Below are 144,179 nucleotides of genomic sequence, written 5' to 3' on the forward strand. Positions count from 1 at the left end.
CTAAAGGACGAATGATCTCGCTGATAAGTGGATGAGGACATATAATGGGGGGTAGGAGAGGTTAGCGTTAGGGTTAGGGTTAGGTTTAGGGTTAGGGATAAGGAGGGTGGTAAGAATGGAGGAAGGAAGGACTGTATAGAGGGAAAATAGGGGTGCAAGGGGTGGGGGGAAGGGAAAAAATAACAGAATGAATCAAACAACATTGCCCTATGTAAATTTATGATTACACAAATGGTATGCCTTGACTCCATGTACAGAGAAACAACATGTATCCCATTTGTTTAAATAATAAAAAAAAGGCGGGGGGGATCTCTGGGAGTCAAGGTAAGAATCCTACATTCAGATGTGGTTTTCAGGTCATAAATATCATCCATAAACTTCAGAAGCTGTCTCTGGCAATAAAAGGTCTGTATCAGTCTGCTTTTTGTTGCTATGACCAAAGTACCTGATAAGAACAACTTAGAGGAGGAAACGTTTATTTGGGGCTCAAGGTGTCAGAGGTCTCTGTCCTTGGTTAGTATCTCCATCACTTTAGGTTTGAGATGAAGCAGAACATCATGACAGAAGGGCATGGGAGAGAAAAGCCGCCCAGCTCGTGGAAGCTTGGAAGCAAAGACAGAGAATCAGAGAGAGGAGCCAGGGACAAGATATAGATCAAGGACACACCCCCAGTGTCCTACGTCCTTCAACCATGACCCACCTGACTACAGTTACCATCTCGTAGTTCATGCAATAATTAATGCATCAAAGGGATTAATCCACTGATGAGGTTACGGCTCTCATAATCAAATCATCTCACCTCTGAATATTCTTCCATTGCCTAACACGTGAGCTTTTCAGGGGACATTAAAAATCCAAACCATAACAAGGTCTATGATCTGTAATTACTGAACTCTAAGGAGAGCTTCTCTGAATCAGCCACCTGTGTTCAGATCATGTTTTGTTGCATGTCACCTGCTATCTCAGAACAAGGGGTAAGAATCCACATTCAAGACCCTTTTCACAGTAGCTGGAAAGCTCATCTTCTCCCTAAACTCAAAGATGGTCTCTTGCACCATTCTTTGACAAACAGCAGACTGTGAAAATAGAGCAGTGTTTTTCCAGAGATAAACAAGGTTAATGGATATTCCATGCTGGAAAACTGCCAGTTCTAGATTCTGCCAGCTCCCATCCAAAAGAACTTACAGAAAGGTTGTCTGGATTTCACTTACTTTACCCCAAGGCATCAGATTACCCAACACAGGCAATAAACCTACCTCTTCCTTGTTTTCCTGGCTGCCTAAGCTCTTTAAATGGATATTCCTGAACTAGAGGCCAGTTTCTGCTAGGCCCCAGGCCCCAAACAACCTATTGTGAGACCTATTGTGTTATATGCTAAAATTCAGTTAGCAGACCAAGTCCCAGCTTGCTAAAATCAAGGGGAAGTGGAAGAAATTGACAAGCCCCCACCTTTCATATTATTTGAAAGTAACAATAGTTTGAGCCAAGAAGCATAAAGATTCCTTCAAAAAATGATGATGTACTTAACTTCATTATCACTAAAGACAAAGCATTTGACAAGTTGCAACTAATTTATTCCATCAGAATTAGGTACTCACACTACCACACTTGATTCAGTCAGAGGGTTAATGGGAGGTCCTTAGGGTGATTTTGTTTAATGCTAAGAAAAAAAAAAAGAAGGCTTTTATTAAAAACTCAGATCTAATTGGCCCAATAAATCAGGCCTATGATAAGAAAACTAAGATTCCAATTGCCCTCAAACCACAAGCATGAATATAAACAAAAAGAGAAGCATCAAAATTATGCCGTCTGCCTCAAGATGGACTCTTTGCCTTTTATAAATCCCACTTTGCGTAAACTGTGCTGCTTCAAATAAATATTGACCTGAAAGTCTAAAGAAGATCTGAGAGTGAACATAATTTCCTATCAATTTCATTTGTGTGGCCATTTTAGAAGTACTGAATAGGTTTTCTTTAAATATTTGATGAACAAATGTATAACTGCTGGTGAGAAGAGATGCCACCAGAATGTGATGGTGTGAACCAAACATTCATTTTGCAGATGAGCTAGACTTTAAGCAGGTTTGTTTTTCCAACTCTTTGCAAGGCATAAACAACTAATATGCAAGTATTAACATGTAATCTACACTTGACCCCGGGGATATTTTGCTTGCTTTGTTTTGCTTTATTTTTATATCCTTTTTTTACAACTTAACCAGGAGACAGTACAATTTGCATGTTTTCTAGTTACTTAGGTCACAGAACTAAGTAGAATCTTCATATTTCTAGAAATTATGCTTTATGCACTGGGGCTTGGCCATGCTAATTTTTGAAATGTTACACATCTCTAAACAATTGCATGTCTTTAAGTAAAAGTTGGTGCCTTAATCCATGTTACTGTGAGAATAGTGTTAATGTCACAGTTAATGGTGCTATCTATCATTTCATTCAATAGGCATTGACTCCTTACTATATCAGTGTGTGATGGTTGATCTTATATGTGAGCTTGACTGGATTACAGGGTGCACAGATATTTAGCTAATAGTATTTCTAGGTGAGTTTGTGAGGGTGTTTCCAGATGAGATTGGCATTTTAATTGGTAGACATGAATAAAGCAAACTGTCCTTCCAAATGTGGATGGGCAGAATCTAATCTTTTGAGAATATGAATGGAACAAAAAGGTGGAATAATGGAGAATTTGTTTCTATGTCTGACTGTTTTCACCTAGAAATTGACCTTCACCTGCTCTTGGACTGGGACTTATACTATTGGCCATCTGGTTCTCAGGCCTTTAGACTTAAGACTTAAACACCCAGCTTTCCTGGGGCCTCAGCTTGTAGACAGCAGCAGATCATGGAATTTCTTACCCTCTATAAGCATATAAGGCAATTCCTTATAATAAAATCATACACACACACACACACACACACACACACACACACCCCTTATTTGTTCTGTTTCTCTGAAGAACTCTGATTAATACAGAAATTGGCAACTTTTAAATGTAGAAGGAGGTTTGGAACTGGGTAATAAGTCTGCAGAAGGTTTACTTGAATGTCAGAAAAAGCCAAAAGGAACTGCTAACTGTGATTCTGGTGAGGGTTCAGAAGGAGAACAGGAGAGCTGTGGAGAAAGTTTCCATTTTTCACAGAGAATACATAAATAAAATGTAGAGATTATTGGTAGAAAGGTGGACTATCACTACCTGCATGACGTTTACTCGTTTTCCTCAAACTAGGGAGTGAGTCAGATTAGAAATATTAAAGGAATAAGAAATTTAAGACATAAAGACCAGACAGAAATAAGTGAAAAGCAGGGGCATGGTGGGATGATCCAGCTCTGATAGGGACTAGATCTAACCACAAAATGGAGCCCATGTGCTTTATTCAAATGGATAGGAATGCCAATGGGATTCAGAGAGAAGGATTTCCTGAAGAAAACAGGAAGAAGATGGCAACAACTTGGTTGAGGACTAGCAGGTTAAACCCACCTCTTCTACTTCTGGGCCTTTGAACCTAGGGCTGTCTGAGCCAACAGGCAGGATGCCAGGATAATCTGAGCGGTCTCCAATTTGTGGACTTTCCCAAGAGTTCTCAGAAAAGCAGTTCCCTGCCTTAAGATGGCTCAAACAAACCCAGTGGACATTGTTTTAGTCAGTGTTTTTGCTACCAAAAGACCTGACAAGAAAAATTTTAGAGGAGGACAAGTGTATTGGTGTCTCACAGTTGTAGAGGTCTCAATCATAGACAGCTGGTTCCATTCTTTGGGCTTGAGTTGAGACAGAACATCATGGTGGAAGGTTGTAGCATAGGAAAACAGCTCAGGACATCACACCAGAAGACAGAGAGACAGAGAGAACTCCCCTCACCACATACTAAATATATACCCCAAAGGCTCATCCCCAAAGGCACTTCCTCCAGCCACACCCTACCTGCCTATAATCACCACTCGATTAATACTTCTCAGGAAGTTAATGCACTGATTAGATTAATGGTCTCATAACCCAACCATTTCACCTTAAACTTTCTTGCATTGTCTCACATATGAGCTTTTGGAAGACACCTCATATCTAAATCATAACGTTTTACCTGACCCCTCAAAACTCATGCCCACTTGACAACGTAAAGTACATTTAGTCCATTTTCAAGAGTCCCCATAGTCTCAACAGTTCCAGGATTGTGCCAGGCAAATTATCAGCATAAGCCCCTGTGAAAATCAAAAGCAAGTTATAAATATATGTATCCCAACAAGAACAACTTAGAAGAGGAAAAGTTTATTTGAGGTTCACAGCTTCTGAGGTCTCCATTCCCAGATGGCCAACTCCATTTTTCTAGGCCCAAGGGGAGGCAGTACATCATGGGGGAAGAATCTAGTGGAGGAAAACTTCTTAACTCATGGCACAGTCAGGAAGCAGAGAGGGAGAGGAATGAAAAAGCTTACAAGAAACTATGCACCTTTCAGGGCATGACCAGTGACCTACCTCTTCCATTAGAAATTAAAAACCCTCTACCTAGAACAACTTCTAGTCATTCCCTTACCGATTTTTCTTCATCCAGCTTTTACCTCTTTTAGAAAGTTTGACCTTGCTTACCACTTCAATAAGCCCTTCTTACATTCTCTTCTGACCCCTCTAAGCTTCCATAGAGACATTCTTAAGGAGACCTATTAGTCTATTGACTTGACTGACATGACCCAACTCAGAGTTCCATGATGACAAGGATCACTTGTCCAAATTCCTTGTTCTACCCATAGTACTTAGGGCAGAGCCTAGTGTGGAGTAATGCTCAATACATTTTGATATCAAGAAAGCATGACTATGTTAGAAATGAGAGAATATGAAAAGGTTAGAAGGTTACAAGCATAACTTAGGTGGAAATTTTACATTGAGAGCCTCCACAAGATGAGGAACTCTTAGATGGGACTCCAAATAGTTGAAGTAGAGAAGAATACAGGTCATAGAAATTGGGAAGTGGAGAAATTTTAAATCTGAACATCATGAATATTAATGCTGAAGTCACTGAGTCATGATTATAGGATTTCATTTACACATGTGGTAGATTATTGATATTTACAAATCTGGTAATTTGTTCATTCTTGGAAGAGAATTATGGTAAGAAAATGTCCTTGATTGCTTATCCCTACACTAAAGATTTGATATAATTTTTAATGGAAATTATAAAGGACTCAGTTGTCCTCTTTGAGACCCTGGCATAAGTCTGAAAAGGGTCTTTAGATTGAATACCACAGTACATTTAGGTGGACTTTGGGATACTTTTTATAGGAACTATGCTCCTACATCTGGAATTTTAAAGTTAAGGATGGAGGACAATGCAAATCAGTTTTTCATGAGACACTAATCATGAATTGTGGCAGTATTATTGCATTCAACACATGGACAACGCCATACCATTATGAAAGTGAAATTTATCTCCCTTTCCCTGCGTGGTCTACCTTTCCAGTCTTTTAACTCCCCTGTATCACACCTCATCTTTTCCCATCCAATTTCTAGTCTTAGCACTCTTAGCACCACTCCATACATAGAGTAACACCATAAACCTTTGATTCTTTTTCTAAAGTCACTTTAAGTCAGAGAAATGGCTTAAATAAATTTGATAGCAATAGAAGACAAAAAATCTATAGAATATTAAAAGATCCCTTCAAATATAAGAGAAGACTCTGGCATATTTGGAATTCAATGTGATAATGATTTTTATTTTCAAAATATAACCTAGAAGTCATAAACAGTCTACAAATGTAAATAAATTCTGACATCCTAGGTTTCTGGATATTCCTGGTATAAGAGAACCAAATAGGAAAAAGTAGAAGGATCAAAAGTTGGGGGAGGAAGGGTCAGAATAAGATCCATGTTTAACATGGACTCTGGGTGCAAGCACTACATAATGATGAAAGCTGTTCTAGCAAATAGCCATGCATTTATGCTCTTGATAGTCAATCCTTTTCTTAAAAATGAGGAATAAATGAATATAGCACTTTCCAAAGGAAGAAAATTATATACCCCATTAATAATTGTGCCACGGGGCTTGGGGTGTAGTTGCATGGTAGAGTGTTTGCCTAGCATGAGTGAGGTTCTAGGTTCAACCTCCAGTGCTACCAAAGAATTAAACTTTTAAAAAACAATTGTGCTAGGGACAGTTAACTCATGTACCTATTCATACTATATTGAGCAACTGGGCCTTTCAGCCTTAAGGTATGAATCCTGGTGGTACCAGCATTTAGATAGCTGGCCCATGGTGTGTAGGTAATGTGAAAATATATGACCTATTTGCCTAAATAAATGTTCTGAATGTGTCCATATCATGAAGGTGGCGAGCCAATGTGATATAACCAACCTGCTGTATGATTTTTATTTAAATACAAAATCAAGGTGAAATTAGTCAGCATTCATCAGGAAGAACAAAGACAAGTCTTGTGGAATTCATGTGTTTAACTATGGCAATAGTTAATAACTTCGTTCCTTATATGAGGTAATGTTTTTCTAAGGATATTTAGCAATATTTAGCCATCAATCAATTGGCATCACATCAAAAAAGCACCTGTGTTCCTGCCAATCTGATGTGGTGTCATAATCACATTGGCAGGGAACTAACAAAGCATGTGATGAGGTAGAAGAGAAAAATTAGAAAGTTCTTCTTTATATCACACTCTTCAGCAGGATATATAATTTTCCTACATTCAAATTGTAACTCCTAGTGCAAAATAAAACCATTGTCCTAGACTCAGCCAATAGAAGCTGTAATTATTACTTGAGGGGGCAAGGAACTTTACCCCCCAAAAAAGAATATAATTTATTTAATTATTAGATAAGCTAATATGGATAACTTTTTTGGAAGGTGGTGGGATAGTGTATGAGAATCCAAAGTTCCCTCATACACATAGCAGGAGCAATTGTTTTTGGAAAAGTAATATCTCATGTAACTGCAGGACAGTTCATAATTGGAGAGGGGAAGAAAAATGAACTATCTTTTCTTTTAATGGATACAGGAATTCCAAAGCTTTGAAAGACTGGATGTCTGATTTCTGCAGGAGAAGCCTCACAGATAGCTTAAATCATTTTCCATTTTCCCTTTTTATATGTTAATTGTATCTAAGTATCTTCACAGTAAGTTCAGTATCTGGTTAATCTTTGAAATTCTCACAGTACCTATTAGAACATCTTACACACTGCAGATACACAGTAAGAAATTACATATTGTGAAAATTGATGTGATGCAATGCACTTTTAATATATTCAATTAAAATATAACAAATTATAGTTTATTATATTTAATTATAATACAACAAATTCTACTCTAAATGCCTCTAGTAAAGTATTCCTTTATACTATGCTTATAAGTTTATTTAAATCCAAGTACAGAAATTTACATTTATCATTTGTTCATCCACTTATCAATTTACAATGGACACTTTGTAAGTCTGTACTATATGCAAGGATCTGTAAGCTTTACAGGGCAAAATTTAGATATTAAAGTCAATGTTTTCATTTAGAAGAGTGCATAAGTGAAAATAGTTTTCACATTAGTGGAAAACCTCTTTTTAAAAATTAATAACCTAATTGAATAGTAACCCAACTGAATCAGTACTTAATTGGTTCCTGCTACATTATACTTTGTAGTTTGCCCGCCAGTCGAAAGTCATTAATAGGATAAGGGGGAATGACTTCTGCAGAGGGTGAAGGAGCCCTGCTCTGACAGCTCTGAAGTCAGCCAGAGGCCAGTCAGTTAAGGCACAACTCTCCTCCGCCAACCTGGGCCGAGCTGAAAGATTTCATACCACAAAATCTTTCAAACATGGATGTTTTGGTCCAAAAGGACAACTGATCTGTGAGATGTGATAAGGGAGAGAGAGAGAAGATGAATAAAAGGAGAAATAATGCACAAACTTAGATTTCCTGAAGTCCTTCTCCAAGGTGAAAGAATACTACCTCTCCAATGAGAGCAAGACTTTGGACTGTGGACTGGTAACACTATGAACTTGATGAGAACATGATTAAATGTCACAGAATAAAAGTACCTATTCAAGGGAAAGGAATGCAGAAGGTAGTGTAGGCTCATGACCAGAAACTTCAAGTGTTAAGTGGAGCCAGGGGCCCTGCCCAGGCCTACATTATGAGCTAAAGGTAAGGAATGCAGCTTATAAGTGGCTTAAATTCTTGTGGGACTAGAATGGCTTCATGCTGAGCTGTCACTCAATACAACACTGTCTTTGAGTTGTCCCCACAGCAAATGACTCAGCAGTCCTGACAATCCCTGTGGGCTAGGCTGGCCACTGCAGAAGCGAAGATCCTATCAGGTATAGTGGCATGGCTCTGTCTCAAATAACTTTTGCTTGTTTTGTGGCTGAGCTTCTACAAGAGAAGTCAGAAATCATGCAGTTAGCAAGGGAGATCCAGCTGAGCCCCACCTTAACCTGAGATTTTGGTTCTCATTTTTATGCTATAATTTCTTTCCCTCCCTCCCTCCCTCCCTTCCTTCCTTCCTTCCTTTCCATTCAAAGAGCTTGCAGCTCCTTTTGCTGATGAGGACTTCATTTGTTTTTCCGTGCATGTTCTCTATTAGCTGACAGTTTCTTCGACCTCATTCAATTTTTGAACTTTGGAGACTCAGAATGAGAAAGTGGGTTGTATCTTTCAGTATCCACTTAGGCCGAGCAATTGAGCACTCCTTTGAGTATAAGCAAAGGGTTGGGTTTTAAGTGGTATGGGTTTGAATCCCGACTCTGCTGCTTGTTACTTTTGAGATTTGGGGGAAGTCATTTAAACTTCTCTTTGGGAGAGACTGATATCTAGCCTATTTACACTGTTATTTTGAGAGTTCAATGAGATGAACTATATGAGAAGCACTATGAGAAGGGCAAAGTCCTGGAAAAAATAAACTCGTATCCCCATGACTGCTCTTCTGCTTGTGGCAACTGTCTTTATTTAACTCTCCCCCATTCGGCTTTGGATTATAGTAACTTCAAAATTTGTGTCTTTTCCCTCCAAGGCAGCAAGTTAAAGGACTCTGAATCATTATATCTCCCTGAAGACAAAGTCTAGGAACTCTATGCATTCAGTCAGTGAAGATGGGGTGGAGGGAGGAGCCACAATGGGGTTAGTGGAACCCTGGGGCCCACGGTGTGTAGCTTTGACAATTGTTTTCAATGCTTAGATTTTTTATTTTTTTAATACACTCCAAGGGAAAATATTTTATTTTTTCCTAGGGAATACCTTCAAATGGTATTCAGGAAACTCTCAGACATAAAATTGCTTCTAGAATGTCATATCAAATAACAACTGACACATTGAAGCATTCCTAAGCCAAAAACCGCAGTGCATTTATCCTTTAAAATTGTACCGTGCCCCCTGCACTCCCTAGTATCTGAGCTTCTTCCTTGTTAATTTTCCCCTAAGCCCTGAAAGGTGGTTGACTTTTAGGTTACTGTCCCAATTAAACCACAGGGATCTCTATTAAATCCCTTATTTTTAATCTAACTTTACCTAGTTGGTACTTCTTCATATTACATTTCCTTCTTCAAATGACTAGGATGGTGTCTTGACTGGACGCTATGCAGCAGAGTTGGTATTAAATGGGACTTCAGCTCTCCCTGTGGAGTGAAAATCCCAAGAATGTCCTTTCCTCTAGGAACTAAATGTTTACATCATATACACACACTGGAAAATCAAGATCCTTTTAGCAATAGTCATAGCATCTGGCAATTGAGATTGTCATGGGAGTCAAACCTTACTCTAAATTTCCACGGTTTGGACTTTATATTTTGCCTTTCAGACTATATTGCTGGTTAAATACAAACATACATTTATTCATATAAGTGTGCTACACACATACAAAGCATATATCCTTTTTTCATGTTTCCAATTAGACAACTTGATTTTTTTATAAACTTTCTAATGACATTTGTAAGTCCTCATTAAATTTCAGATAAGACTGAGTATCTCTTTCCTTGAAAAACAGTGGTTCACCCCACAGAAATGGGGGCATCTCAGAAGGGAACTCCTAGTACAAGCTATGGCAGGGTAATTTATATAGTGGAGAAGATCAGGGTTCCTGCAGGAGACTCGTCAAGTAGATAAATTATCGTCTTATTAAATTTTTTGTTTTCCCTTTGTGTAAGCTTTTGTTTTTTCCAAGGTAACTATAGGATGAAAACCTGACTGATTCTTGAGCCAAACCATGAGGAGGCAATCATGACCTCTCCTACTTATTTTGCAGGATGGTGTGTACTAGAGAGTTTATGGGGTTCAACTGAGATTACACCCACAGATGGAATAGGTATTTTCTTACTTTTTTACATCTTATGATGCTAATTTTCAGACAATTGAAATCTGAGAGAATTCATCATCAGAACATCTGTACTATATATATATATTTTTTTAAATCTAAGTAAATATTATTAGGATATAAAGAAATTATTGCATTTGGAAATTTAAACTTACAGAACATTTATATATATATATTAATAATTTATTAATATATGTAAATTATTAATATATGTAAAGATTTTTTCTTCTCTTGATATTTTAAAGGAAAATTGGTTACTTAAAACACTAATGATATTGTTCTTTGAAGTTTCTAAGGTATTTAAATGCAAAATATATAACAGAAACCCAAAGGATGGAATAGTGAGTCCTGTTTGGACTCTCACATTTATTTGAAGTGTTATGATGTTGTCTTTAAGTAGAAAGCAGTAAGTTCAGGATGACTATTTTAAATCCTAAAGTAACTACTAAAAATAAATACAAGTAGTTAAAGCTGAAAAGTCAATAAAGGAGATAGAATGGAATGCTAAAAGACATATTTGATTGACCCAAAGGAAACAGGAAAGGAAAAATAGAGCAACAACAATTCAGAAAGAGACAAAAAAGAACAGAAAAGCAAGGTGATAGAATCAAACATAATAGAATTGTTAATAATCACATACAATGAAATCAAACAATGAAAAGGCAGAGATTGTTAAATTATGTTTTTGTGAAACAACTTCTTGTTACCTTTTTTTCTCCCATTTTTGTAAATAATTCTTAATGGCCAAACCCCAGATTTGTACTTTTTTTTTTTTTTCTAATTACTAAAACCATTCTCTTCTACCTGGTTTTAATGTAACATTTGGAAAAGGAATAAATGTTATCCTTTTAAAAAAAATATTTGACTCCACATTTACTGTTTGCCAGAGCTTAATTTTACATATAAAGATACAGATAGGTTATCCAAAATAGCAGGATGGAAAAGGACTGTACCACACAAACAATAAGCATAAATGTAGCTGTAATAACTTTCAGATGAGCAGTATTTCCATTAATAAAGAAGAGGAAAATTTAATAATGATAATGGAGTCGAGTAATCAAGAAAACAACCATCTTAAATATTACTTTTTCAAGTACCTAATAAAAAGAGCTTCAAAATAAATGAAATAAAAGCAAATACAACTAAACGAATAGATAAATCCTTAATTATAGTTGGGCATCTTAAAATCTACTTATCAGTTGTTGCTAAAACAAGTCAAGAAAAAGATCAATAAAAATATTGAAGTTGTCAGCAGTACTATCAATCTCTTAAACTAATAGACATTTACAGAATATTTCGCCCAACAGGGCAGAATTATATTTTTTCCAGGGACATATGTGACATTCACCAAGATAAAAAATATGCTGCCCCATCAAAATACAATGTTCAATAAATTTCAAATACTTGAAATCCTGCTGCATGAAACTAATTACAATGAAATTAAATTAGAAATTGATGTCAGTAAAATTCTTAGCAAATCATCAGATATTTTTCAATTAAACAACACACTTCTGATTACCCACAAGCCAAAGAGGAAATCACAATACAAATTAGAAAACATGTCAAACTGAATAATGATGAAAATGCAAGACGTAAAGGTTTGTGTTATACAGCCAAAGCTTAGAGGGAAGTTTATGACTTTTACTTATGTCAGAGAAGCAGAGAGATTTTCCAGTAATGATCCAAGTTTCCCATTAAAAAGAAATAAAAAAGAGTACATTAAATAGGAAAAAAATAAAATATTAAAAAATATTAATATATTCATGAAATTTAAAAAAATAATAATAATAGAGAAAAATGAACAAAACCCAAAGTTGGATCTTCAAAACTATTAGTCAAATTGACAACAACCAGCAAGACTGATCAAGGACAAAGAAAAACATATCTTACCAGGATCAGAAATGAAAGAGAATATACTATTACAGGCCCTCTACGTATTAAAAAGATTAAGAAAGAATATCGTGAACAACTGTGTAGAATAAAAATAGATGAAACAGGTAGGATTCTTGGAAACAACCCACCCAAGCAGACAGAAGAAATAGAAAATCCAAAATAGCTCTATAGCTATTAAAATTTTTAAATGTATTATCAGAAACCTTTTCACAAAGAAGGTAATTATCAGACATTAAGTGGTAAATGAGCCCCACAAAATTACTCCATAGGTTGGCTGCTTGAATCTCTCAGACTCTCTGGGGAGAATGGGAGCAGGTGGTCACTGGGAAGCGGGTGTACAGCATCCTTGGTTTGCTCTTTCCTATCCATTCTCCAGCCTTCTCCCCCTTTCTCTCTGCCCCACAAGATTTACTCAGAGATTTTTATCAACAGGTACTATTCCCTTCTTGCTTCCCACTGGTCACAGACCATGGGAAATGCTGACAGAAGTCGGAAGAGGAGCGTGCTGTCAGGGTTATTTATTCTCTCACTTCCTCTCTGGAAGGCCAAGACAGGCCCCTGCTTCCCTTGATCAGAAGTCACAGTTTCTGTCAGCTGGGCTGCTCCACACAGTTCATTGACTCCAGATACTAGGAGCCTCTGCCTTGCCCCTTCAGGCCTGGAGAAAATAGCAGTGCCCACTGTTACTAGACCCAAATTTCCACTGTTTTTTTGTCATTTCATGGCATGTTAACCATATCTTTGTAAGTGGTCCCTTAGTAAATTCTCTTTGCAAATTTCCTATTTTCAACACAGCATATATTTCTTGAAAGAATCCTTATTAATGCAGCTGATGGGAGATTAAGATTTAACCCTAAGCCCTTGTTTTAGTCAGCTTTTTCATTGCTGTGACTAAAAGACCTGCCACGAAAAATTTTAAAGGAGAAAAAGTTTATTTGGGCTCATGGTTTCAGAGATGTCAGTCCATAGTTGACTCCATTCCTTGGGGCTTCTACATCATGGTAGAAGAGGGTAAAATGTGGTGGAGGAAAGTGGCTAAGGACATGATCAAGAAACAGAGAAAGCACTCCTCACCACAACAAAATATAAACCATTGACCCATTTTCTCCAGTCACATCCTATCAGGGGATTAACGTGCTCATGTAACCCAATCATTTTACCTCTAATACTTCCTGCATTGTCTCACACGTGAGATTTTGGGGACATCTAATATATAAACCTTAACAGTCTTAATAATTTTAAGTTGTTTTCATGAAAGAACATTAAACAATATACAATCATAATATACAATATTCAAACCAAAGGTAACAGATCAGAAGAGTGAGAGCAGAAGAGTAAGGGTTAGCTTAGGAGGCAATGTGTTCAAGAGGGAAGGTACCCAAAGGTAGCCTTACTTTTCAACATCCCTTCAGTCGGAAGGATATTTGAGATGAATAAAAAATGCCCTGCAGTAGCCACTGTACCCATGAATTATTAATAAGTTTCTTGCTGAGAACTGATCTTCCAAAAATTAATTCTTTATCAATCTATGTAGCATTCCCCGGGTAATCTTTTTTTCCTGATAGGTCTGTAAACAATCTTGAGATTAACTGTTGTTAGGACACTAGCTAGTTGCCCTACAATTTAACTCAGCTCTGACACTTCCTACCTAGAGACAGAGGCAGACTGCACAGGTTGAAGGCTCAGTACCACAAGACTGCCTCCACTTCAAATGCTGGTGGCAAGGCCCAGGTTGTGACTTGTAGGACTGGCCAGTTATAAATTGGCATTCCCACACCTGTATGGGAATGTGATTTTCTAGGAGATCTCACAGAACTCAGGGAAACTTGTTCATCCATTGACTTAAACCATATTTCAAAGCATACAGATGAACAGCCAGATGGAAGAGATCAATAGGGCCAAGTACAAAGGAAGGGGTGTGGAGATGCCATGCTTTCTCCAAACTCCTCGTGTTCAGCAACCTGGACGATCTCATAGGGATTTGGAGGGTTTTGTGGAGGATTTTCACATTTTATCATGGGAGTATTGTTGACTATTGACTCGTTCTTCAATTCTTCTTCCCTTCCTGGAGGATGGGAATGGAGGCTATAAGTTCTAGTCATGATTGGGCTTCCATCCAGGAGCCCACCAAAAGTTGCCTCATTAAAAACAAAAGACACCAAGGAAATTCCAAGAGGTTCAGAGATCTATGTCAGCAACCTGGGTCAAAGACCAAATCATAGAATAAAAAATACATGTAGTACTTCCATTACTCAGGACATTTTAAGAGTTTTAAGAATTCTGTGCCAGAAACTGAGGACTAAGACCAAATACATGCTCATTATTATATCACAATATCACAGATACTATTTGTCTACAGAAAACTTCACATGAACTTAAAAAATTAAGAACACCAGTAAAATCTTAAGAAAAATAAGAGATAATGAAGACAAAATTAAAAAATAATGAATGGAATAAGAATAGCAAATAATATTGAAAAATAAATTCAAGACAGTGTTTGAAACATACTCATAATAAATGCTAGTTTGCTTAAGTAAGAAAAAACATAAATATACAAAAGTAAAACAGTGAAGGGAGCATAATCAAACACATAAAGGACACATAAGGAACTACTTTGTTCAACACCTTTGACATAAATTGAGCACATGGGTAAAATTAATTATATTTTTTAAATATTAATTTATTAAAAAAAGACTTTAAGAGAGGTACAAAACCTGAATATTTCACAATACCCCATTGATAAATTTCAGGAAAACAGAGGAGAAACTATGAATAGAAAACTATAAATGAACAAGCTCTTATTTAATGAGGACAAAAGAGAGGCAAACTAGAAATTCTAGGAGGAAGGAAAAAAAAGTTGTACTTGAAGGTCATGTTAACAAAATGGGAAGAAAAAAACGCCTTTTTGATGTTGAAGCTTACAATACTCTTTGTGAGGCACGGATTTAAAACACTGTATGACATTCCCAAATCTACAAGTTTAACTCATTCAGCTCTGATTAATAGTTTTGTAATTAACATGTTACAAATTCTATTTATTAGTTTTCAATTTTCAAGATCAATCTAAGGGAAAGCAAGAACTCAGGTATAAAAACTATCTTGAGGGAACAGAAGTATTGCTATATTAATGAATGTGTAAAGGTGCTAATTTTTTTCTACCTACATATTGGAAGTTGAGATGGTATCTGTTAGTCAGCTTTCTGTCACTGTAACAAAACACCTGACAGAAATTAACTTAAAGGAAGAAAGATTTATTTTGGCCCATGGTTTTAGAGGTTTCAGTCCATGAGTACTTGGCTCCACTGTTTCTGGGTCTGTGGTAAAGCAGAGCATCTTAACAAAGAAGACATGAAGAAGACATGGTAGAGCAGAGCTGTTTACCTCATGGAGGCCACAAAGAAACAGAGAGAGAGAGAGAGAGAGAGAGAGAGAGAGAGAGAGAGAGAGAGAGAGAGAGAGAGAGAGTAAGAGAGAGAGAGAGAGAGAGAGAGAGAGAGTTAAGGGTCCAGGGGTAAGTCAGGGATAAATCTGTCCTTCCAGGGCACACTCCCTGTGACCTACTTCCTCCGACTAGGCCCCACCTCCTAAAATTTCCATCATCTCCCAATAGAGCCACCAATTGACAACCACCCCCCAACACATGAACCTTTGGGGACATCCCAGAGCCAAACTATAATAGTATCTAATATAATCGGCTTAAGAAATTAAAGTCAATAAGTTAATAAAAACTAATAAAATATTGAATCACTTGATAAAATTAAGTAATAAAAGAACTGAAATTTTTAAATTAACAATTGGGATGAGATGTGGGGAGTACTTGTAGATGAGCTAAAGTATTAGTCTCTCATAGCTGAGATTAATGGATATTATTAAAAGTGAATAAATCAAGAACTAGAGATAAGTGTTTTTATTTATGAATGATATTTAAATAACTTTCAAGGAAAAGGACTGTGACAGGGTTTTAAGATTATATAAAAGGCATGTATTTTTAATGTTTATTCTACACACTTTCATTTTATGGTCCTATGTATATTTTATAATTTATACTGTGAGAGGAATTATTATTAAACATAAGATGAGAAATTAAAACCAATGAGAAAAATATAAATTATCAATTGAAAGGTGGATTAGGGACTTGACAAGCAAATTGTATTGCAAACTAAAAATGGCTAATAATCCATGAAAATGTACTTAACTTTGTTCATAATTAAAGAAATGCAAACACATTCTTTATACCTGGATGGCTGCTATGGTTTGAATGCTTGTGTTTTTCAAACATTATGTGATTATGTTAAATTCAAATCAACAACTGATACTATTAAACAGTAGGGTTTTAGTATTGGAAAATTATTGGTCATAAGAGCTTTGCCCCCATAAATAGGATTAATGCCCTTAGAGTAGAGGCTACAGAGAGCTGCCTGGTCTTCTTGTCCTTCAGTCTCATCTGTCATATGAGGATACCTACTTGATGCCATCTATGATGAGCAATTTTTCATCAAACACCAAATATGCCAGCACCTTGATCTTGGAATCCCTAGCCTCCAGAACTGTGAGAAATAAATTCAATTATAAATTACCCAACCTGTGATATTTTATAATATAGCAGCACAAACAGACTAAGGCAATGACAGAGATTTTTAAAACTATATACTGTTTGGTAAATATAAAAAATACAATATTATATTGGCAATCCCAAGGAAAAATAAGAATATTCATACAACATTGATGCGAATTTTTGGAAGACAGTATTCATGAAACTTTAAAATATACATGTTGCTGACACAGTGGTGCACGTCTATAATTCAAGCAACTCTGGAGGCTGAGGCAGTTGGATCACAAACACAAAGCCAACCTCAGCCACTTAGCAAGGGTCAAAGGAACTTAGTTAGACCCTGTGTCAAAATAAAAAAATAAAAGGGGCTGGGAATGCAATTCAGTGGTAAAGTGCCCCTGGGTTCAATCCCCAGTACTCCCCCCAAATATATATTACCAGTAATTCCACAATGTTAGGAATGTGTGTAAAGATAAATGTGCACAGAAGTTCATTGTGGCATTATTTGTAAATTGAAAGAAACAAAATTAAAAGAATAGCAATAAGAGCAAAACAAGCAAGTGGTTTCAAAAGGGGACAGGTTAAAGAAATTTCCAGTACATTCACATAATGGCATATTGCACTACCCCAAAAAATAATAAAGAAAATCACCCTGGCACCCCCAAAATCCATAAAACATAGTTAAATGAAAACACTTCCAGAAATTTTTGTATAATGTGATTCTGTTTGCATTAAATAATTGCATATGTAGAAAATATATTGGGACAAGGGAATATTCTTCACATTATCAGTAAGTCCTCCTCTAGGGAAAACAAGGAGGAGGCACTTGTACTTTTTAATTCATGTAACTCTCTCTTTTTATTTTTTCAATAACCATTTGTTACATGATTTTATTAAATGTTTATCTCATTAAAGAGCTACAAAACACAGATTTAAATCAAATTGGTTGATAAATCTTGCTTGGCAGTCCTGAGCCTCCTCAGCAGTTAGCATGATGACTGGCAGAGAGCAATTATTCAAGCAATTTTCTCTGGTTAGATAGTAAATGAATAAATGAGTGATTGAAACCTGAATTCTTCTGCCATGCACTTATATTCCTGATATTTTACAACCGCTTTATAATTGAGAGAAACCAATTGTCAAATAAAATAAAAGTCAATTATCTTTATTTGTGTTTTAAAGAAAGCATGGGTCTTTCATCCAAGATTTGGTGCCATTGATTTTTTTTTTTTTTTAATCAATCTCTGAGTTCCCTATGTGCAAACCCATGTTGGGGCACACTTGGAATCCCTGCAAAATAGAACCTTACTAAATGAACAGAACATGTGGTCAATGACACGTTCAGCCTCTTTAATATTCATTGTTTTTTTGTTTTGTTTTGTTTTTCAGGAGGCAACTGTACTTCAGTGGATGGAAATAAACATAATATAGAGTCGTCCTGGCTTCAGTGTCTGCCAAAATCAGAAAACAACAAGCTGATTGTGACATCAAATTCCAGAGGAAGCCAACAAGTAACTTGTTTGTTTTGGGCTGACACAGTCCTGTGATGATTAACTGCCATGCCCCCCATTCTCTCCAGGGCTCTGGATGCGGTCCTTCCTTACCTGTAAACAGAATCAGGATGCATCCTGAAGTGCAGCCAAGCATCTGACCTTGGGTAAGACACACACGTGAGTGAGGGCACTAGGAGGAAAGGGGAGAGGGAAGAAGGTAGCGTGGGACCCTGACAGCCATTCACTTCTGACAAATTACATCAGATGCAAATGTTCACAGGCAACTCAGAGGGAAAGCAGCAGGAATACGCCCATGAAAGACATTAATCTTCTACATTATAAAAAGCTTCAGAAAAGCAATACATCCCTGTGCCAAGTGAGAGAAAGGGGAAAAAATGTAAAAGGAATGAAATCTTGAGTGCAATAGAAGACCTCTTAGATTTTGGTGTTACATAACAGGGAGGGGAGGAGGGAAGGGTAGTCAGGGGAGGCCTCTGAAGAGGACTGATAAAGGGCCCCAGATTCATATTCAAATCCTGTGTCAAAGTGCTCCTTTGTGCCTCTTCTACAAGGTGGGCATCAATATGTTTCCATATTTAAAGTAGAAGCCATATTTGGTTATAATTTTTTCCATCCATTAGCCAGGCAACTTGGTAAAAGCATAGTGGGTAATTATATTAGCAGACATTGTGGCTCTATCTTGCTTTTCTAAAAAGAAAAAAAAAAAATCATACTTTTAAAAGGAGGAAAATAATTGTCATCCTAGAAAATGGTTCCAGAAGAAAAGACAGAGAAAAGAATCTATGTGGTCAGATGCCAATTACTTTCGCCAGAGGCAAGGTGATGCCCCATTTCTGTCAGAGAATGGAACGTTTGTACTATACAATAACAGCCAAAGATTCAATAAGAAAAGTACTCTGTCAAAGTAACCTTTGACGTTAGTAACTGGTAGGACCAACTCTTTCTGAACGAGTTGAAATAACCATATGATCCAGTCGTGGGCCTCAAGTTCTTCATATGTATGAAAGTCAGTGAGGAGCATGATTGAGGTGTCAACCCGTCTGATAAGTTACCTACTGCTTGTGCCTTTACTACCATGACGATTACTTATTCCCACAAGTTAAAATGTGATTGCTGGAAGAAGCATCACAGGTAAGAACTGGGGTCTAAGGACACTGGTCAAGACAGAATCTAGAATATACATCTTCTCGATCAGCCGGTTGTCCTTCCTCTGACACAGCCTAAGTGAATTATCAATGATAAACGGTTGAGCCCCTCCAGGTCTTATCATGTCCACAGGGTGAACTTTTAAACCTAGATTCAGACTCCCCTTTCCAACTAGTGTGTGTGAGACTGGAAAGCATTCTAAGATACTGGTTTTTGTTTTTCCTGTTTCCCTAGCTTGTCCAAGAGCAGGCTCTGTTCTTCAACGTCTCAGGGAGAGATGTGACGGTGACTGAGCAAAACAGGAACCTGCAAAGCTTGCTGGATTATTTCCTCAGAAACCTACGTTCATTGCAGAGGAGAGAACCTGAAGAAAATACCAGAGAAGCTTAAATAAAACTGAGGAGTTATAGGAGATTTTCCCCTAAACTGAAAGAAAAGAATTCCCTTGTTAGAGGCAGGTCTGCAGAGCCCTGGTCCTCCTTCATGGCAGTGTTCCAGAGTTGACATCCAGTTGTCTATAAGGGAATGAGTCGATGGCCACTGGGAAGAACATTTCTGTGTGCTGACAGTGGCAAGGAACAGCAGGACCCCTCGACCTGAAGGGACTTGTTGACAGGATCAATAGAACAGGGTAGGCATGAGATGAATACCAGTGACTCATCCCAACACCCTGTTGTCTTAATTCTCAATGCTTCGACATGGATGATTCTGGAACATTGAAATGACCCAAGTAGAAGAAGTGGCAAAGACTCTTCTTGACCTTATTCTGGTCAGACTCCTGAGCCCTCTTCTCAATTCAACCCTGGCCTGTAGAAACTATAAACTCTCAGCAGTTGGTTTTGTCCGTAGTCTCAATAAACACACACACATACACATACAACTAAACTCTAGCACAGTTTCTAACAACTCAAGGTTGTGTACCTAAGATGATGATTCCAGCTTTCTTAAATTCCTTCCTAAAGAATCTCAAAGCTGCAAAAAATTTTACTGCTTATTTCAGTCAACATCTAAAGTTAGAACCTCTGTGTCCCAGTCTGTGGATGATAGGACTCCAGCTTCTACAGGTGCCAGTTAGCAAAACCAAAGTGCCTGACCATATTGACAGTTCCTATCCACTTCCTGCTTTTTGAGTTTCCACTTCCATGACTCCTCAAGTCCCTGCTGTTCCTCCTCCCTATTTTCTTATTCCCCCTTCATTTCACCTAGTCACCTTTGCACAAATCAAAATACAGCTAATTTCACCCTGACTCAAGTCTGTCCTTATCACTTTAGTATCTGACTTTGTTTATCTTTGACAGAGGTGTCCCTAGGAACAAGTGACATGAAGTGGATTATTCCACCAACCCAGCCAGGTGAACAGAATCAGATTTAAAATTAAGTTGAATTTCAGAAACTTAGTACACTATTTTTTGGCACTGCTGAGTCTGCGGATTGAGACTCATGACCCCTGATAGAAATAATAAGAAACTATGTGCTAATATCACTATTTAGCTGGTGTGAATATACTTAAGAAAATAATTTGGTGGGGAGAAATTATACTATATAAAGCAAACAAAAGTCTAAAATGTCTTTTACATAAACTATAGCATTGGTCTCCAGCAGAGCTGGTGACAACATAAATTCCCCATGTATAATGGCAGAGAAGTTGATATTCCATTAAATCAGCTTGTGCCTTCTCCCTTTGCAGAATACCTTTATTCTGTTTAGTGGGTTCTTCACCATCAATCTCAGCCTATATGGATTCTAGGAGAGAAGAGACATTTTGCTGGAGTTCACTTTTATTTAAAAGATAATTATATTTTTGTTATGATCGGACTGTTTAATAATTGTGTTGACTTCCACAAGGCTTTCAAGCCATGAAAACAATCCTAAAGCACATGTTTAAATGGGCCTCTTATCAAATCTTAAATAAAATCTTGTAAGATCAGGAGGGCTGCTTTTTAAAAAAATAATCTCAAATCCTTTCCTCAGCAGAAAGGACCCTCAGATTCAAGGACAACAATAAGATTTGCTCCTGTCTACCAATGTGGTCTTGATAAGATCTGTTCATTCTATCCAACAGACAGAATATCTTAGAAGTTAGAGCACTTATGATTTATAATTTATGAATTTTGATTTTGAAAGGACAATCTGACATTCTATGCCTTTCCTTAAAATCCCACCTTTTTCACACAAACGTATTTCAACTTTCCTAAATAATCTAAGATAGTACCTTTTTTTTCATTTTATCCTTTCCTGATCAATGGAAATTGAATGGGTCTTAGACACAAAAATAAAAAGTAGGAGAAAGTTCATTTGTCCTATCTTTTATAAAGATGATTATGAAATATTTATTAGGTACTTGTCAAGATTCTTGATGGTTCAGATCCAAATTCAGCCCAGGCCTATTTTGCTTGATCAAAACAATTCTTAAAAAATAGCTCTGGTATTAAAAGTAATGACATATTAATTTTAAAATCCATACTTGCAACTTCAAAAAAAATCAGAGATTCCAACAAAGGGGAGTAGTAGCCCTGTCCTTAGATGGGACAACTGACCTTTAACTCAACACATGCTGCAATGACACTTCCCAGTGTTTCCCAGCCAGGACACAAATCCACTCCCTCATTATCATCACTTGCCAGGTGCCTGTTGTCCAGTCTAACCTGGTATGGGAATGCCTCGTCTCAGGACAACTGATTACTCAGGAGCTACTTCCTCCCCTAACTGAACTCTTTCCTCTGATAGTCTCAGCATAGATAATAACAAAGGGTCTTTATAGCTGCCTTAACAAATGAGATTCATATGAGGAGAGAGTTATTTAGAAGCAGTTTTTGAACTTTAGGTTGGCTTAGCTTTCCTGGAATGTCTAATTTAACTCAGGAAGTAGCTCCAACTCTTTCAAGAATATTAAGGACAGAAAAAACTCATCTTAGTCATTTCCAAAGCTCTGTGGGTCCCTCAAGGTACTGACAGGAGTAAGGGAGTTTGCCTGTGTCATTACGGCCCCAAGAGGCCTGTGCTGCTGGGAAGTTACTACTTTTCCCTGACTGGCTACACATAAAGCATTTGTAGAATTTCCAGAATCTTAAGGAATTGGAGGACAGTGTGCTTCTCAACTCTAGCATATCAGAGAGGCACATTTAGTTAGGCAAACTTAAGCTATACTGAAACATTGCTTTAAATTCCATTTGGAACAGGCTGGAGAGAACAGAGAGACAGTAAACAAATGTGTTAACTCTCCAAGCCCCCTTTCCCTAAACCAATTAAGATATAATATGCATATTGCAGAACTCATATGTTCAAATGCAACTATACATAATATGCCTAGAATAGAGTTTTTAGCTGTTATTTACTTTAACTCATGAATGAGAATTGAAAGATGAATTCCGTAACTTCTTGGGTGCCCATCCAGGCACCTGGCTTACTACCATGCTGGGTCAGAAGAAGCCTGACCTTATACTGCTTTTCTTCCTTATGTAAGTTGAAAATCATCCATTTAACATTAGAGTTTATAGCAATCACTATACCAATAATATAGTTGGGAATGTTATAGTGCACATAAAAGGGGAAAAATCTGTCAGGGATCTATAATAAATACACCCATATTCCTTACTTGAAATCTTTAATTCATTGTTGGTAACTAAATGAAAATTCATTAAAGCATTTTTGAATCAAGTTTAACAGGGAAAATAATAATATGATCCTTTCCAACATATTCTTCCCAAATAGTTATCACAAATAGAAAAATATATCAATTGAAAAATAAATGTAGATTTATCTAATTTTAAAACATCCAGAAGTAAATAAAAAGTTTATAAATAAGATAGAATATCATGAAGGTCTATTATGCTCACCAGAGATAAAGAGACAGACAGACAGACTTGATTGTGGAGAAAAGCCATTTTTGTGCAAAGTGCATTTTTCCTGCCACATCAGTTTCACTTCTGATTTTTCAACTTTCGTGGGGCTCAGATCCTATTGTGCCCAAAATGTGCTTAAAAGTGAAGTTATAGTATTAGAAAAACAACAAAGTACATCAAAATATGTTGAAATAGTGCACGTAATCAACAGCTCAAAATGTCTTGGAAGATGCTATCTTTAATCCTTCTCACTTGGTGTACACAGGCAAAGCAGAATGTTTGGTTATGTGGTCTATAATTCAAATTTGTTTCATGTGCTATTCTCTGACTAAAAACTGTTGTGCCAAGAGTGTCTTTATCTAAAGTAATCACATCAAAAGATCAATTTTATTCTATTTTTATTTGGTAAGTTGTGGAGTAAAACAATCTTTATAATATAAAAAGGAGTTGTCTGAAAAGTGGTATCACTTTCCAAGAGTCGTTATGGGAGACTAAACCAGTATGGGAAGGGCTGAAGGGCAGCAGCCACCGTCACTGTCACAGTCTGGTTCTTACTTTCTGCTCTCCTGTGCAGAGGCCCTGGAGCTGAACTTCATCTGGCTTTACTTCCAACTTGCCTGAGCTGTGGAAAGCAGCCCCATGGAGGCTCCCCAGGTCTGGGTTTTTCATCCTTTTCAATGTCAACACCCACATAAGTGGAAGGCAGAGTCCAATACTGCTTTATATTTTTTCTTGATTGGAAGAAAAGAATGTTCTCTGGGGTTAGGGCTGAGGGTGTTCTCAGAAGGACACTCAATGGTATCAGATGGCAAGAACCAGAGAGACCTAGGCTCTATGAAATATGCAGTGAAAAATCAACCTTCACAAGAGGATAAATCCCACCAAGAAGAAAAGATCAAACTGCCCTGCCACAGCTGCTTTTCCTCCTTGGATTGGAGATAGAAAAAACAAGCAGGCTCTGGGTGCGTATGCCTGACAGCAGGTTCCCTTTCTCTGCCTTCTGAGTCATCTGCAACAGTCATTCTGTACCCTTGGCATACACTTTCTGTTCCTAAAGAGAACCTCTGGTCACATCAGAAGTTCTGGTATATTCGAAGAAGTTCTGGTATATTCGAAGAAGTTCTGGTATATTTAGAGTGCAGTAGAGCATTCTACAGCAGTACAGAGTTCCTGTTCTCATGAGAAGATCTGCCACTGGGGATGGGAAACAAATCATTGAGCACCTAACACGTGTGCATACGATGCCAATTGTTTTTATACACTTCATCTCATTTAATCAACAGCACCACTCCCCAAAGACTTATCCCCCTATGTAAAGATTAAAAACAGACGTCCTAGAGGTTAGTTATCTGAGATGATGGAGCCTTTGAGAAATTTTCCCACTAAATTATATAGACATAATAATTTTATTATGCAAATACCTGCCTTTGATACTTGGACTCATTTTTCTTCTGGGAATGTACCTGATAACTGGGTTCTTCCATTATTCTTCTATCATGAACTTGAAGAAAATGTGACAGGGAGAGAAGAGCAAAGAGGATAAGAAAGTAGAGATGGACAGTAACACTAGACGTGGAACACAAAGAAAGAGCAAAAGTGAGAGTCCCAGGGGAGAAGTTTGTAGGCACAATTCAGTCCTCATAAGCACCAGCTGGCATACAGGTTTTTTCTTCCTTGGATTTGTGAGGGAAAGGGCCTCCCTCCAGATATTGTTGAGTGGTCAAAGATGTCTTAATACAGAACTAAAAATCTAACATGCCCATGCCTAGGCCAAAGACTGTCTAGACAGGAGAGCTATTGTGCAGTCAAATTGTAATCTTATCCCTGCACGGAAAGATTAAAAACAGTTTTCACCATGTTTGCCCTTTTAATTTTTAAATATAATTTAGTTTATCCTAGATACATATCCACACTGACATTTTTGCAACAGGTTTTATGTGATTGTCTACTTATTTATAACATATGCATGGGCAATTCACTTTCTTAATTAATCTACATTTTTAAAAAAGCCAGATTGTATTATTGTTACATTAGTCATCGATGCATTTTTCATAGTTGATGAAGTCACTAAAAATGATGAGTTCTGATGAGGTGGAGTCACCTGTGGCACAAGAGTAAAACATTTCCACAGAGATGCAGATTGTAGTAACAGACATAGAGCAAAATCACACTGCAACTGATTCATATTTTCTAAAGAACTGAATGATAGTTTTACCTAAATTAATAACATTACATAGTGCTGAAGATTAAAGTTTTCCAAATTTAATCTTTGTCTCAAAATACATTGCATATACACTTTAAATAAATAGAAAACACGCACCCAATTGTTACACTTTTTAAAAAACTGCACCAAGTAGAAGCAAGCTTGTGCACTTGCCTGCTGATCAAAATGTCCATTGTAGTGGAGGAGAGTTTTACAGAAACTAGCGTGAGAGGCACATCATAAAAAAACCATGGCCCATTCAACAGCTTAGTCTGGATATTGATAATTCCAAACATCTCCATTTCACATCTCACTTTTTCTCACTTCAATTCATCTTTAATTAGGTATTTTACAGGCAATTGTTGACCATTCTAATGCTAAAATCTATGGGGTGTGGATCAGCAGAGAGACAGTTCAGGCCATTTTTTTGTCCTCAAACCACATGCCCTCAGATCCCAAGCTGGGAGAGTTAACTAAGAGAGAGTGGGAAGGGATGGGGAGGGAGGGATGAAGAGGAGGTCCAACCAAGTGCCATCTTTGCAGCTGCCAATTCTATGGGGGATATGGAGAAGTTGACACAGAAACAAGAGAGAAAATAAAATTCCATCTTCTTCAAACCAGTAAAAATTAAAAACTTATAATTCAACCATCTCAGAGGTCTGTGGAAAGTAGCTGGTTTAGCTGAAAGGATTCAAAGAGGAACAAAACTAATAATAAAGACATAAGAGTCAATACCTTGCTTTTCTCCTCTTCTGTAAGATCCAAGAAGAACCAAAGCCCTACAAGTTCTTAACATGAAGAACAAGAAGGATTGCTCGCCCATAAGGCAATCTTATCTTCATGCATCATTTACAAACTTAAAATGACTGATGTAAGTTAAAACATAGCCTCTGTCCCTCCTTGAAGGCACACTTCTTACTGGCATTCAAACTTTATTCAAGTTTTTTTATTTCATTTTTCCCATTAATTAATTACTTATTATGGCAAAATATACATAACATAAAACTCATGTTTCAATCATTTCTTGAATGAACAGTTCAGGGACATTAAGTGCATTCCCACAGTTGTGCAACCATCACCACCATCCATTGCCAGGACTTTGCATCTTCCCAAACTGAAATTCTGCATCCATTAAATAATAGCTCCCCATTTTCCTCTGTTCCTAGCCCCAGGAAATCACCATTCCACTTTCTGTCTCTAGGAATTTGACTACCCTACATAACTCATGTAAATGAAGTTCCATCACGTTTGTCTTTTGCATCTGGCTTACTTCACCTGACATAATAGTACTGTCAAGATTCACTCATGTATGTGGCAGACTTTCACACCTTATAAAGAGGAATAATAGGAATATTCCTATTCCTCTCAAAAACTAGCTATACCACTTATTTGTTTTGTGATCTTCAACAGTTTATTAAAATCTCTAAGCCTTAGTTTCCTCATCTGAAAAATTTAGAAAATAAATGAACTATTTTACTGGGCCTTTGTGAAGATTCATTCATGTGAAGAGTTGGCATAGTAATTGATACCTATAAGGACTTGTCAAGAGATGTCATTTATGATTAATGTGCTGTTGTTGTTACCACTATTACTAGCTTGTAAGTTACCAAAATATATTTAAAGCAAGAAGATACATGTATACCTATACATATAAAATTTTGTGTGTGTGTGTGTGTAAACAATCTAGTGTTGTATAAACTCCTAGGAAAACCATTGACTTCCCAAAGACTGAAGTATAACTAACTGTGCATTTTGGACACAACATAAATTAATTGACTTTTGATCCTAGCTAGTTCCCTAAATAGTGAAAACATTAGATGATCAGGAACAAAGTTAAATAGCTTCATAAAAGTTCCATGAAACATCTATAAGGATGAAGTAAATGAATGGCCTGAGAAAGCTAGAAAACTAAAATTACATTCTTCCTGTTCTTGAGTACGGCCAAGCAAAAGCAAGGTAGAATGGAGTTCATTACACGTGTTTGCCTCCATCTTTGCATCATGAGGTAATTGAATGTATTTATGATAGAAACTCCTCTCTCCAGCCAAAACCAAGTCAGTGATTACAAGTGCCCAAAACCACAATCTGGACACGGCTTGTGACACAATCTGGACACAGCCAGGTCTGAGATCAGACTTGGAAAAGGCCCTTTTCTGCTTCTGAAAAATGTCTGTGCCGGTCAGAGGAGGTTAATAGGAAGAACACCAGCACAGTCCCTGTTCTTCCATGGGATCTTCAAGCTCAGAAAAACCAAGCAGAACTCTGATCACATTGCTTCAGGAAACCAAAGAGGAAACTTCTTAGTTCCTTCTTCATAGCAACTATGCGAAATAGAGGGGAAAACAAAATAAAGCAAACAAACAAAAATACTTGACACTTCTGTGAAACAGAATACCCAGAAGTTTGGTTGAAACTTTCATACGAATAGGTATGCATTTTTCTCCTTGAGAATGAATCTGTGTCCACCTTCTCTGTTCTTGAATTTCAAATTCTTGTATCCTTTTTCCTTGCTATGAGTAGCTAGATGGTGACTGAGTTCATTCAGACTATGATAACGAAAATACTATGACCTGGGTGGCTTGGTCAACCAACATTTATTTCTCACAGTTCTGGAGTATGGAAAGTCCAAGACCAAGGAAACAGCAGATCCAGTGAAGGATGAAAGCCTGCTTTCTGGTAGATAGAGGCTGTCTTACTGTGTTCACAGGTGGGAGAAGGTGAGGGAGCTTTCTTGGGTCTCTTTTATAAGAACACTAATCCCATGAGGGCTCTGCCTTTATAATTTAATCACTTCCCCCAAACCCCACTTCCTAACATTACCGCAGAAGTTAGGATTTCAACATATGATTTTAAGGAAGCAGTATATAAACTCAAGTCCATAACAAACAGTTATTATTCAATAGTGCAGCTTATTTTATCTACATGTCTTTTTGTGGACAGAACAGAGAAAGAGGATCACACCTATCACCCTGGCTCACAAAAGAGTTTTCTAAATGTTCCCATAAAAAATCTCAAGTGAAAAATTCCAAAACCAATTTAAACAATATTCACTTGGTTTCAGAAAGTAGGCAGACTCTCAAGGTGAATAACTCAAAGCTTCCATTATGACATGCTTCAAACTGTCCATCAAGCTTAGAAAAGCTGCTTATTGATTGGCATTCCTGTGACCTGAAAGGGAAGAGCAGGAGATGACTTACGGGTAAAATAATTATGCAAAGTTTCTTGTTCCATAGGACACAGATATTTACCATGTTTGAACACTTCTAATACATTGTTAAATGTCTCTGAAACTAGTTGCTCAAGAAGGAAGGAATATAACAATTGATATTTATTGAGCTAATACTCTTTCATATGCTATGCCAAGCAATCTTCATGGCAATTTTGTTACATAAATCAGACATGATGAGAGGGATAAAGTGACTTGCTCAAGGTCTGTCAGTAAGCCCAGTTCCATCTCCCCTCAAATCCTGTGCATATTACATGGTACACTAAGACTCCTTTATTGTACTTTTCTGAATGGTGCATGTAGAAATGTCTCTATTTGTCTCAGATCTCTTAGGGAAGACATCGCCCTACCAAATACATGACCTCATTCAACATCACTAGGAGGGCGGCCAGGGCAGCTGGAACAGCAAGAGTGAGGGCAATGGCATTTCCTTAATCACACTAAAACCTGCTCAACCAGACATCTTCGCGTAGAGGAAGAAAACATTCTGATCTCGACAAAATAGTCGATGATGGCATAAGATAAAGGCAAACCTTTGGGTCAGCACCAGCCAAATGATTCCTTATGAACAGTACTATCAGACAGTGGGAAGAATGACTTTCATAATCATTTATAGAGTGACAGCATGATGACAGTGAGTGACAAGGAACTGGTTATATTTTCTCATGCTTTGTTTTCCTTTATGCCCCCACGAATCCAGTGTTCTTCTGCTTGGCAGTAGTCCGAGTCCTCTGTCTCACCCTTAACTCCTAGGAATCAATCATGAGTTAATAGAAGGGGGATCCTCCAAATGCACTTTGGCTTCTCCCCCAGTCATCACTGACTCCACCGGTCTAAACAGATGTATTCACTGCAAACAAAGAAGGCTCCCAAGGACATAGAGAGCCCTTCAATTCCTTGTGCATTCCCAGAACATCTAGACACTGTAACAAGAGCGACTCAATTTTTTAATTTCATATGATGTTCTTTCAACAAAAGGATACTAATAAATTAATAAAACACTTTCTCAAAATACATGAGGATTACAGAGAGGAAATATCTTTGAACTTCATTTTAACGCTTTCACCTACCAACTCAAATGGATCTGCCCAACCTCTGAGAGAACTGTTAAGATCCAGCTGTTAGTTTGCTGTGGCCATATTGACAGAAAGTACTGAAGTTCTGAGGAACTGTTTTCTCTATCACATGAGTCAATGATTTGGGCCAATTCATCTGGTGATGCACTGATTACTTTTCTTGGTCCCTATACAAGTAAGAAGGCTTTATCACATGCTTCTCAAAGAAAATACAGGGTTTATATTCACTTTCAACTGATTCAAGACATCAAATTAAAACAAATGCAATAAATACCTTTCAAAGAAATAAAAGATAATGATCAAATAATAACATTTCCAGACCCAAGTTCAGTTATTTGCCACACTACAGGCCGATCAAGTCAAGAAATAAGATGTTGAGGCATGGAAGATGACTTTATTAAAGAATCATCTATCTGAGAAGATGGAGGTCTACTGTCCATAGTTCATCTTGCCAGGGAGGTGATTTTAGTAGTGGTTTATGTAGGCAGGTGATGGGTGTCCACAGATTGGTGGCTGCCTTCTCCCAGTAGGTGAAGTTCCCAGGTTTGTGGCAAGATAGTTCATATCTTATCTAGTCATAAGATGCTTTCAGACCTGTAAATCAAAAGAAAAAAACAGTGATTATTTTTGTTTACTGATCAATTTGCCTATACGCAGTTCCTGGTAAAGTTCACAATAGACAAACTGGAGCGGGAAGCTGCCCAGAGGAGAAAGACAAGAGTCAGGGGAAGTTAAAGATTGAGTCCTTAAAGTTTTGGCTTCAATTCAACCTTGATTAAGAAGGTTTTTTTCACTTGTCATCACATCGGTTTAATAAGATGGGCAAAAATATCCACCATTCTGATTTTGCAAATAAGGAATTTGAGAAATAGCAGTAATCATGATAGTGGTAGTTTTTTAGCCCTCTTTAGGTTGTGGATTTGGGGCACTATCCTTATTTACCTACAGCCCTCACCAAAGATTACCTGCTTGGATACCTGCCAGCTGGGGTATCTTCCATTAAACTTATCCTGCACCTAAAACCTTTCACACTTTCAATAAATGTAAACATCTGTGATGGAGGCTCCTTCTACTCCCAGGGGAAGCTTTTGAGAGAGAGCCTTGACAAGAACCTTCTTTACTGAGATGATCACCCTAAGACTTGGAGCATAAGGGGAAATGAAAATTCAAGCTGCCTTCTCCATTTCCTAGTCCCCTCATCTTGGGTCATCATAATGGACTTGTAGCTCCCCTATTTTTTCCATGTACAGCACAAGGAAAACTGATTTTCCCCAGATTGGTAAACACAAATTAATCCTATCCTGTCCTGCTAGGGTTAGGTGACACTCCTCTACACCATAGTTCTGTATCATTCATTGACATCATGCCATATATTGCATCACTTGCGACCTGCTGTCATGAGTTCTAAGAAGTTTTCCAGTAATGTTCGTATATACCATGGGCTTCATCACTTTGATGATACATTACTTATTATTTGGGGGCTTAGTTAAAATTTTCACAGAATTTATTCTTACCTTTTCTACATGGCCCCTCCACCTTCAGGCCAGCAATACTAGGTTGAGTCCGTCCTGTGTGTCAATTCTCTCTGACTTCCTCTTCTGCTTCCAGACAGAAAAATCCTGTTTTTAAAGGGCCCGAATGATTAGTATGGCCTGCCTGGATAATCTCCCTTTCCTCTTGTAACATAATCAAGAGGAAGAGCAGGGCCAAAAATCATGGGAGTCATCTAAAATTCTGCCTACCATAGCCAAGAGTGTGAAGCTTTCAACCAAACCTGTCTTCATTCTTCCCATCTTTTTGACTATAACAAGGCTATGATTTTCTACAAGGGATGCTTAGAATGGAGAAATGCAACATGTGGACCTGAAGCAGTTAGAAAAATCATAGATTCCAGTGAAATCACTCCTGTGGTCTTTACATCAGAGGAAGAGTGTGCTACCCAAATGAGCAAACCAGCCATCCCCACTGGGCAAGTAATAACAGAGGCAGCACTCATTTTAGAGGGAAAATGAGATTCCACTAAAATAGTTCACTGCTCCAACAAAGCAAGGTTATGACCACTTTTTGAGCCATCCTGCTGTCAAAGCACAATTTCTGCCATACTGTGCATCCTAGAGTTTGTAAGCTAAATATGTTTAAACTGCTTTTCTGATTATAATGAGTCAGATTTTAGCTATAACCTTGTGCAGTTCCTATTTCTCATTACCAAAGTGCACTAACTCTAATCACTAAAGTAATGTTTTAAATGCTTTCTAATATATATTTAGTTTATGAGTGTGTGTGTGTATATATATATATATATGTATATATATATGTCTAATTACAGGGTATTTTTATATATTCCTTAAGATTTTTCTCAAATTTCTGAATTTTATTTCTTTGTGATCAAATTTGAAAAAAAAAGTTGATGAAAACAAAAACAAAAAATAATGTATCAAACTCGAATTGCAAATTGGAGCTTTTAGCAGAACATGACTGCATCTTTGCCATGGACAGAAAATAATTTCCTTCCTTTCAGTGGCATTCATACCAGCATAATACATTTTTCCCAGTTGAGTTAACACAATGGAAAGACAGTCTTACATTAAGCACTGAGTCTTAGACAAATGGAATGTCAGTCAGAGCAGCTGCACATCCGGAAATCAAGTAAAAAAGCAAGACCTGTGCATGATCTTACATTAAGTCATTTGCTGATCTGTTGCTATACTTCAAAAATTACACATACTGGAATTTCCTCTCTTGTTCTCCAGCCTCTATGAAGAAGAAGTAATCTTTAGTCAATGTCTTTTTATTTTAATATTTTTATTTTTATTTTTACACACTGCATTTTGATTCATTGTACACAAATGGTATAAAACTTTTCATTTCTATAGTTGTACATGATGTAGATTCACACCATTTGTGTAATCATACATGTACAGAGGGTAATGATATTTGTCTCATTCCACTCTCTTTCCTTCCCTGACCCCTCTGCCCCTCATTTCCCTCTACACAATCCAAAGTTCCTTCATTCTTCCCTTGCCCCCTTTCCTCTCATCATTATGTATCCACTTATCAGAGATTTGATTTTTTGGGATTGGCTTATTTCACTTAGCATGATATTCTCCAACTCCTTTCATTACCTGCAAATGCCATAATTTTATTCTTCTTTATGCCTGAATAATATTCCTTGTGTGTATGTATATATGTATATATATATACATATATATACATATATATATACATATATATGTATATATATATATGCTACAGTTTCTTTATCCATTCATTAATTGAAGTGCATTTAGGTTGGTTCCACAATCTAGCTATTGTGAATTGAGCTGCTATAAATATTAATGTGGCTGTATTACTGTAGTATGCTGATTTTAAGTCCTTTGGGTATAAACTGAGGAGTGGAATAACTGGATCAAAAGGTGGGTCCATTCCAAGTTTACGAGGAATCTCCCTCCATACTGCTTTCCAGAGTGGCTGTACCAATTTGCAACCCCACCATCAATGTATGAGTGTGCCTTTTTCCCCACATTCACACCAACACCTATTATTGCTTGTATTTCTTGATAATAGCCAATATTTTTTAAGTGAGGAAAGGAAGAGAATCAATTACTCCAAAGAATTTCAGATTAGATCTTAGAATACCTCCTCAGAGTAGAAGCTTTTTCCCAAAATTAGCTCCCCCATTGGATTAAGGTCAAGACTGAAAGACACATTCTGAGAATAACAGGTTGTCAGCAAAGACAAGCATACCACTAGCATATAGGAACCCTTCCTTTGTCCTCACCCGCTTCATCTTCCCTTGAACTCCTATTTTTGCTTAGATTTCTCTGAAACTCTTAGAAAAATTCCTTTTGAAACAAGTGGGCTCCTGACTCATGGCCTATTTCCTCTGCTTTTCCACTCAAGTGGTAAACAATGAGCTCTGTTTAAATGTGGACTGCCTGTGAACTAGGAACCTGCGTGCAGACAAACTTCTTTGTCGCAGGGCAGGTTGCCAGACCCATGCTCTCCTCCACTCACCTCTGGGGCTCTGCTGTTGTGTTCTAAGGGCCACTTGACAAAATACGTACATTCTCATGGCTGTTTATCTTTTCAGACCCCAAAGGAATGCTACCCTAAATTCTCATAGCAATGCATTTGTGAATAGCCTTTCAAAACCTGAAAGAAATAATGACAGTTGGTAGCTGAGGCTCTTGTCCTATGATTTTTCATAAGGACTACCAGGTTTTATTTACAATCATTTTAAAGTCTGTGTTCTAACTCTCTTCCATTTTTATTTTGTCTGTAGATGGTGGTTGTTGGGGAAGAAAATTCTGCCAAGTTGAGGACCATAGCATGGTGTGGGAAATACAAGAAGCTAACCCAAACTTTGGGAACATAGAAAAAGGTGATTAAACTCAGGTGCAGTTACCAGACAAGAAGAGCAGGACAAAGTTTATAATTCAAAGAAGCAGATAAGACCATAAGAACTGAATCTAAATGATCTAGCAGCCTGCAAATGAGAAAGACAGAGAAAGAGAGAATGCTTGAGAAGAACACACCCCCAGTCCCTCAGTGGCATGTAAGAATCACAGGTGGAGCTTTGAGAAACTGGATGGAATCTCTGCTGTCGTTTGAATATGAGTTCTATCCCCCATGTGGTAAAGGCTTGGTCCCAAGGTGGTGCTGTTGGGAGGTGGTAGAACCTTTGGGAGTTGGGCCTAATGGGAGGGCCTTAGGTCACTGAGGGTTTGCCCTGAAGGGGATTGTAGGGCTCCAGCTTGTTCTGTCTCTTTCCTCTGCTTCCTGGCTCCTGCCACAACCTGTTTGCATTCCTCATCTTTGCCATCTGATGCCTTCACCAGAGCCCTAAAGCAAAAGTGCCACCCAATCATGAACTAGGACTCCAGAATCATAAACTAAAAAGTCTTTTTCTCTTCTTAAGTCAATTTCCTCAGGTATTTCATTACAATAACATGAAGCTAGCTAATACAATCTCCCTTCAGAAGAATTTTATAATTCTTGATGAACACTGCCAGCTTTCTCTCTCTATCTGAAAATGGTTAGCCAAAGAGTACATTTAGATTGAAGGCAAAGAAAATAAGAAAATTGCAACTTAGGGAGTTTAAACTACTTACCGATAGTCCCAGAACTGATACCACCAATTAATGGTGATGAGTTCTACTTCCTCAAATGTTGAAGTCTGAATATTAAAGAAGCGAGGCAAGCATATAGAGCAGGTTTTATTTAAAGGTAGACAGACTTCTCCCAGGAGGAAAAAGGGGGCCATGGCTGGTATTCTGGTATCCCAAGAAGTGAGAGCAAACTGCCACTCTTATAACTAAAAGTTTCCTTTGTTCTCCTGCTTTTTCGTCCCTTATCTCTCTCCTTCCTGCCTATGCGACTAGGCCCAGGAGATGCCAGTGGGATGGCAAAAGGGTGAGAAGCAGATGGGCAGGGGGAAGGGCCGAATGGAGAGATCCAGGCAGGTAGGGCCCCGGGGGCATTGATTAGCCATTCCCTGCCTGCAGCCTTTTGGGAGGAGGCAGGCAAACTTGGTGATCAAAGGACTCTGGAGACGTTGACATGACAATCTCCCAGGGGCGATCTCCAACTTCCCAGACTCAGATGGCCTCCATTTTCTCCATTAGATCCGATTCCCTATTCTACACTAGCTGCCTGTCTCAATCTTGGCTTCAGAACTAGTTGAGTGGCACTAGGATTTAAGATCCAGTGGTACAACTAAGAAGCCATGAGATATTGGTTCATTTTTTGCAACAAATTCCCTCCTGTTGATATCCAAATACCAAGACCTCTAGTTTCCTCTGCAATATCCCTAAAATCATTTTCTAGCTGACACTACTGACCCCACTTTATGGCTTACCAGGTTTCCCCAAAAGCCTCCCAACTCAATGACTGACTGTCTCTCCATTCCTATCTCTCCCCATCCCCTCTGCCTCCTCTCTCTCCCCTCACTTACTTTTTCCTTCTTTCCTTCCTGGTTTCTTTCAACATGAATCTGACCATACTAGCCTGCTCAAACTCCTTTGGTGACTTCCCACATTTGCCCTGTTTCACTTTGATCTCTATCTAATACCTTCTCCCTCACTATCTATGCTCCAAGTATGCTTCAACCACATTGGACTTCTTAAATTTCCTGAAACTGTAAGTTTTATCCTAGTTTGGACTTTTTCCTCTTCCTGTTTTCTCAGTCTGTGACATCCCTCCCACTCTTTGCTTACCTTGCAATTCTCAAGCTTTGTGGACTCAGGTCCCCTTTAGAGGGCTGGTGATGGTAGCAAGCTCACCCAGTGTGTGTAAGACCCTTGAACAGCAGGGCAGGGCAAGGAAAATTTGGCAAAGGACTCAATTACAATAAAAAATTATTAAAAACCATAAAGAGTTTTTTTTAAATGTGGATTATAACTATGGATATTTATTCAAATGTTATTATTTAAAACCAAGAAACTTTAAAAAATAGTTCTTTTAAAAATGACACAAGAAACTGATTATACTTTAACATAAATAGCATATTTTATAAGAAAGAACCACATTTTTCAAAACCAAAAACACATCAGTGAGGCAAGAGACACTGATCACTATTTTACACTTTGGTCAATCTCTCCAACCTTGGGCTTGCTAAAGGACAGAGAGAATCTAGAGTCTGCTGCTGTGGTATTATATGTCACACAGCTTCTGTAAATCTTCATAGCACACTTACAGTGGAATGAGGGTAGAAAAGGCAAAGAACTTCTTAGTATTAATATGTAAATAACTTTGACTCCTGAATTCTCTAAAAGTGTCTCAGGCAAGGACCTCCAGGAATCCCAGGTTATCTGAGCTCTTTATGTTTTGTGTTAAAGTTCAGATTTGCAAGGAGGTCTTCCCTGACCTCGGAGTATAGGTCAGACTTCTTGTTACAGGCTCCTGTAATATCTTGTACCTTTCTGTCAAAATACTCATCATGCCTATAATCCAATAAAGGATTCAAATAAGGGCAGGGACCCTGGCAGTTTTGTTCGTCGAAAATGCCCAGCGTTCAGCATGCAGAGCAGGGACTTGGGAAACCTTTGTCTAAAGAAGGAGGAGATGGAAGGAAGAAGGGAAGAGAAGTCATCAGACTCAGGGCAACAACTTCCTGAGTCCTACTGCCTTCCTTCAGGAGGATGTATACCAAGGAGAAACTTTCTACAGCAGCCTACTGCAGTCCTGGGCCCATTTTCATCTGAAAGAGAGTGGGACAGAGAGGCAGGTAATGAACAGGAGTCAGGAGACTGGGGAGAGAGGGACAGTAGAGAATAACAAAGGGAAGTGCCTGTGCTGAGCTCTCCCATTAAAGCTTCATTCCACCACATTCACTGGGTAGCTCCCCCTTGCCAGGCACTCTTCTAGGCACGGGGGATACATCAGTGATCAAATCAGAAAAAATTCTGGCCTCCAGGAGCTCACATGCACACTTGAACTCAGCCACAGTGTCTACCCCTGATAACAGGTTGCCTTGGAAGTGTTATTTAATCTCCCTGTGCCTCATTATCATCATCTGTAAATTGCACAAGACCCCTTTGAAAGTTTTCTGGTGAGAATTAAATGAAAGATTATAATAGAGATTTGGGCATCTCGTAGGTGCTTAATAAATGGCAATGGTTTTTGGTGGCACTCCCTATTCCAAAATTGATTTCCCCACATAGGAGGTATGTTCTGTGTAGAATACATCTGAATCCAAGCACTCACAGGGTATCACTTGGGTAGTTGGAAGGGAGGGCTGGCTGCTTGGGGTCTTCACAGGATCAGGAGTGTGACAATGTCACTTCTTCTATAAAGAAACCACGCCTCCAGCTTCCTGTATTCCTCATAAGGCACCTAGATATTTTTACATTGTTCTATAATATTGGAGAATAAAACTACACAAGGAAGAACCTGGGGCACTTCAAAGCAGACTCTCCTAGGGACTGAATCTTAAAATGATGCCAAGAGTCTAAGGTCATTCTGAAGAAGATACTCATAATTGACTATTTCCAACTTGAGCATCTACTCATGTGCATTTATTGGCTATTTTAGGGTTCCTGGGTTTCCAATCCCATCCTCAGACAGAGGTTTGCTTGACCTTCCTGAGAAACAGTGACCCTACCTTTGAAATAGGATTTCCAGCAAAGAGAAAAAATAAATTTGGATCTTTGATGTTTTTATTTTATCTTGCCATCTACTTTTTGTGATGTCTCCACAATTAGTACTGCACTGGAGAAGTGATAGGCAAAGGAAGAAAGAAAAGTGGACAGATTATCAGCTGACGTTGCTATGTATCACCAGTCTGGTAAAAACATTTGGGAATTGGTACTCAAACATGAATAAAATTTGGGAATTACTTGTGTGGATTTAATTTCCTCAGACTACCCCCATTGTTCCTTAGCAGGAAATATTCTTGAGTCAACTATCCAGAACAAGGCTATTCTTCAAGTGAGGTGGGTTTAAAGGGAGATTTGATGCCGTGGCAAACCTGCCTGCCTCAGACTCTTCTTCAACTGAGTAGGACAGAGTCTGAAATACTGAAACACATATGGCATAAGAGTGTTGAAGAGACCTGAAAGATCCCACACGGAAGTGAAATTCATTATTGGCAAGCACAGTGACAGGAGACCCCAGAGGACTGAGCTGAGCCACAAGGAATTTGCAGCGCCTTGTGGCTAACTCCATGGCCTAGTTTGATCTTGAAGTCATCATCTTGGATAATCCTCTCAAATCTGTTCCTGTACTTAAGAACCACTCAGCACATGACTGAGCTCACTCTTGGGTTCCTGTACATGGACCTTCAGAGCTGACTTTCAGCAAACATAGACATCATATCAAATCATCCAACAGACGTCCCTTTCAAGTAAGTTGGAGCAGAACCAACTATATGGAGAAGTCATAAACAAGGAAACAGGCAACCCAAGGATTCTCAGTGTACTGGCATAGCTCTTTGTACAGAAAACTCTGTCTCTTGGGTGGAACAGAAGTTTTACTGTGTCTGAACATAAGCAAGTTGACTCAAAGATACAGGGGGCACTTTGGAATCTAAACTGTTCATCATCTCAATGAAGTGTTCTTTGATTTCACAGCTCTAAGAAATAACAAGTTATAATAACTAGGATAAGAGGATTTCGGAAAGAAAATCTCATTATCCAGCCCTGCATCTATCAGTCACCCACCCACTCATTGTGTTGGAATGGGGAGAACTGGATTGCCTGATCCTGTTTCTGATTTCCCTCTTCACTGACATCAAGGATTGTACTGCAGGAAAACTAATATCTGACTGGGCTTCCAGTGCTAAATAAGAGCATTCCCTGTTCATTCCAGGCCACCAAGAGGTTCAGGGTCACTGAGTCAGACTATGAATTTGAACACTTGATGACTTTTGCAGGTGACTGGGTGAACAAAGGAAAACCCAGGAGATACATAAAAAGCAGAAACTAGGATTTCTCACTTAAATTCTTTAACATGCTTCATTTTCGTGGTTCTGAATTGAAAAGAATTGTAGGTTCTTCTACACGATGAAACAAAGCTACAGAGTTCAGGTTTTATTTAACCATGGTAGAGTAAGAAACATGCTTACTAATATTTACAAGGAACTTCAAACAACCAAGCAAAAAGTCCAACTTATTGGCAGAATATTTTTGATGTTGTTTTTGTTGTGCATATAGGAAGGCAATTAATACTCTTTAGAAGAGAAAATCACTAATTCAATGTTACCTACTTTTACATTAATTTTGAGTCTTGGCACAACCAAGAATGTATTGAAAACTTCCTACATGCCAGGCACTACACTTGACATGGGATGTGCCAAGTAAAGTCAGGTCCCTGTCTTCATCGAGTTTCTAGCATTATTTGAACAGTTTTATTGCAGGCGTAGAAGTTGTAATTAGCAGAGTGCTCAGCTCAAGTCAAGGATTTAAGGACGAGTTTGCAGAAGTTTTGGTGAGTTTTGTCTTAAAGGTTTCTCCTAAGAACTGCCTACTGTTGCAATCATGGTTAATTCACTTCTTGCCTGACTGTGACACCTTAGCTCACGTGCAATTCAAGGGAGAATTTAGGAATGCTTAAAGTCATATTTTCCATTTTTGTACTTGGTAGCACTGTCCATTCAATACCTCAGTACTTCTTGATTTCTTGGAACCAGCAAAAGCCACAAACTGAATCCACTAACTGATTCATAAGTGGCTAATGGGTAGCAGAACTTTATTAGGAAAAGAAAGCTGGGACAAGGAGTGGAAAGCAAAGTATCTATAACATCTTACATATCCAATCCCTGTGGTAAGCTCGTTTTGTATATTTAGCCATGCAAATTCCAAGTGTGCATTAAGAAGTAGCTTAACATTCTATTCTCTATTTCTATGAGCTCTGTTTTTTTAGAGTCCACATATGAGATTATTTGTCTGTGCCTGGCTTTTTTCACTCCATATAATATCCTCTAGGTTCATCTGTGCTGTAGTGAATTATAGGATTTCCTGTTTTAGTAATGCTAACTGGCATTCCATTGTGTGTATATACCACATTTATTAATCCATTTATGCTTTGTATACTTCAGGTTAGTTCATACTTTTGCTATCATGAATAGTGCTGCAATTAACATGGAGGACATCTCTTCAAAAACCGATTTCAATTCATTGGAATAAATCCCCAGAAGAGGCTGGTGGAGACAGAGAAGAAGTGAATGTGGAGACATTGGTCAGTAGGTAACAAGTTTTAGTTAAGTAGGAAGAATTATTTCTGGTGTTCTATTCCACAGCTTGGTGACTATAGTTAAAAATAATGTATTGTATATTCAAAATAACTAAAAATGAAAAATTTAAATGTTTCACCACAGAGAAATGATAACTATCTTAAGTGATGGATATGCTAATCAGCCTGACTGGATCTTCAGTGCATGTATGTATGGAAACATCACATTGTATCCTATAGAATTATTCATCAATAAAATAAAACTTAAAAACAAAATACTCATCAATTTACCAATGAAAAAAAGACAGTCCATGGTTTTCCTCAGGTGGGAACTGAGGCACCAAATGTTAACAACAAATTTCTTTCTAATGCTCCATCATTTTCCTAGCTAAGGCCACTTACCTTCTCCTACATGATTCAAGACCCTACCATCTTTCACCAGTTCTCAAATCCAGGAAAAATCATGCAGTGAATAATATCTGATCTAGGACTTTCATGGAATTTTAAGTTAAAGAGAATGTGACTCAGATGTGAAACCTCTAAATGATTTTTTTGCTTGAGTAAACATCCATAATTGACTTTGTTATCACTTAACCTTTGCATATCAGTAGTATATACTGAATTTTGTCCCCCCAGATTTTTGTGTTGAATCCCTAACCCCTCAAAATGCAATCCAAAAAGATAGGTGACTTTATAAGAACAGGATGGTTCTTTATAAGAACCCCGTGAATAGACAGCCTTCTGGGAGCCAGAGAGAGGGCCCTCACCAGAACCCCACCATGCTAACACCCTGATCTCAGACTTCCAGCCTCAAGAACTGTAGAAAATATATTGTTGTTTAAGCCATGTTGTCCATGGTGTTGTTTTAATGGCAACTCAGGCAAACTAATACACCACATAATGTATAGAGCCCTCTAGGAAAACAGGACCATTTTACAAGAGTAGTATTTGAAATTTGAAGAGACTGTTAGGCCTCTGGTGAATAAAGTTGGTTATTCCATGAATCTAACTGCTAAATCCCAATACACAGCTCCGGCCACTGTGGTATACAGTACATTTTCCCTACAGGAATGTCATAACCTACCCTTCCAACAAGTTCAGGCAATAAAGATTGAGCGAATTCAGGGAGTATAATCGTCCTATCCTGGACAACAGGCATGACCTCTGCGGTTGGGGGTGGAGCACCACCTGCTGCTGACACACAGGTGCTAATCCTGTCCATTCCTCTCCTTGGGAATAGCCACAGATGTTTCCACAACAGGTGCGTTTGGTTCCCCCATGTTAAACATTATTCCCCACACTCACTGTATGCCATGTTCTCATTAAGTCACCTTTTCTACTCAGAGAATTGAGAGAACTGCCTGATAATTTAATCTGGGAGTACAGTGGGTAGAAATGATGCCACTCAGTTGCTTCTAGGGAAGGTTGGCAGGGAGTGGGCAGATAGGAAAATTACCAAATGCTGGCGACAGCTTGTTTCTCAAACCTTTTGTCAACCTTTTATAACCTTTCAGTCTTTTGTGTGTGGTTCTGGAATAATTGAATCAGGACAGGAGAAGTGTGTTACAGTCCATGAACCAGCAGCCTGGGGCTTGAAAGGTGAGGCACCATGGCGCTCATGAATGTGCCACTGGAACTCCACTTGACTGCCAATCTTGGATTAAACCCTGCCCTATCACCCCCGTGCATCCTGGCATGAATTTTTAGAAACGACCTTTCTCAGGAATCTAGCTAGTAGAAAGCACTGGCAATACTTAAGGTATATGATTTTCATCTCTGATATAGAACTGACCTGTGATTAATCAGGAAATTTAGATAGCTTCGTCTTTCAGTATCACATGCATGAATGTAACTCCCCACACACCATGAATTAAAAATGTGCCATATGTCTAGAACCATTTTCATGGATAGTAACATCATAGGTAATCCCAGCAAAAGGTAAGACTCCAGGGAACCCCAGACACATAAGGTAATGTGTTCAAAGGGAAGCAAATCGCTTGATGTAAGAAATTGTTATTTGTTTCACAAAGAGTGACAATCGGAACTATAGATCCTTAATGCAGAAAAAAAAATATTGAAATTATGTTTCCAATTATCTAACTTGTGTTTTGCCTGTGGATTATCTATTGTTTTGTCCACATACCCTAGAATCTTACCTTTGACAAACATCATAAATGTGATTTGTGAATAATATTTTAAGATGAGAATCACCTGTGTTACTGTGTTTGCCTAGGTATCCAGGGACATTTCTATTCAAAAGCACCCACCTCCTTTCTTAAGGAAATAGAATTGATTTTCAGATTCTCCTCTAGATCATATGAGTTGCCATTTACTTTTTATGAGCTTGCTGAAAGTAACATCCCAGACATTTTTCTCTTAAATAAATGAGCTGAATCTTTAACCAAAAGGGTAAGACATTAAAATGGAAAAGTCTTATGTGTCTGTCACTGTAAGATGCCAGGTACAGCCCACCAGGACACATGATTCCTAACGCAGTGGCTCCTACTAGTTTCTGGAAGGTATAGGGAGGCTGATCTTGGAGTTCCCTTGTTCAGAGGAAGAGGGACTTGGTGACAACAGAGTGCCACAGAGAACCTTCTTTCCAGGACTACCAGAACAAGAGTTTCCCCAACAGTGGGTGTTCTCTTCAGCTGCATTTAGGGGAGACATATTGGCAGTTTAACGTTAACAAATCGAGTGTCAGCCTTTCCTAGGGGTAGGCTCATTCTCATCCAACTTGAAGTCTTGCATTTTGCTGGGAAATCACAGACCATATCCTTTGGAGCCCCTTCCATGCCATAGTGCAGTTTGCTTGCTCTCTCCTCAAGCTCTTAGAGACACCATCTCTTTGTCCACTGACGTATCCCCACCACCTGTCATAGATGGTCTCCTATTGAAGGTTTTCTTGACTCTGAGTCTTCCTGTTAGGCGCTTTTCAAGTCGTCCAGGTTACTATTTATTTATACTAGTCTAGCACCAGGGCTGGAAATCTACACACAATGAGTCCATGCTTGTGAAGAACTGCAAGTCAGTTGTATTATTTCAAATTGGTCAAGTCTTCCCAAAACTCATCTCTAATGGGGCACCTTATACTCTCTCTTATGCTGAAAGCTTCTAGCAGTTCTTGCTGCCTAATGGAGTCCTGACATTCATTTCTTCTTGATGTACCAATTCTCTGGAGGTGTCTTTGTGTCTCCCCAGCATCCATTCTTCCTCTTCCATAGTAATATGATATTGAGCTTTAGGCTAGCACATGGACTTCTGGAATAATCATTACTTTTCAGAGCACTCATTAAACCTTCCTGTGGTTTTGCAACGAAAGCTTTTGTCAATGGAATGTGTGTAGAAATGATGCATGCAATTCCCAGGAAGCACCTTTAAAAGGTTTGTTTTACTACTCCACAGTCACTCCTTCCAGCTAGTTGGAATGTGGACATAATGGCGGGAGTCCCAGCAGCTATCTTGAACCATGAAGTACATTTGAAAATGAAAACCATGTTTGTTCAGGGAAAGAGCAGGATAGAAGAAGCCTGGATCCTTGACACAAAGAATCGCTGACTCCCCACCCAACTCCAGATTCCTTTCATATGAGATAATAACTGTCCTTTTGTGTGCATTGTATTATTTTTATCTGTTTTGTTTTGATAATCTGACAAAATTGATTCCCTTATCTCAGTCTTTATTGAATAGTTTTATCAGTCCAGCATCTCTCAGCAAATATTAGAGAATTTATAAAGATATTATGAGGGTTTTTGAAGAGGAATCTATTTTAGTGCTATGCAAAATGTTATCCACGGGCCAATGACAATCCACAAGGTATTTGTTATGGGTCCATGACGAGATGATCACAGAATTTGAGAGTAAGCATTTAGATAGTTTTATAGCAATTTCGCATTGCCCAACTCATCTGATTGAAACAACATGGGTCATGGTGCACTTTCCCAGTAAGTCACACGCTGTTCAAGCTGTCCTCCAGTAGTGCACAATAGGATTTTGTAAAGTGCGACCTTTAAGATTACCTAGTCAGCTGTCGTCCAAAGGCAGGCTAAAAAATATATGGGTAATATTTTATTCTTACAATAGTTTTAGTCAAGCCCATTTTAAATTTATTTTAACATCATAAGAACTAAAAGTTTTAACACCAACTTACAGATAGAAAACAAACTTCAATGAACGCTTTTGTCCAGAGAAGACCAAACTACTCCAATTGCAAATATAATGTTAACTAAATAATAACAATAAGCAAGATTCAAAGAAATGAATGAATGAAAACCATAACACTATAAAAGTTAACTTGGGAGCATGATCTTTCATGCACTAAGTACAGTTTTGTAGCTAAAATTAATGCTAAAATGACAGTGCGTTATTTGAAGATATGTGTTGATTACTGAATCAAGAAAACCACTAAAACCTAAAGAGTACTCACCTCCAAATCATAAAAAGTGAATTCAAAATCAAAAGAATCTTTTGAGGAAAAGTGTACTGAATTAAAAAGCCACCAAAATAAAATGTACTTTAGGGGCTTCTTGCAAAGTAACAGCTTGAATCACTAAAATCTAAAGACCCACATGCATTGTTGAAGAATTAATAAGAAACTGCATTCAAAATGTTTGCTTAAGAATATTAAGAGAATCTCATCCAGCAAGGTAATGCATTGCTTTGTTCAGGTAACCTCCGTTTTCCAGTGACACCATAGAGCAGTGCGATGCAGGTGGCTCAGAACAAAGGAAGCCAGGGTTAGGGTTCACGTCGCCAATGTCTCCCAAAGGCTCATGTGTTGCAGACTTGGTCGTCAGCCTGTGGCACTATTGGGAGGTGGTAAACAGTTCAGAAGCTATGGCCTCCAGGGAGGAAGTCGAATCACTTCAACTGTGGTCAGAGGGAATATTGGGAGCCTGGCTCCTCTCTCTCTCTCTCTCTCTCTCTCTCTCTCTCTCTCTCTCTCTTCCCCCCCGCCAACCACCATGAAGTGAGCAGTGTTGTTTTCCCATGTGCTCACACCATGGTCTACCTCGCCAAGTGACTATGGTGCCAAGTGATTATGGGCAGAAGCCTCTGAAACTGTGAGCCAAAATAAATTCTTCCTTCTTTTAAGCTGATTTTCTCAATTATTTTGTCACAGCAATAGAAAACTGACTAACACAGAAAACAACATAATTTTTATTGAATCTTTCCAAATAAACATTGACAAAATGTCAATTCCTTTAATATATGTACAATTTGAAATGACATAAGGGAAAACTTGTTTTCTAAATTTCATTATTAACCACACAACCATTTCTAAATTATAAAGAACCATGAAGGTTTAATTAACAAACGTGTTTTGGAGTAGGATTTAGGAGAATGTTCTGATAGCAAAGCTATAGTAATAGGAAAACATTCTGGAAGAGCAGCACCACAGTGTAAATTAGTGTATTGCTCCATCAAAAAAAAATGCCTTGCTACAAAACAAGAGAGAGATGTTATTTGAACTAAACAGTGTATTTAGTATAAACTTAAAATTACATAAAAGCTAATGCACTTAATTTAAGCTAATTCTTTTTATTTATAGTGTCATGGAGGTTGATTTTAAACAACTTGGAGAGTTGATGGCTATTAAGGAGAAATGTTCTATCAGCAACATATGAACCACTGAATAAACCTGTTTGGCTTCTGAAAGATAAGAACAGTTCCTATATCCAAAGGTATGAATTAGACTGCCATGCTTATCTGTTTGGTCACTCTGATATTTTAAAGATCTTCATCCTTCCACACAAATAAAGAAAGTGACTTGTGATTACCCAAATGGCATGAATCTACATTATGTACAACCATAGAAACCCCGTTTGTGTACAATGAATCAAAATGCAGTGTGTAAAAAATAAAAATAAATAAATAAATAGTTTAAAAAATAAAAAAAGAAAGAAAAAAAATTAGTAGCTTAGACAGAATTTCCACAAGATTGATAGTTGTATAATTTAACAGTAATAATGAAGTAGATGATCTTGAAATCGCACATCTGCAAAGATACTGAAAAATACCTGAAAATGTTTGCAGAACATTTTGAATTTAGCTTCTTTCCATCATGAGGATAATTCATGAAGAAGAAATTTGTGGATCCATTTCTTTTACTAAAAATTTAATTAATTTTAATTTTAAAGGATAAAATATCCAAATTTGCTACTGAAGAAGGATTAAAGATGACCTTGGGAAATACTGTATTACTTGCTTTGTTTTGGTAAAATGTTAAAAATGAATATTCTGAGTTGACTAAAATTAATTTAAAATTTGTTCTCCAATTCATGGCAAGATACCTTTGTGAGACTAGATTACTTACTGTGAATGTTATTGAAAGAAACATAGAAACACCTTTCCCTTAAATAGTGTCACTTTCAATCTAATTATGCTATGTCAATTAATAAGCAAGAAGTATGCTTACTATTACATTAAAAATCTTAAATATTGACATACGTGATTCTCCTTAAAAGGGAACAGATAGGTATTTCATATGGGAAATTACTGTTTTACTCATAACTTTATTTTGAATTTCAGACAGACAAATGCTATGACTATAGCAGCGTTTATCTGCTATAGTAATATTAATGCTGAATAGCTTATATCGATACAGTGAACAAAGCAATGTAAGTTTTGTAGATGTTTTTCTTATGTTCATTCTGAACATGTATAATAACTTGTACATCTATAGAATCTAATACTAGAATTTGGCTTATGTGTTATATGTAATTTATTCCTTTTATTTTTCTAGAAATTGATGTGTATGTACTATGTTTTATAAAAGTACAGGTTTGTGACGAATTGGTTTAAAAAGTAAAAAAACAAGCAAATCCTTCTCTGCAGATGATGTGAGAAGCATGTATAAAGCACTTCTCCGCCTCCAGTTGGATCCAAATCCCACCCAACCCCATCCTGACCTCTGGCCTTCCCAAGGCACACCACCCATGAAATCTAAATGAAGTAAATGCAGGCTGCATTGTGACTCATCAAGGTCAAACACTCAAATGCTCACAAGGGCTGGCTAGCAAGCAGATAAGACCAGTGGACCGATGAGGACAGGGACAAAGTGAAGGGCAGAGGGCTATTCCTCAACTTCAAAGTTTCCAGGCAAGAGCTTAGCCCAGGATTGCTAGATCCTCAGGTTTCTTCAAGGGAAGCCAGAAATCCAGATTTTTACATAGAGGTACACTCATTTTAAAATGTTAAAAAGTAATTTGAATGTTTACAAACCACACAACCAGTCAAAGAAAATGCATCTGTGGGCCAGATTTGGCCTATAGACCACCAGTTGGAAACCAATGGAGATCCAAACGCTCCTGACAGAAAAAGTAGGACAGACACACAGACAGGGTTTCTTTCAAGTTCAACCCATAGGTGGGTTTTAGCATTTCTATGTCAGCAACTTTCCATGGATGTAAAAACAACTACTGGTGTGCTCCCCGTTTATAGGAACACCCCTCCTGCCTCAGCTTAGCCTGAGGCCCCAACACGACAGGCCTCATACCCAAGTAACCATGCAAAAGACTGCATAATGCACTCAGAAAGTGCTCAGCAAGAGGTCCCATAACTTTGGGGTTAATTGGACTGCCAGCGATATAAAAATGGACTGCAGTGTTAGGAGGACAGCATCTGAGGTGCATGTCTTTGAAGTGAGCTGGGAGTGAGTATCTTAACTCCACCTGCAGGGAGGGGTGAAGCACTTCCTTTCCCCTCAATTCTTCTTGGGAGATTGGTTTTCCATGGGGCAACTCAGAGAACTTGATGCTCCTGACACTAGGGGTTGTGGAGGGATGGTGCTTGGCTCACACATGACGCAGCGGAGCCATGCTGAGATAGGCCATGTTAAGATTGGCCTGTACTCCCAACTGGGCAGCACATGGGATGCATGAGTGTTTCCTGCCACACATGTACAGCCTCTGTGCCCATAGTCAGTCTTAGAAATAGGGCAATATGATGTGCATTTGCTCCCCAGGGATGTCATTGACTTTACCAGCTGATGTTTACAAAAGAATTTAAAGTGCTATGTAAGGACTGAATGCCATTTTTCTTCCACAGGGCTTTCATGAACAAGATAAAAGACAGGAGCTCAGCCTCCAATCCCAGGGCCTTTCCCAGTCCCTTCTCCTTTTGTCTTTTCCATCTGCAAACTATAAGGTATCTGCTCTGAGATCCCAAGCTGGTTTTTCCCATTAAGCCCCATTATTATTCATCTTCTATGGAAAGAACTCACTTTAGGTCTGAATCTCTACAAACTGTGGGCGTGTTCAGTCAAACCCAGCACAGAATAACACTGATCTCATTATCTAGTGGTGGTATTATTTAAAGAAATGCTTTATTCACTGGAGGGATAGGGAGGTCTGGGGTGGGTAGGTGTGATTTGCATCCATTGTGGAACTCTTATTACCTGAAACAATGGGCTGTGTTTCTGTGCTGGACTCTGCCTTTCTTTTTCTCACCCAGTGGCTCCCAAGCCTGTATCCACCAGATCTCCAAAACCCAATGCAAGTCAGACAACAGAGCCAGCAACTTAGAAACTAGAACTCTGACTTCAGAAGCTAAGCCAACTCCAGCCCTCCCTGACTTTCACAGCACTGACTGCTTGTGTCATAGGTTTGGCACTTGATTATATTCAATTTAGCACATAATTATATCCCTGCTCCCTTGTATTTTTCTTTCATTGCTTGTAAGTGTTTGGGGTTTTTTGCCCTTATAATACAGTAAGTCCCTAGACAGCAGAGACCACTTTTCACCCTTCGCCAGAGATCCATGTACTTAGCACAGTGTTAGGCCCAGAGCAGACATGCAGTAAACACTGCTGAACTGAACAGAGTGGAATGAATCACCAGATTCACCTCCCAATCTGCCATGCGGTTGAGGAGGAGAAAAGGCAAAGTCAACTGAACTTTCAGCTTTCTCTGATTGTCTCTTTCTCTGCTGGGGAGTTGTAAATTTCTTTCCTGATGAGAAAGGCATGGTATTCCTGAGGCTTCAGCGTAGGCATGTCCTGGGGGAAAGCCTTCTAATAGGAAGTGAGGGTCTGGGTGGATAGTGGCCATGACTCACTGTCAAGTCTATGTGGGAGCTGGGTGGCTATACTCTCATATGAAAAGTATTTCCGCTTCCATCCTGCTCCTTCCCACACTCAGCCTTCCTGGGCCACCCTGTTACCATAAGCATCTGTACTGTGCTCCCAGAATCACTCCTAAATGTGGACCATCAGTATCACCAGAGGATCTGAATATAGGGCAGCGTTTCCGTGTTAATGAATTAGGATCTTTCTAACAAAACCTCCAGGTAAATCATACATACAGTCTGAGATACCCTCCTCCATAGAAGACCTTGTCAGGCACATCCTTAAGGAGACAGTCTGGTTCTCTGAGCTAAAGCTGCAGAATAATCCAGAGTAACCTAGGAAGTTGTCCTGAGCTCTAAATGATGTTTTCTCTCTCAGAAAGAGGAGACGCTCCACAAGGCAGCAATAACACACATTACCTCAAGCCCCCAGACAGACACAGAGCTCAAGAGAAATTAAGCTAGATCAAATCCCAAGTTAGTATATCTCAATGAGACTGACATGAAGAAATGGGAGAAAATAGCATGAAAACTGATCACTGCAGGCTAAGTTTATCCTATAAAGCAAACCATGGTTCCTACCTCCACTGGGAGAACAGCTGTGCTTCATAGTCACCCCTGCTGTGGTGCCATAACCAAAAGACGACAATTGAGAAAACAACCAAGGCATAGCGTGGATGTGGCTCCCAGGAATGTTATTACTGCCCAAAGAAATGATGCATGTTTTCAGAGCATCATTTTCATTAGATCAGTAGATGTTTTTCCTATGTCTGAGGGGTAAATTAGCAATATATAGACCATACTTAAAAATAAAATCACTGAACAATGTGTATTTAATGCAGTCAGCTGAAGATGGCTGGTAAGAAAGGGAATGCCATCTGTGATTCTCCATGGCTATGACTGACATGACAAGGGTCCAGCCTCCATCTAAGGATCACTGAGGTTCACAGGTCCAGGGAACACTGCCCATATTTCAGTCTCAGAAAGAGATTGGCTCTTGTAGGGCACAACCTGCCTGCTGTATGCAGCCATCCTGAACCTTCAGTTTTAAATTATCGTTTATTCTTTCCAATGGGTATAGAATGCACCTGACCAACTTAAACACTATGAATAGCCTTGGAGCAAGCACTGAGTCTTAAAACAAGCAAACTTAAATGTTTTTCTTCTTTAAAAGTCTAAATATAGTATCTCATAGGAACCCTTAGGAATTATTAAATGCTTGAAGAATATGCTTTCCCATATCCTGAAATAACTGTGAATCATTTCTTTAAAAAACAAATAAACACAATCCCCTCCAATTAAAAAATATATGTATCCTAAAAAGGAATTGCTAAAATACCACTGAATGACACATTCTTGCCCCTTACCTCTTCCAGAAATCACTTCCTGGTAGCTAACCCCCATACTGTCCTCTACTGCAAAGGGAGGCGTGTTCAACTAGGTAGCATATGTCCGGCCCTCCACAAGTAACCATACTCTCCTAATTCTTGTCAGCGGCCATCAAATCCTTAAACCTTATTCTCACTCCTCCACTCATTTCTCACTGAAGAGAGAAAATACAGAAGCTGGGGCTGTCTTTCAGCTTGGAGAAGTGAATCAAGGAACTCGAAATGGAGGCAGCAGACATGAGCAATCTGTCTCAAAAAGAAGGTGTTAGGAAAAAGGTAGTGCCCAAGTTACCCCTTCCCCTTTTCCCTTTCAAAGAAGTCAATAGCAATTCATTGTTCAAATGAGAACAAAACCTCCTGGGGATAAAGATGAAGGCAAATATTTGTAATAATGTGTCATTGCATTTTACACAATGGCCTGCAGGCTTTGAAATCTGACAACTTTCATATCTACAGGTTTGTTTGTTTTTTTCTTATTTGCTCTCCTGAGGCAAGCTCTCTTAGGCGGTCAGCCACCTATACAAGGGCACTGCAGGGCACAGAGCCAACATGACCTCAGAAGTATTTGCATACTGCAATGGAGACCATGACACAATTCAGTTTCTGTATCCTTCTTTCTGCCAAATAATATTCCAATTTGTTGCTCAGGGATGTGGTAAGTGTTGGTTTAAGATAAAAAAGCAAAGACAAATATTAGTGTGCTACATCAAGGTATTACTTTCCATGAGGGCATTGTTTCTTAAGACCGACTACCTGGATCTCATCACTAGAGGCTCTGATTTCCCATCTGGAGCACAGCCTGAGCAGGATTTTCAAATAGCGATCTATTGAATGGTTACCATTGAGAAACACTCTTAATAGAGAATTACCAGAATGCTTTGTGTTCTATTTGGAGTGCAATTAAGATCCATCTGATGAACCCAAGCAAGATGTTAAAAGCGGGACCTGCGGAGAAATAGGGAGAGGAGTACAGCAAGATAAATAGCAGAAAAAGAAATGCCACTCTGCCCCAACCTGAAAGCTTGGGGTGAAGAAAACAAAACACACAAATGTGAAAATAAAAGAAATGAAAGCAATATTGAAAGAGCTTCTCAAAACACAGTAGGGAAGCCATCATGTAAGCAGGACTTATGCACCACCAATTCCTGCCACTGCCCAAGATGTGAAACTTGGTCACCTATCTAAAACAACTAAAAGACCAGATAATTTGTGCCCAAAGGTTCAAGAGGTTATCACATGCTTGTTTTTTGGACATTTCCATTCTGTTTATATATTTTTTCTTCATCTTATCGTTACAAAGACCCTATTCCTTCTCAACATATAGGCTCCCATTTTCCCTTTTTGGAACACTGTCACCCATATTGCAATTCTTAAGACACCAGATAAGGTCCTTTTGCTTTTACAGTTTCTGAGTTTGAAGTGATCCATGCAAAGAACAATAACAAAAGTTGAAACGTCATCAGTACAATCCTCGAAGCCCAGAAAAATGTGTTGCAGGAGACCAGAAGATGAAGGACCAAATAAAACTCAGCGCTTTAGAGAGAATGAGTAAGGAGTTCAGACAGCTCTACTTCTTCTCCTTGCGCCTGAGGCAATATTTGGGAGCAGCTGGCACCGCCCACCCCTCCACGGCCCCTCTGGTCCCGGTGCTGTCCTCATCACGCCCTGCCTCTCCTGGGAGTTCCCTCTAAGATGGGGATTTCCACACTGGCCTGGAGGCCCTTGGCAAACAGCCCTGCTGTCAGAGCCTGGAGGAAGGTATGCAGAGAGATGTGAGGCCATGGAGTCATGTCACAGGAGCTACCTAATGAAGAGCTCAGCCTCCTGAAGCTCAGGAGCACCCCTTTTCCCTTCTGTTCATTCAAATCTGGGGTCTTCAGTGTCTTACTTTTTTTTATAGAAGGCGTGCAGGCTGTGCTCCAGCCTCATGGAGCACACTTTTACAAAAGTCACACTTTTCAACAAAATTGGTCACCGCCTCCTTAGGTTTACTATCTCTCCTCACTTCTTGGTGAAAGAAAGGGCTTTACTTCTAGTTAAGGGAATTTGAGGTTCTAGTAAAGGGTTTAGAGTTGGAGCAGAAGTGGAATGAATCATTTCTTTATGTCCCTTATAGCTTATAAAAATAAGCCAGCACAGAGCAGGACACCTACCTACTGTTAACCTGGCATGAATTAAAATGATAATAATTATCATCAGGTGATATGTCAAAGAGAAATATTAAAATTGATAGTCTTCTAGGATCCATAATCAATTTCATGATAAGAAAATTTGAAGATTCTTCTGGGTTAGGCAAGGTATTAATAATTATATTTTCTGTGATATATAGTATCTCGTTTTTATCACTATTATTTACTTCTTGTGACATAATAAATATATAAATTATTAAAAATGTATCATCTTTGAATTGGTTAAAAAACAACTCTAGGGGTTCTTCAAGATGGCAGAATAGAGGAGGTCTTGTTCCTGGCTGCTCCTTGGCATGAAAACAAGAAACCAGACAGGCACAGCTTCTCTGCAAGGTCAGTGAATAAAAAGAAAAGGGGGGTGACTTTACTGGAATTTAAAACCGGACATTCAAAGCAGAGCAGGGACACAGGAGGTTGGAAGGGAATTAAAAGAACCCCCATTTTTGGGAGGCCCAAGGCGTGTCTGGGTATAGAGCATTTAGAGATCAAGGACATTGCCCAGCAAATCTGAAAGATGCACTGCACAACATCCGTGTTTGGGGAAAGAAGCCATCATCTCTCCAGGTGGTGTGTGCAGAATGAAGGAAGGAACCATTTTGCTACTACAATGCAGGGCCTAGCAGCTGAGGAAGCCAATTCCTGGCAAACCCAAGTTTGGCCTGAAATATAAGCCCAGGAAACACTGCACTACATAGAGTGTGCTTAAGTGACCAGGAGAAAATGAAAGGTAGAATGGGATTTACATAGGGTACAACTGATGGTGGAAACCCACTGGGCTCTACCCCTTCCCCTCCCATCCTACTGCTTGTAGGACCTGCCGGGAGAGATGTTTCTGGCCAGGAACTCAAAAGGGCAAAGACAGGAGCAGGAGAGATTGGAGACTGAATCCAAGACCAGGAAATGTGGGATCTGCAGGTGACACAGGGGACTAATAATTGGCTCCCCCACCATACAAGTGGAACCCAGGGGAGATCCTTGGGGTACAGTCTTCCAGCGTTGACTAGCAAGTACTGGGCACTGGAGGTGATCTGATTTAAAATCTCCAGACCAATTTGCACTCAGTGAAGAGTCTGGAGCCCACCTAAGCCTAAATCCTACCTACAGGAACTCTACCTATGGGATGACCTCTCTCACTCCAGCAATCCTGAGGGTGGGACATCACACTCCAGATGACCACACCTAATATTGCTGAGAAGAGAAACTGAGAATCTTTTGAACTCCAATGGAAAGAATTCTTGAACTTTTCATCAATTTTTTTTTTTCTTTTCTTTCCTTTTTTTAAAATACCTCTTCTCTGTTTAATTTGACCTTGATGGTACACGGATATTTATAGATTTTTGTATTTTTTTCTTGTTTATAGCATTTTTGAAGCCAGTTATTTTTATGGATTATTTTTTGTGAACTACAATGTTCGATTAGTATATCTTAGTGTTGTTTTCTATTTTTTTAGTTTTATATTTAATCTTTTTAAATTTTTATGTTATATATATATTTTTTTCTCCTACCTATTTCCCTTGATTTTCTCTTTTCTTCTGCTAACAGCCAATCTCTATTGTTCTCCCTTTCACCCTTCCTTTAATCTTTTACTTCTGTCTTCTCTCCTCCACCCTCATAATCATCATGTCCTATATCACTTCTATTCTCTTCCTGTCCACCATTCAAAATTGTCAACCCTTTTGCAAACTTGCAATTTTTATTGTAGGCAATAACTGATCATATCATTTCTGTTTATTGTGACAATTAACATTGTAGACATCATAGTAGGCACTATCTGGTTTAATGCTGTATATTCTTTGCATTGGTTGTTCTTATTATTGGTCTCCCCCTAAAGAGTGAGGTACTGGAAACCTTCAGGGACACTATAAGTCCACAGAATAGAAACTCTACTGCCTCAGATCCATACTGTTAGATGGGTAGACACACAAACAACATGAAAAAGCAAAGGAACAAATCACTCAAACAAACCAAAATACTCCAATAACAGAATCCTTTGACACCACAGTGGAAGAAATGTCAGAGAAGGAGTTAAGAATGTACATAGTTAAACTGATCTATGAAGTAAATGGTGGAATAAGGAATGAAATCAGAGAGAAAATACAGGAAATGAAAGTTCACTTCAATAAAGAGGTAGAGATTCTGGGGGGGAAAAAAGCCAGCAGAAATCCTTAGAATGAAGGAAACAATAAACCAAATTGAAAATCCAATAGAAAACATCACCAACAGACTAGACCACAAGGAAGGCAGAACCTCAGGCAATGAAGACAAAATACGTAATCCTGAAAATAGAGTTGATCATGAGAAGTTGTTAAGAAACCATGAACAGAACTTCCAAGAGGTATGGGATAAAATGGAAAGACCAAATTTAACATTTATCAGGATAGATGAAGGCACAGAGATATAAAACAAAGGACTGCACAATCTTTTCAATGAAATAATTTCTGAAAATTTCCCAAATCTAAAGAATGAAATGGAAAATAAAATATAAGAGACTTACAGGACCCCAAATTTACAAAATTACAACAGACCTACATCAAGGCACATTATAATGAAAATGCCTAGTATACAGGATAAGAACAGAATTTTAAGGCTGTGAGAGAAAAATGTCAGATTACATATAGGGGGAAAACAATACAGATCTAAGCTGATTTTTCAATCTAGATACTCAAAGCTAGAAGGTCCTAGAATAATATACACCAAGCTCTGAAAGAAAATGGAGGCCAATCAAGAATCCTATATCCAGGAAAATTAATCTTTAGCTTTGAAGGTGAAATTAAAATCCTCCATGATAAAAAAAAGAATTTACAACTAGAAAGCCTGCACTACAGAATATTCTCAAGAAAATATTCCATGAAGATTAAATGGGAAAAAAAATGTGAAAACCAGCAAAGGGAGGAACTACACTAAAGGAATAGTCAAACAAAGGAGAAACTAAAACTAAAAACTAGAAATAAACCATTAAAACCATATATCAATAGTTACTTTAAACATTAATGGGTTGAACTCATCAATCAAAAGACACAGATGGCAGATTGGATTAAAAAACAAGATCCAACAATAGTCTGTCTCCAAGAAACTCAGCTCATAGGCAAAGACATCCACAGACTGAAGTTGAAAGGATGGGAAAAAACATATCACTCACCTGGCTCACATAAACAAGCAGGGGTTTCTATCCTCACATCAGATAAATGTGGACTTCAAGCCAAAGTTAATCAGGAGGGACAAAGAAGGACATTTCATACTGCCTAAGGGAATTATACATCGACAAGACATAACAATCATAAATATTTATGCCCCTAACAATGGTGCATCTACCTACATCAAACAAACCCTTCTCAATTTCAAGAATCAAATAGACCACAACATAACAATACTGGGTGACATAAAAACACCTCTCTCACCACTGGATAGATCTTCCAAACAAAAACTAAACAAAGAAACTATAGAACTAAATAATACAATAAATAATTTGGACTTAACAGACATATGTAGAATATTTCATCCATCAATGAACAGCACACGGATCCTTCTCTTAAATAGACCATGTCTTATTCCACAAAGCACCTCTAATCAAATACAAAAAAAAAAAAAAAACCAGAGATAATGCCAAGCATTTTATCAGATTATAATGGAATTAAATTAGAAATCAACAATAGAATAAAAAGTAGAAGTTACTCTAACTCCTGGGACCTAAATAATAGCTATTGAATGACCAATGGATAGCAGAAGAAATCAGGGATGAAATTAAAAAAAAAAAATACTTAGGATAAATGAGAACACCACTACAACACATCAAAATCTCTGGAACACTGTAAAGGCAGTGCTAAGAGGAAAGTTCACTGCATTTTGTTCATTCATTAAAAGAATAAAAAGTCAACAAATAAATGACCTAACAGTTCATCTCAAAGCCCTAGAAAAAAAAAAGAACAAACCAACACCAAAAGCAGTAAATACAGAAAATAATTAAAATTAGAGCTGAAATCAATGAAATTGAAACAAAAGAAACAATTGAAAAAAATAACAAAACAAAAAGTTTGTTCTTTGAAAAAATAAATAAAACTGATAAACCCTTAGCTACACTAACAAAGAGAAAGAGAAAGAGAAAACCAAATGCTAAAATTTGTGACAAAAAATGAAATATCACAATGGACTACCAAAATACAGATGATAATCAGAAACTATTTTGAAAATTTATACTCTAATAAAATAGAAAATATCGAAGACATCAACAAAATTCCAGAGACATATGACCTACCCAAATTGAATCAGGAGAGCATTGAAAATTCAAACAGATCAATTTTCAAACGATGAAACTGAAGATGCCATCAAAGCCTACCAGCAAAGAAAAGTCCAGGACCAGACAGATTCTCAGCCAAGTTCTGCATAACCTTCATAGAAGCATTAACACCAATACATCTCAAATCATTCCATGAAATAGAAAAAACGGGAACCCTTCAAACTCACTCTATGAGGCTAATATCATCCTGATACCAAAACCAGACAAAGACACATCAAGGAAGGAAAATTTCAGAACAATATCCCTGATGAAGATAGAAGCAAAAATTCTCAATAAAATTCTGGCAAATTTCATAAAAAAACATATTAAAAAGATAGCACACCAGGATCAAGTGGGGTTCATGCCAGGGTTGCAAGGTTGTTCCAAAATCCAGAAATCAATAAACATAATTCATCACATCAATAGACTTAAAAACAAGAGTCACATGATCATGTCAATAAATGCAGAAAAAGCATTTGACAAAATACAGCACCCCTTCATGCTCAAAACACTGGAAAAACTAGGGATAGTAGGAACATACCTCAACATTATAAAAGCTATATATGCTAAACCCAAGGCCAACATCATTCTAAATGGATACAAAGTGAAAGCATTCCCTCTAAGAACTGGAACAAGAAAAGGATGTAGTTGTATTTCACCACTTGTATTCAATATGGTCCTTGAAAATTTGGCCAGAGCAATTTGACAGAAGAAAGAAATTAAAGGAGTTGGGCATGGTCAGCTCTGGAGGCTGAGACAGGAGGATCGCAAGTTCAAAGCCTGCCTTGGCAAAAAGTGAGGTGCTAAGCAACTCAGTGAGATCTTGTCTCTAAATAAAATACAAAAATGCATATATTTGACAAAGGAAATCTATTTAGACTATGTAAAGAACTTCTACAATTAAGTAGGTTTGGGGAAGTGTTTTTCTTTCTTTACAACTTTATTCTTACGGTTCATTTGTTTTGATTATTGATTGTTATTCAATGTCCACATGAATCCAACCAAATATCATTTTATACTGCATACATACAATTATTATGTGTCGATCAAAAATCTTTAAATACAATTAGGCAAGTTTTTAAAAGAAAGACAACCCAGTAAAAATAGGCAAAAGACTTGGACAGATACTTCATAAAAGAAGATGTAAAGATGTTCAATAGTATTAGTCATCAGGGGCATGCAAATTAAATCATTAAATTAAAAGAGCTTAAAAATGCCAAACATTACTTAGGATCTTGCAGTGCTTTTCCTCAGTATTCACCCAAAAGAAATGTAGACATCTGCCTATCAAATAACTGTACAAGAGTATTAATTGTAGCTTTCTTCATAATAGCTAAAAGCAACAGGAAGATAGATAAATAAATGATAGTCGATTTATACAACATACATAAGAACAAAAAATAAACAAAATGTGGTGCATATATATGATGGAACATTACTCAGCTTTAAAGAAGAATGAAATTATGGCATTTGCTGGTAAGAGGATGGAGTTGGACAATATCATGCTAAGCAAAATAAGCCAAACCCAAAAACCCCAAGGCTGAATGTTTTCTCTGATATGTGGTTACTAATTCACAATAAGGGAATGGGGACTAGAGAAGAAGAGCGATACTTTATATTAGGTAGAGAGGAGTGAAGAGAGGGAAAGGGATATAAGGGTAGGAAGGATAGTAGAGTGAAACAGACATTATTACCTCATGTACATATATGACTGCATGACTGATGTGATACTACAGTATGTACAATCAGAAAAAGGAGAAATTATGCTCCATTTATGTATGATTTATCAAAATGTACAAATGCATTTTACTGTCCTGTACTAATTGGAACAAATTTTAAAAATTAAAAAAATAAATAGGGGGGATGAGATATTGACACATTCAAGAACAAGTGTGACTCTCCAGGGCCAATTTGTTGAAGGAGTAGGAAAGAAAGTCACAAATGAATCTAAACTACAGAATTTCATTCATGTGATTTTCAATAGACAAACAGGGAAAGCTAATTTGTGAGGATAAAATAAGAACAGAGGTTGACTTTTGGGGGTTCAACGTAAATGTTCAATGTCTTAATTCAAATATATACATTTGTTAAGATATAAGATTTGTGGATTTAATGTAATTTAATTCAGGTAATGTATTTTCAGACAACTCAATTAAAAAGTACCCAAAAAAGCCCATATTATTCTTTGTATCTCATTGACCATGAGTGAAGAAGGAAAGGTAGAGATTGGGTATGCACATTCTCTAAAGCTCCCACCCCTGAGCGGTGGATTTCAGTTAATAGTCTATGGTCATTCCAAAACTCATATAAGAGAATTTCCCAACAGAAAGGATGACAGGCCCTGTGATCCATCCACCATTAGCTGACATGTAGGCAGGTGTCTGCCTGAACCAAAGCCACAAAACAAACATATATATATATCCTGGTATTATTTGCCTGATTAATCTGGCTTTATTATCTGCATGTCACTTGGAAACCGTACATATGGCACTCTCAAACTTCAGATCAACAGATTGACTATTTGAGGAGTAAAATCATGTTTATGAGTATAACCCACTGAGTTTAGAAGAAGGGGTTTTGCTCACGAATAGCCTTCCTAACTTACCTAAGAAACATTCATCAACCTCTGACCTCTAGTCAGCTTCAGAACAAGGGAGTACACAGCTTCACAGTGAACGACGAGGATTTTTAAGCTGCAAGCATTGTAAAGATTTAGAAATTAACTAGTCACCTGAAATGTGAAAATTTGTGGAGGAATGGAGCCAGTCTTTGCTCATATAGCTAAGGCTTCAGGGACCAGGACAGAAGGGATAAGAATGCAGTCTTATCTATGATGAAATGGCCACAAATCCTGCAGTTTTCAGAGCAAATTCAAAGGTCTGGGTAAGACAAGTTCAGGAAATCTGAGTCTGTGAGGATGGCATCTACTTAACATCCTTATCTTCCTAAAATCTGTTTCCATTCCAGGCATATTTCTCAGCAAAACCTTTCAAAATATAATGCTAAAGAATTTTGGTATACCAGACTGTTATGGTTTGGATGTAAGGTGTCCCCCAAAAGCTCACATGTAAGACAATGCAGGAACTGTCAGAGGAGAAATGATTAGGTTGTAAGATCTTAACCCGATCAGTGAAATAATCCCTGGTGGGATTAATTGAAGTAGCAGGGTGTGACTGGAGGAGGTGGGAACGGGGCGTGGCTTTCGGGTATATATTTGGTTATCTGAAGAGTGAAGACTCTCTCTGCTTCCTGATTGCCATGATGTGAGCTGCTTCCCTCCACCACACTCTCCTGCCATGATGTTCAGCCTTACTTCGAGTCCTCGAGGAATGGGACCAGCCTTCTAAGGACTAAGACTAAGACTTCTGAAATCGTGAGCCCATGTGTGGGGGTGGGGTGGAGGGCACAGCTACTGGTAGATAATAATTTTGCTTTAAATTATAGCTCTCGTGGCATCCTGTTCTAATTTTCAGAAAAGTAATTTAAGTGTACACTTATCAACATGCAGTTTTTATCCCAGTAATTTTCTTAAATGACTGTGCTTTTTGTACATAGGGACAGTAGTCACATGCAATCCTCATCCACATAATAGTATCCTTTTGTCTTTAAAAGTTACTATTCTATAGATGATAATGAGTGATCATTCTCTGACTACCTAAAAACCTGTTGATCACAATGTCCCTCACTTAAAGGAGCTGATAATGACAAGAGGGAAATGATATATACACTGTTGGTCTAGCTGATAGGGCAGTTCAGCTCCACAGGTTGTTAAGAGATTGACTTTCCTTTATCTTGTTAGAATTTTTGTTGTTGTTGTTGTTGTTGTAATTATTTCTACATGACATCAGAATTCATTTTGATTCCTTGTACACAAATGGAGCACAACTTTTCATTTCTCTGGTTGTACATAATGTAGAATCACATCATTCACGTAATCATACATGTACCTAGGATAATGATGTCAATCTCATTCCACCATCTTTCCCACTCCCATGCCCCCTCCTCTCCCCTCATTCCTCCATTCTTCCTGTGACCCCCCCACATTATGTATCAGCATCCACATATCAGAGAAAACATTCAGCCTTTGGTTTTTTGGGGATTGGCTTATCTTGCATAGCAAGATATTCTCTAGTTCTATCCATTTACCTGCAAATGCCATAATTTTGTTCTCCTTTAAGGCTGAGTAATATTCCATTGTGTACATATACCACAATTTCTTTATTCATTCATCTATTGAAGGTCATCTATGTTGATTCCATAGTTTGGCTATTGTGAATTGAACTGCTGTCAACATTAATGTGGCTGCAACACTACAGTATGCTGATTTTAAGTCCTTTGGGTATTGATTGAGGAGTGGGCTAACTGGGTCAAACGGTGGTTCCATTCCAAGTATTCTAAGGAATCTCCATATTGCTCGGATATATTGATTGGGTTATTTGTTATTTTTGTATTTGTTTGTTTGTTTTTGTGTTAAGTCTTTTGAATACTTTATATGTCCTGGAGATTAGTGCTCTATCTGATGTGCATGTGGTAAAGATGTTCTATCACTTTTTAAGCTCTCTTTTCACATTAGTGCTTATTTCCTTTGCTGAGAAGAAGCTTTTGAGTTTGACTCCATCCCATATACTGATACTTGGTATTATTTCTTGTGCTTTAGGAGTCTTGTTAAGGAAGTCAGGTCCTAAATTAGGTGCAGGGTCTCTGGTCTAATTCCTAGGTCCTTGATCCACTTTGACTTGAGTTTTGTGCAGGGTGAGAAATAGGGGTTTAATTTCATTTTGCTATATATGGCTTTCCATGAAAGATAGCCTCTTTTCTCTAATGTATGTTTTTGGCACCTTTGTCTAGTATGAGATAACTGTATTTATGTGGGTTTGTTTCTGTGTCTTCTATTCTTTTTTTTTTTTTTTTTTGACAGTTCCTATATAATTTTTATTTCTAGAAGTTAAAGTAGATACAACAATATACAAAAAACAAAAACAGAAAACAAAGGAGATCAAAGATGGTGGACTAGAGGGAGACTGTGTTCCTTGTCGCTCTGTAAGTCCGGTTTCAAGCAGAAGATATCTGTTTTTTGGTGGGGCAGTTTTTGCTGCTTATCGATCCCCAGCTGTTACCCCATTTGTCTACTTTGATCACCTGCAGTCTGCCAGCATATTGATGCCTTTTCTGAGTGCAGATTGCTCACTGTCAGGCACCTATCATTCGCCATTTGCCTGCCTCTTGCCTGTCCATTGCCTGCCTTTCACCTACCCATCACCCACCACCCAAGGTTCACCTCCCGATCATCCGACAGATACCAGTAGACTGACCGCAGACCACCAGTGCAGTGCCAGCTGCCTGCTGTTGCCTGGAAGTTCACTGATACAGTACCTGCAGGTTTGGTTACACGTGGCTGCCACCATTTTGAGACAACAGCCAGGCCCCGTAGGACCCCTGGCCGTACTGTCTGAGCCCTGTCTCCAGGATCCCTCAGCCCAACTGATCACTCCCTGCCTCCGGGGCCCTCACATTGACTGACTGCTCCCTGCCGCCAATACCCCCAGACCAACTGCATCCTATCACCAGGACCCCAGACTGACTGATTACACCCAGCCTCCAGGATCCCACAACCACACCAAACACACCCGACCTCCAGTACCCCTGCCTGACCAACCGCATCCTGCCTCCAGGACCTCCAGCTGACCATAGCCACAACCTGAGCTGCAGCTCCCCATTTGGCAACACATTTGGAAGCCAGAGTGACCATCTTGGATAATCCTGGAAGCCATAGTTCTGATTTTTAGGTGGGGCAAATCCCATCCTGAGACGCCTGCTGGAGACTGGAAGCTCATTGTTAGGTACCTCTCATGCATCAGGCTACTGAAGACTGGGAGGTTTGAATACTATATGACTGTTATAGTGTAGATTTTCTTTTTTCTCCTTATTGAAAAATTTTAAGTTTTTATTTCTTTACTTTTTCTGGCTCTCTTTTCCTTTTGTTTACCTGTTCCCTCAGAGTCTCTTTCTCCCTTTTTGCATGCTAACATCCAATTTCTTTTGATTACACTCTCACCCTTTCTATTATCTAGAACTTCTGTATATTCTTTTCTTATCCCATTAACAGCTACATCCTACATCCCTCTGCATCCTTTTGTCCTCCATTAGAAACTGCAGACATTATTGCAAATCTGTTTGTTATACTGAAGATAATATTCAAACTCATTCTGTTTATTATGATAATTTTGTTATTGTCCTCATAGGGGCTATTTGGTCTAGGATTGCATAGTGTCTGAATTGGGCACTGCTAATATTGATCTCCCCTTAAAGAAGAATTTTTGGAAACCTATAGGGCCACTATAAGCCTATAGGGGGAAATCTGCAATACCCCAGATCTGCACTGCTAGAGGGGAAGATACATGAACAACATTAAAATACAAGGGAAGAAAAGGATCCAAACAAATCTAGATTCTATAGTAATAGAATCCAATGACAGTATGTTAGAAGAAATGTCAGAAAAGAACTTTAGATTATACATAATTAAGATGATTCGCAAAGCAAAGGATGAGATAAGAGAGCAAATGCAGGCAATGAATGATAATACCAATAAGATGAAAGAGCACCTGCAGGAAGCAAAAATCATTTCAACAAAGAGATAGAGATTTTCAAAAAAAAAAAAAAAAAAAAACGGAAATTCTTGAAATGAAGGAAACAGTAAACCAAATAAAAAAACTCAATGGAAAGCATGACCAAAAGACTAGACCACTTGGAAGACAGAACCTCAGACAATGAAGACAAAATATTTAATCTTGAAAATAAAGTTGCCCAAACAGAGAAGATAGTAAGAAATCCTGAACAGAATCTCCAAGAACTATGGGACATCATGAAAAGATCAAATTTAAAAATTATTGGTATTGAGGAAGGCACAGAGATACAAACCAAAGGAATGAACAAACCTATTCAATGAAATAATATCAGAAAATTTCCCAAACCTGAAGAATGAAATGGAAAATCAAATACAAGAGGCTTACAGAACACCAAATGCACAAAATCACAACAGATCCACACCAAGGCATATTATAATGAAAATGCCTAACAATCAAAATAAAGATAGAATTTTGAAGGCCACGAGAGAAAAGCATCAGATTACAGATAGGGGGAAACCAATATGGAGCAACAGACTTCTCAACCCAGACACTAAAAGCTAGAAGGGCCTGAAACAACATATTTCAAGCTCTGAAAGAACATGCTTGCCAACCAAGAATCCTATACCCAGCAAAACTAACCTTCAGATTTAAATATGAAATAAAATCCTTCCATGATAAACAAAAGTTAAAAGAATTTACAAATAGAAAGCCTGCACTACAGAGGTTCTCAACAAAATATTCCATGAGGAGGAAATGAAAATCAACAATGGAGGTCAGCAAAGGGAGGAACTACCTTAGAGAAAAACCACTCAAAGGAGAAACCAAGCCAACTTAAAAACCAAAAATAAGCCAAATGACTGGGAATACAAATCATATCTCAATAATAACCCTGAACATTAATGGCCTAAACTCATCAATCAAAAGACATAGACTGGCAGAATGGATTAAAAAGAAAGATCCAACAATATGCTGCCTTCAAGAGACTCATCTCATGGAAAAAGACATCCACAGACTAAAGGTGAAAGGATGGGAAAAAACCTACCTGCACATGGACTCAGTAAAAAAGCGGGGGTTTCCATCCTTATAGCAGATAAAGTGGACTTCAAGCCAAAGTTAATCAGAAGGGATAAAGAAGGAGATTTCATACTGCTTAAGGGAACCATAAATCAGGAAGACATAACGATAGTAAATATTTATGCCCCAAACAATGGTGCATCCCCGTACATCAAAAAAATCCTTCTCAATTTCAGGAATCACATAGACCACAACACAAATTCTGGGTAACTTTAACGCACCACCGTCACCACTAGATAGATCTTCCAAACAAAAACCAGCCAAAGAAACCATAGAACTCAATAACACAGTCAATAACCTAGACTTAATAGACATATATAGAATATTCCATCCATCAACAAGCGGATTCACTTTCTTCTCAGCAGCACATGGAACCTTCTCGAAAATAGACCGTATGTTATGCCACAAAGCAGCCCTTAGGAAATGTAAAAAAAAAAATAGATTACTGCCTTGTGTTCTATCAGATCATAATGGACTGAGAGTAGAAATCAATGACAAAATAAAAAACAGAAATTACTCCAACACCTGGAAACTAAATAATAGGCTATTGAATGAAACATGGATAACAGAAAACATCAGGGAGGAGATAAAAAATTCTTAGAGGTCAATAAGAATGATGATACAACATATCAAAATCTCTGGGACACTATGAAAGCAGTACTAAGAGGAAAATTCATTGCATGGAGCGCATTCCAGAAAAGAATGAAAAGTCAACAACTAAATGACCTAACATTACAGCTCAAAGCCCTAGAAAAAGAAGAACAGAATAACAGCAAAAGTAGTAGAAGACAGGAAATAATTAAAATCAGAGCTGAAGTTAATAAAATTGAAACAAAAGAAACAATTCAAAAAATTGACAAAACAAAAAGTTGGTTCTTTGAAAAAGTAAACAAAATAGACAAACCCTTAACAACTCTAACAAAGAGAAGGAGAGAGAAAACTCAAATGACTAAAATTCATGATGAAAAAGGAAATATCACGACAGGCACCACTGAGATACATAACATAATGAGAAGGTACTTCGAGAATCTGTATTCCAACAAAATAAAAACTACCGAAGACATTGACAAATTTCTAGACACATATGCTCCTCCCAAACTGAACCAGGAGGACATACACGATTTAAACAGATCAATATCAAGCAATGAAATAGAAGAAGCCATTAAAAACCTACCATCCAAGAAAAGTCCAGGACCAGACGGATTCTCAGCCAAGATCCACAAGACCTTCAAAGAAAAACTCATTCCAATGCTTCTCAAAGTATTCCAGGAAATAGAAAAGGAGGGTACCCTACCAAACTCATTCTATGAAGCTAATATCACCCTCATACCCAAACCAGGAAAAGACACATCAAGGAAAGAAAATTTTAGACCAATATCCTTGATAAATATAGATGCAAAGATCCTTAACAAAATATTGGCAAACTATATCCAAAAACATATTAAGAAAATCATGCATCACAATCAAGTGCAGTTCATCCCTGGAATGCAAGGATGGTTTAACATCCATCAATCAATAAATGTATTCCATCATGTCAATAGATTTAAGGATAAGAATCATATTGTTATTTCCATTGATGCAGAAAAAGCGTTCGACAAAATACAACACCCCTTCATGCTGAAAACACTAGAAAAAATAGGGATAGTAGGAACATACCTGAACATTGTACAAGCTACTAATGCTAAGCCCATCGCCAACATCGTTCGTTTTTTTTTTTTTTTAAATAGGCTATATTTTTTTTTATTTTAAACAAAAGGTATACATGTTGTTTCTGTTTGTACATGGAGTAAAGGCATACCATTTCTGTAACCTAAATTTACATAGGGTAATGATGTTTGACTCATTCTGTTATTTTTTCACTCCCCCCACCTCTCCCACTTCTCTTTTCCCGTTATACAGTCCTTCCTTCTTCCATTCCTGCCACCCTCCCTAACCCTAACCCTAAACCTAATCCTAACCCTAACACTAACCCCTCCCTCCCCCCATTATGTGTCATCATCTGCTTATTAGCAAGATCATTCTTCCTTTGGTTTTTTTGAGATTGGCTTATCTCACTTAGCACGATATTCCCCAATTTCATCTGTTTGCCTGCAAATGCCATAATTTTATTATTCTTTATGGCGGAGTAATATTCCATTATATATATATATATATATATATATATATATATATAATGCCATATATATATATATATGCCACAGTTTCTTTATCCATTCATCAATTGAAATTCATCTAGGTTGGTTCCACAATCTGGCTATTGTGAATTGAGCAGCTATGAACATTGATGTGGCTGTATCTCTGTAGTATGCTGATTTTAAGTCCTTTGGGTATAGACCAAGGAGTGGGATAGCTGGGTCAAATGGTGGGTCCATTCCAAGATTTCTAAGGAATCTCCACACTGCTTTCCAGAGTGGCTGCACTAATTTGCAGCCCCACCAGCAATGTATGAGTGTACCTTTTTCCCCACATCCTCTCCAACACCTATTGTTGCTTGTATTCTTGATAATCGCCATTCTAATTGGGGTGAGATGGAATCTTAGTGTAGTTTTGATTTGCATTTCTCTTATTACTAAAGCTGTTGAACATTTTTTCGTATGTTTGTTGATTGCTTGTAGATCTTCTGTGAAGTGCCTGTTCATTTTCTTAGCCCATTTGTTGATTGGATTATTTGTATTCTTGGTGTAGAGTTTTTTGAGTTCTTTATATATTCTGGAAATTAGTGCTCTATCTGAAGTATGAATGGCAAAGATTTTCTCCCACTCTGTAGGCTCTGTCTTTGCATTGCTGATAGTTTCCTTTACTGAGAGAAAGCTTTTTAATTTGAATCTATCCCAGTTGTTGATTCTTGCCTTTATTTCTTGTGCTATGGGAGTCCTGTTGAGGAAGTCTGATCCTAGGCCGACAAGTTGAAGATTTGGACCTACTTTTTCTTCAATAAGATGCAGGGTCTCTAGTCTGATTCCGAGGTCCTTGATCCATTGTGAGTTGATTTTCGTGCAGGGTGAGAGATAGGGGTTTAGTTTCATTCTGTTGCATATGGATTTCCAGTTTTCCCAGCACCATTTGTTGAAGAGGTTATCTTTTCTCCATTGCATATTTTTGGCCCCTGTGTCTAGTATGAGAAAATTGTATTTATTTGGGTTTGTGCCCATGTCCTCTATTCTGCACCATTGATCTACCTGTCTATTTTGGTGCCAATACCATGCCATTTTTGTTACTATTGCTTTGTAGTAGAGTTGAAGATCTGGTATTGCGATACCCCCTGTTTCACTCTTCCTGCTAAGGATTGCTTTAGCTATTCTGGGTTTCTTATTCTTCCAGATGAATTTCATGAGTGCTTGCTCTATTTCTGTAAGTTATGTCATTGGGATTTTAATTGGAATTGCATTGAATCTGTATAGCACTTTTGGTAGTATGGCCATTTTGACAATATTAATTCTGCCTATCCAAGAACAAGAGATCTTTCCATCTTCTTTAGTGTTCTGTAGTTCTCATTGTAGAGGTCTTTCACCTCTTTTGTGAGGTTCATTCCCAAGTATTTTATTTTTTTTGAGGCTATTGTGAATGGAGTAGTTTTCCTAACTTCTCTTTCTGAAGATTCATCACTTATGTATAAAAATGCGTTGGATTTATGAACATTGATCTTGTAACCTGCTACTTTACTGAATTCACTTATGAGTTCTAAAAGTTTTCTGGTGGAATTTCCGGGTTCCTCGAAATATATAATCATGTCATCAGTGAACAAGAATAGTTTGAGTTCTTCTTTTCCTATTCATATCCCTTTAATTTCTTTGGTTTGTCTAATTGCTCCCAGAGTTTCAAGGAGATGTTGAATAGAAGTGGTGAAAGAGGTCATCCCTGCCTTGTTCCAGTTTTTAGGGGGAATGCTTTCAGTTTTTCACCATTTAGAATGATATTGGCCATGGGCTTAGCGTAGATGGCCTTTACAATGTTAAGGAATGTATCCCTATTTTTTCTAGTGTTCTGAACATGAAGGGATGCTATATTTTATCGAATGCTTTTTCTGCGTCTATCAAAATAATCATGTGATTCTTAACTAACAAAGAGAAAGAGAGAGAAAACTCAAACTACTAAAATTCGGAATGAACAAGGAAATATCACAACAGACACCAGCGAAATACAAAACATAATTAGAAGCTATTTTGAAAATCTATACTCCAACAAATGAGAAAACCTCAAAGACATCAACAAGTTTCTAGAGACATATGAATTACCTAAACTGAATGAGGAGGGCATACACAACTTAAATAAATCAATAGCAAGCAATTAAATAGAAGAGGTCATCAAAAGCCTACCAACAAAGAGGGGTTCTCAGCCGAGTTCTACAAAACCTTTAAAGAAGAGCTCATTCCAATACTCCTCAAAATAGTCCATGAAATAGAAGAGGAGGGAACCCTCCCAAACTCATTCTATGAAGCCAATATCACCCTGATACCTAAACGAGACAGAGACACATCAAGGAAAGAAAATTTCAGACCAATATCCTTAATGAAAATCGATGCAAAAATTCTCAGCAAAATTTTAGCAAATGACATACAAAAACATATTAAAAAGATAGTGCACCATGATCAAGTGGGTTTTAATCCCAGGGATGCAAGGTTGGTTCAACATCCGGAAATCAATAAATGTCATTCACCAACATCATTCTTAATGGAGAAAAACTGAAAGCATTCCATTTAAAAACAGGAACAAAAGAGGGATGTCCTCTTTCATCACTTCTATTCCACATTGTCCTCGAAACTCTAGCCAGAGCAATTAGACAGACTAAAGAAAATAAAGGGATACAAATAGGAAAAGAGGAACTTAAGCTGTCACTATTTGCTGATGACATAATTCTATATCTAGAGGATCCAAAAAACTCCTCCAGAAAACTTCTAGACCTCATCAATGAACTCAGCAAAATAGCAGGCTATAAAATCAACATGCATAAATCTAAAGCATTTTTATACACAAGCGATGAAGCATCTGAAAGGGAAATGAGGAAAACAAGTACATTTGCAATAGCCTCAAAAAATTAAAATACTTGGGAATCAATCTAACCAAAGGGGTAAAAGATCTCTGCAATGAAAACTACAAAACATTGAAGAAAGAAATTGAGGAAGACCTTAGAAGATGGAAAGATCTCCCATGTTCTTGGATAGGCAGAATTAATATTGTCAAAAGGGCCATACTACCGAAAGTGCTATACAGATTCAATGCAATTCCACTTAAAATCCCAATGACATACCTTACAGAAATAGAGCAAGCACTTATGAAATTCATCTGGAAGAATAAGAAACCCAGAATAGCTAAAGCAATCCATAGCAGGAAGAATGAAACAGATGAAACAAGGGGTATCACAACACCAGCCCGTCAACTATACCACAAAGTAATAGTAACAAAAATGGCATGGTATTGGCACCAAAATAGACAGGTAGATCAATGGTACAGAATAGAGGACACGGACACAAACCCAAATAAATACAATTTTCTCATACTAGACAAAGGGGTCAAAAATATGCAATGGAGAAAAGATAACCTCTTCAACAAATGGTGCTGGGAAAACTGGAAATCCATATGCAACAGAATGAAACTAAACCCCTATCTCTCACCCTGCACGAAAATCAACTCACAATGGATCAAGGACCTCGGAATCAGACTAGAGACCCTGCATCTTATTGAAGAAAAAGTAGGTCCAAATCTTCAACTTGTCGGCCTAGGATCAGACTTCCTCAACAGGACTCCCATAGCACAAGAAATAAAGGCAAGAATCAACAACTGGGATAGATTCAAATTAAAAAGCTTTCTCTCAGTAAAGGAAACTATCAGCAATGCAAAGACAGAGCCTACAGAGTGGGAGAAAATCTTTGCCATTCATACTTCAGATAGAGCACTAATTTCCAGAATATATAAAGAACTCAAAAAACTCTACACCAAGAATACAAATAATCCAATCAACAAATGGGCTAAGAAAATGAACAGACACTTCACAGAAGATCTACAAGCAATCAACAAACATACGAAAAAATGTTCAACATCTTTAGTAATAAGAGAAATGCAAATCAAAACTACACTAAGATTCCATCTCACCCCAATTAGAATGGCGATTATCAAGAATACAAGCAACAATAGGTGTTGGAGAGGATGTGGGGAAAAAGGTACACTCATACATTGCTGGTGGGGCTGCAAATTAGTGCAGCCACTCTGGAAAGCAGTGTGGAGATTCCTTAGAAATCTTGGAATGGACCCACCATTTGACCCAGCTATCCCACTCCTTGGTCTATACCCAAAGGACTTAAAATCAGCATACTACAGAGATACAGCCACATCAATGTTCATAGCTGCTCAATTCACAATAGCCAGATTGTGGAACCAACCTGGATGTCTTCAATTGATGAATGGATAAAGAAACTGTGATATATATATATATATGAATATTACTCAGATATAAAGAATAATAAAATTATGGCATTTGCAGGCAAACAGATGTAATTGGAGAATATTGTGCTATGTGAGATAAGCCAATGCCCAAAAACCAAAGGAAGAATGATCTCGCTGATAAGCAGATGATGACACATAATGGGGGGTGGGAGGGTGGCAGGAATGGAAGAAGGAAGGACTGTATAGAGGGAAAAGAGGGGTGGGAGGGGTAGGGGGAAAGGAAAAAATAACAGAATGAGTCAAACACCATTACTCTATGTAAATGTATGATTATGCAAATGGTATGCCATTACTCCATGTATAAACAGAAACAACATGTATCCCATTTGTTTACAATAAAAATAAATTTAAAAAAAAACCCACAATAATACAGATCTTTACATTAGGAAGTATCCATTGGAATTTGAATTGGACAGCAGCTTACAAACCATGGGAATCCCTTGGCTTGGCTGGGAATGTGCATGGGACAATAGACGCAAAGTGGGTTGACCTGTGGTCTCTGTTCTTTGAAGTGGGGGCCAGACCAAGTCTCAGCTCCTGTCAAAACTGTTGCTATAATCAGTTAAAACCAGACACACATGTTACCTAAAGCCATGAACTTTGTAATACTCGTTCCAGAGAAGCCCAAGTCCTTGCCCTAGGTCCCTAGGGATTATAGCCGATGGTGAGCCCCAGCCTCACCCTTCTACATATCTCTCCGTTTATGAGTTCATCTTATTGTGTACTAAAGAGTATTACTGGAGAAGGGAAAGCTTCCTACACAAATAACCGTCTTGAGGCTAGAGGACTCAGGTGGTCAAGGCAAGCCCCATTTTCCTCACCCTCTTAATCCAGGCTATAGTTCATCTGGTTCTAACAGACAAAATTCTGTAAACTCTGATCAACTGAGGCAAGGTGGTTCTGAGTCACCAAATCCTCTTGGTCAGAGAAGGCCCATGTCACCCCCTGCTAAGTGTTCCAAACTGCACAGCGGAGGCAAGCAGACAGACGAGGCAGGCAGAGTGACAGGACGGCCACAGCAGGTGCAGGCACTCTGGCTTCTGCCTCACCCTGGGTCCCCAAGGGAGCTGACAGTCACCGGCATCGGGAGGCCAAGTGTGTACCCCTCACAGGAGGGGCAGTGTGTCTTCTATTCTATATCATTGGTTTACCTATTTTGGTGCCAAAACCATACTGTTTTTGTTACTATTGCTCTGTAGTATAGTTTAAGGTCTGGCATTGTGATGCCTCCTGCTTCAGTTTTCTTGCTAAGGATTGCTTTGGCTATTCTGGGCCTCTTATTTTTCCACATGAATTTCATAATTGTTTTCTCTATTTCCATGAGGAAAGACATTGGAATTTTAATCAGAATTGCATTGAATCTGTATAACACTCTTGGTAGTATGACTATTTGGACCATATTAATTTTCCCTATCTAAGAACATGGAAGATCTTTCCATCTTATAAGGTCTTCTTCAATTTCTTTCTTTAGTGTTCTGTAGTTTTTGTTGTAGAGGTCTTTCACCTCTTTTGTTAGATTAGTTCCCAATTTTTTTGGAAGCTATTGTTAATGGGGTCATTTCCATAATTTCTCCTTCAGAGAATTCATCACTGATGTGTAGAAATGCATTCAATTTATGGGTGGTGATTTTATAGCCTGCTACTTTGCTGAGTTCATTTATTAGTTCTAGAAGTTCTCTGGTGGAATTTTTTGGATCTTCTAAATATAGAATCATGCCGCCAGCAAATAGAGTTCTTTTCCTATTCATATCCCTTTATTTCTTTCATCTAGGAGATTGACTTTCCTTTGTAGAAGGGAAGTCCCAAGGACTCTGGAAAAGACTGCTTAGCTTTATTCCCTGTGATATGGAGAATAGCTGGGCAGATGTCCAGAGGCTTTTTACTCCAGAATGTCCTGACATTTTTTAACTATGTTGGAAAAAATCCGTAGTAGATCCAATCCCCAGGGAACAGATTCGGAGAGCACTACAGGAGCTTTATGGGCACTGTTCTTAGGAGTGTGTCATGCACATCAGAGGCTCCAGCAACCCTACAAGGAGCTCTCAGACTGGGAAGGTCACCAGAACAGTCCTGCTGTGGCGGTCACAGGGCTGGCTATGGAGAGGAAGTGTGACTTTGGGCAAGGCGGCATTTGTAGCTAATGGCGATCCCTAGAGGAGAACCAACTGGGAGCACTCAGCTGCCACCCTCCCAGAGTTGAAGGACTGAGTATCTCAGCCCTGAAGTGTGGCTCCCGTGGATCACCACCACCTCCGTGTCCCTGTCTCAGAGATCCTGATCCTCTTCTGAGACTACATTGCCAAGGCTACGGCTTTACATAAATACCAAAGTTAACCCAAAGCACCTTTTGTCTCTGCTCTTTTTATTGTTTTTAGCTTTCTGTTTTCTGGTTGGTTTGAATTTCTCTCTAAACTATGTCTACCTTTTTACATGGATCACTGGTTCTATTCGGAATGGAGCAGAAGGGTAATCCTATACCTGAGAGAGATGGCATCTTCATGTCCAGGGAGAATCCTAGCCTTTCTCCTGCTCGGTGTGGGGGAAGAGTTTCTGAAGTTGAGAAACTATGATCTCAGATTTAGGATTTTAAATTAAAGCTCTGTTTGTTGATACAGCTGAGAGTGATTTTGTATGTGGGGAGGGGGTTGGATTTGCTGCCACTGTGGGCAAAATATATTGGTTTCTGCTTCTGAACTGAAATTTACCAAATATATCTTTCCATATTACTGATGTCCTGGGCTGACGTGTGGCCTGTGGAACGAAGCCTGCAAAGGTGGCTCATGGACTCTTAGGAAGAGGGAGATCAGAACAGCCTGTCCATCTCTGGTATGCAAGGGTGGTGCTCAAGCAGAGAAGCACATGGTTGTTTTGTCCCGGAAAACTGCTGCTTTGGAATTTCTGTGGTCAGATATTTGGGGGAGCACCGATAAAGTCAGGAAAATATAAAGGAGAAGGAGAAGATGATTACTTGAAAGAGCGAATAAAGGAAAATGTCACACATTTTTTTCTCTTCTTTGTTCGATAAAAACATAAACGTTAACTCAAATGAAGAAAGAGGGAGGTGGTGGCACAGAATGAGCATTCCTTTGCCACCAAAATCTCTGCCCCATGTATAAGCTGCCTTAGATGGTGAAAGGTGACAATATTGATGGTGATGGATAAGGTAGAAGAGGAGGAAGAAAAGAATGTAGAGGAAGAGATGAACAACCACAGTCACAACTCAGGAGGAAGCAGAGGATGATTACTTCAGGAGTCCACAAACTCATTCCCAGATCTTCACTAGTGAAAAAAGTTCTTATTTAATTTTTTCATTTTAAATCTCTGCTGAAATACTTGGAAGAAATGAAGACTCAAAGTCAAAGCACCAGATTCTGTGGAGAAAGCATGGTGGGGCCTAGAGCAAGGATAGCTATTCTGGGTCACATGGTGGCCACATAGGAGCTGCTCAGTTTTGATTGCATGACCCATCTCCTCAAGCCTTACCTAAGAAATGGTTCACAGAGAGGGGACATAAAAATCAACAAGCAAATATGAGAGATAATGGTTTTTACCCTATAAGATGCTGCACAAATTCAACACTGGACTGTGGCAGAGGCAATGAATTTTTGTGGTTAGTGTTCTAAATCAAGAAATAAACAACCCAGATACTTCTGTTTTCACTTAGCATACCACTTGAAGGGGCATTTAAACTTTTTTTCATCTTGGGGTGGTGCTACTTAGGCTCTAAGAAGCAATGGACTAGTAAATCTTACATTTTATAAACAGCAGGCATTTACTACATCAAGTTGTCCTTACACTTTAGGTCAATAAAACTAAAACTTTATGGGAAATCTCTATTCATTTTGAAAAATATGACCATCTTAATATTCTTAATAGTAACTCTGTGGCAATGTAAGATTCTGTCATCTATCTAAACTGTCTTTGAATCACCAAAGAAAGATTACAGAGGGACAACTCCTGCTCCTGTGACAAATACACTTGGTTTATTTTGACTCTTTCAGAACTGGTCATCAGTAGATACGGGAACTTGAATTAATTCAAAGATCTCATACCTTACGGCACAGGATGGCTAGGTTAAGGTTGGGGATGTAGTTCAGTAATAGAGCACCTGCCTGGTATGTTCCAAGCCTTGGATTTGATCCTCAGTAAAAAAAAAAAAAAAAAAAAAAAAAAAAGCCAGTGTGAGACATCCAAGATTGCACGGTCACTGATCATTATTGAATCTCTAGTGAAGAAGGGAATACCAATAGGTAGACAGGTGCTCATTGTCATTTTCATTTCCGCTGTATTTATTCCTCCTTGGCCTTTGACTGCCCCCTTCGAGGGTGTTCCATAGCAGTCACTTCTTTGCATTCCCCAGTGGGGGGTGGGGCACACATCTTCCACGCTCCATTTTGCTCTTTGTTTATGCATGCCATATTTCTCCTTGATCCGAAATGGAGTTGTCATGTGTTGACATAGTTAGTCAATCCAGAAAACTTATCCATCCTCCTCCTCTTCCCTTGATTCAGATGAAATTTTTAGACCTTTAAGGAGGTTACGCCTCAACACAGATAGCATCCAGATGATGACTATGCCAAAAAGAAAAAAGAGAGAGAGAAGTCTTGCTCGCATGACTCCATATAAAACAGGAGTGACATCTGGATACCATAAGTTGGAGTTCTCCTATGCTGGTAAAACGTCTCTCGGATTTTCTGTTGCTAAAGCATAAATTAAGAGGTGCAGTTAAAACCCATCCATTCTCCAGAGTGACTCTGGCTTCTCTAGCTCTATGTCTCACCTGTGTTCTAAGTGAAATTGGGGACTGGGATATGATCCAGTGGTAGAGCACTTACTTGCCAATTATACCTGAGACCCTGGGTTCAATCCCAAGTGCAAAAAAAAAAAAAAAAAAAAAAAAGGTTTGAATTAATTAATTAAATTTAGTAAACATTAAGTGAAATGGGAACAAAAATTGAAGGTTTGGTGTCCCCTCTGCTGAAAATTCAGAGTAACAACAAGTCAGGGAAACTATGAATCACAAGAGTGCTTCTCTCCATATGGAACAGATTCTAAGAAATTTTATTTTTCATTTTCGAGATCTATGAATTATACACGGAATGAATGAAAAAGAAACTTCTGAGATTTCAAGTAATCTGAAAAATCCATTTATATGACAGATAAAGACTGACTTAAGGTTTTTTCCCTCTCAGGGCTCTGTTCATTTTCAGTCAGTGTCCATACCTGTGATGCCTGAGGATTCTGAGATGTCACTGGAGACAGCAAGCTGCGTCTGATTTTGCACTTAAGAAACCCACTTGGTACAGATCAGAGTGCTGCACTATTAGGAAAGGTCTGGTGAGTTCTCCCTTATTTGCCAGTTAGAAGGAATTGCTTCTGCTTCCACATGCTCTTATTTATTATCTGTCCCCTGATTTTGCACCTATCTATCCTTCTTCTATAGTTGTCAATTTCATGTTTCCTTTTTGTCAGCATAAATTCATAAATGCTTTTGAATCTTCAGACAAATAGAATTAAGTAAGACTTAGAGGCCAGACTTGGTTTGAAGCATATTGTTTTGGTTTTGAGATCTGTTCAAGAGTTAAAAAAAAGAAAAGAAAAGAAAAGAAAAGAAAAGAAACAAACTCTTCTGATCTAGCAGAATTTCACAGGGAAAATTTATAAAAAATGTCTCCTGACCTTGTTTTGCTCTCATGCTGTAATAGGAACATTGCAAAGACCAAAAATTAAAATCCCTGCATTTGAGCTTGGTCCTTAGCTCAGAAAAATGAATAGGGGTTCCTCTATACACAGTAAGATTCTAAAAGGACAGCAATTTAGGGATGATTGCTGTATTCTAGTCCCTCAGCTATGACAGAGCAAAATATCCTACACCCAGCATTTCCTACAGTGATCCCATCCTGCAAGTGTTGAACAAGCTCTTGCCCCCAAATCAGCTCTTCATAATGGGGGCAGGCTCCAATTCAATTAGTAGAAAAAGCTTGCAGTGGATAAACACACCATGAAAAATATTTAAGTGATTTGTCATATCATGAACTTCAAAGAATATATAGATATGCAAAACATGGAGTAGAAAAAGGAGCAGGACCAGTCTGCCACTCCTCCCTCAACCCTCATATCGCCATGATTCTTGCTCTTTCCAGAACTTTTCTCAAATAAACAACTAAGTATAAGTGGTTTGTATTTCTAAAAGTGAAGATTAAAACAAAATTTTCCATGGGAGTTGATTCATGAGTCATTCTTCTGTGTTTGCTCCATGATTATCTTCTTTAAGGTGAAGGATCAATCTAGAATACAATATCAGGGCAAAAAAGCAAATCTGAGATGCACAAGTTCACCTGGTTTGCCCTAGAGAAAAAATATATTATTTTTCTTATAAACATTGTAGCAATATGGAAAGAAATAGTCACAATTAGAGTTTTAGCTCAACTCTTAAGCTTCCTTGATCCTGTCCTCTAGATAGAAGTAACCAGGTGACTAATTTAGTAGCAGTAAGGCCATTTTAGGAATATGTTCCCAATCCTGCCCACCCACAGCAATTTTCTAAGATGACTAAAGAGAGAGAGACAAGGAATGAATCAATTCTTGAGGCCATTCAGGAAAAACCCTGATATCATGCACTGATTAGAATTATTCAAATACTTGTAAGGTAGCTCTAGGCAAAGATTCTCTGAAAAGGCACAAGAGACATAGGATCCTTTGTTACCTGCCAGCACAGGTTGCTTCTGAACAGAATAAGGAATACAGCCAGATAATGCTGGATCTACTGCTCCCAAGTGCAATGTTCCCTAGAAAAGGGTTCTAAGTGTCCAGGGATCCTGCGCGAGTTGTTTTATCTCTCACTACTAAAGGAAGCTGGTGCACACCACTGTGAAAACTTATGCAAACCATAAGGTTCCTAATGGGAAAGACTTGACTCACTTTCTTTCTTTTTACATCCCTGAATTCATGGCTCAAGAAACTGTAAGGGCACCATTAGACAGAAACAAGAATGTCATATGAAGAATGGAGGGATTTTAGATTACGTAGAAGGAAATGAGAGGCGGGGAGCGGCAGGGGTATGAAAGATGGTGGAATGAGACAGACATCATTCCCTGTGTGCACGTATGATTACATGAATGGTGTGAATCTGCATTGTGTACAATCATAGAAATGAAATGTTGTAACCCATTTGTGTACCATGAATCAAAATGCAGTCATAAAAATAAAAATGTATTAATATAAAAAAGAATGTCATATGCTTTTAATAGTATCTTGTGCAGAGAGAAATCTGTTGTCCAATAAATGATGCTAATGTTATTATTTCTCCAAAGCCCTACAGAATAAACGAAGAATGTATTTCACTTTATGACCTGTTTATTTTGTTAGAATTATTTACAATTATTGGGACAAAGTTCCCTTTCTTTTTAAGAACCCAGGATTTAAATAACAGTTCCACATTTTATACAGGCAGATCTTTCAGGAGAGAATGATTAAAGACTATAGAAGGCACACAAAGTTGTGTTCTGAATATCCCCTTTATAGGGCAATTCAATGCCTGGGAAGAAGGCTTCAGATGGCAGGAGGGATCCATTGAGGAGAAAAACCTTGTAAGTACTTAGAAATGTATAGCTTCCACTAACTTTCAGAATTAATTAAATCTGTTTTCTAAATTGTAGCTTAATATACAATAAAACTTGTCATTTTCTAAATCATGGGTTCAGAAAATACCCACAGTATATTATACCCATAGTATAGTATATTATGTTTGTATGTATGATTCAGGCATATATGTATATGCAGGTATATATACATATATATCAAACAAAAGTGGAGGTCAACATGGATAAGGGAAATAGCGAATATCTTAGTTCAGGGTAAGTGTTTTATGTACTCCCAAGCACCTGTCTTACTGAATGAGTCCATGGTAAATAGAGGAGGAAGTAAGAATAAACTTGTTATAGTTGAATTTTTTTTTTCTGTATTGAACAGTAGTATCTCCATTTTGTAGACAATTAGAAATATCTGATAAAAGTTCAGAAAATAACTGTAAAGGATAAAGTCATTTCACATATAAAAGGCATGTCTGAATAAGAAGACTATTGGAAAAATGTCAGATCACCCAAGATAAATTTAATGCATCAAATGCAGTTGCAATTTCAATCAAAATACCAATGGGATGTTTCTGTATTCAATTTATATTTAATTGGTCAAAAATTATTGTAAAATTTGCCTGGGAGAATGAATTATAAAAGTATTTACAAAAAATACTTTATAAATAATAAGATGAAGACATACAGAAACAAGTGGAAAGAACCTATGTAAAGCATTAAAATGTATTATAAAATAATAATTTTAAATGGAGTGGTGAAAATATAGCAATAAACAAGCCAATAGATCAGAAAGTAAACTTCAGAAATAAATGCAAGTGCATGTAAAATATAGTATATGAAAAGGTCTCATGCCAAATTTTCAGAGGAATAATTGGCAAATTAGGCTCTAGGGTAAATATGTACAAGAATATTAACTGTCTCCTTTATGTTATTTACCAAATTAAATTCCAGATGTAATCAAGAACTAACTATAATAAATAGCACCATTTTTTAAAAAATCTCGTAGAAAATATTATAAACTTTTTCCTGATCTTGGGTAAGAAAGTTCTAACTAAGCAAATATTTAAGGGCAAAATCAACAAAACACAGGACTGATAGACTCAGTCACCCTAAAAGACAAAACTTTTGAATATCAAAAATGCTATCATCAGAGAAGTACCATGAATGTAAACAGAGCAGCGAACACCTTGCCTCTCACCCTGAGAATTCCAGGGTGCCCCATATAATGGGCATTGAGGATAATGCAACATTTGGTTATCCTCAGGGATCACATTCCAAGGAAAATCACCTGGCATGTTTCCAACAACAAAATTCAAGGGCTAAATAAGCAAAAGTATTGCCTTTTTCCTTGGAAATCCCCCAGTCAAGAACATGATCATTTTTGCTGTTATGTTGATAATCTAATTTTTTAAAAATAATATTTATTTTTAAATTAATGCATAATATGCAAATTTACAAAGCATAGGTTTGCCTTGTATAGAGATCAAATCAGGAAATTTTTGAGTAGGGCAGAGGAGAATACATTTTTAGACAAAGACTTAATTATTTCATGATTAATATTATTCAGGATAGAATTATAATGTTTCACTTAGAAAGACATCACAAACAAAAGCATGATTCAATCATAGGAGTCAATAAGTTCATTCCTAAAAAATGGAAGTCAATGAAATTTAAGGAAGACAAAGTAATTCAAAACCATGAAAAAATTTTATCAAAAATTTAAAACAAATAGAAAATTTGTATATACATGCACACTCACACATACACACACACACACACACACACACACGTATACACACAGGATAATAAAAAGAAACTTTTTATGTGACATTGAAATAATTAAGATCTTTAAATGTATATATCGACTAAAAATCAACAACAAAACCAAAAATCAAGACCCTAAAATATGCTGAATTTAAGCAGACAATTCACAAAAGAACTCAATGAATAACAAATGTAATCTTTTCCTTCCTGATGACAGAGATAAACAATGAAATGTTGTATTTTGCTCATCAATTTAGAAATGACTAAAACAGTTCACTCGGTGAAAAGTGAAACTGGCTCCTACTTTCTAGGAGGGTAAACTATGCATCCAAAGCCTCAAAAAGGAGCACTCTTAATCACAAGTTCCTGCTAACCAGATATTTTTCAAGATGCCTAATATGTTGAGAATATTTACACTATTTATGTTGCAAAAAGGTATAGCAATAATAAAATAAAAACAGAAATCCACTTAAATGATGCCATAGAATAATCATGACATGGTAAGACTGTTCATAATATATAACTGAGTGATAAAAAGGCATGTATTGAACATGGTATGTTCTTGATTTTGTAAACTTATACACACACACACACACACACACACACACACACACTCACAACTAACTAGATGGATGAACCCCAAAATGCTACCAATAGTTATCTTTAAATTGTGGGATTACAGGTAATTTTTATTCTCTTTGTTAGGCTTTTATGTGCTTATAAAAACTAAATAATTTTATGTACATTTAAACCGACTCAATTGTTTGTTGAAAAATGTTCTTATAACAGGAAAGACAAAATGTAAGGTAATTACAAGGGTATGAAGTATTTTATCTATGTCTCTAAACATGCATTTCTTTGCAAAGATAAAAAGCATTTCTACAGTTCTTCAACCACATCCTCCTTGAGCTTAAGCACCAAGACACAGTTGGTTGGAAAGAGTTGCTGGCAATCTTTAATTTTAATTTAGTTCCTGGAAATCTGCACTTTAACAGCTGGGAAAATGGACAACTATTAGTGGATTCACTTTGTCTTATGAACCTATGCCTAAATTGCTCATATTTAGCTATTGGAAAGTTACTGGTATGAGCAGAGGAAGGTTTAGAATTTAACAATGTCAACAATATTTTTAAATATCTCAAGTTTATCTTCCCCCAAGGAGATGAGAAATAAAAACTAAACCTTGGCAGCTCCAGGGCATTTCTATAACTAGACACATATAACTCTCCTGGAATGGAATGGATATTTAATCCATTTTCCTTCCCTGTGCTTTTAGTCTATAACAGCATCCAAAACTTTAAAGTATTGCTATGGCTGGTCCTTAGCAATGGCATCAGTCACAGATCAGCCTGGAATGGCCTCAGGGCTGGAGAAGCAGAGGCTCCCAATTCCCAATGACTCGTCCACATCAGGAAGGATCAGGATATATTTCTAGAGATCTCAAGGCTCTTTGAAAGCCATGTGATCTGGGGTAGGACACTTTACTTCCCCAAACCTCAGTTCCTCATCTGAAAAATAGGGATAATAATGCCAGCCCTGGAGAGTTACAAAAAGGAATAAACATTACCAAAGGGAGGAAGGGAGAACACGAATGGCTTTGGGGAAGATGGGGAAGTCACACACACAAATATCCTACCCCTTCAATAATGCTACTCTGAAAAAAATCAGTAATTACAGCAGAATGAGATTTCTTTTAGTCCTTTCTCAACCAGCTGTCACCAGCATCCTCTACTGGTTAGGGAGCTGTGGAGTAGCTACCCCATCCCTCCAAACATCGACAACCACTGGATCCCCATCCCTCCAAACATTACCAACCACTGGATGGTAATCACAAAGATTGCACTATAAGAATGCCTCTTACTAAAAATCAAAATATAATGTAAATTGTGGAGGAGTGTGATTTATGCCTCTGTTCTAAGTCTTTTCAGGACCAGTTCTTCAGAAAGAATATGAACCACCATGAAAACAAATCCACTCCTCCAGAGTAATCATTGATAGCAGAAAAAGCTCAAGTTGACAGTTTTCTTCAAACCTGTAACACAAGCAAAATGCTATATTTCTCCTTCTCTGATTTTTCTGGTGATTCTTTCTCCTCTCACTCTTGCCCTCCAGTTGTAGACGACACCTGAGGGTCTGCTGCCCCCCTTTTCTCTCCAGGTTCACTTCAATGTTAACTTTCTCCTTTATACTTCTGCAGAGTAAACTGTAAGTCTATTTAAGATGAGGGTCTTTTAAACTAAGATCATCCCCACCCAGGAGAAAAATAAGCTATCAGTGAGAAGGATAAACCTGGAGAGGTATTTTGGGGGAGATTTCTATGTTGAGACCTTTCCAATTAGCTGAGTGTAGGAGGAATCAAGATGCATTCATTAAATTCATAACACTATCACGTTAGGAGGATTTTAACAAATGCCCAACCAATTAATAAAAAACTTGAAATCTTTGGGATTATAATTGCTTACTACTTATGTGAACTAAGGAAAGATTGGGAAAGGAGGGTGTGCCCACAGTTGTTCCAAAAGACTGACATCAAAAAAATGTAACCATTCTTCTCTATATGCATTCTTTCTCTAATGTTTTTTCCAAAGAAATGAGAAGAATCAAAGTTCATCCATCTATATAGTTTCAAATAAATTTACATTCATCAATATTTATGAAACATTTATTATAAACATAACACTGACCTAATCAGTACTGGGGGAATATAAAGAATAGGGTTGAAAACATGGACTTTGGTGCCATGTTTCCAGTGTTTGATTGTTGATTCCATCACTTACCAGTTGTATTAGTTTTCTGGAGTTGCTATAACAAATTATCACACAGTTGGTAGTCTAAAATGACATACATTATATTCTCATAATTCTGTAGGCTGAAAGTCTAAACTCAAACTATTGGCAAGGTTAGTTTTTTGTTGTTGTTGCTGTTGTTGTTATTGTTGTTTCCTGGTGGCTATGAGGGAGAATCAATTCCATACCTCTTTCTTTCTTTCTGTTGGTGGCTAGTGATCTTTGGCATTTTTCATCCTGCAAATTTACCTCTCTAATCTCTGCTTCCATTGTCTTCTTCTTTCTGTGTGTCTTAAACCATCATCTCATTTATTTTATAAGGATATAAGTCATTATATTTGACTTTCTAAATACAAATTCTTAGTTTAATTACATATACACAGGGCCTATTTCCAAATAAATTCTCATTCACAAGTGCCAGGATTAGAGCTTGGACGTATCCTTTGGTAACCCTTATTCAACCTATTGCACCAGCTGTGTGTCCTGGTTGTTATACAACCATTAAGACTCAGCTCCCTTATGTATAGGATGGAAACAATAATAACAGCAGAAGCATAATCAAGATTAAAGAAGGTAATCTATATACGTATATAACATATAACTAGTATATCTGTTGTTTTATAGTGATTTCTCAGTAGTTGTTAGCTACTGGTATTGCTAACAATTTTATTATTTTGCTATCAAGCATCCTGCAGAATTCAGAGGTTACAAAATGTAAATCCTGCCCCCAAGAGTTTTATAATCCAGAACAGGTTAGTTGTACATTGACTCTGGACATGGCTTTAACTTTTGTGACTGACAAAGTCCTTACTATCATTATGCACATAGTTGTTGTTGAGCCTCTGAGATCACAGGAAATAAACCTGTTAGTTGATTCCTGAGGTGCTGATGTGAAGACTGGCTTCTTTTCCTCTCTTCAAAATCAGTATGCTTGTCAGGTGTGATGGTGCAAGCTTGTAACTCCAGCAACTCAGGGGACTAAGGCAGAAGGATGGCAGGTTCAAGGCCAGCCTAGACAACTTACTAAGACCCTGTCTTGAAAAACAAATAAATAAAAAATACAGGAGATGGGGGACTAACTCAGTGATAGAGCACCCCTGGGTTCAATCCCCAATATCACAAAAAAGAAAAATAATAAAAAGAAAAGAAAGAAAGGGAAAAAAAAGAAAAAAAAATCAGTATGTTTTCCAATCACTTTCTTCTAGACCTGCCCAAGGACATACCAAGTAATAAATGGTGCTATTGCTCTGGGATTTCTGAGAAGATGCTTATTCTGAAGTTTTCCTTACTGACAGATGAAGCATCACCTAACATACCTGGCTCTGAAAGGCCAGCTGTGTGAGACTCCACAGAGATAGTGAGGGGCAGCAACTTTCCACTGATTTTCCCCACTGGATCTGGTTTCCTGTTACTCCTGCATACTCTGATACATTAGAATACAAACCCAAGACAACGTGCAGGATTCATCTTTCTCATGTTAGCCACCACCAGAAGTCAGCATTGTCACAAAATGAGCATGAATTTCAAAGGAATCAAATACCAATAGAGTATTAACGGACAGAACATCCAGCACAGCAATGTGTTGGGCATTCCAAAGAAAAAGACATGCAAATAGGAGCTGCATGCAGCAAAGTCTCACAAAGCCATGTTTCTTTGTCACTAAAAAACATCTGTACTTATGCTCAGCTAAATTTCCTTCTTAATCCTGTATTTGCTCATTTATCTATGGGATATCTATACCTGGCAGAAAAGAAGAGATTTCACCAAAATACTTAACAAGATACTTGTCTCAAAATTATGGGTGTTTAGAGAGTCAACCTTTCTTTCCATTTACAAGTAATGTCACATATTTAGTCAAAACAGTTTTGAATATGACTCATATATGCATTAATCTTATTTTAAACTAGTGAGGATTAATGTAAACGAACTCCACTGAGAAAGGTAAAAATCCTCACAAACTTAACAAAACAAGGGGTTTGAACTGAGTGGAAGGAAAGTTTTTTGCATTTAATTTAAAAAAAAAAAAAAAAAAAAAAAAAAAAACGAACAAACAAACATGTAAAGAAGCTCTGCCGCCACACTGTGAACTTTGAAAAATTTGAATGTGGAAAGATCTAGGAGACTTTTGAATAAAAAATAAATAAGAAGAAAGATTTTAATGCCTTTGATCCACAGATGTGAAGACAAGAGAGAACATCAACCATTTGCTTTCTTTGGATTCAACTTCGTGTTGATTTTCCTGAAATCTGCTCTATTTGGGACTGATAGGTAAATGAGTGGTTACATGATCATGTGTAAAATGCAGATGCCAAGAGAAGCCATCATCATATGTCCTGATCTGGGTCCCCCATGGCTCTCTGCAGGAAAAAATTGTTCTACCCAACTCTGGGCAGTGGCAACACTATTTGTTGAGCTGCCCCAAAGCACAGAGCATGGCTTGTAGATGAGTTGACAATGCAAAAGGTCAAACAAATACTTTGGTGTTTCCTTCATGGGTGGATGGTGGTGAATGAATGCTGGCATTCAGCTGGAAGCTGAATTCCAAGAAGGTAATAGAATGAGTGTGGGGTCATGAAATACAAAGGAAGAGGAATTCAGTTCCAAATACACAGCCAGAAGTGGATTTGTCACGATGGATTTGTGTAAGACCAGAGCCTTGTCCTCATAGTTATAGTAGAAATAAACTTTGGTCATATGTCCCCTTCTTGAAAGTCATCCCAGCACGGTCGTCTAACACTAATCTTCTAGAAAATAAAGTAGGAAAGAATCACTGCAATCTTGTCAAATGGTATATATTCAAGCAGAATCAACCAAAGATGCCTCCAGCGTTTAAAATTTTCAAAAAGCAATCACAAAAGCCATCTGATATAGTTTACCAAGGTGTTGGACTTTTGGGAAGCCTGGGTAATGTTATGAGATTCTAAGTGACACGCATATAGGCCATCTATTCTTCTTTACTAGATTTGGTAGCTTCTTCCATAATCTTTAAAGAGCAGGATAGAAGAAAGACATGGCAGCAGAAGGTGAGAAGAAGTGACTCTACTCTTTTGTGGATTCAGAAGATCTGTGATGAAGGCAAAAATCATAGAGATCAAGGGACCAATATTTTCCTCCATTTTATCACACTTAAGATCTTTGCCAAGTTTTGAGGACAAATGTCAGTCACACCCTCCATGAAGTATTGCCACATGGGCATTCCTTGCCTCCATCTGGAACCTCAGAAGGTCATGGACTTGCCTCAGATCCCTGCATTATCCTGAGAACTGTAACATCTTAGCAGATACTGAGTCTAGGCCATTTGAGTGCCAATCCATTTTTCATACCCTTTTTCACCAGAGAGTCCTCTTTCACATTACCCTCATTGCCAACATCATGTGTAGAGTTATAAACAATTATTCCTTTGGGGTAGGTCTGGAAAATTAAAGGAAAAGTAACTTAAAGTAATATGAAATTAGAGAATATACTTAGAATGGGTAAAGACCATGATCTACTTCACTATCAGGGATTTAAACCCTTCTGGACACCAATGAATTCCTAAAATAATATACAAGTCCAAGGCTACTAGATAATTGCATTTCTAAAATGTGATGATAGTTTGCATCTTTGTTCACACAGATCATATGCCTTTCAGTTTCAAGGATTTTTTTGGAAAAGTGACACAAAATGCAACATGGACAAGGAATTAAAATTGCTTTAGACACTGCCCTTTGAAGATCCAACCTGGGAGGTGCCAGGCTCTGACACTCCATATTTCTTCCTTTGATCTGAATCTTCCAAACATGATCCATGTACTGGCAAATTTCCCTAGTATCTCTGGTAAACTTCAAACTGAACCACTCGTTGGCCCTAGTACTTCTGCATTGGCTTTTCCCCATTGTTTTTGTGCTTTAAAAAAGAGATAGAGAGAGAAAAGAAAACTCACTGGGCATTTTCCATATGGTTTCCATATTGTTCCTTAATCATTTGGTTTGAAAGTAAATCGAAGGGGAATTTGGAGTTAAAGTGCTTGGGGTCAGAGTGAGAACTTCAGGCTGGTGTAAGCCAGTGTGCATGTGTAGAGCATTTAATACAACTCAGGAACATCTGCAGGACAGCTGTCTTATATAGCCCAGGTTCACAATGACCTTTCATTACATGTCACCACAGAATGAGAAACAGATATGCATGCATGAGTGGGGCATGTGTGCGTGTGTGGATGTGTGACTTGTAGGAAATCTGACTGATGAAACCTAAATGGAAAACAATGACAAATGATATGAACCTGTTTTAGAGCAATATGATTATGAATATTCACCAGGGATGCATTGAGTAATTACTGAATTAATGAGTCAGAAAACTTGTTTTTCTCCATATATTTTGGGAAACAGAAAATCAGTCATCTGTCTTGAAAGCAGGACAAAACAACTATTTGATTAAAAAATCCAAGTAAGTTGACTTCACTGAAGGACAAAGTTGCATGACTGCTCAAGGTCACGTGGAACATGTCCACTCTCCCCTCTCCCTCAGCCTTGCCCTCTTTGTGGCAGAGACTCACCACTCAAGAACACATAGCTTCCAGATACATTACCCTAAGTATGCCCACCCTCTTCTTTTGGAATAGTCAGGAACTTTAACTTGTTCTGTGGACATTTTCTATGAAATGTTAAGTCATAATCTATGAGAAGAGAATTGCATAGGCTAAAAATGTGGAAAATACCAGATGAAACATGGTTCCTCCTTATAGGAGTCCTCTGAGTCTTTAATTTACGAATGTATATTATGGATCTGGGAGAGATTAATCAGATTTGGTCTGGCTGGATTTTTCCATAGGTTCAAAAAACATTTTCAAAATTCATAAAATAGAATCGCCTTGCATTGAGTTTTTCCTACCAATCAAAATATTGAGAAGTTTCAAGTGAACCCTCTAGATTAATACAGCAGCAAATTTGGGTCACTTATTCTAAGCATCCTTTCTCTTCCACCTACACAACACTATGGAAAAATTAGAAGAAAACATTGAGGAATCTGACTCAAGTTATTGCTGTTTTGTATAGGCTGCTTCTTTTGGGACTTATTATTTTATTTCTTTTTATTGAAGTGCTATCTATCACTTGATGTTATAAAAAGTAAGAAAAAGTCTTTCAAAGACTTCCTATCATCAGTTATGTCAAGAACGCCTGGACGTATCTAAGTAATGTCACCAAAATGAAAAGGAAAGATACAAATCTCCTACTAAATACCTAGACTGTGAGTCAATCAGGAATTGAACGTCTTGAGTTTAACCAGGCAAAGAAATGACTAAACGAAAGGAAAGCCAAGCTACTGATAGTAAATTACAGCTGGAAATTAAATCAGGCTCTTAAATGTAAGATTTTAAGATTTTATTTTGGTGTGTGGAAGGGATTGTGCATGTGGGAGTTTGGTGTGTTTGTTATTGTGTAAAGGACAAAATTTTGGAGTCAAAGTTTTCAATGAATAAAGAAACAAACTGGAAAAAACATAGTAAAATAAATGGAGAGTGGAGACCACATTCAGGTGGAAAAATAGAAAATTTAAAAACACCTTAAAGAATCCAAAGGCCTGGGAAAGGAAGGGCCTATGCAGAGAACATGTCTAAGACACACATAATTTCATCACTATGCAGATTGTTGTACAATATTTCTTAAGCATCCTAATAAATATGCCCAAAGATAGCATTTTAAGTTACACGGAAAATACCAGTGCTCAGACGTATTTCAATGCCAGTCCCTGGGAAGGCCGGCCTAAGGCAAGATATTCTGGAGCACCTGGTCAACTGGCAGACTTTCCTTGACTGCAGCACTTTGGGACCAAACAGGCATCTATTTCAGCCTCTCTGATGCTTTCATATGGTAAAGAAGCAATCAAAGAATACTGGCTTTATTTTTTGAAGTACTGGTTTTGATCCACCTAAAAGGAAATGGTGGGGGGATGGGCGGAGGAAAGGAGAGTAATGCGTTTCGCAGCTTCAAATCAAACACTGGTGGAAAAATGTCCAAAAAGCAATTCAGAGTGAAAATATTTACTTTCTGGCTAAATAGCCAGTACCTTTTTATTGCAAAATGGAAATAAACAGTGCTGCTCATTTAGACCAAAAAAGGGCAATCTACAAAAAACTCAATTCCAAAATAAAAGTATTGCCCAACAGACTAGGACATGATTCACTAAGGTCTTGACTTCAGAGTTTCATCAATGGTTACAGCACATAGATTAGAGTGGGCTTGGGTTGTGATTAAGTAGAAAGTCTCAAACCATTCCCAAGTAGACACTGGGGAAGGATATGGGTACCAGCCAGTGTGATCCTTGCCTTCAGCTCTGTTTATGGAAGAGACGTTTTTCTCCCTCACAGTGACTAGGATACTGGAAACCTGCTTCCAGATTCACCGACAAAAATAACAGAAAGTCAGAGTGAAATTGACTTAACTGAAAGTGTTCCATTTAATGTCCAATACTTTAGCAGAGAGAGAGTGTGTGTGAAAAAACCTGCAAAGTCAGTAATGCTTACAATGAGGAGGTAGGAGCTGACCAAGAGAAAGGTAAGAATAGTAATGGTATTCATTCATTCATTCGTTCACTCAGTAGTTCATTGAAGGTCTACTACATGGGGCACTGCAGATATAGAAAGGAATAAAAAATGATCACATAGTAAAGAAGCAACAGGTATATTACTCCAGATGCTCATGTGTACAGTAAGATATCTTGTATTCAAATAGTACTTAAAAGGTGTAAGAAACTTTTCAGTCACTTTATCCCACTTACTTCTAACCCTCTTTAGATATACATCAGGCAGGCAATAAGTGAAAATACAAAATGAGAAAGGCTGTATTTCTTTAAAGCTTCTACTATTAAGGGAGAGAATAACTGGGATTTAATCTCTGTTCTCCATATGCCTAATATACTAAAACTAAGTAAGAAGCATTTTCATGAGGAATAGGCCAAGAAAAGAAAATAACAGTCCCTCTGGATCTCATCCCATTCGAGTTCTCGCTTGCCCTTAAAACTCAGCCATGAGTGGAATGAGCCAATTGGTACCCTAACTAGAGGTTAGATCAAGACTTCCTTCAAGCAAATACTAGCACGTGAAATTAGTCACAACTACTAATATGAAAATTCCCATAAAGAATTTGGAAATCCAAATTGTGAATGTTGCCCACTAATCCATCCACAAAAGCCATATTTAGTAAGAATCTGTTATGTTTCAGGTGTTCTGTGCAGAAGGGCTCCACGTGGGAAGAAGAAAGCCAAACTATACTCAAGTGAAGAGGAAGCAACGAGCAAGGAGAAAATATGCAAGATAACTGCAGTTAGGGGAAGGGCTTCACAGAACAATAAGATGAGGTGATGGAATGAAGTGGGGGAGGGGGCCTTGGATTAGGCACTCAGGGGAAGGTCTTTCTGGGTAAAAGACATGTAAGTTGTCATGAGGTTTCCAGCACATGGAGATCTGGGGGAGAGCACCTCAGTCAGCAAAAGTAACAAACCCAAAAGTTTAAGGTAGAAATGAGTCCCAGAGCACACCTAGAATATGGTGATCCAGGGAGGGCCCCAGCAAAAGGAAGTTAGAAGCCAACTGTGGTGAAAAGATGGCACCTTTGTCCTAAATGCAATGGGAATCCACTAGAGGATTTTTAGTAAGAGAATAATGTCATTTCAGCCAGTGGACTATGAAATAGATTCCCCAAATACAGGAAAAGATTCTCTTTAGGAGGTGACTTTTACCTGTTTGATGGAATAAGAAGGTATGTCCAAATATCCATACAGAAGCAAAGAGAAGCAATCTCAGGTGCCCCTCTGAATACAGAACCTTGCTATTTACTCATTCATCTGGGAGTTTTCTGAATTGCTAGTAGAAAAGATTCTGAGCAACTACTGAGTAAGTCAAGAGACAGTCAACCTCAGGCGCAGCCTGGTATTTATCACAGCCACAGTTACAGAGGCAAATTTGTGAAGCTGGCTTACAACACAGCGGGAGCACGCAAGCATTGTTGCTGGAATTGCTTCTTCCATGTTGTCTCCTGGGAAACAGACTCAGTGACCCAATCTTTTCCTCCATTTCTAATTTCCGCCTTCAATAGCCAGTGATTATCTAAATGGAATTGCTCAAGTATGTCTTCAGTGCATCTAGGATGAAATAGCAGGCATAAAGCATTTTTTAAGCATGAACTACCTTTTGCATAATAATCAACTATTTCATTTATTCAGTTTGTCATCTGTTACCCTTAAACAGTTCCATATGCATTGGGTTTACATTTGAGATACACGACTGTTCAGCCATAGCTTCCATTTGGTAACGGCAGGCACATGTTTTAAACATGCTTAATGTTATTGCCCTATAATGTCTTGCCACAGAGCATTCCTTCCTAAGAGTACAATGCTCTTTGTGAATACCACCTCATTAATCCTGGGAGAGGCAGCAACAATCATTCTCCCCACATTTTACTCATAGGAAACAGAACCACTGACAGATTCAGTGAGCCAAGATGATGGGCAGCTTGTTAATGGCAGAATCATGGGTGAATTCCTCGTTCCACTGTACACATTGCCCCACCCCTCCTAGACCAAGCACTAACCAATAAGCTATGCAACCTCAGTCCTTATACTTTGTACTTGGAGCCTTGTCAATCCTGCAGAATCCACTTGAGTCACTGCCATTCCAGAAGCTACTTGTGGTACTTTATCAGGGAGGTTTTGATCCCTGGAGGCTTGAGCTCTGTTTTCCAACCACTTTCACAAACAGTAGGTACAGTCATGGAGGCTCTGCATCAAAGCTCTGGGCTTCTTTCAGCATTTTTGTGGTTGTCTTGGACCTTCGTTGGGATCTGAATGGCCTGGACACTTTAATTGAGCATAAGTTTCTACTTTTAAACTATTCAAACTAGCCATTTCAACCTAGAAATGGCTCATGACTTAGGTGGTTTTAATTAACTTCGAGTTTTCAATAAATTCTGCTTGTTAGCATTTTGTGATTCTAGAATTATGAATTAGCATATTACCTTAAGTTTTAAAATTAAATTTTAGAAGGTATTTTTCAGTCTTCAATACCCTAAATGTTACTGTTTCGTGTCAATGATGCCAAACTTTTAGTGACTTTTTCAGATTCTGATGAAGCTCAAGATGACAACTGTCTTTTGTAGCTTTTGGAAAAGCAAAGGAAATACAGAAAGAAAATATCTGACCTGAAATTATTTGGTGGTAAACTGTGAACTTGATATCTGTGAGAAACAAGCCACATTTGCACATGTTCCAATTATTTGCAGGTTGTTTTCTCCAATACCACATCCCTAACATTATTGTAGATTTTTTGTTCAGTGAGAAAAATAATTAGAAATGTCTATGTTGGACAAAAGCAATAGAAAACAATTACTTGGTCAAATAAATTTCCCTCTTATTCTGTTATCCCTCAAGTAAATAATATCTGCAACATTTCTCAGTCTACTTAACCATCTGGGCCTACAAGCAGATAAAAATATTCCTTAGTCTCTTATGATAGTAGTCCTATATGCATCGTTCTAAATTTATAGGCACATTGTCATTTTTAAAATTTATCTATTTAATTCAATTGAAAAAAAGAAATTGTACATTTTCATAATGAACATGTTTTGAATCACATATACATTGTGAATTGGCTAAATGAAGTTAATTAACATATATATTACCTTACACACTTATCATTTCTGTATTGAGAAGACTTCAATCCATTCTCTTAGCAATTCCCAAGTATATGTTATACAACAGAGCTCTTGAACTGACCTTCCAACTGAACTATATTCTTTGATCATCTCCCCCATTGCCCACCAACCTCCAACCCTGACAACCACCATCTTACTCTGTTCTATAAGTTCTACTATTTTAGAGTTCACATATAAGAGATTATGCAGTATCCTTTTCCTGTGCTATGGTTATTTTTGCTTACCATATGTCCTCCAGGTTTATTCACATCACAAATGACAGGATTTCCTTCTTTTTCGCGTCTGAATAATATTCCATCGTACATATGCACCACATTCCTCATTGGTGGACACTTGGGTGGAAGCCATATCTTGGCTATCATAAAAAGTGTTACAATGAATGCAGGAGTGCAGATGTCTCTCCCACACAATGATTTCATTTCTTTGGAATATATGCTGAGTAGTGGGATTGCTGGATAATAGGATAGTTCCATTTTTAATTTTTTTGAGGAATCGCCACACTGTTTTCCATAATGGTGATGCTAATTTACATTCCTACCAACAGTGCACAAAGTTTCCTTTTTCTCCATATTCCCATCCTATCTCTCGTCTTTGTGATCATAGCCATCCTAACAATTGTGAAGAGATACTCATTGTGATTTTAATTTGTATTTCCCTGATAATTAGCTATGTCGAGCAGTTTTTAATACACCCATTGGTCACATATGTCTTCTTTTGAGAAATGTCTAGGCACATCCTTTGTCCATTTTTAACTGTTATTTTATTTTTTTGCAATTGAGTTTTTTATATATTTTTTGGATATTAATCTCTTGTCAGATATGTGTTGAAAATATTTTATCCCATTCTATAGATTGCTTCTTCACCCTGCTAATTGTTTTATTTGCTATGCAGACATTTTTTTAGTTTGATATAATTCCAATTGTCCATTTTCACTTCTGTGCATATACTTTAAGGTCATATCAAAAAAATCATTGTCCCTACATTTTCTTATAATAGTTTTGCAATTTTAGTCTGATGTTCAAGTCTTTAATCTATTTGAGTTGATTTTTACATACAGTATGAGATTATTAAACAAGTGTCTAATTTCATGCCTCTGCATGTGACTATCCAGCACCATTTATTGAAAAGAGTTTCCTTTTCCCATTTTGTATTCTTGGCATCTTTGTCAAAAATTTATTCACAATAAATGTGTGTGTTTATTTACAGGCTCTCTAATCTGTTCCATTGGTCTATGTGACTTTTCTTATGCCAGTGCCTTACTGTTTTGATTGCTACACCTTGTAGTATTTTTTGGAATCAGGTTATGTTGTGTTTTCTTAAGATTGCTTTGGCTATTTGGAGTCTCTTGTAGTTCCATACAAATTTTAGGATTGCTTTTCTATTTCTGAGAAGAATGTCATTGTAATTTTGATAGACTTTGCATTAAATCTGTAGATATCTTTAGGAAAAATAAATATTATAATAATATTAATTTTTCAAATCCATGAACATAGAATATCTTTCTATTTATGTCTTCTTCAATTTCTTTCAGTAATGTTCTATAATTTTCAGTATGTAAGTCTTTTACCACTTAGGCTAAATTTATTCCTAAATATTTCATTTATTTTGGGGCTATTATAGGTGAAGTTTTTTTTTCTAGATTTCTGTGTTAGGATTTTTCTTTGTTAGTGTATAGAGATGCTAAGTATTTTTGTGAATTGATTTTGTATCCAACAACTTTACTGAATTCATTTATTAGTTCAAATAGTTTTTTGTTGGGGCCCTATTTATAAGGTCATAACGTCTACAGTTAACTTTTTCCTTACCAATTTGTGTGTGTGTGTGTGTGTGTGTGTGTGTGTGTGTGTGTGTGTGTTTGCTGGGGATTGAATCCAGGGCCTAGCCCATGCTAGGCAAGTGCTTTACCATTTGAGCTGTATCCCCAAACTCTGGATGCCTTTTATTTCCTTCTCTTACCTAACTGTTCTGGCTAGGATATCTAGGACCATGTTGAATACAAGTAGTGAGAATGAACATGCTTATTTTGTCCCTGATTTTAAAGGAAAGACTTTCCATTTTTCACCAGTGAGTTGGATGCTAATCCTGGGCTTGTCCTGTATGCCTGTATTGTGCTGAAGTATATTTCTTCTATTCCTAATTTGCCGCGACTTTTTATCATGAAAAACCTTGATGTTGAATTTTGTCCAATTTTTTTCTACATCTGATGAGATGATCAAATGGTTTTTTTCCATTCTGTTGATGGGGCATATTACATTTGTTGATTTGTGTATGCTGAATCATCCTTGTCTCCCAGGGATAAATCCTACTTGATCATGGTGAATGATGTTCTTAATGTGCTGCTAAATTTGATTTGCTAGTATTTTGTTGGAGATTTTTGCATCTATGTTCATCAGGGATATTGGCCTGGAGCTTTCTCTTATTGTTGTGACCTTGTGTGGTTTTGGTAGCAGGATAATGTTGGACTCATAAAATGAGTTTGGACATATTCCTTCCTCTTCAATTTTTTTTGTAAAAGTTTGAGAAGAATTGGCGTTAGTTGCTCTTAAATGTTTGATAGCATTCAGTAGTGAAACCATCAGGTCCTGAGATATTCTCATTGCAATGCTTCATTTTTTATGACATTAATCTTTGAGCTGTGAAAGAACCACTTGAGGTTAGTGCCTGAGTTCCAGAACTTCAATGTTGTACACTGATTCTCATCCAAAACTTCCATATATACACTAATCTTTAAAGATGCTAATCTTAAACTAAGGAGGCAGTCTAAAGATTGAGGTGACCTTGCTATCATTTGTAAGTACCCGCTTGCTTACAGAAAAAAACAGAAATCAGAGTTTGTACTCAGTTCTTGCATCTTCCAGAGTCTTTGAGTAAATTAGTCCCAGAATTATCAGCTAAACTGTGTCATGGCCTAGAACACCAAATGACCTCTTCAGAAATCTCTTTAGGGGAGGCCAGCTAAATGTCATCAGGAAAAGGATTCACTTCAGCCCTCTTATTCCTCCTCACAGTTTCTTCTTTCCATTCTATTTTCCATAAAATATGCAGTGATGCTCAGAAAGGCTACCTATTGAAGGTAATCATTCTCAGGTCCTGTTTATTCCCAGAAAGGACAGGAATTTCCTAAAAATATTGGACCAGATTCCTGACACAGAAAATTCACAAAAGTAAAACAAAATCTTACATTTTCAATGTAATGAGGCTTATAATATGACTTCCTAGGAAAAGGAACTCTATGACTTAAAATCAAACCAAAATACAAATATCTGACATCAGATGTATGGGAATGGGGCTCAGAAAACTGGTTCAGGCCTCAATCTGCTACTTTCCATGTGTATACATCTGAGCAGATTAAATATCCTGAATCTTTAGTTCTTCTTCATTTGAAAAAAACTCACATAATATTCTCTAAGCATAAAACACTCAAAACTAATCTAATTAGTACTGCCAAATCCATCAAATAATTTTTAGTTTTCATCTCTCTCCCTCTATTAGCAACATTTGACATCATTTTTAAAGTGTTTCTTCATGTGGAAACCTGCCTGTCATACTCTCCTAGGTTTTTGTCTCCTGTTTTGATTGTTTCCTCCTCAGATTTCTTTGCTGCTTCCTTCTGATCTTTCTGGCATCTTAATATCCAAGTGTTCAGTGCTCAGGAGGAGGGGATACCCAGCACAAGCAGACTGCAAAGTCAAACTTCACAAGCATTCAGAACCAGCAATGTCAAGGTCAGCACCAAAAGACCGAAGAGCTGGTCATCATATGGTAAGAATGGAATTCTGCCCATAGGAGAGGTAGGCCAGTTTCCGGCAATGAAAGAAGTGGGATGTGACCACATGATGAAGATTATCCAGCATAGTCCTGTCTTCAGTCTGACCACATCAACAAGTATCTTAGATTTGGCCCCATTCAGCTTGAGGAGAAGTTTAACATGTTACTGGCCCAGTCTGGAATAACAAAGGGAACATCTCAAAGACTTCCTCTTAAAGATTTGGAATTTGTGACTTTGGAGTTGAAGTGGTGGCCTGTGCAAAAGGCTGAAGGTGGTTCAGTTTGAAGCCTCCTAAGTGTAGAAGTTCCTAGTAATACAGCAAGAAAAGTGGAACATGCTTGAAATGTGTGTAGTGCAGCTGAGCTAAAATGGGTAGTGGCCAAACATTTGGTTCCTGGTTGAGATATATTAATTCTTTAAAATGGTGCACTTCAACTCTATCTTTCAGGAAGAACTCAGCTCTAATGAGTATTAAAACATTCCTGGGAGTCAAGCTGGCCGTGGGTACAAAACCCAGAGCTGGCTGCCTTCCAGGGTTCGTCAGCTGCAGTGCAAGTAGGGCAAGTGAAAACTAACCACGCCAGCAGGCTTTCCAGAGCCTTAAGAGACCAGCTCCTGGGGGGTCCATGACTTCCGTTTTGACTTGTCCACGTCATGTAACCTGCTCTGGGTATACCAGTGACCATGATGACGTTGACAATGATGTTGACTATAGTGATTTAAAATTTAGAACTATAACATTCAATTAGACTTCAGAATTAAAAGAAGACAGATTATACAGGAAGTTGTAAAAGTACTGCATTGTATTGGATTGTATCAAACCATGTTATAATCTCCTAGGTAACCGTTGAAGACTAACAAAAGAGTATTTTTCAAAAATCAGATAAAGGACAAAAACGGAAAGATTAACAATAACCTGTATTGATTCAAAAGTAAGAAAGGAAAGAAATAAATTACTTGGCAGTAAGGACTACAGCAGTGAATTTTTTTAAATTATTTTTTTTATTTTTACAGACTGCATTTTGATTCAATGTACACAAATGGGATACATCTAATGGATTTTTAAACAATAGATTTAAACCCAAGTATAGCAGTACTTTGGTTGTTAAAGGTCAAAAGAGTTCCAATTATTTAGTACTGCCTATCAAAGTGAATATGGGCATCCTCCATAAACTACTAATTACACTCTTAGATATACAGCCCACAGAAGTGCAAATGTACCCATCTCAAAGTTCAAATAAAACCTTTATAAAAGCATTACTTGCAACTGTTAAAAACTGGAAAAAAAAATTCAAATGACCATCAATAGTAAAATAGGTAAATTGTGTAGTATCTGTTGAATTAATTACTATGTAGCAAATTATGTCACTATTATAGGAGTCACATAATTGAATTGCATCAACAAAATGCTAAGAGAAAAAAAGCCAGACATGAAAGTATATATAATTCATGATTTAAACTAAAGTTTAAAAAGAAAAAACTGATAGATGGTTTTAAACTGAAGATATTGGTTAACCCTGGAGAAGATAAGAAGGTATTAATTTAAAAACATTTCATGAGATTTATTGATGCTGGTAATGTTCTACATTCCGATCTGAGTAGTAGCCTTGTTGATATATGGTAAAAATCTATTGAGTTATATATTCATGCTTTGTGTACCATTCTGAATGCAATTGTACATGAATTAATAAATTCATTTGTAAGGAAAGAAAGGAAGAAAGGAAGAAAGGAAGAAAGGAAGGAAGGAAGGAAGGAAGGAAGAAAGAAAGAAAGAAAGAAAGAAAGAAAGAAAGAAAGAAAGAAAGAAAGAAAGAAAGAAAGAAAGAAATTCCTAGGAAGAATTATGTCCCTTTTAAATTCTGGATATATGGAATCCAAGAGGGTAACAAGTTCAACAATAATAAGAAAACAAATGTCAGTAAGCACTTACTTAATGCCTAGCACTGCTGTGTGTGTTCTGTTCATCAATCCCCATCACTACAGGTATGCTCTAATATCACTTTCTTTTGTTGAGGAAGGAATTGAAGCTTAGAGAATGGTTAAGCCACCCACGGTTGTGTAGCAAGCAGTGGAGACAAGACAAAAATGGCAACCTAATTCCATGGGCTTCCCATTCCTAAGCCCAGTGTTCTGTGTTCTCTTTACTGTGCTCTCTGTACCTGCTGGCTCTCAGAGCTGCAACCTGATCCCTGAGGGCAGCAATGATTTGTGCCCCTCATTTAAATATATATGAATACCACAACAGAGCAAAGGTATCATTATTTTGAAAATATGTCCATTACGATGCAATAATTGGCCCTTTTAGAATTTTCATTGCCACAAATCACACATTATATAACTGTTACCAAGCTAATCCTCCCAAAGCCAGTTAATGCCAGGAAGACTTGATGTTTCATCACTAAATTGTCTCTGAGAATGTTTTACTACTTGTTCTAGGGCTGCACTGAACATCTGCAATTGTAGAAAAAGAATGCTAAGGAACTATCCTTAAACCTCTTCATACTACAACCGCATAAAATATCAACCTGATTGGGAGCTCCAGGACATTGATTGAGAGCTCTTTACCATGTGTTATTAGGCTTCAGAGTAAAATATCTAAAGACCTCTTCACTGCTAGAGGACAAAAGTACACACCAGCTGCTTAGCTATGCTGAAGTCTGTGAGTTGAAGATGAAAAGAATTAGACCAAGCATTTCAGTAATCAGGCCTAAAGCAGGCAAAAAGCCTAGCTCAATACTCAGAACCCCCAGTTAATGGGGCAGGCCACCTCCGTGCACTTGGTGCTTCAGGGCCTCAGCATGGAAACAGTGTGTAAGAGAACAGTAATATTTTTCCAGCTGGGGAATATTGCTAACCTCTTCTCCTGCTATATTTGAACTCCACTCGCTCCTTCTTATCTCTAAGTTTACACTCCTGTCCACTAAGCAGTTTTTGCCTCCTCTCCATACTCAAAAATACAGACTTAATATGTACACTGCTCTAAGTCTCCTTTGTAAGGTAAACTTTAGTTCATATTCAACAGAGAACAATGCAAGTCCATGCGGCCTGATGCCATGCTCCCCAGGTACTCCTCCTACAGGCAGGGTGTCATCTTCTCCCTGGGAGACACTGTGCTGTGTGTAGGTGAACTCTGCTTCTTCAGTTAGGTGTCAGTGCTGGGAGAGTAAGGAGTATTGCTGATGGTTCTCATCTATTCCTGTCGCCCTTGTTTTGGCAAGACCTAGTAAGTAGCCAACACTTAGTGTCCACAAAATAAATCTCTCTCCCTTCTGTTGAGAAATGAAGAGGGATGAGCAAGCCCACAGTCTGCCTGGTCTCCCACCCCTCACTCTCCTGCACCCACTGAGCAATCCCTTTCACTGTCACTCAGCCTGCTCCATGCTTCCCAGCATCACAACGACAGGCCCCCTTAGAATGAAACTGCCATTACAAAGTCGCACCATTCAGGTGGCAAAAGACCACGTCACTCCATAGTAGAGCAGACCCCCTGCGAGGCAGTAGAGGGTCACAGTGGATTCATGCCTGTGATGCCCCCAGTAAACACACCCACAGAAAAGAGGAAGTGGTTCGGTCCTCAGGTTCTCCTTGGTCTTGGGCGTTCATCTTTCAGGCTGCTGTGGCTGCCACTGCTTCCTCATTAAATACTCTTTTCTTAGGTTTAGTTTCTCTTAACTGTTCCAGAGTTTTTCGAAAGTTAGTACCAACCATTGGGATTATGCTGAAAGGTTCAATAAATCAGATATTGCTCTAAGACAATAATCACCAAAGGATTAGGGTATAATCCTTGATCTCCAGATTGAATTGGACAAATATAAGTCTCAAAGATTTTATTTCCATGTTACTTCTTGATCCATTCCCACCTACTCAGGACAGGGGCACACAGCTGAACAAGAATGCTCAGCTATCCCAGTGGCTCAGGAGGCTGAGGCAAGAGGATTGCGAGTTCAAAGCCAGCTTCAGCAACTTAGTAAGGCCCCAAGCAACTCAGCGAGACTGTCTCTAAACAAAATACAAAAAAGACCTGGGAATATGGCTAAGTGGTTAAGTGCTCCTGGGCCAAAAACAAACAAACAAAAAAAAGAGTGCTCAACCGAGGAACAAAATGAGGCTAAATCCAGCCAATTATTGCTGGTTGGGCCATGTGCCCGCCACTAGGTAGCACCTGCCCAGAGCAAGGGACATCTTTCTCTAGGATACTAAATGGTCGCTGTGGACCAACACAGACCTGTTCTTACCATCCTGATGACAACTACTTGTTCTTGACCTTTATCATTTTTACATTGACTACTACTACAGTCTCCTAACATCCTTGGGGTTAATTTAATTTACACATATACTTATCCATTGCAGGACAAAATGCATGTAAACCTATAGTTAAACATGTCATCATCAAAATTTAGTGTTAATTGAATGTGGCCAAAATGCTCTTTGGCTGAAAATAAACCTTTTATGCTCCAGCAAGGATATGGAACAGACAGATATATATATATATATATATATATATATATATATCTGTCTGATAAAATAACCATCATTAAAGAAATGTAAATCCAAACTACTCTAAGATTTTATCTCACGCCAGTCAGAATGGCAATTATCAAGAATACAAGCAACAATAAATGTTGGCAACAATAAATGTTGGAATACAAGCAACAATAAATGGGGAAAAAGGTTCACTCATGCATTGCTGATGGGCATGCAAATTGGTGCAACCATTATGGAAAACAGTATGGAGATTCCTCAGAAAACTTGGAATGGAACCACCATTTGACCCAGTTATCCCACTTCTCAGTTTATACTCAAAGGACTTAAAATCAGCATACTACAGAGACACAGCCGCATCAGTGTTTATAGCAATTCAATTCATAATAGCTAAACTATGGAACCAACTTAGGTGTCTTTCAACGGATGAATGGATAAAGAAACTGGTATATATACACAATGGAATATTACTCAGCTTTAAAGAAGAATGAACTTATGGTATTTACTGGTAAAAGGATGGAGTTGGAGAATATCATGCTAAGCAAAATAAGCCAAGCCCCAAAATCCAAAGGTCAAATGTTTTCTCTGATATGCCAATGCTATTTCACAATAGGGGTTGGGGACTAGGGAAGAACAGAGTTACTTTAGATTAGGTAGAAGGAGTGAAGGGAGGAGAAGGGGTTATGAGGGTAGGAATGATAGTAGAGTAAACAGACATTATTACCTCATGTACATATATGACTGCATGACTGATGTGATCCCACAATATGAACAATCAGAAAAATGAGAAATTATACTTCAATTATATATGATTTATCAAAATGCATCAAATAATCAAAATTATACTTCATTTGTGTATGATTTATCAAAATGCATAAGTGCATTCTGTCATGTATAACTAATTAGAACAAATAAAAAATTAAAATGTAAATAAATAAATAAAATACATATAAAAATAAAATAAAATTAGCATCAGATAATGTAGAATGTGTTTATCCTTTTAAAGGTAAGCAAAAAGAAGCTAAGTTTTAAAATTAGAGCCCCAAAGAAACAGATCATCACACCTAAATTTTGATGTCAAATGAAAACAAGTTTATTTCTTTCTTTACAGGCTTGAATATTAGATAGCAACCAGAAGACTCAAATTTAGAAAACCATTCTTTTTGTACTGATGATTTTAGATACTCCTATAAGTACATAAGGAAAGAGACATACTCCCAATGGGAAACTTTCCTAACTGTGATTTTTACCCCCACTGAACTATATTTTCTCTCAGAAAATAGCAAATCAATGCAAGTAAAATATAATATTAATATTACTGTTAGGATAACATATAAGAACATTAGCAAGCTACAGTCTGGAGGCCAAATCCTGCCTATGCCTTGTTTTTGTCCTTCTAGAGAACTAAGAATAGTTTTTACATTATTAAAGTATTGTTAAAATAATGATGAATCTGTAATAAATAATATTGTAGCTAACTAAACCCAATATGTGCACTAATGCTAGCAAGTTTTCCAACCTCTAATAAAAAAAGATCGGTAATAAAATAAACATAGAAGGAGTTCTTCATTATTGCTATGTAAATTCATTGTTAGAAAATGATCATCAGAAACAAGATGGACAAATTCATCAACTGTGATTCACCATCTTAGATCTCTATATAATAAGTGTTGATCAATGGTTGTTCTTAGAGAACATTTTGTGTCCAGAATAGTATGTTTAAGCTGGCAGGTGTCTGTTAAGACCAACATCTTCACCAGTTCACAGCCTCCATCCTACTCAAACTCCATTACCCATTACCCCAGTCCTGCTGAGTTCCCAATCTGATCTCTTGACAGCATCACCTGGTTCACAGATCTGCGGCTCAACACCAGTTGGCTCTGGTCTCAACTTCCATTTGTATTAAACTCCATTTGCAATTACTCTTCTGATTATACTGCTTCAGAACAAATAAGGAATGGTCTCACCAAGTCTAGCCAACTCTTATATGACAGTTCTACTATAGAAAGCAGCTGATGGATGCCCACATTAGTACGAAGCTAGGCATCTTGTCACTGGTGACTGGCCTTGCCAGGGTAGGAAGACAGCCAAACTCAGAACAAACTCTTCCTTATTTTTTTGTTTGTGTTTTGTTCCACTTGGGCTAATTCATTTAATAGAAGATGTGAGTTTTCTTTTTAGGATTGAAACTGAGAAAGATGATATTAATCTGGGAAGGTACTCAGGAACACTGGCATTCTAGAGAAGTCTGAGACAGTGTCTCCTAGGTGGGAGTCAGGAATACCAATGATGAGATTACTCACTGTTTAATCCAGCTCACTTAAATCAAAAATTCTTGTGAGTGCTTGTTAAAAATTCAGAATTCTGGGACATATAATGAATTGGAATTTCTGAGACTGAAGTCCCAGATTTATTCTTATGAATGCTAAATTTTCATAAACAATGACTTAGATGGTCAGTATATGATTTTCAGGGAATATTTTAGTCCACAGAAATATGTGATGGTTCAGAGTGAATTTTCATAAAATAATCATATTAACCATTATCAAATTCTCCAAGTAGACCATTGCTCAAAAGAAGAATCGCTGGTTTTAAAGAGAAATAGAGTTGATTGAAAATATAAAGCCTAAACTTCATAGACCCATTTCCTGGATGACTAACAGGTCCCGCCTTCTCTGAGAAGCCATTCTTCCTCCTTGACCCTGGGCTGTGTACCTTTCCACAGATAGAAGCAGTCAGACTTCTCTTTCAATCACAGAAGCAGTAACTTTTCTTAGAGATCAGATCAGAGCACCTCTGGGATGCATCTGAATTTACTCTTCTATGATCTAAGGTCATTTGCACCCAGTGAACAAATGTCCATGCCTGGAGGCCACAGGGATTTCCTCCTGGGTCACAATTGGTCCAGCAGCCTCTGACGCACAACAGAAGCAGAGCCAGCTCTGATGGAATGTGCCGGATTGCTCACCTGCAGACAGTCAGTCCACTTACTTTACCTTCTTGCTCTAGTTCTTGAGCAAAACAGGCCTGTTTTTAACTATTGGACTCTCCTTATCTACCAGTTTATAAAACCAACAGAATCTTAGGATGAGAAGGGTAGAGATTATCCTCTTGTTATTTTCACATTTATTTTATTGAGGAAGCTATCAAGCCTCAGAGACTCCAAGGGGCCTATGAAAAATTCTTAGCTTGATAAAAGTTGTAAGGACTGTCACTTTGGCTTCTTTGGCCTCTCCAGGGAGAGGTGTGCCAGCAGCATTAGCAGGTTCTTTCCACTTCACCAAGTAGCTCAAAATGGAATGGTAAATATGAAATTTCTCTGAAAACACAAAAGGAAGTGTAAGTATAATGCACTGTTATACTGTTATCTCATTCGTGACTCTGAATATTTTGTTTAGTGTTTAAATGAAACAAAGATTCAACACCCACATAGTGTAATAAACAGAACCGTGTACCAGGCCAGTAATCAGGAAACATGCCCAAGAGGTAGCCATTCTCTATGGTAAATGGTCCTTTTAAAAAAATTTGTTCATAGTAGTGTATTTTGACATATTATACATACATGGAGTATAACTTATCTAATTAGGATCCCATTCTTGCAATTGTATATGATGTGGAGTTTCACTGGTCATGTATTCATATGTAAACATAAGGAAAGTTATGTCATAGTTACCTTGTACTAGACAAAGGCACCACAAACATGCATTAGAGAAAAGATAGCCTCTTCAATAAATGGTGCTTGGAAATCTGGAAATACATATACAGTAGAATGAAATGTAAACCCTATCTCTCACCCTGCACGAAATTCAATTCAAAGTAGATCAAGGACCTAGGCATTAGACTAGAGACCCTGCACCTACTAGAAGAAAATATAGTCCCAAATCTTCACCATGTGAGCTTAGGAATAGACTTCCCCAACAAGACTCCTAAAGCACAAGAAGTAAAATCAAGAATCAATGAATAGGATGATATCAAACTAAGAAGGTTCTTCACAGCAAAGTAAACAATCAAAAAAAGGACCCTTTCTGAGGCAGTTCTCCTAAATGTAATCAATTTAGTCTTTCACTCATTTCTTTCCAAGCAATTATCTAACATTTTAAAATTTGATTCCTTGTAACTGTGATTCTTATCCACAAATACTGCCTCAACTTTTTATGATGCTTATTTAAGGCAATACCAAACTACCTCCCCAGAGTAAATATGACTGGGCAATGTAGAAACTGGAGCAGAATTGAGGCTGAGATGGAAAATAAAATAGTGAAAAATAATAACAAGAGTGAAATGCAGACAAACAAAATCTAACTTTACACATCCAACAAAACTCATTCATTTACAATCTGACAAACCTATATACTTAATTTAACATGTATTTCAACGAAGTCATCTCTTAAAGCCAAACAAGTCTTTCCTGAAGCCAAACAAGGCTGGAAAGGGAAGAAAAACCCTTGGCCAAAAATCTTGGCAAAAATAAAAATCCCAACCACTCAAAACAGGACATTCACTTATTAGTCATGTGAGAAGCATTGAATATATTCACTGCTATTATATCTTCCCATAAGTGTTTTCCACTAGCTGACTGGGAATGTACACAGAACGAAATAAAATAAGCATAGAGGCTATTAATAGCATACATTTCATGAAATTCAAAAACAGAGGATGCAGTGTGTGTCACTAGAGAAAGTTAGTATTAAAATCAAGTTGAATGTTTGAGTCATTGAAAAGGCACATTAAATATATTCTCACTGTTATCCTTCAAAATCTGTAATGTCATATCTGTCCTCAGCTATTTCAAGAATGATTACCAAACATCACTCCCTTTCTCCATCTTCTTCCTCCTCTTTATCTCTCCCCAAGTACAGATCTTGCTCATAAGACAAACAACATAAGACATTTGACAGATTTACATTTAGCTAACATAACTGAATTAAATGTATTATTATGAAAAATCAAAACTAGCAAGAGATTTGTGTTGATCGGATATATTTAGGTCATAAGATGAATATAGGAATCCCTTCTTATCCAAATCTAATCCATTCCTGAAAGCCGGCTAGTAAGAATATATAAACGGTCCTATGTTTGATTATTTTAAATGGGAATAAACCAGTACTGTGTCTCCAACCTTTCCAAAAATCTCAACCAGTTACCCCTAGATATCTTTAAATTTTTTTGCAATATCAACCTAAAAATTCACCAGTTGCATTTCTTTTTTTTTTATTGTAAACAAATGGGATACATGTTGTTTCTCTGTTTGTACATGGCATAAAGGCATACCATTTGTGTAATCATAAACTTACATAGGGTAATGCTGTTTGATTCATTCTGTTACTTTTTCCCTTGCCCCACCCCTCCCACTCCTCTTTTCCCTCTATACAGTCCTTCCTTCCTCCATTCTTACCACCCTCCCTAACCTTAACTCTAACCCTAACACTAACCCCTCCCACCCCCCACTATGTGTCATCATCCACTTATTAGCGATATCATTCGTCCTTTGGTTTTTGGGCATTGGCTTATCTCACTTAGCATGATATTCTCCAATTTCATCCATTTGCCTGCAAATGCGATAATTTTATCGTTCTTTATGGCTGAGTAATATTCCATTGTATATATATACCACTGTTCCTTTATCCATTCATCAATTGAAGGACATCTAGGTTGGTTCCACAATCTGGCTATTGTGAATTGAGCAGCTATGAACATTGATGTGGCTGTATCTCTGTAGTATGCTGATTTTAAGTCCTTTGGGTATAGGCCAAAGAGTGGGATAGCTGGGTCAAATGGTGGTTCCATTCGAAGTTTTCTGAGGAATCTCCACACTGCTTTCCAGGGTGGCTGCACTAATTTGCAACCCCACCAGCAATGTATGAGTGTACCTTTCTCTCCACATCCTCGCCAACACCTATTGTTGCTTGTATTCTTGATAATCGCCATTCTAATTGGGGTGAGATGGAATCTTAGGGTACTTTTGATTTGCATTTCTCTTATTACTAGAGATGTTGAACATTTTTCCATATGTTTGTTGATTGCTTGTAGATCTTCTTCTGTGAAGTGTCTATTCATTTCCTTAGCCCATTTGTCGATTGGATTATTTGAATTCTTGGAGTAGAGTTTTTTGAGTTCTTTATAGATTCTGGAGATTAGTGCTCTATCTGAAGTATGATTGGCAAAGATATTCTCCCACTCTGTAGGCTCTTTCTTCGCATTGCTGATAGTTTCCTTTGCTGACAGAAAGCTTTTTAGTTTGAATCTATCCCAGTGGTTGATTCTAGCTTTTATTTCTTGTGCTATGGGAGTCCTGTTGAGGAAGTCTGATCCTAGACCAACAAGGTGAAGATTTGGACCTACTATTTCTTCTATAATCTGCAGGGTCTCTGGTCTGATTCCGAGGTCCTTAATCCATTTTGAGTTTAGTTTCTTTCGTGCATGGTGAGAGATATGGGTTTAGTTTCATTCTGTTGCATATGGATTTCCAATTCTCCCAGCACCATTTGTTGAAGAGGCTATCTTTTCTCCATTGCATATTTTTGGCCCCTTTGTCTAGTATGAGAAAATTGTATTTACTTGGGTTTGTGTCCATGTCCTCTATTCTGTACCATTGATCTACCTGTCTATTTTGGTACCAATACCATGCCGTTTTTGTTACTATCGCTTTGTAACAAAGATCTGAAGATCTTTGTAACAAAGAGTTGAAGATCTGGTATTGTGATACCCCCTGTTTCACTCTTTCTGCTAAGGATTGCTTTAGCTATTCTGGGTTTCTTATTCTTCCAGATGAATTTCATAATTGCTTGCTCTATTTCTGTAAGGTACGTCATTGGGATTTTAATTGGAATTGCATAGAATCTGTATAGCCCTTTTGGTAGTATGGCTATTTTGACAATATTAATTCTGCCTATCCAAGAACATGGGAGATCTTTCCATCTTCTAAGGTTTTCTTTAATTTCTTTCTTTAGTGTTCTGTAGTTCTCATTGTAGAGGTCTTTCACCTCTTTTGTGAGATTGATTCCCAAGTATTTTATTTTCTTCGAGGCTACTGTGAATGGGGTAGTTTTCCTAATTATTCTTTCCAAAGATTCATCACTTATGTATAAAAATGCATTAGATTTATGTGCATTGATCTTATATCCCGCTACTTTACTGAATTCACTTATGAGTTCTAAACGTTTTCTGGTAGAATTTCCTGGTTCCTCTAAGTATATAATCATATCATCAGCAAATAGGGATAGTTTGAGTTCTTCTTTTCCTATTCGTATCCCTTTAATTTCTTTGGTCTGTCTAATTGCTCTGGCTGTAGTTTCAAGGACAATATTGAATAGAAGTGGTGAAAGAGGGCATCCTTTCCTTGTTCCAGTTTTTAGGGGGAATGCTTTCAGTTTTTCACCATTTAGAATGATATTAGCCATGGGCTTAGCATAGATGGCCTTTACAATGTTAAGGAATGTTCCCATTATCCCTATTTTTTCTAGTGTTTTGAGCATGAAGGGGTGCTGTATTTTATCAAATGCTTTTTCTGCATGTATTGAAATAATCATGTGATTCTTGACTTTAAGTCTATTGATATGGTGAATTACATTTATTGATTTCCTGATGTTGAACCAACCTTGTATCCCTGGGATGAAACCCACTTGATCATGGTGCACTATCTTTTTAATATGTTTTTGTATGCGATTCGCTAAAGACCTAACACTACAGCTCAAAGCCCTAGAAAAAGAAGAACAGACCAACACCAAAAGTAGTAGAAGACAGGAAATAGTTAAACTCAGAGCTGAAATCAACGAAATTGAAACAAAAGAAACAATACAAAAAATTGACAAAATAAATAGTTGGTTCTTCAAAAAAATAAACAAAATTGAGAAACCTTTAGCCACACTAACAAAGAAAAGATGAGAGAAAACCCAAATCACTAAAATTTGGAATGAACAAGGAAATATCACAACAGACAGGATTGAAATACAAAACATAATTAGAAGCTATTTTGAAAATAGAACATTTAGAACAACAAAATAGAAAATTTCCAACAAAATAGAAAATTTTGAAGATTTCAACAGGTTTCTAGAGACATATGAATTGCCTAAACTGAACAAGGAGGACATACACAATTTAAATAGACCAATTTCAAGTAATGCAATAGAAGAGGTCATCAAAAGCCTACCAACAAAGAAAAGTCTGGGACCAGATGGGTTCTCAGCCGAGTTCTACAAAACCTTTAAAGAAGAGCTCATTCCAATACTTCTCAAAGTATTCCATAAAATAGAAGAGGAGGGAACCCTCCCAAACTCATTCTATGAAGCCAATATTACCCTGATACCTAAACCAGACAGAGACACATCGAGGAAAGAAAATTTCAGACCAATATCCTTAATGAACATCGATGTAAAAATTCTCAACCAGTTGCATTTCTTTGTGGGTATACTTACATGCCAGACCTAAGAGTACGGTTTTAGATATTATTAAATTTTCCTCGTTCACTCCATATAAAAATCTACTTTCATATAAAGGAATTATTAAGCAATATATTCTAGTCAATGAACACCAATAACACTTATCAAAATAAAGTTTTTAAAAAAAAAGATAATTTGGGGGCAATTATTTTAAGATGGAGAAATAGAACAGGTTTCTTTCCTGTCTGCTCTGTGGTGTGAAACCAAGAAAGCAGGCAGGCAGCTTCTCAGCAAAATGGGTGAATGAAGAAAAGAGAAGGGGACCTTACTAGAATTTACTACTGGACATTCAAAGCAGCTTGGGGATTCAGGAGGCGGGCTATAATAGAATAAGGAAGAAATCTCCAGTGCCACAGCTGCTGCCATGGCTGGAGGCTCTACTCAAAGTGGTCCCTCCATGAGCACGGTGGGAGGAGAAGGGAATTAAAGGAACCCACATTTTTAGGAGAACTGAGGTACAGAGAGATTAGAGATTAGAAACACTCCCTGACTAAACTGCAAGGTGTGCTGCATCATAGCCTTGAATGGGAAAGAAGTTGCATCTCTCCCTACAGCAAGCAGAGGACAAAGGAAGGAGCCATTTTGCAGTCATGGCAAAGGGACCAGCAGCTAAAGGAGGTAAGTCCTGGCAAACCCAAGTCTGGCCTGAAATACAGGCCTAGCAGACCTATATTGCACAATATAAAGTATGCCTAAGTGACCAGGAGAAAACCAAATGGAGAGAGGTTTACACAGGGGACAACTATTCATGGAAACCCACCAGGCTCTTCCTCTAATCCAGCTGCTTGGAGGATCTGCTGGGAGAGATGTCCCTGGCCAGAAATTCAAAAGGGTGGGTTTGGTGGAGGTGGGGGTATGAAAGATAGTGGAATGAGACAGACATTATTGCCCTCTATACACATGTATGATTACAAAAATGGCATGAATCTACATCGTACACAAACCACAGAAATGAAAAGTTGTACCCCATTTGTGTACAGTGAATCAAAATGCAGTCTATAAAAATTAAAAAAAAAGAATATCAGAACCAGACATTCTCAACCAAGCTCTACTACACATTCAAAGAAGAATTAAAAACAGTACTCTCCAAATTATTCCAAGAAGTAGAAAAGGAGGGAACCCTTCCAAACTCATTCTATGAGGCTAGCATCACCCTGATACCAAAACCAGACAAAAACATGCCAAGGAAAGAAAATTTCAGACCAATATCTCTGATGAAAACAGATGCAAAAATTCTCAATAAAATTCTGGCAAATTGCATACAAAAACATATTAAAAAGATAGTCACCACGATCAAGTTCATCCCAGGGATGCAAAGTTAGTGCAACATATGGAAATCAATAAAGGTAATTCATCACATCAATAGACTTCAAGACAAGAGCACATGATAATTTCAATAGATGTAGAAAATGCATTTGACAAAATATAGTATTCATTCATATACAAAACACTAGAAAAACTAGGGATAGAAGGAACAAAATTCAACTTTGTAAAAGCTATATACGCTAAACCCAAGGCCAACATCATTCTAAATGGAGAAAACTGAAAGCATTCTTTCTAAAAACTGGAATAAGACAGGGATGCCCTCTTTTACCACTTCTATTCAACATCATCCTTTAAATCTATCCAGAACTATTAGACAGACTAAAGAAATTAAAGGGGTGCAAATAGGAAAAGAAAAACTCAAATAATTCCTATTTGCCAGCAATATGATTCTATATGTAGACCCAAAAACTCCACTAGAAAACTTCTGGAATTCATAAATGAATTCAGCAAAGTAGTAGGATATGAAATTAACACCCATAAGTCAATTGTGTTCCTATACATCAGTGATGAATCAACTGAAAGAGAAATTAGCATAATTATCCCATATAAAATAGCCTGGAAAAAAATTTGGGAATCAATCTAACAAAAGAAGTGAAATAACTCTATAATGAAAACTACAGAACTCTAAAGGAAGAAGTTGAAGAAGACCTTAGCAGATGGAAAGATCTCCCAGAATTAATATTGCCAAAATGACCCTACTACCAAAAACACTATACTGATTTAATGCAATTTCTATTAAGATTCCAATGACATCCTTCATAGAAACAGAAAAAGCTGTCATGAAGTTTATTTGGAAAAATAAGAGATCCAGAATAACCAAAGCAATCCTCAGAAAAGTAAAATAGGAGGCATCACAATACTAGACTTCAAATTATAGTGGCACGGTATTGGCACCAAAACCAACATGAAGACCAGTGGTACAAAATAGAAGATACAGAGAAAAACTCACATAAATACAGTTATCTCATACTAGACAAAGGTGCCATAAACATATATTAGAGAAAAGATAGCCTCTATAACAAATGGTGCTGGGAAAACTGGAAATCCATCTGTAACAAAATGAAATTAGACCCCTATCCCTCACCCTACCAAAACTCAAAGTTGATCAAAGATATAGGCATTAGACCAGAGAATTTGTGCCTACTAGAAGAAAAAGTAGGCCCTGCTCTCCATCATGTCAGCTTAGAAACTGACTTCCTCAACAAGACTCCTAAAGCACAAGAAGTAAAATCAAGAATCAATTAATGGGGTGGATTCAAACTAAAAAGCTCCTCCACAGTAAACAACAAAGAACAAAAATGAGAGAGCCTGCAGAATAGGAGAAAGTCTTAGATACTTGCACCTCAGATAGAGCATTAGTCTCTAGAATATATAAAGAACTCAAAAAACTTAACACCAAAAAACAAATGACCTAATCAATAAATTGACAAAGGAACTGAACAGACACTTCACGGAAGAAGATATATGATCGATTAACAACAAATATATGAAAAAAAAATGTTCAACATCTCTAGTAATTAGGGAAATGCAAATCAAAACTACTCTATGATTTAATCTCACTCCAATCAGAATGGTAATTATCAAAAATACAAGTAACAATAAATTTTGGTGAGAACGTGGGCAAAAAAGTGCACTCGAATTGATGCAACCACTCTGGAAAGTAGTATGGGGATTCCTCAGAAAACTTGGAATGGAACCACCATTTGACTCAGTTATCCCACTCCCTACAGCCACATCAATGTTTATAGCAGCTCAATTCACAATAGTTAAACTATGGAACCAACCTAGGTGCCATGCAATGGATGAATGGATAAAGAAAATGTGGTACATATACACAATGGAATATTATTCAGCCTTAAAGAAGAATGGAATTTTAGCATTTGCTGGTAAATGGATGAAACTGGAGACTATCCTGCTAAGTGAAATAAGACATTCCCTAAAAAACCAAAGGCTGAATATTCTTTCTGATATGTGGATGCTGACTCACAATAGGCAGGGGGCGGGAAAGGAGGGAGGAGGAGAGGTTCATTGGATTAAACATGGCAGAGTAGAGGAAAAGAGGGGGGATGGAAATAAGAAAGACATTGGAATGAATTGGACATATGACCAGTGAACTACACATCATGTACAACCACAAAAATGGGAAGTTATATTCCACATATGTATGATATGTCAAAATACATTCTACTGTCATGTATAACTAAAAAACCAAATTTCTTTAAAAAAAGAAATAAAGAAGGAAATTTTCAAAATAGTTGGCTTACTAACTGAAGAGTTTCCTGAAAAAATTTGACTATAAGAGTGTAGCTTGATGGTAGGAAAGTGTGAGCAAGAATGAGGTAGAAAAGAGATAAATGATGAGAGTTGGGTTTCACTCATGTCCCAGTTCGAGAAACTGATAGACAGCCCCTAGTCCTGCATTCAAGATTCCAGAACTGGTGACTGAGGAGTATTGGCTAAAGCTATTGATAATTAATACATGATCCCTTCTAACCTCTTACTAATACATGGTTTCCTCTAGGATTCTCGAGCTAGCTACATTCTCTGCAAGCTTTCCCGCTTTCTTAGAACTTTTCGTTTAATAATGGAAGGAAGATACAAAAAGGCCCAGAAGTATAATAGTCCATGTGCCCACAAGCAGTGAAGAAACAAATATTGGTACAAGCTAGTAATGTCTGTTATCGAGCATAAAATAAAATAACATGCACATGTGTAGATAATCAGAAGTAGGTTTCTCCACATCATAGCAGGAGAGACTAACCCCAGGACCCTCCATATGTTCTCCAGGCCAGCGAACAGACTAGACCATCTGTTTTGATAACCAGGAGGAGGACTCAGTCAGTTACATTTGACCCAGGCAACCATAATCATGAATACTCGGCACTTGTAGGAAGATAGGTGCTTCCCAAAATGACATGATTTTACTGATCCCTCAAAAAGTATAATAAAAGTAGGGGTAGTTATTATTTCATCCAAATTTTAGATATGGAAATATTAAAGAGTCTTAAAAATTAAAACCCTTGCCCAACTTAACACAAGAAGTCAACCTGAGAAATAGAGTTAGGATGTTGGCCTCAACTCCAGGCCTCAGGAACACCAGGCAAGGACAGCCTCCGGCTGGCACGCATGAAAATCAAGAGTGAGAACGTGTGAGTCAAGCTCTGCTTTTATATACCCGGGTGGGGAAATGCTCCTTTGTGGCATTCTGTTCTGGATCTGCCTATGGCAGGTTAATCTCTAGCCTCAAGTGGACTGTCAACTTTGCATCATTCAGTATCAATAGTTGGAAGGAGCAGGATGGAATTGGATGGCACGTGCCTGTCACCCAGCGGCTCCTAGAGCTGTCAGCCACCTCTGACTGGTTCCTTGAAGGTTCCCTGCATGCCTCTGAGCCTCTATGCTCGTTCTTCCCTCTGCCTGGGATGTTCTTCACCACACTATGCCTCTTTCAGGATCCTATTTATACTTAACATTCAACATCTTTGTCACTTTTTGTCCTTCCCCAAAGTCTTCTTCCTCTCAGCACAATCGACCTCTGTTTCTGGGTTTTCTGGTTCATTCCTCTGTGCTGGGGCAGATTGTTTATTTATGTGTCTCAACCTGCTTCTCCTCTTCACATGGGTTATGGTCCTTATGACAGTGGGGCCACAGCTTATTCCATTTTATACTCTCAACCCCAGCACACAGAGTTTTTGTCAGTTTTTCCTAAATGCAGTAAATTTAATGTCCCTTTTATTTGACTTTTGCTTCCTTCCATAATTGTCTTGGGAAATAATACCAATTGGACCCACAACTGTGGCTTTTTATATTTTGGTCCAACAATATCAATCATTAATCACAAGATAATAAAATCAAAATCAAAACACGGAAAGCCAAAATCGATCTGGGTGCCACCTACTCATGCCTCACTGGATTTCACAACTTAGAATGAAACACAAATAAACTCTGGTCAACTGGACTGTGGTGAAGATGAGAAGACGCTATTCCTAGTCACTTGGAGTATGGGGAGTGATGGCTGAAGACAAATTCTAATGTACATCATGTGAAATCGCTGAAAAAGAATAGATGTAAGATTCAAAATATAGAAATGTTGTCCTGTGTTTTGAAAGATTACAAAATGTAAATGAACACAGAACCCCTCACTAATAGGACAACTTCCAGTGATCTATCTTCTGCTGATCATGCCGGAGATACCCAAACACAGGAATGCAGAAGGGCCTGAAGCCAAGGCAGACTGGCTCCCTTTGAAGGGCTGAGCTGAACATGCAAATACTTTCTTCAGAGCATTTTTCTCATAGTTTGTAACCTGTTTCCTCAGCCTATTTTTGGGTATGTGATACAAGGACTTAGGGAAGGGGCCACTCGGGCCTCAATCACAGACTGATGCTTGGAATGTGCCTGTGGATGACAGACTTCCTGACAAGTCAGGATCCCCAGCATGGAAACAGCACTCTTGCTGACTCATTCATTCCAAATATAACTCTCGGGATTTCCCACAGGAACAAGGAGCCCCTACACTGCAGTTTAAGGCTATGCCCTGATAGCTTCTGGGCCCTGACTCAAGCCTTTCATGTGAAAAAACTCTAATTCAGTTGGTTGTTGTCTCTCCGAATGGGATCTGTTCCATCCGTCTTATTGTCTAGTCTTCTAGAAGATACCAGAAGGGCTTCTACCTTTGCTCTAAGAGGAAGACATTTATCTAAATGCAAGTGAAATTTTGCAAGATCTTATTTACTGTCTTGAGGAGCACGCAAAGAGGTCAGTAGAAGGTAAAAGATAACAATCATCTAAGAAATTTGGAAAGGTGAACTACTTAGAAAAAATTATTGTAACTATACCTGGTCTTTGAAAAGGGACATAATCTCATCAAATGGCGACAGATAAAGAAAGATCCCTATCCCTCAGTTTTTAGTCACAGATTAACGGCAGGTTTCTTATTAACACACAGAGAGGCTACCTCAAGTTATCTGTATCTGTAACCCGGAATGGATCTTTGCTACTTTGGAGAATCTAGTTTTGGACACAGTGATGTATGTAAAACCTAAGTGCTCTCAGGAATTGTCCCAGAGGGAAAAGAAAATGCCTTTGATATCTCTCCTGACATACCCTGCTCTTTCAGAGTGGGTTGTGTTTTGTTGTTTTTAGGTACAATTAGAAATTTATCATATTTTGAGAAATAATTCAGGAAGTTTTGGAAAAGGTCCAAGGACACATTTTAAATATTTTGAGTAACCTCTACTGGTTTCCATGTGGCTATATTCATTTCATTTCCATCAACAGATCCTTTTTCTCTCTGTCCTTGCCAGCACTTTTGTTGTTGTTGTTGTTGTTCTTTTTCAGCTGCTTTAAGCTGTGTTAGCAGGAAACTAAGTACTAGGCATTGTTTTCCTTTCCAGTTCAGTTGGCTCCCCTAGTTTTCTGCATTCCCCAGTTGCTACGTGCAAAACAGAACCTCCCAGCCCAAGTTCTGATGTCATCATTCTGCACAAAGAATCAGTCCCAAGTTCAAGAACATAGGAACACAGCATGCACATATTCTCATGTCACAGTCAGTGGTGATGTGAAGATGACTGTTAAACCCAAGATCCAGAGTAGAGGAAGACAGGGTGTGTGTGTGTGTGTGTGTGTGTGTGTTCAGCGGCAACAACCAGCAGCTGTTGTTGTTGTTGTTGTTACTGTACAGTAACCTCAAATTAGGAAAAGGCTTAGGAGACAGAATTAATATCTTTTTTAAATTTTTGCTTCTTTATACATAAATGGCAATGATGCCAACTTTCTTGCAGAAATTGTGTAAAATTAAGAAATAATTGTATAAAGTATAGGGAACATAGAGTCTAAGATATTAGAACCTTTTAATTTTTATTATAATTATTAAGTCTCAAAATTGTTTTTCCACAAGCTGACTTTTTAAACCAAATATATCTTTCTAGAAACACCACAGGGAATCCACTGCTTACCTGAGATTATCTCCATCTTTGAAGCAGAGTTATCTGATCAAGGCCTCATAGAAAACTGAGTTTGAAGGTGAGCCTCCAAGTAAAGCACACTTATATGTTGATTATTCTCAACCAACTCTCTGAATCACTGAGTTATTCTCCGTTAGACTTAGCTTATCCATTATTGCCAAATGTCTGGTATTTTATCTACAAAGGTCAAACACCTTTGGTTGAAATTCCAACACAATTAGAATTTCACATCTGGAATACCTTTCTCAGGAATGGTAACTGTGCCTGAGTTGTGCAAAGTCAGAAATAGTGTGAAAATTTTTAAATTTCATAAATAGAAAGATTTATTAATGAATGAACATATTTTCAAAACTCCCATTCTTCCTAAAGGTTGCTCTTTTTCCTCTGGTACTTTCTTTACTTAATTCCGCCTATCATGAGTTAACTGGCCCCTGTCCACTGATAAATTATAAAATAATACTTCTAATTTTTTTCATAATCCATTTCATTTATTTGTTTTTTTTTTTATTTTTACAGACTCCATTTTGATTCATTGTACACAAACAGGGTACAACTTTTCATTTCTATGGTTGTGCACAATGTAGATTCATACCATTCATGTGATCATACATGTACACAGGGTAATGATGTCTGTCTCATTCCACCACCTTTCATACCCCTGCCCCCTCCTCCCTCTCATTTCCCTCTAGGTAATCTAAAGTTCCTCCATTCTTCTCTCACCGCACTCCCCCCCATTGTGTATCATCATCCACTTAGCAGGGAAAACATTCTGCCTTTGATTTTGTGGGCTTGGCTTATTTCACTTAGCATGATATTCTCCAATTCCATACATTTATCTGCAAATGCCATAATATTTTTCTTCTTTATGGATGAATAATATTCCATTGTGTATATATACCACGGTTTCTTTGTCCATTCATCTGTTGAAGGGCATCTAGGTTGGTTCCAAAATCATAATTCGTTTTAAAAACACATGGAATCTTGGTTTCCCCTCCCTTTCTCCCCAACATTTCATAGATGTCATTCCACCCACGGCTACCTTCTAATCCACCTCCTTGCCCAAGGCAGGGGCAATCCCTCTTTCCCAGAACTCACACTGAATTTCTTCTAAGATATTTGATAAAGAGTTTGATAAACTTCAGTTGAAATTGTTACCCAAAGTCCTTTGAGGAAAATTATTTAATAAACTAGCACCCACCTCCCTTAAATTATACATTTTCAATCCTTCCTAAGATCTGTCTGTACCCTGATGGATTTCCCTCAGGTGATGCTTTATCATGCTCTGTCCCTACATCCCATATTATTTAGAAAGAATTCCTATATTTCAAAAGGAGAGGAGGATACGCAAGCAATTTGGGTTTGAGCAAACACAATTATATATTGATCTTCCTCAAACAAATCTCTGAATCATTGAGCTATTCTCTGTTAGACTTAGCTCATCCATTATTGCTAAATGTCAGGTATTTTATCTCCAGCCCCAGGACAACAGTCTGTAATGGAAGTACCTCTGCCAAGAGATATCAATATACAGAAAAGAGTCAGGACCGGGCAGGCTAAATCCCTATCTGATAAGACAAAATATGTTTTGGCTCTAGAATTATTGTATGAAAAGTAGGTCAAGAAAGTTATGTGACCTCTAAGATGGAAAAGAAGATGTGTTGATTCTTTATGACATGGCTACCACGTGCAACTTATTCTCATGGAGGGAACAAAAAGAGAGGGGAGAAGGAGAACCAATTTCCAGTTTAAAGATCTGACAGAGTCCTCCCAGAAGCTAAGATGACCAAGAACTAGGAAAGTGCACAAGGGAAAGACTCTCCCATTCTGGCAGAAGACACAGAGAAAATTCTGGGAATTTACTCCAGACCTGGAAACAAGTATTTCATACAGCGGACAAAAGCCATCTCAATTTGCAACAGTGATGCATTCTCTCACGCTCTCTCTCCCTATCCCCTTCCTACAGTCTCCCTGCCCTCAATCTGAGAATTCCCTCTTGGTTAAGTCACCCTATTGGACAACATGGTTACCTGGACAACTGAGGCATGGAAAACAGAGTTACAGTTGAGATAAAGTTCCAACAGAGGTTCTCATTGTTCCCTGCTTGAGTGTCCAACACAGGGCACACAGCGCTTCAGATTACATACAGATTTCCATTCTAAATAAGCCCCTAATTAAAAATAATACCCTCTTCCATCTGTCCATAACTCTCACAAACTTATTTTTCCTCTTTGGGCTCAACCTCTCAAGCCTGGTCTATGCCCAAATACAGGTTACACTGGAAAGTCTGAAAAAGAGGTAGGGTGAGAGAATGGACTTGCTTGTTTTGTTTTTTGTTTGTTTTGTTTTGTTTTCTTTGAAAAGAATTCATCTTTGAAAGTAAATAAGTGAAAATAATTTTAGATGCTTACCTGCATTTGTGGCATATTGCTTGTTCAAAAGAATACTCTTATGCAAAGGCTCAAAAAAAAATTTTTGATGCAGATAACTGTTGAATCTGCAATTGCAAAATGATGAGCTTGTCTAGAAAGTGTGGAAAGGTCATTGCCTGGTTGTGTAGAGCTGCAGCTTGTGTTGGACGGAGAGAGAGGCGTGTGTGGAAAAATTATGGGCAACTCAAAAAAGTATGAGGCAGCTTTTGCCCCATACTTAGGAAGAACTTCTTGTATACCTCCTCAAGTTTGCAAAAATACAGCTTTGCTCAATACGTGATGACACAATTTGGACGTGAGGGGGTTTCCCCTTTTCTTCCAGGCCATTTGTTAGCTTTATATGCAATTTGCATTGTGAGATTTTTTTCTTTAAAATATGACTTCTAAGATCCCATCCTTCACTCCTCTCTCTCTGTCTCTGTCTCTGTCTCTGTCTCTCTCTCTCTGTCTCTCTCTCTCTCTCTCTCTCTCTCTCTCTCTCTCTCTCTCCTTCACTGCCCTATCTCATCCTCCAAAAGAGCCCCTCAGGACAAACGTTCACAGAAAGACAACTTCCCTTCTGCACGTGCAACAGGAAACAAATAAGCATAGAAAAGCCAGCCACTGCAAGTATTGCCATAGCATAGAGACCCGCTTCTCTTTTTCTACTTCTCTCCCCAGGTTTGGCCATGTTTACCTTTTCAGATGCTCTACACAGGAATGTCCTACATATTCTGAGGATCTGGCAAGTTGCCTTTTTGAAACATTGTGTCTTGTGTGGATTATGACAGTTTCCTAGAAAGGGCATTGAGTACGGTTCCTTTAATTCTGTCACATAGACTCTCAGGAACCAGGGCTGAGCTCAAAATTTGATTGGATTTAAGAACTTAAATAATTGTGTGAATGGCACTAGTCCCAGGCACCCCCACCTGTTCTGGGTAGGCCTCTGGAGCTTCCTGGGAGCATGGCCCTTGACTAGGGTCAAGCAGTGCCAAGAGACACAGGATTTGTGCTTTATGACAATCCATGAGAATCAGCATGATTTGGGCCCCAGTGACCAAGTTTGAAAATAGATAGACTGGAGAAGATATCTCCTTCATATATGAGGGCTCAGAACCACTGTTCCTTTTATTCTGTTACTCCTCTAGCAACCAATGATCAAAAATGAGTCACTATACTTCAAAAGAATAAGTTACTAATAGAAAGCACCTTTCAGGGGCAAATATTTATTCATTCCTTTGAATTATCGAATCAATGTTATTTTCTGGGGGAAGTATTTATTCATTGAAGTCCCAACTCATCCAAACCTGGCTCAGGAAGAGTCTGGACCTGCCCTCCAGATAGATTCTGCACAAGTACTATCAATGCTACAGTGAGGGTTAATGTCACCACCAGGACTTTGTAGGAGGTGTCTCCTTTTAAAAAACAGTTACATGATAATAACATACAATGTTACCTGTCAGTTGAAGACAGAGTACAGCACTTTATAAAACCACAGGCAAATAGCAACAGCTTCCAGAAGAGTCTTCATCAGCCGTTCCATTGTGGAGTTGTTTTAAAAGGTCTTTGTAGAACACTTAGAGTCTGTCATTGGTTGCATAGGGAAAAGCCTGGGTACATGTGGGGAAAAGTTTCCACGTACATGTTTAAAAATGTGGATGAGACAAACATCATTACCCAATGTACATGTATGATCACATGAATGGTATGAATCTACATCATATACAACCATAGAAACAAAATGATGTGTACCGTTTGTGTACAATGAATCAAAATACAGTCTTTAAAAATAAAAAAATAATAAATAAAAAAATATGGAGTCTATATTTATTTATATTTCAATTCAAATAAAGTTCTATCAAATACAATCTCTTTTTATCCATTTCCTTTCTTCTGTCCACCTCCCAACAGCGCACTCAGCTTTGCTCCATCTGTGCTCCATTTTCTCTGATCCCCCAGCAGTAGCAGCCTTTACCAACTCTGAACTTCTGTACCCAACGTTGTATTCCAATACTGGATCCTCCAGACCAAATCTTGTTCACCTCTTACAGGATGCCTTTTCTCACTTCATAAGGTACCGATTAAATGGCAGTTGTATGTCTTTCTTGCTACATGATTTACAAAAGTGCTTCAGCTCCAGCAACACCATGTTTCACATGTGAACTGTGTCACTATGCAACTTACTCTAGGTGGGATTAATAAGTTAGAAACAAAGGCATGAAACTTCCCTTTTTCTTCCTTAGCAGTTGCTGATATAAATATGGTTGCCACAGAGGGAAGCATGGGCTGCTAAAAGACAACACACTGAAATCCTGCTTGCCGATCCCTATTCTAAAACCACCTACATTTTTGGCCTTAGACAGCCACTTCCTCTCTGTGAAATTACATTTCTTTATTTCTTATAATAAGAGTTCTTGGATGGCTAAGTTCCTACCAAAGTTCTGTGAAGACAATCTTTCATTCATTCTTTTTTTCAGAAGCATTTATTGATCACCTATAGTATGTATACATCTATGCCAAGTCCTGAAAACACAGCTGGAAAAAGACAAATAGAGCAGTATCCCTGGTTTTATGTTACTTCCAATCTAGCAGACATCTAGCAGTCCACTAACATGCACAGAAACAGACAATGGCCCCAGTGCAGTATCAGTTAATTTCTCACATGGGTAATGTACAAAACAGGATTTTCTGAGCAACAGAAAGCTCTTTCCAAGTATTAATATAAGGATCTAAGTTTCTTGAATTTTTGTGCTTCTAACATGCTCAACAAGTGGCTTTTGAAGGTTGCTGTGGTTACCAGCATCAATCCACTGGCTGGAGAGAGGTAAGGTAGGGGAGGCCAATGCAGGAGGTAGTTCAAGTCAGTTCATGCAAACTCCTGGGCTGTCACGTGGCCACCCGTAGCTGCAGGAAAGACCGGGAAATGTAATCTAGTGAGTGTGCCTGGGGAAAAAATAGACAGCTTTTGTGAACAACTAACCAGTCTACAACAAGAGGGCAGAAGAGCAGATGAGATATGGAATAGAAAAAAAGATTATAGAGCAAAATTCCAGTAAGGCAGAATTCACACAAAAGCAGAGAGAAAGGAAGAGATATACAAACCAGAGAAACCCAAGGGTATTTAAAGCACAACAGGACTCTGAGTGATTTGCAGAGGCATCTTGTGAGGTCTCCACCAGAAGTGAAGCAACACATCAGGTGAATATTCCAGAGAATAAAGGACCATCAGAGAATAAACTGTAAGAACATGGCAGCCAAGGACCAAAAATCATGAGCACCACAGTGCCTGAAAGTTCATAAAATCAGCCCAACAGTGTCAGTTGACCTAAGGTGTTCATAACTAAGTAGGCATTCCTGGTGCAAACCAGTCTTATGACTCGGTGACTATGACTGTATTCAGACCTAGGCTGGATTTTTTTCCCCCTTGCCTAATAGCATGATTTGAATCTTGGGAAATGCCACATGACAAATCTAGATTTCTATGTTTTCTTGTTTGATAAAACAATCTGGTGATATTGATACCTCATTCTTGAGTAGCTAAAATAAAATAATATTGCATAGCCACTGACCTCTTTAGACTGGGCTTGCTCATTCCAACATGCCATAGTGCCACGACTAATTTTATATGTGTATTTCTGGCTGTTATGTAAACATGTGAATTTGAGATCATTGTCAGTATCTGACGGAAGCCCCTGTGGGTGTGCATGTGTGTGTGCATGTATACACAGGAGTGTATACTACTTGGAAACATGATATCTTACTTTGCTTTATGTTTATTTGTTGAAGCATCTGCGTTTTTTAATGTATTATGAGTCATTTTGAAAGTCAGGCTCAATAGTACCTGATCCATAGTAGGTGCTCACTTAAGGCAATCACACTGTTTATAATAAGAATCACTTGAAACAAACTATAGCCAAGTAAATACTGTGTTAGGTTTTGAAGTAACATCTGACTCTCCAGATTCAGAGCCAAAGGGGCACTGATTCCCCTGAGTCGTCAGTGTACGTCCTTACAAACAAAGCAGAGGGAGGAAAGGAAGCAACCAGGGCTGGAGACAAGAAGTGAGGGAGAAATGGGGAAGAAAGAGGCTAATAAAAAGACTTAAACTCAAGTGGCCTTCCTTTGGTGACTCTGCATGAAATCCACTCTGGAAATGTGAATGAACAAGGACCCCCATACCACTCCTCCTCAACCCTACCGAGAATCTACAGGGACCTAGAGATTAATCAGTTACAGATTTCCAAAAAAATAGTCAACCCACTGTCACCTATCGAAGGAAGTCCCACAAATGGCATAGTGAAGAGTTTCTGCAACCATTTTTGTCTACACTGTAGAAGTCCAGTAAAGACTAGATTGGATGAACTAGAACTGGAAGGACATATTAGCATTACTGAGAACAACTCAGGTAGCAGGTACCCTGGCCTTCCATGAGCTCTATGCAAAGGCCTGCCCCTGCAGAGGCACCGAGAGAATTATCAAAATCAATCAAGCACATAAACAAGTCTCATGAGGATGATTAATCCTTGCTGAGAGGGTGCCAGGGGGTAAATGACATGCCAATAATTCTACAGTCAACTCTCATCGTTAACCATCCTGGAAAACAGGGGCTCTGACACAGGCTGCCAGGCCAGGCAGAGTGGGAAGTGTTGGCAAGGTGGCTGACAGGGTCAGGCATGTCTGGGCTCAGCCCAGAGGTGTCAACTTGGCCTACTGATATTTTTCTTGGACAATAATGAAAGTCTTACTGGAAGTATCTTGCTGTTCCCTCTTTTGCTAACTCTCCTTTCCATTCTCCTAGGATGACAAGGATGAGAGAGGCAAGGTTGTTTTCTGATCTTTTCTGGGGAAAAAATAATGTAGGGCTGCAGTCATTTTGAGGGTCAGACAATAGCCTTATTCATTCATTCAATGGTATATTTTTTGCCAGGCATGGAGGCACATGCCTATAATCCCAGTGACTCAGGAGGCCAAAGAAGGAGGATCACAAGTTTGAGGTCACCCTCAGCAACTTAGCAGGGCCTTGTCTTAACATAAAAAGGACTGGGGATGTGGCTGTCTGGTAGAGAGCCCTGGTTTCAATCCCTAGTACCACATGTATGCATAGGTATGTGTGAGTACACATGCATGATATATTTATCAACAATCTAGTACTAGCTAAATGTTAGATGTAAAGCAAACAAACAATAAAGATTTGATATTTGTTCTCACTGAGCTGACCCTCTGGGAAAAGGACAGAAAACAAATAAATAAATATATCATAACGGTGATAAGTGGTCTGCAAAAAATAAGCATATCACTCTGATGGAAAACTGTAGTCAGAAAAAAATTTTCAGGAAAAACTGAGACCGGAGGGAAAGAAGACTCCAGCTATGACACAGCAGCCACAGCTGGCAGATTGTTCCAGCTACAGCGAATAGCACATGATCGCTCCAGATCACTAAGATTATAATAGGAGACACCAAGACCTGAACCTGGGTCAAACCTGAAGGGGACACGCTGGCTTGAAAGTGGAAAGAAAATCAATGTGAAGCACTTTCGTAGCCCTCAAGCTTTAGGGTCCCCATGGGTTTGTGTGACTTTAACAGAAACCCCCTGTGGTGAATGGTAGGAAGCAAACCAGCTCAGGTCATCCTCACACTGAACAGTCACTGGGCTTGCCACATGGAACTCACAAAGCATCTCTCTTCCACCCAGAAGAGAAACATGGGTCAGAACCAGCCCTGCTGGGCACAGCTAGAGGCACTTTTTCTCTGTTCGTCATCACTCACTCATTAGCCAAAGACAAGTGTTCAAAATGGAATTAAAAGGGTACCCACAATGCCCTGGGACAAGTGCTCACTGCTGGGGAGGCAGCAGGGTTAGCTGACCAGCAGAAGCACCTCGACCCATGGCTGCCTAGGTGAAAGGCGTGGGGTAGGAAATCGGTCTCATAGCTAAGTAGTTTATCGTTAGGTCGTAAGTTCATGCAAGATAAATATATGGTTCCTAATAAAAACAGACATCCAGACAGGGAGGATGTTCTTTTAACAATGGGCAAGACTCATCCTTTGGTCTGGCAACCTTCAGAGGCATTGTTCTGGGACATTTCCTTTATAGTCAAAGATGATAAAGGGAGGAATTCATTTTCATTGCTTATGATTATCTCTTATGTGGATGCCTTGGGCATTGGGCATGTTTTCGGTTTTATTCTACTAGAAGTAAAGAAATTATGAACAAAGAAATGTCCCAAAGGATAGCATAGTCTGACCAAAGTATCCCCTGTGTGATAACTTCGAGCCAATAGGATCAGACTGTTTGAAAAGTGTCTAGGAAGACTCTTCTGAAGGGGAACACCATGACAAACCCTAAATTGTGAATTTGTTTGGTTTTGTATTTGTTGAAATAGCACTAACTCTCCACGTAAAATTTGGATATAAAATCAGTGCCGTCAATGTCTAGCCTGTGTCCAATCTTTATAGCTAGACTTGAGCTTTCCATTCTCCAGGTTTTAGAAGTGAAGGCTCAAATATGAGCAAAGCTACATACACACGGCCACACCCTTGCCATCATGAACATGATTAAACCCAATCAAAATCATATGGAAGGTCTCTGCTGGACCAGAACTGACCTGATCATGCTTCAGTCTCCTCACTGTTCATAGTTGTTACTTATTTTTAGCAATTATTTTTCCATGAGAACACATTTTGGCAGTGTCTATATCTCCATTTGGAACCTTGCCTTCATTTCCACTATCTATATATTCATGAACACATGTGTATGTCTATGTGTATGTCTGTGTCTCTGTGTGTGCAAGTCATCTACATATGTGTGTGTGTGTGTCTCTGTGTGTGTTTGAGCTGAAAAACTCCTCACTGCCCAGGTCCAGCAGAAATGAGACTGTGAAGCATGAATCATTCATCTGTGAAAACCCTCCAAACAGACTCAGGCAGAAATTTACCAAATGTTTGGCTTGGGCCCCCTGAGGTGGTGAAAACATGATTTTTCATGAACAGTAAGGGCAGCACAAGACTTTCCAGAAAGCGATAACATAACCCTAAACATGTCAGCATATGCAACTTTTCAAGTCCTGACGTCTCTTCTCTACAACTCTAGACAGGAATATAAAGGAACAGCACGAGGACTCCAGCAGCAGACGGAGGGCGTGGGACTCTAGGGCTTCTCCCCAGAGGCAGGCAGCAAAGGAGGGGTCAGGACTCTGTCCTTTGTGCCCAGAGCCACATTAACTGGACCTGCTAGCTTAGTAAAGATGGAAGGACAAAGAGCTACTCCATCATGCTTTGAGGTTTTGCAAGATCCCTGACTTACTTAAGCATGCTTCCTGCTGGAGGCTATGGAGGAGCCATGGGAAGGAGATGAGTCCCTGCAGGGGAAGATGGATTGGCTTTTATGTTTGACATATACCATGATGAGGACTGACAAGACAAGGGGAAGTCTGTTATTTATTCCCTTTCCTTCAAGAAACAACTTTTTGCTGAGACCCATGCAGTCATTCATTCAGTCAACACACACTCATTATGTGTCAAATACTGAGCATGAAGAGGACTCAATGTTGAAGACTGTGAAGTTGGCCATGGTGACTTCCAAGCAGTCCCTCGAGTCAAGACTTCTCAGAGTTCTTTACTTCTAATATTTCTCCATTTTAGCTGTGCTAGATCAACACGAGAGTTGGGACATCAACCTACAGGAAGGAACTGGACCATCTGCCTGCTGTGGAAATTCAGTGAAAGACCCAGCCCGAAGGATAGATGGCATTTCATCACCACACGCAAAACTCTCAGAACCCTCAGCTCCCCTCGTCTGTTGCCTTCAGCGGAAGGCGCCCTACCTCATTACCCCCCACTTTCAGCATGAATCTCACCATCCCAAACACCCCTCAGCGGCCTCTGGCCACTCACTTGTAACTATCCAGACCCTGTTTCCAGACATTCCTGCAAGAAGCTACACATACAACTGCATTTCTCCTTTTTCTGCAAAAATTTAAATACACAGCGATTGTGACATGTTCTAAAAAGGTTTGCCTCTCAAAGAGAGTGCTGTAAACTGGGCCCTGCAAAGGAAATTAAAGAGTCATTCAGGGTGCTTATTTTTTGTCTTTCAGGCCATTAGACTCAACCCCTACAGAATCCAACTCAAGTCCAAGCAGAGGAGCCTGGGAGGGTCACTCCCTGAATCTTAGATCACCCAGAAACAGTAGCCAAACAGGATCAAGCTGAACCCTGAGCTTTTTTTTGTTGGTAGAATTGACTTGACCAAATCATCCCACTGACAGAATGAAGAGCAAAGTCTATCACATCTCATCTGACTGTAATTGTAAATTAAACAATTCTCAGAGAAATTATTCCAGCTCCTCTGCCTTAGCAAACATATGCAAGGGAGAAAAAAAAGGAATAAACACCATCAGCCTCCATCATCTTTAATACAATACAACAGCTTATGACACTAATATCGCCCCAATGCCACACAACTGGATTGAGAGTTTGGAAATTGAATGAGAAACAAATTAAGAGCTGCTATCATCACTCAGGGAGGGAGGGACTAGGGGAGGGAAGCAAGTTGAAACTTCTGTTCTCCTGCCCAGAACCTCATCTATCATGTTAGAAGCCTTTAGTGATAAAAGCAAGATTAAACTGATAGAGGTGAAGCTGGGCTTCATCAGACAGAGAGCTGAGTCTTCAGCCCTCACAAACTCTGTCATTCTGCCAAGACTCCTGTCTTCTCTGTTCCTTAATGCCCAGCAAAAGTCACACCCACCTCTTTTGAATTCATTGACTTTTACCTCCCATGCACAGAGCTTTTTCAGAGTTTTCTTGACATTGTTCTCATTGTCTCAGTGATATTTGCCTCTACCTCATTGCTGAGTTCTGATTCCCCTAAAACAAGAACTGTACATTATGTTTTTTCTCTTGCGTCTCCTGCACTGTTGAGTTTGGAGCTGAACAGTATGTGAACCATCTAGTGAATACCTAGTAGATAATTTTGACAAGGGGTTCCCAAAAGCCCCTGCCCGTGGAGAAGTGAGGGGAGTTAAGGACTTATTTGCATGACACCCAGTGAAACATAATAGTCTGCACACATCTGCTTGGACTAAGGGCCATCAGTTCCCAGTTTCCTATCAAGCTGAAGTCTTGAAGAACACATCAAGTCTGGCATTTCCTGGTATTTTTTCTCACTTGTCTCTTCTGTCACTCATCCATTACCAAGGTCATATTCCAAGCAGGTAACAGGCACAGCAAAGAAAGAAAATCCAATAATGAGAGTCTAGTCTCATCACGCTAATAGCCTCAAACGTCCATACCAGAATGGATTGTCATCTGTTTTTCATCAAAGATGGAGCCCATTTTGCTACTTTCAAGTATAAACATGGCCCATCAAGGGGGCAAATTTTATCAGCTGCATCCAGTAAAACCAGGTCCTTCAGACACACAGCAGGGTAGCTGAGGAGCCTGTGGATAATACTTCTTTATTATACACATTTATCAGCAGAAAAGACTTGATCCTCTGGTAAGAAAGCAAGAAAAGTGCCAGATGTGGTGGTACATGCCTGTAATCTCAACAGCTTAGGAGGCTGAGGCAGGAGGATCACAAGCTCAAAGCCAGCAACATAGTGAGGACCTAAACTACTTAGTGAGACACTGTCTCAAAAATATAAGAATTTTAAAGGGTCTGGGGATGTGGCACCCCCATACCAAAAGGAAAGAAGAAAGTAAGAAAAGTTATTTATGTGAAAGGTTAATGGCAGGGGTTCTAATGGGTGAGTTTTCCCATTTATAGGGTGACCAACTATCCCAGTGTGCCTGTGATTAATGGGGCAAGGGATATGTTCCTCAGATATGGAATATCCCATGCTAAACTAGGAGAGTCCTCAGTGAACTGGGACTAGAGTGCCTAGACATTAAGTTCACCTTCCCACCTTTCCTGAAGCAAACCTGCCTCTCTTCTCACCTCAGCTGGACGCTGCAGACAGTCGGGAGCTGCTGCTGGCACCCAGCATTCCTGGACCACCATGCCTACTTCTTTTGAGATTGCTGTCAGTACCCCTCACTGCCCAGTTTTTCTCTAATATCCATCCTTGGGCAATCTCACCATTGCCTTTGTCTTCTGTTCTCTTTCAAAAGTTTCATTCCCAGATCTATAGCTCAGCCCTGGCCTTCACCCTCAACTTCAAATTTTTTAGCTTTCTATTTGATGTCTTTATCCTCCAACCTGCTGACTTCTTTTGCTCAATGAAAACTAGATCAAGTTCAGTGTTACTTCTTTGCCTGTTTTTTCTTTCTTTGATTTATGAAAATGGCCGTTGTCCTCCCAAACTTTCATGTAGATGTCAGACTCCTCTTCTCTGCCTCCTTCTCCATAACCTACCAACAAATCTCCTGCTCCAGAGACTGTGAGTAGACAATTCTCTGAAACACTGTGGCTCCCAACCCATAGAACTATCTCCCTTACCCTACATCCTCTCTCCTCTCCTCCTGAACTGATCAGACCACTCTCTGCTAACCACTTGTTAACGAATGTCCTCTTTGTCTTAGTTCCATGTTGTGCACATCCAAGCCCAATGGCACCTTCCTATGGAAACATTTTCATCACCTGCCCCTACAGAAAGAAATCCTTTATCCTAATTTCCCTGAGCACTTGACTCTGCTATTCTACTTGACGTTATTATTTCTGAACACTTTTCTCTTCAAAACCAAACTGTCCTCAAGTGCAAGAATTGTATGCCATTCACCTTTTAATCCTCACTTAAAATAACGAATGGGCAAATACAACTGAAGTCCTGTTTAATCTGGTGGCACACTCCTTTTCATGGGTGCTGTTGGTTGACTTGTGAAAGCTTCTCCCATGTCCTTTTGTCCCCTACCCACTTCTCCCTGGGTTCCTCAGTTACAGGCAAAGTCCTGAGAGCTGGGGGCAGCCACTCCCCTACCTTCAAGCAAACCTTATCACTCTAAAATTCCAAATGCATGGCAGGCTGGCAGGGCCCAGGTAAAAATGCTTTGCCCCATGGAATTGTGAAACAGAGATCCCTTTGAGGTGTAACCTGAATTCCTGCCCTGCTCTCTTGTCTTCACCTTCATAATTAACACACCTTTCCAACATAGGCCCAACACCGTATTCATTTTGCCTTTTCTTCCACATCCCCTGCCTAGCTATGGCTCTGGTTATGCCTTGTTTCCTGAGAAAGAAATGTGTTCAGCTGTCTCAATATTTAACTGTTTTATTCAGGGAAATAAGAAGGTCACCTTAAGGCAGAGTTCAAAGGCACAGATCTCACTGTGAACTCCTGCCAATTACATTTCTCCTTATTCCTGTCCTCCTGTCCATTCATTTATCATAGAGCAAATGTTCAGAGGTTTAGAGGGGGGAGAATCTGCACTTCTTAGATGGTTGTTTTTGTTTTGTTTTGTTTTTCTCATCTTATTTGCTCCAGCTGCCACATTTTCTGGTTTGGATCCCAGGCCTCAAACTCTAGCATCATAGAGATGGTACACATGGTCAGAAAGAAGGGATCTGGTGACAAAGCTCCCTAGACCTTAGGAGGACAGGAGCAGGGCTGCAGCCCAATGTCCATTTGACACCATGTCTCTCTCTTACTTCATAGAGTAAGCGTTTTTTTGAGTATTTACCATGTGATATTTAAAATAGGTCAGACTGGGTAAGACAAGGTCATGGCAAGGGCACCGGAGCAGTGCTGGAGCAGGTTCTGAAGAGCTCTGCTGCACCACACACAGCTCCTTTTGTCGCTAGATCACGAGCAGGTCCAGGGCTGTTAAGCGAGCTGCTGGGGCAGGTGGATGGCAAAACAGGTATTAAGTTATTAAGGGCCAGTTCCCTAATAATCTGCAATTTATTTTTCACTACTGGTATGGGACTTTTTCAGCAGTTTAGTAACTGGTAGGGCAATATCAGTGTAAACCAGTTATATATGAATCTTTAATATATTAATGTGCAAAATGGAAGGAGGCCTTTACCTCATGGATCCCACAGTACAATGCAGATGATAGATAGTAATAGAGTAACCACAAGACAAATGCAAGATCCCAGATTACCAAATATAAAAATGCAGTTGTAGAGAAATATATTCATTTCAGGGAGAGCATATGATGTTCGATTTGACTATGTCAGATCAATGGCAAAGTCCTCCTTGGGAAGCAAGATTTAGGCTAAGCTCTGAAGGATGACAGCAGTTAGCCATCAGAGAGGAAATACAGCATTCTGGAGAGGAGTAAAAACACATGCAAACACTACAGCAACACTGAAAGAATTGCAAGTGGTAGAGAGGAGAGAGGAGAACAGAGGTAATTTAAGAGGAAGGGGGAAGGTAAAAAGGCCAGGCAAGGTGAGGCTTTGGGGAGCTGCCTATCTCAAGAACAATAGGATACCATTTAAAGATTTAAATCAGTGGGGTGGCATAATCAGAGAAAAGATTTGCCTGGAAAGTGACTAAGCCTAGAGCAGGAAGCTGCAGTCAACACCAAGGACCCCTAAGATCCTACACGTGCAGTGTGTTGCTCAGGGTTCAGATCTCTCATCCCGGCAAGAAAGGGTTTCCTGCTATTAGACAGGGCTCTGAGGGATTTCTCATATCACTTAAAGTGGTGAAGGAGTAGAGCAAAAAGCATATACCAATTAAAGTATGCTATGAACTGCTCCCTAATAATCTGCATTTCATTTAGCACAGCACTGAGTGCCACATGACTGGCTCAGCATTACCACTCACTGCCTCTTAGATGCTTAGAACAACTTAGAGAGGTAGGCATTATTGTCTCCTTTTACAAATGAGGGCACCAAAACTCAAAGAGTTAACTTGCCAAGTAATCCACAGCCCGGGATTCAATCTGAGTGCCACACTTTTACATTTAACAGGACACTTGTATGTGACTATGGCACTGGCTGCAATATACCCACTAGGACTTCTGCACTTAATTAAGATGCCATCTTGCCCAGAAGGAACACAGCGTAATGAAGAAGGGAGTCACAAGTTCATACACACAGTTTTGCAAGTAAGTATGAAACAACGTGGCAGGAACTTTGGGCCCACAAAATACAACTCTTTATAAATTTTTTTAACTTCGTGAAAGAGGAATGAATTGCTATGTTTAGTATTACATTTGACTTGGTGTCCTTGTTAGGAAGGAATGGACAAACTTTACTGAGTGTGCTACGTATTGTGCTAGGTGTTTTAATACAGTAATTTGATTTAATCCTAAAATCAAGTTGATTAGAAAGAGAGCAATATTATCCACAGTTTATAAGACAACTAAACTGAAACTGACATAGATCAAGAAAAATCCCAGGATAAAGAGCAGGGACCAAAAGAAACACAAATAACTTGCAAAGAACAAAGTAGTACCAAAGATCAGTACCATTAAATCTATATGAAACTGGAGATACACTCTGAAATGGAAAACCAAACCCCATGCTGATGCGAGACACAGTGCATTAAAACTGACCCTAAACCACAGGAGTCTGACTGCAGAATAATTCAGCTTCCCAGAGCCAGGCTCTATGGGCAAACTTATCCTACTTCTTGGAGTTGTTTTGACATTAAAATGTGAAAGTTCTTAAAATAAGGAGGGGGTTAGAGACTCCAAGGAATGTTAAAACAGTTTGTGGCAAAACAGAGAAAGTTAAATATTCATTAAAGGGCTTTCATTTCAAATGATCGTTTTACCATATTGATGTCTAAATTGGAGAGCAGGAAGAAGAGGAAGAAACCCTTACTTAATCCTTTTTCTGAATTTGCCATAGAGAATGCAGAGCAGAGGATGGGGCTTTTACCCACCTCCTCTATGAACAGGGGTCTGTGGATGCTAAGATCTTGCACAAGTATCCCCAGCTATTCATGCATGCTCTAGAGCTAAGCTGGTTTGGCCAGGAGTCAGCCTCTAGGCCCTGCTGTCTCCCTCACTTACTTAGGGATCTTATGCCTATATTTTTTCCCAAAGGTAGAGCTTAGTCCTGGATTATAACTTCATTATTTTGCCTTTAAATCCAAAGAACAAATGTTGGACTTCAAAATTCAAGGAAACATCTGAAACTCAATCCAACAACGCACCATAAATCAAGTAATATCCAGCTTCAAATACAAGTTGTCACTTCCAGACATCAGGAGAGTGCGTCTGTGCAGCAAGCTGTCAGGAATGGATGGCTCCTCTCTGGCTTTCCATCTACCTGGCCAGCAGGAGCTGCTTCAGCTCTCCTGTTCTGAGGGCTTTGGTAGCCTCACTGCTGGAATTGAGCTTCTCACTCAATTGAGCCTTTGGAACAGACTTTCTGCTGGTTTCCTGGGAGGATAGTCTGCAAGCTCAAAGGCCTCCTGCTCCCATGTTCATTCACTCATTTGTACATTCAGTTATGAACTCTTCAGCTGCTTCGAACACCCATGGGCCAGGCATGGAGCTAGACAACGAGGCTACCTTAGTGAACAATCACCAGAATTTTGGCCTTTGGATTTATTCTTTTTTTTTACTTACCACATCTTTGCACCTTATCCAGCAGGAGATGATTGAATCCATCATCCCTTCAGTACTAACCTGTCTACTGAAGCCCTGGTCTAGCAATTTGGTTGGGGGAAAACATTTGCAGAAAAGCTTTTGAAGAGAGAGATTCACCAGCACAGAACTGTCCAGGGCAGTTCATGTTTAGCCTGGTGCAGGTCAGGGACACCTGGAGGACTGTCTTCAGAAAGATGGCATCATGAAAACCAAATGGGAATCCCAGTAAATAAAATTCATATGCCCCCAAAAGCTGCAGTGGGCAGACCACGTCCCTTGGTCACTCTGAAGCACCAGCTAAGGAATCCTGTGGCACCTGCTTCATTCTGGCTCTGATGGCTACAAAACACCAAAGGGCAAGCTTCCATGTTCAAGGTGTTCACCACAAAGAAGCCAGATCCACGTGTAGTGAACTGCAAGGAATTGATTCAGTAATCATCTCCCCCTTGAGGGTTTGCAGTCCTTTCCTCACTTTTCTTCTTGTCTCAGACTCCCCTACTTCCCAATTCCTCCCCTCCTCTAATTCATCCACCATGCCCTTGCCTGGAATCTTTATAAAATGTTTGTTATTTTTAAAATAACCCCACTCAGGGTTATTTATAAAATATCTGCTTGGAAAACTGTCCTTAAGGGTAGTTCCCAAACTGCTTTTAAGAACCCTGCAAGTCAATCTTCCTAAACCTCCAGATCTACCAAGTCAGAATTTCTGGGAATGAGACCTAGAAATCTTCATGAGAAACACATTTTAGAGTAATTCTTGTGCAAACTAATTTGAAAGGTAGTTTATGGGCAAAAAGTTGATCAACAAGGGCAAAGGCCCTTCTAACACATCCTCCCTTCCCACCCTTGCCTGAAGCCATTGTAATACTAGCCTAATGCTCTAGTAATGCAAGTACATTCCCTGAAGGACTTAGGAACTTCCACTCCTCCTTTGCCCATGTAAACACTCCTGTCTGAGTTTCCCACCCCTCCTCTCTCACTCAGATAACACACACACACACACACACACACACACACACGCACACACACACTCCACTTGGGAAATTCTGATTCATCCCCTAATGATCAGGACAAATGTCACTACTTTCTCCTGGACCCCTTCAAGAGGTAAATGTGCTATGCTCTCACTTGGTTTCCACAGCATTGTGTACATTCTATTCTGTCTCACAATCCCATTGTATTGCAGTATTGGATTTGTGTCTAGTGGCCACCCTACCCAGGCACACACACACACACACACACACACACACACACACACACAACACACTGCTCAGGTCTATCAGGGTATGGACTGTATCTTATGTATTACTAAATTCCGAGTGCCTAACTCCTATTGAATATAAATGTTATCATTGAACTAAGACAATTTAAATTGTATAGATAAAGCATGTTATATCTTTCCCCCTTGCTGTACATTTTAAGAATATACACATCTTCCCCTCATTTCAAGTAAGATATATATGAATGAGAAAAATAGGTGACTGATTCTTCAATTCAAACAAATAAATATTTCCCTCCATTTACTTAGGTCTTTTTTTTAATTTCTTTCATAAGTTCTTAATATTCTGGTTAGACTTTTACATTTCTTTTTTTGATTGGTCCTGGGTATTTGCCATTTTGATATACTTTTAATTATTTCATACTTCAAATCCCAGTGTTTATTATAGATACTTTGAAATACAACTGATTTTTTATATATTCACCTTGTATTCAGTGACCTTGCTGAAGTTACTTGTCTTAATATTTATCAGTAGATTCTTTTTTCCAGGGGGGAGGATACCAGGGATTAAACTCAGGGGCTCTTTACCACTGAATTACATCCCCAGCCCTTTTTATTTTTTATTTGGAGACAAGGTCTCCCTAAGTTGCTTAGGGCCCTTCTAAATTGTTGATGCTGGCTTTGAACTTGTGATCCTCCTGCCTCTGCCTCTTGAGTCTCTGGGATTATAGGCCTGTGCTACCACATCCAGTTATCTGTAAATTCTTTGAATTCTCTACATGCATACATAATTTATGTTCATTTTTCTTGACTTTTTGTACTAGTGAGTTCTACTACAATGTTGAATTAAAGCAGTGATAATCAATGTCATTGTTTCATTCCCGGTGTCAGATAGAATACCTTTTAATATTTCACAATTAATTGTCCCAGACTTTTTAAAGTGCTAACAGTTTTTCTTTTCTAATTTTATCTATGAATAGGTATTGAATTTTACCAAATATTTTCTTTATCCATTAATAAGATCATATTATTTTTCTTCTTTATCATGCCTATGTAATGAATAAATTACATGAGCTTTCAGATGTTAAACCAACCTTGCATTCCTAAAACAAACTCCAATTCTTTGTAATATAAAATCACTTTCGAACATCACTGGATTCTTTGGTAATATTTTTAGTATTTTTAAGACTGATAATGAGAAAGGTTTTCTTGTGACCTTTTTTCTTCAGTATATTTATAAATTTTTGGTAACAAGTTTTACTCTGTTCATAAATATGTTGATAATGCCTTTTCTTCTCTGGTAAGTTTATGATCCAGTGCTCTACATTTTAACCAGAAACAGATGTTACTCCCTTTTCCATCCACACATTACCTTTGAGAGGAGATACATTAAGCTATAAGAGGATAAGTTGGCCGAGATAATACCAACCTAAGGGACTTAGAATACTGTTACGGTTAGAGATGTGGTGTCTCCCCAAAGCTAATGTGTTGGACAATGCAGAAAAGTTGGAAGGTGAAATGATTGGGTTATGAGAGCTTTAACCTAATCAGTTCATGAATCCACTGACATATATTACCTGAATGATAACTGTAGGCAGCTAGGGAGTGACTATAGGAAGTGGGTCCCTGGGGTCATGCCTTTGGGGTTTATATTTTGTTTCTCATGAGGAATGCTCTCTCTGCTTCCTGGTGGCCATGTTCTGAACTGCTTTCCTCTGCACACTCTTTAACCATAATGTTTTGTTTCACCTTGGAACCAGAGCAATGGAGTCATTTGTCTATGGACTGAGATCTCTTATGAGCCCCAAATAAACATTTCTTTCTTATGTTGTTCTTGTAGAGTACTTTAGTCACAATGATGAGAAAGCTGACTAAAACATACTCCCTCAAAAAACTCAACATGTCCACCAATTTTGCATTATAAACCTCATACACATGTGAGTATGTGTGTAAGCATGATTTGCCCTTAATATCAATGGGTGAACAGATTTAAAATATACCAATTTGTTTTATCTAGCATTCCCATATCTGTTAACTCCTTTGACCAGTAGGCATACCCGTGAATTATATAAGATGTGCTCATAGTATTTGGTCCTGCTTGACTATATTCAAGCAGACCTTCAATATAGACTGATTCTGAGTATATGTTTTCTGACTATATCCAGATTTATTTTGTGCTTAGAGCCCCCAAAACCCAAAACGCTTCCATATATATGCAACTAATACTCAGTTTTTATGAAAAATAATTATTTAGGTTATTATTGCCATTATTAATTTGCTAGGTAATTAATTCAATGGTTCCTTTCTGTTAAAGCACAATAAACATTAAAATATAGACCCCTTATATTACCTAGAAGTTAATAATTGCCCAATAAACTCTTGTTATAGTTATGAATAAGTCAATAATGAATGAATAGAAAGTTACCCATCCTCTAAAACAAGAACTTGCAAATAACATTCTGCAGGCCAAATCCAGCTCCCTTTCTAATTGTATAAGTAAATGTCTATTGGACAGAGATAGGTTCATTTGTTTACATATTAATCTCTCCCAGAGTAGAATATCTTTCCTTTCAGAGTTGAATAGCAAAGACCATATGAACGACAACCCTAAAATACCAATTATCTGGTCTTTTTTGGGAAACGTATGCCGATGCCTGCTCTAAACAGACAATCTTCAATAAATAACTGGAGAGTGACCAGAACGCACACACCACAGGGAAGCCTATAAACTGGAATCTCTTCTTGTTCACTGTTGAAGGAGTGGAGGGTGGTTTCAGAGGTGGGGTAGAGGGTAGATGGTGACAAAAAACAATTTTGAATTTTTTTTTTTTTTTTTTCAGGAAACCTGGTCAGATCTTTTGTCAAAGGTCACAATGTGAGGGGCCAAGTCTCCACAGCTGACCCTCTTTTCTGAATCACTTTGTATTATCCAGCTTACCCCCTCTCTCCCCAGGAGCTTTGGTTAAATCTTTTCCTGAGTTTCAGGGCTTTCATTGCCTCTTTTTTTCAAAAACAGGAATTCACTGAACTGAATAAGATAGTGACTCAGCCCAGGTGGACTGTTGAGATGACTGTGACAATTCAGCAGATGCTTGTGCCACAACAAAGGGCTTCTCACACACAGGGCTTCTAATTTCTTTCTTCTTAAAATGAAGAATCCTTCACTCTTGAGCTGATTTGGTCAGCAATTCAACATGCAGCTGAGTGGAAATTCTGCAATGCTGGAAAATGCCTGAGCAACATTTGTTTTCAATTTCCATTATCCTTCTTCCTCATTCAGAAGGACATTCTTGTTAGAAAGAATTTTAGTGTCAATATGTTTTCATAACACCAAAGTATAAAGTAATTTGGAAAAATACACAACTCTTAAAAAAAAAAAACACATAAATGTGAAGTTTTCATACTGTTATTCATTCTTACTGCATAACGTGGTACACATAAATTATCAAGGATGTCACGAAAAACAAATGTAAAATCTACATCTATTCAGGAAAAAAACAAGATAGCATCACAAATTATACAATATCTGTCTTTTGATAGCCAACAAAATTTAACAATTAATGAATCATATTTTTGTGGCAAATAGTGGGATATTTTTTCTGGTCCTTCAATAGGATGATTTCCCAAGTATTATAGTAAATTGAATGACAAACTTTTCTTAATGCACTATACAGTCTCCACAACAATTATATGTAGGAACAAAAGAATAGAGGCTTAGTAACCATAAAATAACCTAGGGAGTCAAAATATTATTTACCCAACACTCATTGCTTTCTCAAAACTATATTGGTAACATTAGAAAAACTCAAAAAGAAAAAGCATTTCAAACAAACATATATATTATCATTTAAATTTGTATTAAATATAAAGAGATTTTATTTTTCTTTGCAAAATATTTCTGAAAGATTTGACTAGATTCTTTCTTTAGAAAAATGAGCAACACTGGAACTTTTTTTTTTTTTTTTTTTTTTTTGCAGTGCTGGGGATTGAACCCAGGGCCTTATGCTTGCAAGGCAAGCACTCTACCAACTGAGCTATATCCCTAGCCCTTATCTTTCTTATTCAATTCATAAAACTTGTATTTACTCTCAACTTTTTAGCATGCTTTGTTCATTAAGAAAAGTATACCATAAAATAAAATCTTGTAAAGTCACAATTTAGGAAAAAGGGTAAAGAACATAAGTAGGAAAAGAATATATGGGCATGTTTGTTGTTTTTGTTTGTGTTTGTGTTGTATTTTCTGCATGCCTCAGGTAGTATTTTAGTCAGCTCTTTTGCTGCTGTGACTAAGAAATTGGACCAGAACAATTTTAGAGGAAAAGTTTGAGGGTTCACGGTTTCAGAGGTCTTAGTCCATAGAAGTCTGGCTCCATACCTCAGGGCCCAAGGTGAGGCAGGACAACCTGGCAAAAGAGTATGGCAGAGGGAAGCAGCTCACATGATGATCAGAAAGCAGATACAGAGACTCCACTCACCAGATACAGAGCCACATCTCCAATGTCCCACCTCCTCCAGCCATACCCTACCAGCCTTCAGCTACCTCTCAGTTAATCCCTATCAGGGGATTAATTCACTGATTGGGTTAATGCTCTCACAACCCAATCATTTCTTCTCTGAACCTTCTTGCACTATCTCACATGTGAGCTTTTGGGGGACACCTCACATCCAAACCATAACGAGCAGGTTTTGTTCTTAGAACAAAAAGAAGTGGTGGAAGGGGCAAGGAGCACAGGTATAGAAGAAAAAACTCCTGAATCCCCCGTCTAGTAATCTTCGGCAAATGAATTAAGACTGAAACCTCAAGTGCTTGATCTGGATTAAAGAATAGAATATAGGGCCCTATCTACTTCAGAGGACGCTTATGAGGAAACGTACAAGATATGCATAGGTTAATGGAAGTTATTAATCACAAAAATCACATTTATTTTAGACAATAATAGTAGACAACATCAATAAGATAATTAAGAAAGCATTCCTAAATGGACCTTCAGAGATTCTTCATTTTATGCAGTTATGTATTCTATTTATTATTCCTGTAGCTAATTCTAGCCTTAGATTAAATGTCAAACAGGTTTTATATGGAAATATTCTGCTTTTTAACAATGCCATTGTCTTTCCTACTAAGTCAACTTTATACAGAAACTTTGTGGTTAAGCTTTTTGTTTTGAAATGTTGACCAGTGGTGCAAAGGAACACACATTCCATACATGAGCAGGAACTATGGCGTACAAATGGAAAGCAGTTTAACACCATCCATGAAAATTTTAAACGACCTCATCTCTGTACATAGACATTACACATTTAAAAATCTATCTTATAGCTATACTTGCATAGATGCATGATCTTCATTTTTACCTTGGTCATCTTAATGAGCATAACAGTTTTAATTGCAACAAAATTTTAATAGATTGTAATATAAATGATCATCAATAACTTTATAAATATATTTTATTTATTAATAATTGGTAAACAATTTATGTATTCAGACAACTGAATGTTCTGCCATAAAAAAAAATGCAACACTCTATAACTTACTGGGGAAAACTTCTAAGATACTAGGAAGTGAAACAATACAGAATTTTAAATACTATGCTAATATTGGAGGAAAAATAGATATTTGTATAAGTGTGTGTGTATGCCTGTACCACATGGAACATGTTTGGAAAAATTCCTTAAGTATAAAGAAAGGTAGGGCAAGAAACTAGGAAATGGGGGGATAGAATGTGAGAAGTCTTACATTTTTATTCTGTGTTCTTTTATTTATTTTGAATTTTGGTTCATATTACTCAAAAAAAAGTTTCCATAAAAACAATTGACAAATGAGACTTCCTATTTTAGTTTCAGGTTACTTCCCTGACTGTTAATGCCTGGAACATTCAGAAAAATCCACAACTAATTAAAAAATTATATCTTCTTTTGCAGAAAATGTAAAATGTAACAGTTTAGTTTCCATGATGATTTCCTTTGTTTCCATCCTGGAAAGCTGACTTTTTTGAAGAACAGTTAGGTTTCCAAATTAGATTGTCACCTCACTTACAACAGGCACTTGGGAATGTTCAAATGATAACAAGAGTAAAAAAGAAATGAAAAAAAAATGTTTATAAAGGCTTGCACTAGTTCCAGACTGTGTAGGGAAATCACAGAAAGGTGACTTTCCTCAAACCTGCTGAGATGACTAGAGGAAGAGAGAGAGAGAGAGAGAGAGAGAGAGAGAGAGAGAGGAGAGAGAGAGGAGAGAAATAAAACAATCCATACAGACATGTAATTGATTCTCTCTAGGAGCAAAGGAAGGTCATGACAGGAATTGTGTATTACCAATTTTGCCCTAGGCTTGGAAACACCAACACTTGGTGGGGGTCAATGGGAAAGCATGCAGAAGGAGAAAACAGGACAGGAGTTGAGGATGTGAACATCAGTAGAGCAAGGGACAGAGTACAGAAAGGCAGAAAGATCGTATCACAGGGTCCCAGCATTTAGACCCAGTCCATCACATCTGGTGGGAAGAGAACAACAGAAATCCTTAAGTAATGGTGAAATACAGGTGTGTGGAATTGTCCTGGTCTGAGGTCATGTGTGGGAAGGGGTTTTCATCTAATTGAAATTAGGATCCTATTCCAGGATCCGACTACTGGGAAGGACTAGAAAATACTAGCTGTGGTTGAGCTTCTGTGTGCAAGCCTGGCTTAAGAGCTGAAGTGCCAGCAGAGTAGCAGCCTTGGAAATTGTCTAGGATGAGGTTGAACTTGGTGAAAAGCCAGGGGAAAAATTTCCCCAGAAACATGGGACCAAGAAGTCAAGCAGCAAGACCAAGTCCAGACCGCCATCACTGGGAGAGAAGTATGAGTAATTTCTAAGATGATCCTTAACTCCCTGCTCTTTTTTATAGTTTTATTTTTCTTTCTCAGATAAATCAATATACTGTATTCCATTATTATTACTTGATTAATGACTCCAAATTAATATATCCAAGCCTGTTCTCACATGCAATCCCCAATAGTGCTTTCCAAGTCTTGTTTGTTTCTCTTCTTGCTTGTTTTACTCTCCAACTACAACTAGACATTTCCTCTAGGATGTTCCAACATCATTTTAAATTTAACATTGTCTTCTTAAGCCAAATTCAACATCTTCCTTTTCCTTCTGTTTATTTGTGCTGCTATAACAAAATACCTGAGACTGTAATTTATAAACAACAGAATCTTTTTACAGTTCTGGATCTAGGAAGTCCAAGATCTAGGCTCCAGCAGGTTCAGTGACTGGTGAGGGTCCATTCCTCACAAATGGCTCAATGTCATCCCATGGTAACAGGGATGGAAGGGCAGAGATTTCTCCTTTCAACCTCCTTTTGGAGGTCACTAACTCCTTCAGGAGGACAGAGCCTAATGACCTAATCACCCCACCTCTTAATACTAACCCTTTGATGACTAAGTTTCAACATAAGAACTTTGGGGAATATATTAAGACCATAGCACATTCCCTTCCCTCCTGTATCCCCAGGATCTTTGTTCAGTCTTCAATATTTCCATTTTCTATTACCCATGTTCAAAACCATGTAGCTACTTTTCTGCCATCTTCTTAGACATTCAGAGTTTCAAAGTTCTTCATTCATTCATTCAAATATTATACTGAATGAAAACAAGTGTAAATCACACTGCAGATATGGTAGACCCACACCTCCTCTCTGTCCATTCCTTCTCATACCTACCATCACACATCCAAGATCTTCGTAACTTATGTATTAGATTGTTGCTAAAGCTTCCTTTAAGTCCTTCTGTGATTCCTACCCTTTTTAATCAATTCGTACCTTTAGATTAAATTCCAACATACAAAATTTATGCAGGCAATGCTTTCTAATGGCCCCATGAGTGATCACCTCCCTCTCTGGATTTTGTGCTCCTTGAGGGCAAGACACATTAATCTTACCTACCATAGTATCCCAGAGCCTGTATCGTCCAAGAAATTTGGCTTAACAAATTCTTATAAACTTCTAATGTCTCCCTACAACTTATTGGCAGCAAACCTCTCCATCTCTCCATCTCTGCTTGTCTGTCACAGTCCTTCCCTGTCTGGTCACAATTTGTCTACTTAACCATATTCCTCGCTTCTATGCCACCTACTTCCTCTGTATCCCTCAGGCTCTTATCCTTATTCTATGATAATTCCCACCTACACATCGTCATCTCCACTGTTTTACTGCCTGAAATGCCTCTCTCTTCACTCTCATTCAGAGAGCCTAGACCCTATACCCAGCTGTGGTAGAACCGCTACTAGAGGGAGGGAGTCAGGAGAGGATGGCCGTCCCCTTTCCAGCCTCTGAGAAGCTTGCACTGCCCTTTGCATTCTCAGTGTCAGAGAAAGGACCTGCTCTTTCTCACCTGAGATGTTAACGACTGAATCCAAGCCCGTTGATAATGCAAATGGAACCAAAGGGTAAGAAGTAAAACCTGTCAGAGGCTACCAACGTCCTGCTTTGCATATAGACCGCCCATACAACACCCAAGGAAAGTGGTAACGAGGCTCACAAACTCTGATATACCAGATATTAGCAAAAGGAAAGATGCATCGCCTTCTGATGCCCCAGCTGTCCTACCCCTTGGGTCAGAAGTTGGGCATTTGGCAAACCTGATTTCTGGTCCTTGATGCCCTTTAAAACCCCTCTTGCTCTGTTATTACCTGAATGTGAAGAAGTAGAAACAGTCCTTCAGTAAAACTACCACAAAATTTTTGAGGCTAGAAGCAACCGATTGCTCTAAACACCCTTCACCTATGGCTTGAGGAGG

Source organism: Sciurus vulgaris (genome assembly GCF_902686455.1).
Source record: "Sciurus vulgaris genome assembly, chromosome: 2".
In the NCBI taxonomy this organism is placed as follows: domain Eukaryota; kingdom Metazoa; phylum Chordata; class Mammalia; order Rodentia; family Sciuridae; genus Sciurus; species Sciurus vulgaris.